We start from the raw sequence: 144,179 nt of genomic DNA, 5'->3' as shown, positions 1-144,179 counted from the left end.
TATAATATATCCTCTTAACCATGGTACTTGAAATCCTGTGTTAACTTCAATACCTGATTGATTTTTTAAAGTACACACACACAGAATGAAGACAACTTCTATGGGAAATGAATAAATAAAGATAAGACTAAGACTGGCTGTAGTTTTCAGATGCATGCATCGAAGATTGTATGAAAGTATTAGGGAGGAAAATCATTTCAACACACCTGTTTTTAATGAGGAAGACATATCCTGAAGTCCTGCAGGTCTCTACCTTCTTACTGAATTTCTTGCTGACTTTAGAAAGAGTTTAATCAGCTCTGTACTATTGTGAGGGTTTTGTTTTTTTGTTGTTGTTTGGCTTTGTTAGGAAGAAGCCGCCTCTTATATCTCAAGGGGACTCCATTGTTGCAGGCAGGTCTCTTGGTCTAAGCTGTTTGTGTGGATAAAGTCTCTAACTCAACTTAAGGCTTAGGAAGTCCATTTGACTCTCATTTTAAGGATTTTTCTTTAACTTAGCTTTTATTAATAATAAAGCTTATATCCCAGCTCCATCTACCACTACTTTTCCCTTCCCTTGATTTGTAGAACTTGAGATGGGAGAGGTACTGTTTATATGGTCCCCTTAGGAACCTCAACCCAAATCATGCTTGTTAATTTATATGTGTTGGTACTGAGGTTATCAGTATATGGGGCATGGTTATGTAAATGGCACGAATTCTGGAGTTCTAAATTTAGACCTTTTGAAATAAGGCTCAAACTTTGTGTGATAATATTAGACATGTATTCCCTGTTTTTAATTATTACAATAAATACATAATCTATAATAATTGAATAAAAAGTTGGAAAACGTTTCTGAAGGTATATAAAAATGGCTTCATCCTAAACCTCTCTGAGAAATCAAAAAGTAAATAACACTGAAACATTAAATGTAAGAAGAAATAGGGGCCATGTAGTATAATATTCCAAAAATATAGATCCTGGAGATATCCAGCTGAATTTTTTTTCTCAAATTCATGTTTAAGCTCTCTCTACAATCCCCCACCCAACAGCTATCCCAAAAGAAGACAAAATATGCCTCTCAAAAGGTAGGAATTCCAGGTGGGCAGGTGAACATGAAAGAATTTGTGGCAAGCTTTATTAGCTAGTGATATGTTATAATTTGAATACCTTGAATAAATTTTGCCTTCCTTATCACTATAGCATTAGATGCCATGTAAAAGTTGTGTTTCAAAATTAACCGAAGAAATAGAGAGACAGAATCATCCAGAAGCTTCCAAGGATATTACACTCTAGTCATGTAGATTTCATTTGATAGGAACCTCAGAAGTGAGAACCTTTAAAATAAAGCTACTACCTTAGCCTTTGGTGAGAAGGTTACAAAACAAGCTGTACTTTGCATCTCTGGGTCTAACAAAGATCACATATCAAAGCTTCATGACCAAATTAATGTGTAGCTTATCCCCCTCCCCAAGGTCTTTCCCTTGGTTTTATTATTACTGACAATATTGTAAGAGCGGTGTGAAATGGCCAATTCACACATGTGCCACGTTTTGCACACTGCCTGAACCTGCTGGAACATGATTTTCCTAAGAATGATGACAGTAATAAACATCTTCTGGCAGAGGCTTGCAAAATCTGCACCCATTTTAGTCACTCAGTAATGGCCCATAAAATTCTTTGAGAACTGCAGGAGAAAAACAATGTACATACTCATGCATAAATTAAAACTAGAAGTGCCAGCTCAATGGAACTCGACTTCTCACACTCTGAAACAACTGTGGAGCAATTAAAAAATAAACAACTCATAACACGTGGGTGCAGCCAACGGTCATCAGAGAAGGTGTTCTCTGTTGGAGATCAAACCATTACCCAGCACTTTCATTGAGTAGATTCCCTTTTTGGTCTGTGAAAATATTCAGAGAAATTTACATAATCCTTCCTGATGAGGTCTCTTGCAAAAGCATTGCAATCTAAGTGGGTGAGAGGGAAAATGTTCATCCCTTTACATTGCAGACCATTTTTCTGCAGGAAATATTATATATATATATATATATATATATATATATATATATATATATACACACACACATATATACACACACACACACACACATATATATATATACATATATATGAATATTCCTGATTTCTTTGTTTATATCAAGGTTTCAAGTTTAAGCTCGTCATTTTTATAGGTGAGCTATTCAGAAAAGCCCATTGTTTTATCAAGGTGCAAAGAAATTAAATAATTTGGTATATCTAAAAAATATCTTTTTAGAAATCAAAAAAATTGCTAATTCATAATCTATTTCTAATGAGATTTCAGAATCACTTTCTCAGTCCTATTCACTATGAGTAGGATTCTTTAGAATATTTGGAATTGAAAAAAAATCAGGTTTGTGTTCAGATTACCATATTTGTTTTAGCAGTTGAAATCCTGTCCTGTAGTTATTTGGAAATTTCATGGGCAGAAAGCAATGGGCACCACTCTTTTCTCTGTTATTTAACATACTATCCATTATTGGAGATGGTATGGTTGCATTAATATCCTTCTCAAGAAACTCGACTGTTGTTGGGGGAATTGACCACAGATCCAGAGGTGGGTGGATCCTAGTGTAGTACCAACTCACTCACCAGAGATTGGTTTAGTAAAGGACACATGACCATTTCTAGCCAATAAGCCATGTAGCAGATCTATGAAAAGCTCTTGGGAAAGTTCTTTCTTTCTTTCTTTTTTTTTTTTTTTTTTGAGGTTCTTTCTTTCTTTTCAGAGTGAATCAGAAAGGTTTCTCTCTCTCTCTCTCTCATGGTTGCAAATGAGGAAATATGTAGCCTCTATTACTTTTGGCATCCATCTTAAATCTTTGAAGAAATGAGAGTTAGCAATCTTCCCAGATTGCTGAGCTGCTGAATCAGTTACCACTAAACCCATGAACCTGATTTCCTCTTACATGAGCTAGTAAGTGACCAGTTCTTTGAACATCATTATTTCAGGTTTTGTCACTTACTGTGAGAGATAGTCCAATAGTTTCAGGAGCTTTACAAAAGTTTTTTGTTGTTGTTGTTATTTTTGTTTGTTTGTTTTGTTTTTGTTTTTGTTTTTTACAAAAGTTTCTAATAGAGCTTGGACCTTGTAGTATGGAGAGTTGCAGATGTTCGGATAGTAAATGTGTGGGCCAAAGACATAGTCCCTTTAGACAATCAGAGCATAATGAGTTAGAAAAGACAGAATCTTATCCTCAGAGAGCTGGCTATGCCTGGTAAGATCCTCAGCTTCCCCACCTGTGAGGAGCCTCTGCCCTCCTCAAAATTTCCTGTGGTTTTCAAGTTTACTTTCTCTATATTCTTCCTCTTGATTCTGCATGTGCTGTTTTCCATCACAGCCCATCCACCTCACTGTGTGCACATATGCACGCATACACACGCACATGCACATGCACACAAACACACATAACATCACAGAGCATTCTGTTATGCTGATTTTCTAGTTGACTTGGGGAATATCAGAAAAGGAATATGAATCCTCTCCTGTATGAATAAGCTGCACACACCACTCCATTTCTTCTCTTATCTCCTTTTACCTATCTGCTCTCAAAGACACACCAACGAATTTTCCCAACAAAGGCAGATCCTTTCCTATAGGGACTCTTCTTTAGCTGCAAAAAAATTAAAATTTAAAAGTTGTTCTTTTCTCTTCCAATTTGTCATGAACTTGTCTTAGTCATCAAAGAGATATTCTTAGGATACTGGATCTACAAAATAATATCCCCCCAAATGACCAGAAGCTTCCTTCTAAATCAGTACAGCTATGAATTTGGAATGGAGTTTTGGTTCTGCCCAGCCCCTTTGCTAGCAAGAAATGTTTCTGAGGCAATGGGACCTTTTCATGTGAGTAAGGCCATGATCTTTGGATCTGAAATATAGGAAGAGCTCCATTCAAGTACTGTGCTCTAAATCTCAGGAGAGGATATAGTCCTAATGCTAAACACCCTCTTGATATAGACAGATTCCTGTAAATGGTAGGATATCAGAGTTGGTGCTCTGCCCAGAGAAGAAGAAAGACCTAAAAAATCTGACAATGTTAATAGATACTTGCTATTAGATGATTTCTACTGAAAAAAAAAAAGCTTCAGTTTCTCTTCCAATATAAATCACTTCTGTTCTAGATGAAAGATCTCAAAAGAGCAGTTAAGGCTATCACATGTTATTCAACACTTAAAGATCTTACCCTTCAATTACTGATCATGAAAAAAAAATATTAACACTCAAGATATCAGCTCAAGGACAAACAATCTGACACTTCTGGACTAGTTCCATAATCCCTTATAAAGCATGGAACTATAGTACAATGAAAGTAGAGAGTATTGCTGTCTAATAACATTTTGACAAATATGGGGCCAGTACATATACAATTATGGATTATTAATTCTAAAAAAAAAGAGGAATATAATAGTGTGGAATGACAGAGCACATAAGTGGACATCAAGAAATCTGAACTTGTGTTTTGGTTCTGTAGCTTTCAAACTGTACCTCTTCTTGGAGGCTTTAGTTTTCTCATTGGTAGAATGAGACAACTGGGTGTTCTTTCAGTAAGGTAACTCAAGAGTTTTAAATCATTTTAAGGAGTTTGAAAACACAAATAAAGATACCTAATCTCTTTTGGTCTCTGGTTCCTTGTCTCTAAAAGAGAAGTGTAAAGTATCAGAGGTGGATATATATGCATGTCTGCCCTGGACCTCCTTTTTGGAGAACTATGCCCGCCTCCTTCCAATTTCTGCCCCACACCTGTCATCACATGTCCCACAGTAAACTCATTAGTTCAGGTGTTTGTTTTGTTCTGTTTTGTTCTCAAATGGTTCAAGAGAAGTTGATGGAATTCTATCAAGGTAGATATGTGGGTTGACCAATCAGGAATTCGCACCAGCAATTGGTACAGGAATAGACATTTGAAGCAGGCTAAACCAGATAATGTCAACTTAGGACTTTTGCTCAATTTAGTTAGCAGGAAAGCTCCCTTTTTCTGAGATTCTGAGCAAGGAGAAAAATTTGAGTTCAGTTTGTCAGTGGCCATCTTGCCCTTGCTTGGCCTTTTTGATCCTTTTTGTGATCCTTTTTGAGAATGAAGATAGTGGAGGGGAACAGAGTTGGTTGGGAAGGGGGTTAGCTACACTTCATTTTGAATCCCTGAATTCAAATGCTTGAAACCAGTTTCTTTTTTTGGTATGTTTCATGAGCCAATACTTTTTTTTTTTTTTTTTCTGTTCTTTAAGACAGTAATTTTCCTTGGATTTCTGTCACTAAATACACAAAACATCTACTGACATAACACCTTGGAAACTTATTAGAATTTTTTTATGAGATAAAAGCATGTAAAAGAGCTTTTAAAAATGTAAATAACTATGCAAATGTGTTATCACTATTATTTTGTATTTGTTTTTATACAATAAATATAGAACAATTCTTTTAATTAAGAATAAATACTGTGTTGGCATTATTATTCAAATAAACACTATCTTAAATAAAGCGCCTGCTTCCTTGCACCCTTATCCTTACAGTTTTAGGAGAGCTTACTTGATTTACTTCATGGTCAAGAAGCCTGCCTAATCAGCTGTGGATTTGTTTCTATATTATCTGATTCCTTAATAGGAAATAGGAATATACTCACTTTGCTTTGTAAGACAGTTCTCACTCTCTTTTGCTAGAGTTCTTATAACCCTTTGTGCTTTTAAAAGAAAGATGGTAAACACCAAGAATTAGTATTCCAGTGATTTAATCATAAGGAAAATAATGACTTTGTGAGGTATGCTAAGTCTACAAGATTTTAAATAGGGTCTGAAATCATTAATCCACAAATTCTGGACTAACCCACTTTAATAAAGAGGAGTTCCAGAACCTAGTTTGCAAAATGATTATATGGTTAATGCAGGATTAAATTTTCTTTCAATTATAGACCAAGTCTTGAAAATGCTCTAAAGAGAATGAAGAAAAAAAAGTCCTGCAATAGGTACATTTGGTCTAAAGTGCTTTTAAATATGCTTCTTAATTGCTGGGGGCTGTTTTGCTCTTCATCTAATCATTGTCTGAATTACTGAAGCTCAACTCATCTGATAAAATAGGTGAGTTTAGTGGTAATGAAGTCAGATAATGTCTTATCTGAGTGTCAGGCTAGGCATCAAATGGGCAGTGTGTTTAACCATTAGCAAGGAGTTTACAGACTGAAATATTTTCATCCAAGTTACATGTCTCAAGCCAATTCATTGGAATAAGAAAAGGTTTAGAAATGGGAAAGCATTTGAGAAGCTGTGCCTTTAACTGTTTAATAAAATTGCTTGTTATTTAAATAAAGGTAATTAAAAGTGTAATGCTCTGGAACTATTAGGCACCTACTCAAAACGAGTGGATTTTTGTTTTGTGAAAGAGCCAATACCTTGAAGAAGGCACAGGCTTCACAATGAGAATCCCATAGATACTTTTAAAGAGCTGGAGATTAACTCATTTAAATAAACAGTCATTTTATGGCTTTTTCACCAGGGAAGCCAGTATTTCCTTGGGGTTCTTGAATTAGGGAGTTCCACACCAAGGTTCTGTGAATTAGCTATGTGGGCATTCGTATTATCAAGACCTTCACCACTGCAGGAGGTCCCACATGGGCAGAAATCAAAGAAATGTAGTAATCTTGTGATTAGGGTAATCTTCTGCCTAGAGTGCTTTTGATTTTGCATTATACCTGTGTGTTTAAAAAAAAAAAAAAAGCCAAAGCCATTATTTGTGTGATTTTAATTAGTAACATATATTGGAAGGCCAGGCCCATATGCACTGTTTTTCAGGTGTTCATTCCCATAGAGGAATATTTATATGTGTTGGTTTGATATCATACAATGTGAAAATTTATACAACTGCTCAGTACAAGTTAAAGAGCAGGTTTATGTAAAATAAAATGATATTTTAAATGAAATAGACAAATGTACTGGCTTTTCCATGTTTTTTTACACTAACTCAAGCAAAACTAGATTCACATATGAAAAACATCCAATTTCATTTCGTCCCTCCCCCCTCCTGCCCAACATATGGTAAGTATTTCCTTGGTTTCTAAATCTGATGCATTTCCAAATACACTTGGGAAAGAAATGTAAGTTACCATACTTCCATCTAATTTTTCTCAGGGAAATTTGTACAACATAAGTTTTACAGAATGGATGAGTTTCATTAGAAAGAAAAGTCTTTATCTCTGCAGTACTTAAAAACCTGTGAAATTGCAGGCCATCAGACAGAAACCATGGTATTATTTTCTAGCTTTCTATCAACAACAAAATTTCCCATCCTTATGCATGTTTCTGCAGTTTCTAGTGCGCATTTTTAGTAGCAATGGGCCAGGAGTATGGAATTGACTACCTTGGATGTCTGGGCCACCAGGCTGCTTAGGGGAGTCTGTGAAGTCATACATTCTACCAAATCATGTTTGTTTTTGTCTTTCTGTAGAAAACCAAGCCAAGGGATCCCTGGGTGGCGCAGCGGTTTGGCGCCTGCCTTTGGCCCAGGGCGCGATCCTGGAGACCCGGGATCAAGTCCCACGTCGGGCTCCCGGTGCATGGAGCCTGCTTCTCCCTCTGCCTTTGTCTCTGCGCCTCTCTCTCTCTCTGTGACTATCATAAATAAATAAAAAAAAAATTAAAAAAAAAAAAAGAAAACCAAGCCAAGTAAAGCAACTTTCTACAATGCATTATAAAATTATCACTAACTTATATCTGATTAATTTGTATCTATAAATTATATTATCTACATTAATTTATATCTAACTAATTTCTGCTTCCTAGGTCGATACAGCAATCTTGTCTACTGGTTGTCTTCTAAATGCATCAGTTTTATTTTTGTGCTAAAAACCAATGCCTCATGTTATATACCACTTTTAACTATAGGGTTGAGCTGCTCTGGGCCTGACAGGCCATGAAGCATTAGCAGATGATTGGTTCTTTCCGTCTTGGAACTCAGCCTAATACCTAGAGTATTTAAATAGGGAAATCGACATTGACTTTGTAATCCCTTGTGTGACACTTGTTCTGTGAACAGATAAGGGGGAAGTAAGTCAAGTACAGCATTTGTCAGGAAGTCTCCACTGTCTCTCTGTCCCCAAAGGCAGGAACTGTCAGCATTTGTGACTTCAAGCTACCCCATGTTCTGATATTATTGTGCACATTCCCAGAGGGGATCCTTTGGAAGGACTTTTGCATTCATGGGAAAGGAAATATTTCAGCTGCTTTTCACTAGCACTGATTGCCCAGGACAAAGTGACTGAGTGCTACCCATGCTGAAGTTGAAGGACATAAACATACTATAATATGTTTTGTCATAAACAATCACAGATTAAGGCTCTTTTCACAGGTGATTGGACAAAATGAATAACAGAATGAGGACTTGTATTCTGAAGCTTGTTGCTCATGTAAACTCATGTTCTGTATTTTAGAATTTGTTGATGGCATAGTTTCTGCTTTGGGAATAAGCCGCATTAATCAGGTCATTCCTCTAGGTGTATTCTGAAGTAGCTACTTTTGGTGATTAAACTTCACATATTATATTAGGTAACAGAGCATGCTGTTAACAGCATGCTATCACTAAAGGCAAAAGAAAGCATTCATTTTAGATAAGGCAGGTTAATGCATGTCAACTCTAACACTGCTCTCTGAAATGAAGGTAAGAGTAAGCTACAGAACACCATCAACAATAGCAAACATTTGCTAAGTACTTGCTATGTGCTGAGCACTCCATTAGGTACTAAGAAGAATCATATATCATATCATATCATATCATATCATCTTGTATTTCATAGGCAATATAAAATAGCAAGCAATTCAAAGCAATAAATCAATAATCTATAATGCCTTGAAATGTATAAAGACATATGAATCCCATTTAGGAGTCAAAACAACTGAGGTCCCTGCCCATTATGAGGCTTAACTGAGGCTACAAAGTCTGTAAGAAGTTTGAGCAAGGTTATTTACTCTCTCTTCTGAGTGATGAAAGGCTAGGAGAAGAATCCAAGAGCTTTGACATCTTCCATCTAGCAGATACCTTAGAGCCTGACCACGAGAACTTCCAGATTTATCCTTCTGGGACTAGTATTAGCTACATTTAAGATCCCCAAGGAACCCTTTAGTTGATAACTGCAAATATGAGTTTTAAGCTAGCATAAAATGTCAGTTTTTAAGCAAAAGACATCATGAAACTTTTCATTGCCTTTCACTTGATGGTATTAATGAAGCACAAACATGAGTCTAGTAATTCCATTTTGCTATAAAAGATTCAGGGAGATGGAACCTCAGTGGCTTTTTTGTCTAGTGATTTTTTTTTTAATATTTTTTTTCTGTGTAAGAGGTGGTCTGTCATGAATTAAATGCAACTCTGCATTTAGTTAGTATTCCATTCTGTTTTTCCAATAAATAACTGGATCCAAAATCATTTGAAAAGACCTTCTCTTTTAGGAAACAGTTCCAGACTACTTTTATGAGATTTCTCTAGCAGACCAACTTGAAACTGTGAGAAAAATAACCCAAACCATGTCATTTGTAGGGAAGCACAACCTCCAAATTCTGTCTTCATACCATTTGTGGTGGGTGTGGAGTAGAAGAAAATTGTGGTTTCAACAGAATTCAAACATTATTGTATCAGATCTGAAAACATTTATTCATTAAGACTAAAATAAAAGAAAACGTTTTGAAAAATAATAGCCAGTAATTTAAGCCTGACTGGGCTTGATCTAAACTTGAGTTCTGGCCATTTTCAAGTATGTTATCATGAGTATTTACCATGACAACATCTGCATAGCATTACCTACTCACTTCTGAGTATTTAATGTAGGTACTCTTAAGAAACATGTTCCTTGTGGTCTGTTACATATATTTTTAAGACCACATTAAAAGAATCAAAAGTGGAAAAGATGTTTCCAAGAACTTAAACATGGACAATTCTCATATGGATTTTTGAAAATGTGCAGTATTTGCCTTAATATCCAGAGGTCGTATTATAAAATATCTGTAGAAAAACTAAAGTGAATGAAAAAATCACTAACTTTAGTGGTTTCAACAAAGTGTTATATTTTGGGAAACAATTAAATAAACTTCCATGAATATAGATAGTGAAGAGAATGGGAAAAAATATGTATCTATTTATCATTTGATGGAGTCCTGGCATTTTCTTATAAAGCAACTGTAAAAAAGCTGTAACATTAATGTGCAAGTGAAAAAGGAAAGCACGGCATCATCTCTCATGTAGTTTTTTTTTAAATGTTAAAGCAAAAACAAACAAACAAAAACCTGAAGGACTAATACTGAAATTGGCATAATAGTGTTTGACTTTAGAATAACGTGATGTAAGGTAAATAATCAGAAAAGCAAAGCTTCCAGGATTTCTTGCCCTCCAAGTAAAACAGATAGGACAGTAAACAGATGTAGTTATCAGACTGAAAGAACATTTGCATATAGGCACTGAAAAGACAGAAATAATGGTGTCTTCTTTTACTTTGAAGCTTCCTTATTGGAATGCAGTCCTTAGGGGGATCTGCTTCATTTATAGACTTGCAATTCAAACCATTCTTTTCCACTGGTAATATATGTCACAGGAAGATTTTCCCATAGTGAAACCATTTTGTTAATAAACATTATTTTTAATGTTGAAGGTCCCTTACATGCAACTAACTGGAACCATGCTTTTGTCAAGGTTTTAGACAAACCCTGGCCTTTGAATTGTACAAGCTTGACATGTCATTGCAGAGACACGTCACATTTCATTATGTTGTCGCTTTGCATCCTTGGCATTTCATTGACACACTGCAGGCTGTTGTTCTACATTTTTGTGCTGCTTTCCACGGTCCCCATTAAAAGCTCCAAGACCCAACAACTTCTGCAAAAATTGATAGCATTTTTTTTTCCCAGTGAACAATCATTTACTTATTTGAATGACTAGAAAATAGGCTTTGGTTCTTAGTTTATGAAAAAAAAATTTACTTGGGATGTTCTCAGCCTATCCAAGTCACCTTGAGCTCTGTTTTCAGATGTAGAAGAGAGGTTTGAAATTTACAGAAATAAACCACATGAAACATGTTAAAATAAAAAACAATAAAAACTGATTTAGAAGTAGGATATAAAGACTAGGTTGAAAGAGAAAAGATACTTTCATTATGAAAAACACATGTTTTTATGATTATAAAAGTTACTCATTTTCATGGTAGGAAGCTTTGGCAGAGAAAGAGAACAAGCAAAATGAAGAAAAATCATGAGTATTCCCACTACTCAAAAATAGGTTATCAGTTGGTTCATTTCTATCTATATCCAGAGCAATGTTGACATGAATGCATGTACATAAATGTTTTATATATAATGAAACACTATTTTTTAGACATGGACTTATAAACATTTATCCATTCATTAGATATTCTTACACAATATTGTTTTTATGCATACTTTTACTGTGTGGTTTTGATGTAATTTATTTTCTTAAGATAAATTCCTCAAAAAAGAAAAGAATAGACCTAGATAGTGATTGCCGAATTCCATCTCACTCTATCCAGATTTTGATGCTTCTTTCTTTGATCCTCATCTATAATCTTAATAGCTGTGCTTAAAAGTGCTCATCTTCCCTGTTCTTCACTGATATTAGGTATTGTCATGTACTATAATTTTTATCATCCTGATATGTGGAAAACCAGTTAAACACCATCTTAATTAGTATATTTTGATAGCTAGTAAGGTGAAATCTTTTACTATAGGTTTTTGGTCATTGGTAATTGCTTCTGCCTTAAAATAATTACAATTTTTAAAAATGACTTTTTTTTTTCCAACAGACTGTTTTATTGCAAAAAAAACTCATACTGAATCATTTCTGTAACCAGATTACTTCTAGCATTTCACACCTAAAGCCCACTTGGGAAGGTCTGAAGTCTCTACTTCAACTAATAATCCATTCCTCTGTCACCCAAACGTTCTTAACTATTTGAACTACAAAAATCATGCATTATTCCTTTAGGACAAACTATCTGTAGCCTCGGGACAAAAACAAAACCAGAATTATTCAGTATGCTTCAATCATACATTCTGTCTCTTTTCCCCTCCGATTTCCACGGTCTGTCACTATTGTCCATAGCTTTCTGTTTCTCATTCTTTTTGAGCTTCCTTTGTTTATCTCCACTTTCATTTCAGATCTCTGGAATCCCGTGAGGTAACTTCAAAGACTTGTTTTCTTGCATATGAGAGACATTGGAATTGTTTTCTCTTAAGTTTTATGTCCTGCTCCCAGTGAGAACAACAAAGATGACTAAGAATGTGAGATTGCAGTTAGTCCTGATACAGAAAAATATCCCACTTATTGAGTAGATTGACTATTGAAAATATTTTTCTCTGAAATAACAAAACAAAATGTTTACTGCAGTCTTTATCATGTGCTAGACACATTTATGTATTATTTCATTTAATATACACAAAGTGCTATGAGATTGATATTATTTCTCTCATTTTATTTTTTTTTATTTTTTTTTAATTTTTTTTTAAATTTTTTATTTTTTATTTATGATAGGCACACAGTGAGAGAGAGAGAGGCAGAGACACAGGCAGAGGGAGAAGCAGGCTCCATGCACCGGGAGCCCGACGTGGGATTCGATCCCGGATCTCCAGGATCGCGCCCTGGGCCAAAGGCAGGCGCCAAACCGCTGCGCCACCCAGGGATCCCTATTTCTCTCATTTTAGAGGTGAGAGAATTAAGGCCTGAAGACTTAGGGAAATGGAAGAATATATAATTAAAAGTTTTTCTAACTAAGAATACAATAAAACAATGTAAATGAAAGTGTATGTGGGGGGCACATAATTAAAAACAAAATATGCTTCTAAATAAGTATTCACTCAAAGTCTTTGCCAGGAAGACAAAGCCAAACCATTTTCCTCATCTTTGAATATCCCTTCTTCTATTTTGTCTTTTTTCTTCCCAAATCTGTATTCACTTCATTAAGGATATTTTACAGAAATAACAAAAATTATCCTCCTTTCACTGCTGTTCCAAATGCACTTACCCACCCTCCCAAGAGCAGAGTCCAGGGGTAAAACTTGTTATACATTCCAGGTGTATTGCAAAATGGAGACCGCCTGCTTTGGGAAATCATTATAACAAATTATTTAAATAAAAATTTCTTTTACTGATCCTTAATAAAAAAGTAATTTAGATTATTTTAAAGTTTGCAAACTACTTCCCTGTATTTAGTGTGATTTAATTCTAACAATTCAGGCAGGAAGATATATCCTTCAGTTGAGGAAACTAAAACACAGAGATAAGGTGACTTGGCAAAGGCCTCACGCAGCTAGAAATTTGCAAGACTCAGGCTTGAAATTAGGTCTTTAGGACGAAGATCAAACTTGATCTCTTCATTTGTGCTTTGCTTCACCAATATTATTCATCCATTTATTGATGTGTTCAGAGAGTATTTGTTGGACACATGTTATATGTCAAGATGATAGGAACATTTGAGACTCTGAGATATGAAGAACTCAGTCACTGCCCTCCTAACTTAGAATGTAACTTATGATTTATGTGTTTAGATCAAACTAGATTACAACATAATGCATGTTCTAGAAGTGTCCCAGATGTGAAAGAATAGAGGAAGGACGAAACTTGCTTATCTGAGAAAAGATAAACATCCTTAAGACTGAATCAGATTTTAAAGGATGTAAAAGGTTTATCTTGTAGCAAGGATAAAGAGGAATATTCGTAGTAGAACCAACAGCATATGTAAACAATCATCAAAAAAATTGATGGGGTATCTGAACCTGAATGAAGTTAGGACATTGGCTTAATGGAAAGGAGTGAGTGGTGGAATGATATAACATGCATTAACAGGAATGATATAACGTGAGTTGTATGAGTTTACATATAACTAGATTATGTGGTCTCAAATGCCAACACGAATACATCAGTAGTCTATATTATGTGCACATCTCCCTTGATTCATACATTGTGTCCTGATAAACTGTGATAAACCTGATAAATCATAAGTTTAAAATACTGTAGGTGGAAAATGCATTTAATATGTCTAAGTTATCGAACACCATAGCTTAGCCTATCCTACCTTGAATGTGCTTAGAATATTGTCATTACCCTATAGTTGGGCAACATCATTTAACACAAATAAAATATAGAATCTCTCGTGTAAGTTACTGAATACTGTACTGAGAGTGAAGACCAGAATGTTTGTATAGGTACAGAATGGTTGTAAGTATTGGTGTTTTACCCTTTTGATCACGTGGTAGACCAGGAGCTGGGGCTTGCTATCATTGGCCAGCATCACAAGAGGGTGTCATACCTCCTATCACTAGCCCAGGAAAAGACCAAAATTCAAAAGTTGAAGTGTAGTTTCTACTGAATACACATCACTTTTGCAGCACTGTATAGTTGAAAAATCATAAATTGAACCATTGTAGGTCAGAGACCATTTGTAACTTAGTGTATGGGGGGGGTGTTAGGGCAAGGGAAAAGTATAACAGTTCTTAAATGCCCACACTTATTATTATTATTTTTTAAAGATTTTATTTATTTTTTCATGAGAGAGAGAGACAGACAGAGAGGCAGAGACACAGGCAGAAGGAGAAGCAGGCTCCATGTAGGGAGCCTGACGTGGGACTCGATCCAGGGACTCCAGGATCACGCCCTGGGCCCAAGGCAGGCACTAAACCGCTGAGCCACCCAGGGATCCCCATTCATTATTTTTTTAATAAAGAAGCTAGTTTACTTTTCATGTCAAGCTTTGTGATTGGTACTATTATTTACATTAGCAGCTCAGGCTTAGGTTATTAAACATCTCCAAGGTTATCCTGCTTATAAATTATGTAACTGAGATTAAAGTTGAGATATACTGAAACCCATAGCTCATGCTCCTTGTACTGCATTGTTAAAATTCTTGCCCTTGCATGTGGGGTCAAGTCCAAAAAAATATTGCTAAAAGTGATGTCAAGGTGCTTACACCTATACTTTCTGCTAGTAGTTTTATGGCTTCAAGTCTTATGATTAAGTCTTTAATTCATTTAGAGTTAATTTTTATGTAGCGTGAGATGGCGTGAGATAGTGGTCCAGTTTCATCCTTTTTCATGTAGCTGTCCAGTTTTCCCTACACTGTTTATTGAAGAGCCTTGTTTTCCCCATTGTGTATTCTTGTCTGCTTCCTCATATATTAATTAATCACATATGCATGGGTTATTTCTGGGCTTTCTATTCTGTTCCATTGATTCATGTATCTGTTTTTGTGCCATTACCCTACTGTTTTGATAGCTTTGTAGTATAGTTAAAATTAGACCTCCATTTTTGTTCTTCTTTCTCAAGATTACTTTGGCTATGCAGGGTCTTTTGTGGTTCCAAACACATTTTAGGATTTTTTTGTTCTAGTTCTTTGAAAAATTCCATCGGTATTTTGATAAGGATTTCATTCGATCTATAGATTGCTTTGGGTAGTATGGACGTTCTATCCATCCATGAGCATGCTATATCCTTTTATTTATTTGTGGTTTCTTCAAGTTCTTTTATTAGTACTTTATAGTTCTGAATATAGGTCTTTCACTTCCTTGGTTAAATTTATTTCTAGGTGTTTTGTTCTTTTTTTTTTAGATTTATATTTTCTTTCTCCAGATAGGAAGGATACCAGTTAAAAATCTTGTCAAAGTTTAACAATAATCCTTGATTCTTCAAAATGGGAACAGCCTTTAGGCAGTCCTCAAGTTACACAAAAGCCTCATGAGACTGATTCAACTAGAACTGTTCATTATTCTTTCTCAGGGAAGCACAGGGTCAGGCTTTTTCAAGAAGCCTTGTGTTCAAACGCATAGTTGAGAAACTCCTGTTATAGGACAGACTGAACCAAGCACATAAGGTTGCATCAATCTATTTACTACTGCCTTGTGGCTCACAGGGCTCCAACCTATAGGAAGTTAGCAGGTAAAACCAAGGTAAGTAACCTGATTCCTGGGGGGAACTAAACAGACCAAGCCCAAACCCCACTAAAACACAAAACAACCCACATAGAAGGTAGTCTGTTAGTGGTAAGCAGAAAACCGGGACAGGGAGAGAAGTTATCTCTCCAGGGCCAGTGTGCTGTTTTGTTCTTTTTGATGTAGTTTTGAATGGGATTTTCTCCTTAATGTCTCTCTCTGACAGTTCATTATTAGTGTATACAAATGCAACAGATTTCTGCATATCAATTTTGTATCCGTTTTTTTTTTAATTTTGTATCCTTTAAAAAAAGATTTTATTTATTTATTTGACAGTGAGAGAGCACAAGCAGAGGGAGCAGCAGGCAGAGGGAGTAGCAGGGTTCTGGGGCTTGATCCCAGGATTCTGGGATCACGACCTGAACTGAAGGCAGATGCTTAACCTACTGAACCACCCAGGCGCCCTTAATTTTGTATCTTGCAACTTTACTGAATTCCTTTATTAATTCTAGTAGTTTTTTTTTTTTTTTTTTTTTTTTGGTGGAGTTCATAGGGTTTTCTATATGTAGTATTATGTCATCTGCAAATAGTAATAGTTTTACTTTTTCCTTTCCAATCTGGATGCCTTTTATTTCTTTTTCTTTCCTGATTGTTGGGTCTAGAACTTCCAGTACTATATTGAATTTAAGCTGTGAGAGTGAGTGTCCTTGTCTTGTTCCTGATCTTACAGTAAAAGTTTTCAGCTTTTCATTGCTGAGTACAATGTTAACTGTGGGTCTGTCATATATGACCTTCATTATGTTGAGATACATTCCCTCTATACCAAATTTGTTGAGAGGTTTTTTTTTTTTATCATAAATGGGTGTTAAATTTTGCCAGATGCTTTTTTTTTTGCATCTATTGAAATGATCATGTGATTTTTATCTTTCATTTTGTTATTATGATGAATCACTTTTGACTTGCAAATGTTTAACTATCATTGTGATCCTGGAATAAAGTTCACTTAATCATTGTGTATAATCCTTTTAATTTTTTTTGAATTTGGTTTGCTAATATATTGTCGAAGATTTTTGTATCTGTGTTCATTAGGGGTTATGAGCTTATAATTTACTTTTTTTGTGGTGTCTTTGATTTTGGTATCAGGGTAATGATGGTCTTGTAAAATGAGTTTGGAAGCATTCCCTACTCATCAATTTTTTGGAATAGTTTGGAATAGGTATTAACTCTGAATGTTTGCTAGAATTCACCAGTGAAGCTGTCTGGTACTGGACTTCTGTTAGTTGAAAGTTGTTTTTTGTTTTTGTTCTTGTTTTTGCTTTTGTTTTTGCTGATTCAATCTCATTACAGATAATAGATCTATTCAGATTTTCTATTTCTTCATGATTCATTGTTCGAAGATTGGATATTTCTAGGAATTATATATTTCTTCCAGGTTGTCCCATTTGTTGGTATATTATTACTCAATTTAGTCTCTTATAATTCTTTGCATTTCTGTGGTACCAGTTGTAACTTCTCTTTCATTTCTGATCTTACTTATTTGGACTCTCTCTCCTTTGTTTCTTGATGAGTCTGGCTGAAATTTACCAATTTTGTTTATCTTTTCAAAGAATTTGCTCTTAGTTTCCTTGATCTTTTCTATTTTTTTTTTAGTCCTATTTCACTTATTTCTGTTCTGATCTTTATTATTTCCTTCCCTCGACTAACTTTAGACTCCATTTTTTTCTTTTATTTCTAGTTTCTTTAGGTATAAAGTTAGATTGTTTATCTGAGATTCTTCTTGGTTCTTGAGGTAAGCCTGTGTCACTATGAGCTTTCTTCTTACAACTGCTTTGCTGCATCACATAGGTTTTAGAATGTTGTGTTTCCACTTTCATTTGTCTCAAATGATTGATTCCCCTTTTGATTTCTTTGTTGACCCATTAGTTGTTTAGTAACAATTGTTTAATCTTCACATATTTGTGGGTTTTTTTCCCCCAATTTTCTTTTGGTAATTGATTTCTATTTTCACATCATCATGGTCAGAAAAGTTAACGATTTTAGTCTTCTTAAATTTATTGAGGTGTTGTTTGTTTTGTGTGTGGCCTAACCTGTAATCTATACTGGAGAATGTTCTGTGTGCACTTGAGATAATGTGCACAAAACAAGATAACTTGTTTTGAAATGGAATGTTCTACATATATCTGTTAAGACCATGTAGTCTAATACGTTGTTTAAGACTGATGTCTCCTTATTGATTTTTTTTGTCTTGATGATCTATTGATATAAGTGGGGTATTAAAGTTCCCTACTATTACTGTATTGATACCAGTTTCTCCCTCTGAGTCTGTTAGTATTTGTTTTATATATTTAGATGTTCCTGTGTTGGGTAAATGTTTACAATTGTTATATCCTCTTGTATTGACCTCTGTTTCACTATGTAATGTCGTTCTTGGTCTTTTGTTAGTCTTTGTTTTAAAGTCAATTTTGCATGTTATGTTGCCAACCTCAACTATTTTTCCTTATTATTTATTTATTTATTTATTTATTTATTTATTTATTCATAGAATATCTTTTTCCATCCCTTCACTTTTGGTCTGTGTATGTCTTTAGATATGAAGTGAGTCTTTTTTAAGCAGCTTAAGGATGGATCTTGTTTGTTTGTTTGTTTGTTTGTTTTAATCAGTTCAGCCACCCTATCTTTTGATTAGAGCATTTAGTCCATTTATATTTAGAGTAATTAATAATAGGCATGTATTTATTGACATTTTGTTGATTATTTTTATGATCATTTTGGAATTCTTCTCTGTTCCTTTCTTCTTCTCTTCCTCTCTTCCCTAGAGGTTTAATGACTTTCTTTAGTGTTATGTTTAGATTCCTTCCTCATTATTTTTGCATATCAATTATGTTTCCAATTTGTGGTTACCATGAGATTTATATGTAATAACTTATAAATGTATAACTATCCTTTCTAAGTTGATAGTCACTTAAGTTCCACTGCATTCTAAAAGCACTACATTTTTACTTCTCCCTCAATGTTTTATGTTTTTGATATCATGTTTTCCATATTTTTATTTCGTGTATTCTTTAGTTAATTATTATAGTTGATTTTACTTTTGTCTTTTAATCTTCTTAGTCTTTAAGCAGTTGATGCATTGTCTTTACTATATATTTGCATTTATCAGTGAGATTTTTATCTTTCATATATATATTTACATTTGTTTGTGTTTATATCTTTATATATATTTCTAAAATTTCTAGTTTTGGCCTTTTCCTTTTAGCTTAAAGAAGTCCTTTTAATAATTCTTGTAAGGCTGATTTAGTGGTGATGACCTCTCTTAGTATTTGGTTGCTGGAAAAGTCTTAACCTCTCTTTCATCTGAATGGACAACTTTACTGAGTAGCATATGCTTAGTTCAATCTTTCTCTCCTTTTAGCATGTTGAGTATATTATGCAACTCCTTTCCAGTTTGCAAAGTTTACGCTGGAAAATCAGCTGATAGTCTTATAGAGGCTCCCTTGTATATAAATGGTTGTTTTTCTCTTGCTGCTTTTAAGAGTCTCTCTTTATTAACTTTTAATTATAATATGTCTTCATATAGATCTCTTCGGCTTCATCTCATTTGGAAATTTCCATGCCTCCTGTACCTGAATGTCTTTTTTTCCTTCATGTTAGAAAAATTTTCAGCCATTATTATTTTTTTTCAAGTAAGTTTTCGGCCCCTTTGCTCTCTCTTCTCCTCTTGGGATCCATGTCTTGTGAATGTTAGTATGATTGATGTTGCCCCACAGATCCCTTAAGCTCTCCTCATTTAAAATTGTTCTTTTCATTTTAATGTTCTCTTTGGGTGGTTTGCACAACTCTGTCTTCCGGGTCCCTAATACATTCTTCTTTGTCATCTAGTCTGCTGTTGATTCTCTTTAGTGCATTGTTCAGTTATGTTATTATATTCTTCAGCACTATGAGTTCTGTTTGATACTTTTTTATATTTCTATCTCTGTTGAAGTTCTTGGTAATTCATCCATTTCTTCCCTGAGATCAATGAGCATCTTTATGATGATTGCTTTGAACTCTTTACCAGGTAAATCACTTATCTCTTTCATGTCCCCCCTCCCCCCCCCCCCCCGGGATTTTATTTTGCTTTGTCATTTAGGCCATGTTCGTCTTTTTCCTCATTCTGCTTGACTCTCTGTTTGTTTCTGTGTATGAAGCAAAACAGCAATTTCTCCCTATCTTGAAAGAGTTGTTCTGTGTAGGATATGAGCCTAATCATTTAACCTTGCCCTATATTGTAATTGAGCTGTCTCTGGAGTTTTTCTGACCAATGGGGTCCAGAAAGGCAATCTCTTCAGCAATTTGAGCCTGGAACTCAAGAGTCAGCCTTTGTGAATTGTGCATCCTCATTTGTATTGATAAGACCATGCACAATATATTGAGGGGTGCAGGGCTGCTTACCCACTACATATATCTGGGCTATGAGTGGGGTGGGGATGGGACAGTTTGAGTGCTGTGCCTGGCAGTCCCATGCCTATACAGTTGGGAATTGGGGCTGTTCAACTTATCCTGTTGTGCAAGCAGGACTGGTGCATGGGAGGAGCAATGGTCTTGACCTATGGTCTAGGCTTTTCTCAAATGGCTACTTTTTGGACTAGGTCCCAGGGCAGTGGATCTGTGTGGGAGAGCAAAAAGAGCAAAATCTTTTTTTTTTTTTTCTACAGCTCTTTGTTCCCCTGCACATAATTACTGTTGGTTTTCAAAACCAGATATTTTGGGGGGCTTGTTTCTCTAGTGCAGGACCCAAGGGATGGGGTTTCTTGCTCTTGGGAGAAGATCCATTCATATTTTGTTTTGTTTAAACTTCTCCTAATTGTGGGTTGCTGCACTGTGGGTAAATTTTGGCAAGAGCATGTCTCTGCCTCTCTTACTCTTCTTGGTGTAGTCCTTTTACCCTATGCTCTTGAGCAGGTGCTCAGTTAATTTTCAAGTTCTTTTTACAGGGAATTGTTCCATTTTTAGCTATATATTTGTTTTATCCATGGAAGCAAGTGAGTTCAGGATTTTCTTATGCTACCGTCTTGAGCCACCTTCCCAGGCATTATTTTTCTGTATATAGTTTTTTCTGCCCTGTTATCTCTCCCTTCTCCTTCTGGGATTCCAATTGCATGTATTTTAAATAGTTTGATATATGCTTATCAGGTAACTGAGGCTCTGTTCATTATTTCTTTTTTTTATCATGTTCTCTGTGCACCAGTCTATTAATATCTATTGATGAGTCTTTAAGTCCTTTGATCCTTTTTTTGTGCAGTGTCCCAATTTGCTTTTAATGTTCTTGAATGGATTATTTTCATTTTAGACACCCTTTTTAATTTTTTCTTTTTTTCCCATTCCTTCCTTCTTTCAGTCCTTCCTTCCTTCCTTTCTTCTTTTCTTCCTTTTTTACTTTCTATATTGATCCAGAACTCCCCATTTTCAACCATAATATATATCTTTACCTATACTTTCTTTTTTTTTTTTTTTTTTTTTTTTTTTTCAAGATTTTATTTATTTATTCATGATAGTCACAGAGAGAGAGAGAGAGAGAGAGAGGCAGAGACACAGGCAGAGGGAGAAGCAGGCTCCATGCAGGGAGCCCGACGTGGGATTCGATCCCGGGACTCCAGGATTGCGCCCTGGGCCAAAGGCAGGCGCCAAACCACTGCGCCACCCAGGGATCCCTACCTATACTTTCTTTAATTTATTTTACTAGCTATTTTAAAGTACGTGTCTGATAATCAAAAAATCTGCAATTGTTTTTGTGACTTTCTCTATATCTTTCTACGCAAGACCATAAACATTAGAAATGCAGAGATCATGACTGGTTGATTATTTTCCTTATCCAGAGAGAAAAGATCTATTTGTATTTATTGAGAGATCAGACCACCTAAGTACCACAGTTTTGTGAGAACAATGCCATTTAAAAAATGCCATTTAAAAAAAAAAAAAGCTCATAAATACACTTGTAGCAAAGTTTTGAACTAAGAACAAAGTATCAAGATGGTTCCAATGGCATATCTGGCTTTCACTACCATAGCTATATAATATTGGATGTCATTTTATTCAAAGTATTTTTAATAAAGTTTTCATAGTTGATCTAATATAGAAAGGGATTTTGGCAGATAGAGTCAAAGATATAGCAGAATAAAGCAAGACAAAGCCCTTTTTAATTCTTGTAACTTCCTTAAAATTGGGAAACAGTAGTTATTATTTTTATGATTCCCTTTTTCTTGATCTTTCACAATATTTTCTAATGGTAATAAATCCCATGTGACTTATATATAAATAAACTATTAAGGTTAAGGCCATGAAACTGCAAAGTGGACAGTTATTCTTTCTCTGCTTCCTCCCTCCTTCTTTCCCACCTCCTTTATTTCCTTCCCTCCTTCCATCCATATTTCTCACACTGTCTCTCAAAACCTAATTCAACTGGTAAAACAATAGAAAGCAATACAAATCTGAGTAAAAAAGTCATTTTGTGTACTTGACCCTGGAAAATAGCTACTTCCTTTAAATCCATTAAGAATTTAACTTGATTGACAGATTTCAGAGTCACAAATAAAATGCCAAGTGGAAGTCAACCTTTTTGAGATATTCTCATAAATGTCTCTGTAGACTACATGCAATAAGAGAAGTTAAAAAAGAAAACTGTGTCAAGTAGAGTCAAATGACAAATCTCCAGTATCATTTTTAAAATGTTGCTGTAATTCAGGCAAATTTGAACAAAAGGTATGGAGTTGGGAAATCCCAACAATGAAAATGATTACATCCGTAACCATACATAGTAACAACTCAAGGAAGCTAATGCCTCCAATTACTTTTATTTCATAATGTAAACTTCCTAAGAATCTTAAAAAATAAGAGACTGTATTTTGTTTTTGCTTCGTTAGAGTTGGGTGTAGTTACTGTTTATAGAATATCAATAATGCAGTTTGTAGCTCTGCATAATTAAAGGCACTCTTTATGTTAATAAAATAACACAAAAAGAAACTGCACAATCCAAGGCATAAATATGTTGATGCATTTGGTCTTATTTCAGGCAAGCTTAATTACAAGACATGGGTGCCTGCTATACCTATAAAAATATTTTTCTGTCACTTAGAGCTATCAAACCTTACACCTATTTATGATATTAGTGAGAAAAAGCAAATATCATCATAATGGCCCACCAGTGAATACTTGCAGCCGTGGCCGTCTAGACTATGAATCTGTAAATAGAAGTATATGTAAATGGAGAAAGGTTTTCCATACACACACACATGCAAAAGGAGACAGTAAATTATTCTCTGAGCCTATTTTAAAATGCCAACCAACAGAAAAAGCTGAGGAAATACATCTCTGATGTGCATCATTAGTGTCAGAGGCAGCAATTGTGATAATGCGAAATCCGCAGGACTTGAATCAGAAGACTGAGATGGAGTCCTAACTTCACTTGTTCTCAGCTGCATGCTATTGGACAAGTCACTTAACCTCTCTGAGCCTTAAATTCATAATTTCTAAAGTCAAGATCAATAATTAATAAGTACACATTTGGCATTAAGACTATCTGTGTCACAGTTGTTTATATTATATGTGAATTTTTTTAACGTCTAAGTCTAGTACATACCGTGTAGCTAACAAATATTTATTCCACTAGCCCCGTAGCCCCTATCTGACAGAATTGTGGTGATCAAATGAGATAGTGTCTATAAATGTGTTTTATCTAAGATGAATATCACTACTTTTTCTTATTTGTGTATCCAAAATTATGAGCTCATATTAGCTTCTTCCTCAGACGAAATTGTTGAATTGTAATTCACCTTAAACTTGGAAAATAACTCAGGAATGAATTGTCAAATAGAGAGCAGACAAGTCCACATATAGTCAGACAAAATTTAATCCTGAGCATCCATTCAGAGAGTCAGCTGATTCTGAGACAATCATAGAAAGTTGGAGTAGCTTTTGGGATTCTAATGTTCACTGCAGTCCCAAGTAGGATAGTTTTATAGACATGCAGAATAAACAATAGCCTACCTCTGATTTGAGAGGTACTATTGCAGTCCTTGCATTTCCATAAATAGAGAGGTTCATTATCATTATCAAGATGACTGGATTTTTCAGTTAAGGCAGAACAATTCCTGGGTTTTTCACATCTGAATCACTAAGATATCAAATACAAAGTGACTTCCTTGGTCAGTTATGATGTACTTAGGTCATGGTGCCTTTGAGAACCTAAACTATCCAAATTCTTCATGTATGTAGACTCAGTCAATGATACCCAGTTAGTATAGTTACTTTATGCAAATGACCAGTGTTTTCTTTAATGCTTTAATTTTCAGAAGAGAGGAAAAGAAATTAAATATGTTAAATCTATATTTGGATCCATATGATGGCACAGCCAGTTGTATGGAGGTGTTACTAAATGGCATTTTAACAGAATGGCTTAGTCCTGTTGATTCATTTTAGAAAACAGATTACCATAAAATATGTGGCAATTTGGAGAATCTCTGTAATGACTACTTTAAATATTTTCCAAATAAGTATTTACATGACTCTTTTCCCTTGAAGCTGTTAGTGCCTGTTAATTAGTACCTGTCTAAGTGTTCTAGCATAAGCAGCTGTACACCCAATGCTAAATGCAATAAAAAACACGACACATTTCATTTCAGAGGAGTCTTGACTTCTTCTCACGTTTTTACAGATTGAAGATTATTCTGATTTTTTCCCATTACATCAAAAGAGATCTTTTTTTTTTCTTCAGACCAACCATCAGGCATTTTGAGGAAGAAAAAAGATGATGATGATGATGATGATGGTGATAGTTACAATGATGATGATACTGATACTGATTATGGTGGTGGTGGTATTCCTAGTGTAGATGTTAGTGATCATAACTAATCTTCATTGACATACTGCCAATCTTCATTGACACACTACTATATCGCAAGCTTTGAGTTAGGAGCTTGAACTACATTATCACAACTCTGCAAAATGCCTATTATTTACTCATTTTGCCAGTAAAGAAGATGGAATTGCTTTAGAAGATTAGCACATTAAATCACTTGTTCAAACTCACTTGGTTAGTAAGGCTAGGATCTGAATATTGGTCAATGTAACTTCAAAGCATTTCATTCTTTTCACTTTATCATCTTGTGCATCATCTTGTCTCAATTCTCTGCCTTTATGCCTTTCACACATCTATGTTTAAAAGCAAATGAAGATAATTCCTAAGTCAAATGTGTGTGTATATGTGGGTTTAAATTCCTAAGGATATAGCACCAATTGCTATAAAACCCAAAAGAAATCTGGCTTTGCAAATTGTAGCAGATGCCTCATCTATAACACCCCAGGCCTCACTAAAGGCTCTATTGGACACCCAGTTGCCTACATCAGATTGGTAGTGTTAAACTGTAATCTCTTCTCCCCAACCAATGATAGATTCAGTATACAAATAGCACAACTCCTTGGCTCCTGGACTGAAATAACTGTGGAAGAATCTGTCCTATAGGGACCCCAGAGTTCTGGTTTGTCCCAGTGGTTTGTCCCAGTGGCTTGAAAATTTACCCTTTACTTTGTGCTTTCCCTTTCTTGCCTCGTTTTTACCAATGCCTAGTCTTCTACCAATGTTTTCTGAGATCACTTGCCAAATAGCTACTTCTCAGACTCTAGCCTTAGGGTCTACTTCTGAGGGAACTCAAATTAATCATGGACTTTTTTTTTTTTTTTTCTAACTAGGATTCTTATTTCTCATATATGTCCATGCTTTCATTCTGGCTTCAAAATTTTGGATCACCTATTGAGAATGTACAACAAAGAGAATATTTAACAGATTGCAGGCAATGTTGTATCCGCCATGGTAATCTTTCTTCACCTTTAATAAAATAAAGTTTCTACCATGCTCACTGCAGTCAGCTCTCAATCCCTGTCTATTAGGTCTGGGACAGCTTTACTTTCCAACTAAAGGTTATTTGCTTTTTGGCCACTAACAGTGCAATGCCTGGAACTCTCTATATTTCTCTAGTGCAGTCCTTTATGTGAAGTAAACAAGAGTCTAGGGCACAATGGAATCTCACTTTTCGTCGTGGTTGCTATAGCACTCCTGACCTCAGCCTGGAATTTTCAGAGCACAGGGCTATTCCCAAACAAGTGTGGTTGAGTTATTTCATTTACTTGACACTTTTGACAGAAGAGAGAGTGTTTCATTCTTAAGGACTAATTTCTATACATGTTTGATATATACGGTGTAGCACTTAAACATAATTCTGAATGCTTTGGGTTTACCTTCACCCATGTTTCTTTGTTCTACACAATTTTGAAAGTAATTTTATCATTTAGTTTTTAAATTAGCTAATGGATGTTCATTACCTTTTTTAGAGTAGTGGACAATGGTTTGTTTACACTAAGCTCATTTTGTGCTGCTGTATAATTGAAGAGTTTTCTTTTCTGAAAGTAAGTTTCCCTGAAGGCATTATTGGAGAAAATGCATCTGCAGTATTTGCTTTTTGTAACTCTGTTTTTAATTTACTAACACAGAGAAATTTTATTCTCTTAGCACATCTCGAGTTTGGTTCCTTCCTTTGTCTCTGAATCAAATAGATATCATAATTACTAGAATGTTTAATGTCCCATATGAATTTCTTATGTGCCTTGCTCTCTGAGAATTCATATGCATGATTTAACCACAGGAAGAAGTAAACATTTCTTTGGATCTATAAGAAGTAAAACATCCAAACCTTGAAAAAAGAAACCTTCCTATCATCTGAACATGTTCAAGTAGAAAAGGTAAGCCAAAAACCGTCCACTGACCCACAAAAAGCAATGGTCATACCTTTCATCTTTGGGTAGGAAATTACTTTCCAAGCAATGATTCCAACACCTAAAATATAGCTGCCATCACATTAACACCAGATATACAGCACTCTGTGCTAAAAGCATAAAGTGTATACATCTTGCTCTTCAGTAGCTCTGAAAAGGAAAAAGGGAGCAGGGTCAACAAGAATCTCTCCTGTGGAAGAGAGAAGCTACTCAATGAGAGGCAATTAAGGATATTGCTAGGGTGGTCCTGTTATTTTGTCAAGGTGTGACATAAACCTCTTGGGAATCCAGTGGGAAGACTTTCTTCTGTATGAAGAAAACTATTTTGTGTAGCTTTTGACATGCCTTGAAGGAGGGGCAAGATGGGGAAGATAGAATAAGGAGAGCTAGCATCAAATATAACTCCTGGCTTTGTCATTTACAAGCTGTACAACCATTTGAACACTTGAGGAGCCACTTAAACACTTGATCCTTGGTTTTCTCAAATGTACAGTGGAGGATCATCATAACTTCTTTAGCCTACCCCCACAACGGTTTTATGGGAATAAATGAAGCGTATGGGGAAAACTTTTGTATATTGTAAAACTACATGCAGTTACCTTTATTGACTCTGTAGTGTGTGCTAGACATTCTTCCTAGTATTTCACATATAGCATATCATTAAATTTTCGTGACAACCTTTGAAGAAGGTATCAATGTTATTCTCATTTTACATTGAAGTAACTTGACCAAGGTGAGTGGAATCTAGCAGAGATGGGATTTGAATCCAAGCAACTGAGTACCAAAGACTATATACTATACTTTAAAGCCATGTTACTCAAAGAATGGTCCATCAGCTGGGGCATGTCCATAACAAAATAAGTGCAGAAACTGAGCATAAGTATTTGAAAACTTTTGTAACTATTTGATATAGTCTCAACATCCAAGTATATGATTATTTTTATAGTAATTTGTGTTTATTGTATTTTTACACAATATTGGCTTGCAGCGGATGGGAAATAACAACTACCTTTTCATCACAGATAGTCTAAGAAACACTGCTCTAAGTCACTACACAATGCAGTTATAGTTGATTATTTTATTGGAATATTGTGGAAAATTTGTAAGATAGACTAGCTATGGAAATTGAAAAGTAAGTTTTATAAATTACTATACCTAATTTAAGCTAAGGAATGTGCTTATGAATACTATGGAAATAAACAATAATTCATGAAGCTAAAGCCAGCTCCTTGACATCAGTCTTCCTGGTCTAGGCAAGGCTCTCCTCTTTCTCCCTCTGTCTTCCATTCTGGACATTAGGTAGGGTATTACCAAAAAAGTAGTTTTTTTATAAAATAAATACCTTATCATACATGGACTATATGGAGAGTTATGTGGGAGATTGACCTGTAGGAGAAAAGGACTTGCATATGCCAAATATTCCCCAAATCAGAAAAAGAGAGAAAATTGAACAGCTGTGGTTGGAAATCCTATATTTGATCAATTATAGAACAAATGAAAAATATCTTAATTATGCTTAGAGGTTTTATAGCAGCACTTGGAATTATATTGAAATTGCATTTTCTCACGAGATTGTTTCAGGTTTGACTTGTTAAGGAAGGATAAGTGTTACTCTTTCATTGCAATCTTTATATCAATTAAGTTCATTTCACTTTGAATATTTGCCATTTTCTTATTTTCTTTAATTTTTGTCACAAACTTTTCTCATGAAAATCCTTCTCAAAGAAATAACCTCTGATAAAGCAAGAAATTCCAAGAAATTACTTTAAATCTCTTCTTTGGGTTACATATTATTCAGGTCTTGGAGGCATGTATGTGAAAACCAGACTTATGTTTAAAAACTGAACTCAAGACATGTTTGATAAATAATATGAAATCTGATTTTCATAAGAAAAATAAAGGGATGTTGGGACACCTGGGTGGCTCAGTTGGTTAAGCATCTACCTTCAGCTCAGGTCGTGATCCCGGAGTCCTGGTATTGAATCCCAGCTCAGTGAGGAGCTTCCTGCTCAGTGAGGAGCCTGCTTCTTCCTCTCCCTCTGCCCCTCCTCTCTCCTTCTCTCTTCTCTCTCTCTCTCTTTCTTACTCACTCACTCTTTCAAATAAATAATAAAATCTTAAAAAAAAAAAGAACAACAAAGGGATGTGTAAGCTTCTTGGATTAAAAATAAATATTAAAACTTGTGAAGTGAGTTACATTTGGACATTTTGATCAATAATAAATGTTTTCATGCAGGATATAGAAATTTAATGGAGACTGATTCTTTGAAATATCAAGGTTTATTTTTCCCTTTCTTTTAGAGATACATAGTTTTACTTAGCACAACAGTCAAGACAACAGTTTATAATATCAGAGATGATAAATTCTACTTCCAAGTGCTCTATTAACTCAATACATGACATTGAGAATTCCTCTAAAATCCTTGGTGCCTCAGTTTCCTTTCTTAACAGACACAGATATCTGAAGTAACTAATTCACTTCACATTTTCTTTAGGAAAAATAGAGAAGGGAAAGAGAGGAGTAGACTGTCTGAGATCAATGGAAATTGGTATCCAAGTACTGTGTATCAGTCAAATTCTGAGATGTATTAAATTTAAATGGGAGTAACTAACTAATATAGAATTATTGTAAAATATTTAACAGAGTTTGGCACATGGTAAGCTTTAAAAAACCTTAGCATTTGCTTTTGTTTTTATTACCACCATTACTATTATTGGAAGGAATATAGGAATATAGGAATCAGAGGAGCAGAGTCCCTATGACTATTGTGGGGAAGGCAGTTTATCCTAAGAATTAGACCTTACACAATAGTTTAAGATGCTGAAGGAATTAAGGTTTAGAAGGGGAGATGGAGGCTATGAAAGTGGATCATCAATTAGTCAGTCTAAGAACTGATCACATAATCCACAAAAGTTAGAATAGTCTGATGAAGTTAAAATAGAAGCAAATGAAAAGTACAGGATTCTTTAATCAAATTGGAATTTCAGAAAAACAGTAAAACAACAACAAATTTTTAAAGGATAAGTATGTACTTACAGTAGAGGATACAGTATCAAGATTAATTTTCCAATGCATTCAGGTATATTCTCTATTATGGGATATTAGATTATTACCAGTTTTTCACTACTATAATCAACTCTTGAAGTAAGGGGACATATTTAGGCAAAAAATTATTTGTTGTTTATCTGAACTGTATTTTATATGGCAACCCTAGACTATGAAGGGCAAGTTCTTTGTGAAGTCTATGAGAAGATATCTTTTCAGTCTAGGTCTTACCACTATAGGTCTACAGACCAGCATTTAGTGGTAGGCCTGGAGCTGCTCTTGGTCAACATGGTCATCAGTTGTGAAGGAGAGCTGGACATGGAATAGAGGAGAGTAAGAAAAAAACAGGATCCCATTTCTGCATTTGTCCATCAAGACATCTGACTAAAACAGTCTTTAAAGGATAATGACCGGTGCTTCATTTCCACTTTCCAAATCTCATGCAAATATCTCTTTTTGGCCAACTGTAACCCAGAGAAGGGAATTTAGAGAGTAGTATATCCTGGCTTAACCAAATTGACAAAGTGAAAACCACCCCTTTGATGATGGTGATGATGATGATGATGATGATGATGATGATGATGATGATGATATAGGTGTTTTCTCAAGGGAAGCTACTTCTTTGTAGCAGTTCTAGAAAACATAAAGAAGTTTTACTTTACCCAGCATATGGTAAACTAAATTAATGTGACAGAGTTCAAATTATGTGATATAATAAAATCGCATTATGTCAAAAGCCATAGGACAGGAGTCTCGAATGTTTTCATAGGCCTCTGAATCTTCTATCATCTAGTTTCTCAATTCAAGCCTTGACTTGGCAGTTTGGAGATTCTACTTCTGAAAGCAACCTTGAACCCTGCAATGAAATGTTATATGTCTGAAGATAAATTAACAAAATTAATTTTCCAACCCACTGTGGTAATCCTCTCATGTGGGATATTTGGATTATTACCGATATTTCACTGCTATAATTAACTTGAGTAAATATCCTTACAAAATAAATATACAGAAAAACAAATATTCCATTAGAGTAACTTTCTTAGTATAGAAATGCTAGGATAAAGGTAGCAATGTTTGCAAGACAAATGAGCAATGTTTAATGCAAAATATCTATTACAAAATTGTTCTCCTGTAAGATCTTACCAATTATACACACACCAGTTCAGCAATGTAAGAGTATAAAATTTCTGACATCCTCACCCACCGGGACTTTTCATTAAAAAATAGATTTACTATTTAAAAAGAAAAAAAATGTTTTAATTTTTATTTATCTGGTGATTTTGTACATACATGAAATATGTTCATATATCCTCCTGTGAGATATTTGTTATGTTATATACTGGTTTTCTATTGTAGCATTTATTTTCTTGTTAATCCACAATTACTTTCTCCCTGTTTTCATTCATTTGTGGCATTTGGTAGCATAACACTATCTTAAATAAGTATTCATAGTCAAATCTGTTAATTTATCTTTGTTTTTATCTTTGTTTTCATCTTGTAAATCCATGCATAGGAATGCCTCTCCCCTACTGAAAGTATTCTAAAGGCCATTTGTGTGTTTTCTACTTTTTAAGGATTTGCATTTTATATCCAAGTCTTTAGTTCATTTGACGTAAACCATAAAGAAAAAAATTATTTAACATTTTTCAAATAATATTTTAATTATCCTTTTTTAAACTAAAACTTCCTTATCTTGTTTTAAAGTGCCACCTTTATCATAAGATATGTTGTACATAATCATAGTTCTAGCACAGAGTTTGGTAGTATGGCCCCAGGAGACAGACCACAAGGTAATTGCAGTTACTTACAAGCTGTGTTACCTTAATTAATTTACTTAACATCCCAATGACTAAGTTTCCTTGTCTGTAAAATTGGAATAATGTTAGGATAAAATTGTCATGAGAATTACAAAGGTGAATTGATGCATGTAGAGCTCATAGAAGAGTTCCTGGTATATAGTAAACACTCAATAAATGTTGGTTGTCATTGTTGTGTGATGGGATATAAAATGAAATACTAACACAAATCCAGATGAGCATTTCTGGTTGTTAAAGACTGAACCTAAAAGTCAACTTGGAGATAGTCGCACATCTACCCTTTGTCTCATTGTGATGTGACCCCTCCACTTTGGTATGATGTTGTCACTTAGAGAACTTGTTATGTCTTCCATGGTTAGGGAGTGCCATAGACTAGAGTATTTGGAAGTGGTTTTTAGATGGAGTGTGACAGAAGAGCTAGGTCAGAATGAGAAACAAAGAGGGTTTGATACTTACCTTTTAATTAATTTATAGTTAAAAGATGGAAGGAAGAAAAGTGGAACTGTTGAAGAACATAGGAAACAAGAGTCCTTTGGGTTGAGCACCATTCTGAAATGAATTATGCCGCCTCCCCCCATTCATATGTTGGAGCCCTAATTCTCAATGTGACAGTAGAGATAGGGCCTTTAAAGAAGTAATTAAGGTTAAATGAAGTCAAAAGCAAAGGGACATAATCTGATAGGATTTATGTTTTTATAAGAAGGGAATCCATTGATACATTATATTAATATGGATACAAATGGTATTTTTTTTTCAAGATTTTATTTATTTATTTGGAAGAGAGAGAGAGTGCATAGGCGCAAGCATGAGCAGGGGTAGGGGCAGAGGGAGAAGGTGAAGCAGAATCTGCTGAGCAGGGAGCCCAATGAGGGGCTCATCCCAGGACCCTGAGATTAGGGCCTGAGCTGCACGTCAGCACCTGGGTGGCTCAGGGAACAAATACTATCTTTAATAAACGGTATTGGAATAAATGAATATCCCAATAGAAAAAAAAAAGAGCCTTGGCCCTTATCTCAAACCACACACAAAAATTAACTCAGAATGGATCATAGACCTAAAAATTAGATCAAAAAGTCGGTTAAAGAGTTATACCTAACAATTTAGTGATATTTTAAATCTGTTAGTGTATATTGCTTATTTTCCCTCTCTCTATATTTTTCTTTTGAAAACTTCATTAATATGTACCTACCTGATGAACATTTTTAAGTTAATTGGATTTTTCAATATTCTTAAATCTCAGATTTATAAATCAATTCTATGTTTTTCCTTTTGTATTAATAAAATTCTGCTTTTATCAATTCATTATCATAGTTCAAGAAAATGATACCTATATGCTTTTGAGAATTGGATATAAGCCTCTTAGAGAAATATTAGAATTTAATAAAGTGATGGAATGGAAAGTTAATATATAAAAATCCCTAGATTGCCTATGTTCAAATAATACCAGTCAGAAAATAAAATATGAGAAAAAGTATATTATTTCAAAAAACAAGGAAACATGGTAAGATACTTAGATATAAATTTTATAATTATGGTATTAGACCAGATTTTAAAATCTTTTAAAAATCTATGAAAACTCAGTAAAGAGAATTTAAATAGCTGAAAAGATATATGCTTTTGGATTGGAAGATATAATCCCTGGTTATGTCACTTCTCACTAAACTAATCTATATATTCAACACAAACCTAATTAACAAACGAGGAATTGTTTGCATGCTTCTTTCTTTGTAGTTTTTAGTTTGGGATTTGATTTTGCCTGCCATATGAAACTAAACAAAATATATTAAGTTCATCTTGTAAAATAAATATGTGAGGATAGCTAGGACATCTTTTAACAATGAAGAAAATTAGAAAATTCTAATAATAGAGACGGATAGATATACAGCTTTAAAATATATTTGAAATATAAAGTTTTGAAACTTGAGCACTAGTGATGAATAAATGTTTATAATAACACCACAGGTAAGTTAAGCCAAACAATGAAACTGAATAGAAGGAAAATAAATAGATTCAAACATGATTGACTTACCTTTAAGGTAATGATGGTATTTCAAATTAGTGGCGAAGGCAGGGTTAATTCTATAAATCATCTGAGATAAAAGTAAAGCTGGATCCTAACCTCATTCCTCAAAACAAAATAAATTTTGATGGAGCAAAGACTTAATCTAAGCATAAAAGGCCTAGAAAGAAAGCACTGTTTATTTATTCGTAATATTGAAATAAGAAAGGCCTTTTTAAATTGGACATAAAATCTAGGAACCTCAAAGGAAAAAGAATATAGATACATCAACTACATACAAATAAAACATATGTTTAAGAAATTACCCTAAATGAAGTCAAAAGACTAACAGCAGACTGGAAAACAGTTTTTCAAAACACATAACAAACACAAAGTAAATTTTCAAATTCTCAAAATATATGTATGAAATCTCAAAGAGGAATCAAGAGCTACAAATAGGCAGTGTACAGAAAAACAATTACAAATGTACAAAAATATATGACGCAATATTGAGCCTCACTCATAATAATATAAAATAATTAATTCATTCAGCAAAAGTTATTGAGCACCTCTTCTATATGTTGGGAAAATAGCCATTAACAAAATAAACACAAATCTCAGCCCTAATGGAGCTTATATTTCAATGAGCAAACTATAGACAATAAAAAAAATGAGTAGACGAAATAAATGATTTGAACATAGTTTATTTGATGAGGATTGAGTGCTGTGAAGAAAATAAAGCAGAGAAAAGAGAATGTGATCTCTAAGAGAAAAGGAGGAAGATTGCAATTTTAAACATGGCACCCAGAGATGGCCTCCAATAAAGATAACAATGTAGTACTAAATTTTGCAATTTCACATCCAACAGAAATACCTGTGTGCAGCAAAAATATGTATGTGAATGTTTATAGAATCATTATTTGTAATAGTAAATAACTTGAAACACCTCTATCGAGTATATCAACACTAGAATAGAGAAGAACTTTAGGGGCGCCTGGGTGGCTCAGCAGTTGAGTGCCTGCCTTTGGCTCAGGTCCTGATTCCGAGATCCGGGATTGAGTCCCACATCATGTTCCCTGCAAGGAGCCTGCTTCTCCCTCTGCCTATGTCTTTGCCTCTCATTCTCAGTCTGTGTCTCTCATGAATAAATAAATAAATAAATAAATAAATAAATAAATAAATAAATTTTTAAAAAAAGAATTTTAGTATGTTCACATGGTACAATTATATACAACAATGAACCTGAATCTACTACAATTATAATAAAACAAGTTGGAACCTCAACATAAAGGTAAGAGAAAAAAAAAGTATATGAGAGCTTCCATTATGTCGTTCCATTTATACCAAGTTTGAAACTAGGCAAAACTGATACAGGTTTAGAGGTTAAGATGGTGATTACCTTTGGGGAGGAGAGTGCATAAGGATATCTTTAAGGGTACTGGGAATGTTCCATTTCTTAGCCTGAATCGTGAACACAAATGTCTTCTCATGGGGTAATTCATTGGGGTGTTCAATGATAATTTATACACTTTTTTAAATGTATATTTCAATTTCAGGAAAGTAAATTTTCCCTTTCTGCATACCCAGGTTTCTTTCATTATTCTTGAGGTTTTAAAATTGAGCCAGGATATATCTAGACATTTTAATCTTTTCATTAACTTTTCCTACTGCTCAGTGAGCATTTTGATCTCTACACATGGGCCTTTCTCAGACCAAAAGCTTCTTCAGTGTTTTTCCTCTCATCTTTATTAAGAAATATTGCATGTTTCATCTCCTGTCTCTGGTGTTCAGTAGCTACTGTATTCATTCTTATTATCTTTAGGGGTTATTTAAAATATTTCTACTTTACTTTGGGAGTAATTATCATTTGTCATTCAAATAAGTCATTTGATTTGCTGAATTTACAATTAATTTCTGAATTTCTACTGATGATTTTCATTTTGGATTTGCTTTTTCATTCCCTAATATGATATTAAGTAATTAAGGCTATTCACACATAGTAAGTCTTCCATTTTTGGTTACAGGGACTGTATTTTTTTTTTTCCCTAATCAGATTGTCATGACCATATCATTTGGTTAGACCCATGAAATGTGAGTGGAAGGCAAGCATAGATCTTACTACTTAACATGGGTTTAAGAGCCATGGGATATTTGTCATGTTCACTTTAAAATCCCTGTGCCTCTGTGATCAGCAATACTATAGGGTCCTAAAATGAAGACAACTTGGAATAGAGCCCATTTTCAACCTATGTTAAATCTGTGGAATAAACAAAAAATCAAATCATCCTGCTTTAGATCACTGAGATTTTAGACTGTTACTGCAGCAAAACCCTGCCTATCCTGACTAGCTTACCATATAACCATTCCTAATCTTTTCCTAACATTTCAGTAAGTTGTACAACTTAATTCTGTTGATTATCATAATTATTCTTAAATTGTGATCTGTTTCTTCATAATAACTGCTATTAGCTATCTTCTTATATTGTGAATCTCTTCACTGGTTCCCTATGATATTTATCTAAGATACATATATCTCTAAATAGAGCACATCTTGTCCCCCCTCACTATATGCCTGGCTATACTTAGAATTTTCAAACATGCTAACAAAACCAATAGATCTAAATTCAATTAATAATTAAGTTATACAACAACCTGAGAGGAGACAGTCCAAGTTGAAGACAGTCCCAGAGGAGGAACATTTTCTATTCTCATTTCCTCCTGTGTTTAGTAAAGCTACTTCACCGACAGTCAATTTTTGGTATCCAGTTTCTTTGGCTGGAGTGGGTTCACACTGGGTCCGTGGCCAGTTGCCTACCTGTCACCCACCACATAAGAGAGAAGCCCATGTTACTCCAATATTAAGCCCTTGCTTCTCTGCTGAGATTTGTGCTTTGTAAGCCTCCCAGGCCAAACTTGAAGCCTTTTGTTATTGCTGCTTTTATTTTTGTCATATTTTAAAGATATGTGTGAACAAATCAAATAATAATGTTAGCGTATCATAATTTCTATACCTCCCCATCCGATACCTGTTCAAACTCATAGTCCTACTCCCCAGGAGCAACCTGTTTTACTTTCTGTTACCTTCAAAACACTAAATAACATACATATATCTCTGCCTCAGTTAAATATTCCAAATAAATATTGATTTTCCTAAAATTAAAAATAGTTTTCCTTAGTAACCTTTTAATCCCTCTTCCCCTTCTCAGCACTTGATAGTAGCATTTGTGTGTGTGTGTGTGTTGTGTGTGAGTGTTGTGTTGTGTGTGTGTGTGATTCTTCTATTGGCTATTATATTTTATTTCATATTTTAAATATTAGTGCACCTCTATTCTCTTTCATAATTCCTCTGTCCTTCCACTTCCCATTGACTGTGTGCTATTATTTTACATGTATACTGGAATTCTGTTAGTATTTACATTCCAAGTTCTGCATTTACAACTAAGTTTTACAGAGTTTATCCATGGGCTGACTAAAGCTGAAAACCATTAAGACATTATTATATTATTATGAATAAGCACTAGGATTACATTCTTTTTTCCTATGTAAACAATACCATAACTCCTGAGCCACTTAGAAGAGAATATTAAGAGCATCAAGACAAAGATGAATTGTCTTACATTCCAACAATTGCTTGAAATCAATTGTTTATATACAATTTAATTTTTCTCTTGAATTCTGTATTGTTTTTCCTTTTATCTTGAATAACACGCTTTATCTCATCTCAAATTTGTTCCATCCCCTTCATGACACAATTCCTTTTAAGACTTTTACATTAAGAGACCACTGTCACAGAGCCCACCATTCTTCTACTCCATTCTAAAAGAGCCTCTCTTAGACCTAATAAACCATTATCATCCCGAGGTGTTTTTTTTTTTTTCTTTATAACTGTCTGTTTCGTTGTTAGTATGTCTTTTTTCTTTCTTAATCTACTCACTCATTTATCTAGAGTACAAATTCAGCTAACTTTACAGAATGAGATTTGGGAGGCGTGGCTGCTCATTAGATGGTGTGGGACCTAGTGACCTCAATATCTACCCTACCTTCTTTACTTAAGAGCAGAGTCCCAATTTATTTTTTTAGACTTAAAAGTGCACAAATAAAAGATTCCAGCTTGCAGCTAGGTAATTCTAATAATTTAAGAGGGCATTGGGTGCAACTTCAGGGAACACCCTTTCAATGGTTGAAATAGCTGGTAAGCACTCAGCAGACACACATGCACCTACTTCTAACCGGAATGCAGAAGTGACAGGAGGAACTCCAGCAGTCATTTGAAACATGAGGCAGTCTTGAGAATGGAAGCCATGCACCAAGAACAGCACAACAAAAAGAGGGGAATCTGTGTCCTTGTTGACATCATAGAACTGCTATACTAGCCGTGTTACAATATATTGTACATACAAATATGGATACTGACTACAAATACATTTGACAAGGAAGACAGAAAAACATATGCCACTTGAGCAACTGCTATTTTTGATCTCAGTTGCTAGCTACTGAATACAATTATATGTTGAAAATCATGGTAAGGTTTTTAGGCTCTTACACGTCTATAAATATCTTAGTTTTGTCATACCTGGTTATGGCTTTCTGTGACCTTAGAGTTCAAGGTTGAAACTTATTTTCCTTCGGTGTTGTAGGCATTGCAGACATCTTTTTTCTTTCTGAAAAATTTTAGAATGCTTTAGTTTTTCTTAATACTCTAAGACTTTACAAGAATGTGTCTGGATGCGGGCTTCTTTGATCTTTCATTCTTTTATTTTTGTGTATAGAAGTGCACCATCTTGCCCCAGATTTAAGGTATTTTCTTTGTTTGTTTGTTTTTCAGATTCCGTTTTTAAATGGAGATGATTCATGGTGGTAAAGTAGAATACAAGGGTATATTCCCTTTGTGTTTCCCTTAGCTCCAGCCCTCTCTTTTCGCCAATAAACTTTTCATTCTATGTAATAAAAACCCAACAAAAAGTTATTGACTTACTTAATTGAAATATCTCAGTCAAAATTCAGACATGGCTCTATTCCAGGCTTAGATGTTGTCAGTCCTCATCTCTCCATCTGTTAGATCAATTTTCTTCTTTGGCGTTTTTCTTATGGTGTTATGGTGGCGTCCAGCAGCTCCAGGCTTATGTTGACCCACCATTAAGTCTAGAAGAAGAGAGCTTCTCAGAATTTAGTCATATCTGTTTGGTCTATTTACCATTTCTCTTAAAATCATTGATACACTTTGCAGTACACAGGCTTTGGATGTGAACCTATCTCTGAACCAATCATAGCAGCCAAGAGGATACAGTGCTCTGATGGCCAGTCTAGAACCAAGAGCTGAGTGGCAGAGATTGCTAGTTTCACTGAAAATCTATTCTCCTTTTTTTACCTTACAAAGACAACCCTTGGATTTTAGTTGGCCTCGTGGCTTAATTTTCCAGCCTCTATTGCAGCTAGATGTGTGCTTGTGGCTGCATTCTGATCAACAGCAGGTAAGAAGCGATACATGCCTCTTCAGAAAAGTGAATTTAATGGGACAGGACAGTAGATCAACAGAAATGGTGGAGCTTAGATCTGTAACATCATAAGATACATTGCCTGTCCTGGTCTTTCTGCGGTCTTCATTTGCATGAAAAAATACATTTCAGCCTTGTTTTAACTGTCATCTTGGGTTTTCCATCATTCGCAGCTAAACCAAGTCTTTTTTTTTTTTTTAAAGATTTTTATTCATGAAAGAGAGAGAGAGAGAGAGGCAGAGACATAGGCAGAGGGAGAAGCAGACTCTGTCTGGGGATCCTGATGCAGGACTCATTCCTAGGACCCCGGGATCACGACCTGAACAGAAGGCAGACACTTTACCACTGAGCCACCCAGGTGACCCAAATCCAGTCTTTTTAAATACAGATATTACCAGCACCACCCCAACCACATGAACTAACAATGGAGATAAGTGGTTCACTGAAAAAAAAAAAATGGTAGAACTGCTAAATTCGTTCTAAAAGTATAGGAAATTATCTCTGGTCAAGTAAATACAAAAGATGAATATGCAAGGAATATAGACAGGAGTCCTAAGTTAGGAGGGATTCCTTACTTAACTAGTAGTGAAGTGATTGCTTTGTAGTAGGATGCTCCGCATTCAGCTGTCCCTATCTGCATACACTTAGATGTTCCTGAAGGTTCTGCCATGAGGAAGGCAACCATCTCTAGTTTCTCGTGTAGATGCCAGCTCCTCTCCACTTCAATACTATTTGTCATTATAAATTGAATTTCAGCCCATAACCTCACCCTCACCTGGAAGTCTACAAAACATTTTCCTATAAACTTTTATAAAGCAATTCAATTAATAAAACCAATTGTACTGTTTAAAATAAAAGCCTTTAGAAGCTGGTCAGCTATTTTGATAAATATAATATTTGAAGGAACTTCTTTCCTTTTTAGTTTCTTTAATGTATAATTAATTTTCTTAAAAGTGTTCAGATTTGGGGAAAAAGAAGCTACATTTTTTTAATGTGTCATTTAGAAAACTATAATAAAATTTTTTCACTAGTTTCACATTTATCTTTTTCAAATGATATGTGTTTGCCTTATTATGATAAATTAAACTTTATATATATAAATATGCTTTATAAGGACGTTTTATACACACACACACACACACACATGCATATGGACTTTATAAGGACAAACCTGTAAATACATCAGCACTGACAATTTAAAAAGCAAAGATTTATAACCAGCTCTTATTCACCATCTGTGTGACCATGTAAGAGTTATTAGAGGATCCAAGATACTTCACGTCCATGTCACCTTTTGTCATAGCCAGAATCAAACTCCTCCAGCCATCTGTCCTCTTCTGTTAGCATAACACCCATACTACTCTGAGCTTCCTCTCTTCGAACCTCCAATCTTAGCTCTCTCCTCTCTTGGTATGCTATTCTGTCGAGATCCCTATTTTTTTTTTAAGATTTTATTTATTTATTCATGAGAGACACAGAGAGAGGCAGAGACACAGGCAGAGGGAGAAGCAGGCTCCATGCAAGGAGTCTGACATGGGACTTGATCCCGGGATTCCAGGATCACGCCCTGGGCCGAGGCGGCACTAAACCGCAGAGCCACCTGGGCTGCCTTCAAGATCCCTATGCAGATAAATTCTCTCATATTCTCAGTTTTCACAAATGTTTCCTTCACCTTCTCACCTTGACCCTATTTCACTCCTCCCAGAACTAGGCTATCTTTCCCTACGACACACACATCTCCTTTATCCTACATTTGTTCTTTGGGCTCATGATCAGATCGCTGATTCTTTTCTCATCATTCAGTTACTCTATTCTCTTCTTTGTCCTTTTAGCTTAACACCCATGGCCCATTACCCTGCTCAATACACAAATATCTAATCAACACACACATATCCTCTAATGTTTCATTAAACTACCCTGGAGCACACCTTCTTTCAGCACATCACTTTCTCTGATCTATTCTCCTTAATATTGTCCAGAGGTTACTTTCTAGGGCGCAAATATGTGTATGTCCCTCCTGTCTTCATATTTTCCCAGGATTCTGCATGGCTTTTAAGTTAAAGTCCAAATAGCAAAAGCAGGCCTCAACTGGCCTTCCCCCTGCTTTCCTTTCCATGCATCCCTCACTGTTTCCCCCATCAGATTCCGTGTCTGATTTTGCCACATAAGCAACTAATCTCACCTCCCTGAACCTGTCTTGTTCTCTTCAATTTCAGGCCATTGTTCATGGATCTCTGCCTAGAATATCAATACACTTCTGTCTTGTCCAAACTTCAGCTTAGGACTCATTCCTTCTACCATTTCTGTCACTTCCCTCTTCCTCTCACCCTCTAGTCTGGAATAAAATCCTTTCCATACATAGCACCTTATTCACTCTTTTTCTAACACCAGTGACACCTGATTAAATTGTTTATTAGAGTCAGTCCTCCCCACCTCCTACTAAACAGTAAGTTCCTTGATGGCAAAAACTGCACTTATTCATGTGTTTTTTCCTCCTGTTTGTATAGTGCTCAATAAATATACAAGGAGCGAATTAATCCCATCTCTTCAGCTTTTGTTCTCTGCATGGTCCGATTCTCCCAGATGAAACAGTCAATGTTTTGGATTAGTTTCTTGCATTTTACTGTCACTTTCCAAATAAGTCTGGGTCATGGAAGATTTACTTAATGCAGGAAATGAATAGAATAAATGTGTACATAGATTGCATGCCATGGTAATTAAATCATTAGTGCTGAACACTAGTATTTAGACTAGAGCACGTTAACATATGTTTTTATTTGTCAGAAGCAATAAGTAAAGATGAAACCTAGTAATTATAGACTGTGAATAAAAAGGCATTTTCCGGGTGGTCTTGAATAAATCTTGAAGAAAAGAAAGCAAAAGGCAAATATTCACCAGTGTTTCTCCTGACTTCTTTATTAAATGTAACAGTGACCTTCTGATATTCTGTGCTGCTTTTAAAAATTGAACTGATAGTATTTTTGTATGTCTAATAACATTGTCTCAGATATTCATCAGCAGTTTTGTTCACTTTTGTTGACTCCCTCTTCCATGTTCTCATGCTTCTCTGCCTTCCAATTACCTGTTCCCCACTTGGATGGTCTCAGCCAACCCCTCTCAGCCTCTCTTTCCCATTCATCTCCTATAAGCCATTGACCTCCTGTCATCCCCCTTTGCCTTTCCTCCATCAAATGATACTAGATTCATGTGGTGAGACATTTGTGTGGAAATATAATACATAGTTACTTTCATTTTTTAAAAATTGTAAATTGTGAACCTGTTTGTTACAAAAATACCAATATTTCTAGTGATATTTTAGTATTGCATGAAAAAAAATAACAAAATATTTAGTGTTGTCATTTCTTCTCTGGTATTAAAATCAACAACCCCATCCACAGGACAGGCATTGTTATGGCTATGGAGGTATAGTCTATTGTGGATTGAGTAGCCACGCATTCTTTTCTAGAACAGCCAGAAATAAGCATCCCTCCACATGCATATAGGCCAAGCAGATATCTAGTTACTGATGCAGTTGACTGGATATTTGATATTGAGATATATGCTTTATTAGTGACTGAAATATTCTCGCCCTTGTTTAGGACATCACTAGGTAATTAACAAATTAGCATTTTTTATTTTTAAAATAAAGGGAATTTGTTTGATATTTCAGCTCCTTGTGAACTGTGCCCTGAACAGACAGTAGAGGAGCTTCCTCATCTGGGGCATTGAAATGCACCAGTAAGAGACTCTCGGACTATACATATTACTAGAACAGTATTCCCAGTTACATGAATGGGAGAATTTAGGGTGCAATAATCTAAACCTAATCTCATTTTAACCATCCTAAACCTAATCCCTCTGAGTAAATGAGAGAATTTTTCCCTTTCTAAACTTCTAAAATATAGTTTCTTCTTTATAGCTGGAAAGGCTATGACTCTGTTTGACTGCATATTACCACTTGGCTTTGAGAATGACCAAAGCTCAGGGTGTAGAGAAAGTGGGGTGTACACTGCATCCACTCATTGCATAGACACAGTTTTCTCCTAGCCTACTCGGTGATTTAACAATTTCTGGCTCAATACATTATAAATCACACATGACATCTCTTCTAAGACTGCAGCATCAGGGTGTGAGTTTGGGCCTCTGAGGAGAGTTGTAAGAAGAGCAAAAAGTTGTGAGCTGTGGACCTGAACAGCTGCTTGGTGGTGGCAACGGCAGCTGTTACCAAGAAATGCCTTTCCCCCCAATGTGCTTCTCTTGCTCTCCTGTCCCCTTTCTTGTCAATAGCCAGTCAACATTTATTGATTGTGCAGAGGCTAAGGGCTAATTCTTCTGGGGAGGCTTATCCATCTGCCCCTTTTCTTTTGGCTTACATTGTCTCTCCAGGGTTTTATTTTGTTTTTATAAACATCTTTCTATCTGCCTTCTCCTTCTCGCCATATGGCAATTCTGATATATATCTTTTTGTTGGAGGAGGAATGTGAGACAACAGAAGAGAAGAGGTCCCTAATGGAAAAAAAAAAAAAAGATTTAGAACACTTATCAGAGGAGTGTATAGTTTAATAAATGCTGCTTTCTTCAGCATGATTTTAATCACATTACGATTAAACATTTTCCCCTCAAAACAAGGAAGACTGGTTTCCATAAATACAAATATTGTCTACAACCAGTGTCTCCAATTCTCTCTTACCTGTCAACGTGAAGCAATTCAATCAGGCATCCTCCCACAATAATAAAATTGTTCTTGCCTAAGTCACAAAAGACCTCCACATCTCAAATCTACAGAGTATTTTTCAATCCTCATCTTACTAGATTTCTCAGTAGCATTCAAGTCATTCAGGAGCATTCAGTCCTTCATGAAATACCACATGGCTCCCATGACTTCAGCCTCCTAGATTCCACTCCCCCACCCACTCTGTGACCAGCCTTTCTCATTCTCCTTCCACAGCATTATTGCCTCTAGCTCCATGTCCCAGAGTATTCCTGGCACTGAACTCTTCTCTAGCAACACCTGTCTCTGAGCTCATCCAGCATCCAGGTTTAAATACCATCTATTTGCTTCCAATTCCCCAAATTCTACCTTTAGATAAGATTCTTGTTTTTGAGCACCAGATTTTTCTATCAGACTGTTTTCTTGACAGCTCTATGAGGTTTTAAATTGAATAAAACCAAACTCAAACAATCCCAACACCATTTTACTCACTCAACTTTCTCATTTGGGGGGAACTATCAAAAACATGGGAGTCCTTGATTTATTTTCCTTCAATCCCTATATGAAAGCCTCATTAGTAAGTCACTATTGCCTCCTATTTGCATCACATATTCACATTTTCTCCCCCACTGTTTATTATCACGACTCTAGTGTAAACACTGTTTTCTCTGGATTAGAATATGACAATAGTTTCCTAAGTTGTCTCTGCCATTCTTACCCTCTCCATTTTGTTATTTAGGAAACATCTATAATGAGCTTTTACATTTTAAACCCTCAGGATGTCACTTATCTGGCTTATAATCCTTCAGGTCTCCTATTCCACGTGTAATAAAATCCACTGTTCTTCACTCACCTGCAAGTTCCTGAGGGATTCAGCCCTCCTGACTTCCTCATTTTTGTCTTGTGACCAGCTCCAGCAGACTCCCTCGCCATTCTTCATACATGCTATCCCCTCCACCTGGAAGGTTCTTCCCTCAACTCCTCACATTCAGTCTTCTTCTCATCCTCCATCTGCCATCTTACATGCCAATTTCCCAGAGGGGCAGTTCTTGATAATCCTGTCTCCATCAGTTTCTCACCAACTGTCTTCTAGTCTCTATCATTTGATCCTATTCTTTTCCTTCATAGAACTCATCACTGTGTGTGTGTGTGTGTGTGTGTGTGTGTGTGTGTGTGTGTGTGTTCTCTCTTGTTTAAGGCTTGGCTAGCTGCTAAAATGCACTCAACCTTGCAATGGAAGTTTTTGTTTGTTTGTTTTGTGACAAGAAGAAAAAAATGTAGGTTGGAGTACATTCATTAATTTATTCCTCATCATCATCTGCCATCAGTTAATTGTAAGACATTACATCAATAATACTAGTTATAATTTTAATAACAATGATAGAAACACCAACAGTAATAGCAAACATTTATATAGGTCGTATATGTGCTGAGCACTATTGTAAGCACTCTTAGCATTATTGCCTCCTTCAATCTGAATATAAAGTAGGTATTAGTCTCCCACTACTGCTGACAAGGAAATCAAGGCACATCAAGTAAGTGACTTGTTGCTGGCCATCATGCCTTTAAGTCGAAGAGCCTGTTTTTAATTTGACAGTTGAGATCTAGAACCTGGGGCTCTTAAGTACTACCCAAAACTGCAAGTTATTGTAGGACTGTAAACCGAAGGAAATAATGAAAAATTGATTTTGTTTTTCATGGCGCTTATAGTTTGTTGTGTTTTCTTTAAGCCCAGCAATAAGAATTCTTGCTTCCATTTTTAAGTACAGTAGAGACCATGTCTATATCATGTTATATATTCAATAATACTTTTGTGTCTGTTGGTAATTTCTTATTGATTGCATAGCTAATATAATTTTACATTTATGATACCCAACACTGCTTCTTATTTTCAAACTACATTAAAATAATAAAGAACATATACCACAATAAGCATTTCTAGGGAATCTAATACTTTCGTTATTAATTTAATCCTATAAGAGGATGATATATGTTTCATTTAAGGTTTTAATTATCAGGAAAAAATCCTTATATTTCATTTTCCAAAGACATATGAGGCAGTTTTTACCACATTAAAACCTAAGTCTCCTCTACGAATCAGTGAGGAAGGGATTGTTTCCTGAGTCTACATAATGCAAGGCTAAATTATTATTCATAAAATCATTCAGGAAAACTTCATGTGTGACGGTATGAGCATGTAGACTGTAAAATAACAAATATGACTCTATTTAATAGGCTAACAGGGCTAGGCCATCATACAATTTAACCTAGGACATTATATAGGCTTGAGTGTTTTGGACCAAAGTGAGGAAAGACAATGCATTAAAACCCCCATAAGCCCCTTCAGACATTTGAATGTGGCATCCCTGTCATCTGTTAGAGTGGATGTAACTATAATTCCCCAGCTTCAGTAAACATTTAAATATGTTGGTTTTCTGCTCCCAGAGGTTTTCCAAGCTGCTCTGCCAAATCTGTTAATGTAGAAAAATGAAGTCAAGAAGAAAAACTTAAAAGACCTGAGAGCAAGTCTGAGATGTAGGAGAGAAGACAGGAGTAAGAATGGGAGTGATTAAAGATCCATTTATCATCATCCACAAAACTGGAGTCTTCCCATACAAGGAAATAGAATGGAAATGCTCCTTAAATTGGGAAAAATATGCTAGTCATTATGCATAGATCCCAAGAGAAGAGATTTTACATATTGACACTGCTTCTTCACAATACCACCCCTTTCTTCCAGTGATTAATATTAGAAAGATGTATTTTTAAAGCTCAGAAAGGTTCTTGGGAATACAGAGACATTTAAAGATAAGCTATGATTGGTGAAGAGAACATTGGCTAAGTACTAATTAAACTTAGTTTCTTTGAAAAGTCTTTGTTGTGGCTGTACCAGTCTCCCTGCACAATTAACATGATCAGTTTATCTTCTAGAAGTCCAAACATTAAGTTCCTATATGATTCCCTGGGTCCGACCCAGTAGCAGTATCCACTGCTACCAAGGAAGTTTAATTCCTATTCCTTACAGTGAAAAGAACTCCTGAGTCAGACTCAGAAGCTATAGTTTACAATCCCATTTCTGCTCCTTTTAACTGTTTGATTTGGGCTGGGCACTTAATTTCATAAAGCATCAGTTTTCTTACTTGGAAAATGGCCTACTTCCTTCACAGAAGAGTCTCTGAAATACATGAAAGCATAGACCTTTGGTAGGCTTGTAAAACATGTTATAATTTCTTTCTTCCTTTTTTTCTTCCAAACGTGGGAAACAATTCTGGTCTTAGAATAGTAAACATTAAGGAAAGTGGCATATTTTTACAGTACTTTCCATCCAATCATTGTGAGTGTTGTTTTACTTACACCTTCCCATTTAATTATTAAAATAACCACTAAAGCAGTTGCTGCTTTTCCTATGTTACATATCATAAGGGTAAGACTCAAACAGTTTTATTAACTAGGCCATTTATTTATCTAACAGTATTTGTTAACTGTTTACTGTGTTCCAGGCATTAAGCCAAGGACCACGGATGCAAAAATGATTGTGGTTTGATTCTGCCCTCCTTGAAGTTCCAGTTTGGGAACAGAAAAAGGTGACATACAACATTAATACTCTATTAATTTCCAAAGCAGTAGAGGCAAAGCCTTCTGGCCCTTTGACTATGGCAGCCCGATTTTTAGGTTCAGCAATGGGAAGTCAACCTCACTTTCACCCACTTTTATAGTATAATTGCGATCCTACTATTTCCCCCCTAGAACTCACCCCACAGTTAGAGAGTTATCTTCTCAGGATAATATATCTTCTCAGACCACACTGCCACACTTTCCCTACAGCCATTATCTGGTTTTGTCTCTTTCTTGGACTGATCCATTCAATGCAAATGGACATGAAGAACTTTCTGTGTGCCAGATCTTATACTGTATGCTGAGGATAAAATATTTACATAAGGATAAAAGAGAATAAAAATATTTTTTTAATTGCTGCTCTTGAGAAGGTTAGAATATAATAAGGGAAGACTGTCATTGAATAGAAAAGAGTAAAATACTATAGATGCTAGGATAGAGGTCTGCAAAAGATAGATGTGAAATGCAAATAAAGCACGGAGTATATTATCTGCTTGGTATCAGGATGGGCTAAGGTAAAAGATGAAGGGTTCAGTACATGTGGCACAGAGAAGGCCATCCCCAGGAGGATATTTAGACCGTGAGCTTAGGGGAAACACTTTGCTTAAAGATATATCTTTTCAGGGACCCCTGGGTGGCTCAGTGGTTGGGCGCCTGCCTTCGACTCAGGTCGTGATTCCGGGATCGGGGATCAAGTCCCGCATCAGGCTCCCTGTGAGGAGCCTGCTTCTCCCTCTGCCTATGTCTCTACCTCTCTCTCTCAGTCTGTGTCTCTCAAGAATAAATAAATAAAATCTTTTAAAAAAAGAGTTTAAAAAAAAGATATAACTTTTCAGATATATCAGATATATACAAATATCATATGAAGCTATGAAAGCTGGATTGTCCAAAAAGAATGTCTAGAGTGAAAGAGGAAAGAAGACCTCAAATATGGTAGAACTTGGAGGAAGAGCAGAGCTAAGGAACAGGAAGGGATAAGCAAGAACATAGACACCAGTTCTTACAAAGACATCCTCATCTCTTCCTGAGAAATCAGACTTCTTCATTCCTCAGATCTTTGCAAGAGCTATGTAACACAATGACATAACAGAAAAGACTTGAATAAAATCTGTTCACAATACTCTTAAGAAAACATACTGTCTAGTGCCTGGGTGACTCATTGGTTAAGCGTCTGCCTTTGGCTCAGGTTGTGTTCTTGGGGTCCTGGATCTTGCCCCACCTCGAACTCTCTGCTCAGTGGGGAGTCTGCTTGTCCCTCTCACTCCCCCTCTGTGCTCTCACTCTCTCTTTCAAATAAGTAAAATCTTAAAAAGAAAGAACTTACTGATTTGGCATCCCAATCAGAACATTTTTATAAGATTTTTAATTAAAGCAAATAAGGATAAAAAAACAGATAAATGGAACTGGAGGGTATTATGCTGAGTGAAATAAGTCAATCGGAGAAGGACAAACATTATATGTTCTCATTCATTTGAGGAATATAAATAATAGTGAAAGGGAATATAAGGGAAGGGAGAAGAAATGTGTGGGAAATATCAGAAAGGGAGACAGAACGTAAAGACTCCTAACTCTGAGAAACGAACTAGGGGTGGTGGAAGGGGAGGGGTGGGGTGGGGGTGAATGGGTGACGGGCACTGAGGGGGGCACTTGACGGGAAGAGCACTGGGTGTTATTCTGTATGTTGGCAAATTGAACACCAATAAAAAATAAATTTATTATAAAAAGAACAGATAAATGAAAAAAATATGTCCTTCAAGAAATGAATAAAGGAAATGTGGTATATATGCAATGGAGTATTATTCAGTCCTGAGGAAGAAAGAAATCGGGCCCTTTGTGACAACATGGATGGATCTTGAGGGCATTAGGTAAGTGAAATCAGTCAGAGAAAAACAAATACTGTATGCTATCACTTTTATGTGGAATCTAAAACAAAACCGAAAACATATAAGAAACAAACAAAATGCTGATTTCATAGAGATAGAGAATACAATGGTGGCTGCCAGGGGCAAGGGGAGGGGCAATAGGGAGATATAGGTCAAAGGGTACAGATTTTTAAGTTACAAGAATAAATTCTGTGGACCTATTATACAGCATGGTGACTGTAGTTAATAGCATGATACACTTGAAGAGTGGCTGAGAATAGATCTTAAGCACTGTCACTACAAAAAAAAAAAGAGAGAGAGAGAGAGAGAGAGAGAGAGAGAACTATGTGAGGAGGTGATTATGCTGATTACTTGATCTTGGTAATCATTCCACAATGTATATGTATGTCAAATCATCACATTGTACACAAAAATATATATACAATTATATTTGTCAATTATTTCTCAACAAAGTTAAGAAAAAGGGAAAAAGTGGAATAAACCCATGAACTCTGCACCTCAATTCATGTCTTAATGTTTCATGAGAGCCTTAGTTTATGTGTTAAATAGTGATGTTTTAAAAAAAATAAATAAATAAATAAATAAATAAATAAATAGTGATGTTTTATGTCAAGGTGATATCTTCAGAAGTTTTAGAAATATTACTAGATTACCTAGCTATATAATTCAATAGCTGTTATCATTTTAGCACCTTCCTCATACAATTAACCTTTTTTCTTTCAAACCATCAACATTTTTTAATACTACAGTGATTGCTGATCTGTTTAATTCTACTCTCAATTTATTTTGAATAAATATGCTAATCTTTAAAACAGATGCATTGTATTTCTTATCTTTCAGTAATTAAAAGAAATCATCTAATAACTATATATTTGCTATACATATATATGTATTTAACTTGGAAACATATTGCTAAGGGAAAAAATGTTCTTGTTTCAACCTTTTTATCAAGACCTTGCCTTTGAGAGAGACTTATGGGAAAGAGGTTAGTGGGGGTTTTGAAGACTGCTTAATGCAGCAGTTCCTAGAATGTGATACTCAGATAATAAGCACCAAGGGATAGTATTAGGGAAGATATGAGGTGAAACACAATTTGTGGTCAAAATAAGTTTGGAAAACTCTTTGTTAAACTATGTTGAAGAGAGTTCTTTACTGTAGGACTTCTCAGAGCCTACAAACAAGGTTCGTTTTCATGGAAAATACTTTAAGAAAAAATTGCCTTACATACAGTGATCAAAAGACCAAAAAAAAAAAAAAATGACAAAACATGGCAGAGATCAGCATGGATGTGACAGGGAGTGCCACAGTTGAAGACCGACTGCATTACTCAAATCAGGAAAAATGAAAAGCAGGAATGGAAGGAAAACTCTTGCTCAGGTATACACCTGGAGAGAAAGAAAAAAGCAGGTGAAGGTAAATTTTTCTGCAACACACATAGAGCCTACCTCTGGCTTTCTGGAAAATTGCTACTTGCTTCACCAAAATTTCTCTTCGAGTCTGCTTCCTTTTCAAAGTAGAAGGACATGGTCTCTTACATTGCCACTGTAACTCCAGTGTGTAGAAAAGCATCTATCACAGAGAAAGTGCTAAAAAAATCATTGATCCAATTGGGCAAATAGTAAATCAATGGCGGTAGAACCATAAAAATAATGAAAATTCTATTTGGAGACTTTCCAATGGTTGGCGCACATGCAGAAACCAAGAGTTCCAGGTGTTTCCTAATCCTGTCTCTATTCTGAGAGATTACGCTTAAGGGGTTCCCCACAGGAAAACTTTGCAAAACCTTGGCAACTTGCCACTGCACATGAAGGCACAATCAAGGTTGGCTATTAATAGGAAAACAATACAATTTGAAGAGAGGCTGACTGTCCTTTGTGCAGTTTCTTCTAATTTATTAAAGAATGTTTATTATAAGCCTAACCTTAAAACTTGGATTTTTACATTAATAATGCCTCATATTTGTAAGATAGTTTTCAAGTCTCTTCAAAATTATCTAACTTTATTAATCCTGAAAAAAGTGACAAGTAGCCTGTCATAGGAAGACAAAAATTAAAGCAGATCAGATGAATGATTTGCCCAAGGTCACAACATTATTTTATGGAAGATCTAAGATTAGAACCTAACCAACTCTTCCATCTTTTATTCCTTACAACACAGAGAAGAGTAAACACTAATTCCATCTGGTTTGAGAAATCCCCTGACTTGTAATGGAATGGAAACTTTCTTTTAAAAATACCCTCTATAGAAAAAATTTAAAAAAGAAGTCTACATGACTAATTCTCCTAAAATAATAAAACAATTATAAGACCACATAAAAGTAATCTAAAAAGCTGGGTGAAGAGAAGATCAAAGATGCTTATGTAAGGACAAGATAGAAGCCAAGCTTCAAAATTCAAAGCTTTTGTGAGCTCTAATCATTTCGCTTGCATTCATAAAATCTTAAACATTTTCTCTCCACTTTTTGATGTATAATATTCAATCGATTGTAATGGAATATAAGTGGATATTACTTGTAATGGTCTCTGAGCTTGAAAGTGAAAACCATAGCACATGCACAGCACTGCCGCCTAGAGGAGAGTGGGCCTTTTTCTGCCAGTCCAGATGCTTTTAGAGAAGAAAAGAGAAGGGGCGTGTGATTGGTGCCATTGTTATTCCTCTCCTTCTAGATTATTTAAAATAGAAAAATTTTGGAGTTTCCTCTTTTCCATTCTAAAGACAAAGGCAATGATTAGATTTACTGCTAGTAAGTCTCTGTATGTTTCCTTTTCAATGGATTTATAAATTCTATTATGTTAATATTAAAAATATATAAACGACATAAAAGGGATGAAGGACCCTGCTGTGACTTCCTGGGGAGGAGCATGTTTCCAGTTTATTGAGATTTTGAATTATTGGTGGGGCTAAAGCTTCATGACTGACCTATGCTATTACCAGTGCAGAGAGTTGGCACTAAAACTCCATGTGATTAAAAAATTCTTAAGTCCTTTAAAATCATGCATTTTGACAGATAAAAAGAATACAAAAATATTCACAAACTACTTAGCTAGTGAACTGTGAGCTTTTGACAGGAAAAGAAAACCAAAGGAGGCATCCTTTCAAAGGTTTGACTGTATCTAACCACTTTCTCAATTTTTCTGGTGTATATTTGTGAGATTAAATGTATAAAAGTGCAGATGAAGTGTGGTGGTCTTCAAACAGTTAAATAGCACGTTCCTCTTGAGAAAACACCTTGTTGTAGCAAAATAGCTTCTAATCCTAAAATTTATAAATGGGTGGGGAGGTGGGGGTCCTTTTGATGGCAAAAATGGGAAAAGACAGAAGAAAGAAAATTTAAGTAATAGCAGAGGGAGTACAAAGTAGCACTCAGACTAGTAGATACTCATTTTGTACCCTTAAATGCAAGGAAAACTGTAACAATTCCTGCCATAGAAGCCCCAGAAAATTATCACAGTGTGATAATATTGTTTTTATAGAGAACAAAGATAGGCACATCTCCTGAATTTCCTTCTTGAGACATTTATGTAACAGCAATTAGGAGTAGACATCAAGATAGTTTCTAAGTTGTGAATAGTTTAGGCAGAAACCATCTGCATTTATGTGACTGAACACTGAACCAATACTGAGAACACCCTGTGGAAAGTATCTCCCTTGTCACAAAGAAATGATTGGTTCATCACGTGCCACCATGGGATCAAGAACTAGAACATTTAAATAAGAGAACATGCAGAGAAAGATAGTGGTAGAAAAGGACAAAAACAGAAATATGATCCAGTCAATCACCAGAATAATGAGGGATGGTAATTAATATTAAGAGTAATAGTAGTTGTTATCATTTATAATTTCACATATATGTGTGGTATTCCAGAGTGGGTATTCAGTTCCTCTTGAGTAATCCCTTGGTGTGTCTTTTTAAAGCTCCTATTTGGCAAAAGTTCTATCAACATTTATTAAAGAAAGGTGCTGTTTACTGAAGAAAGAGTAGATCTAGCCAACGTGTGTTATTTTTATCCTGGTACCCTGAGTGAAAAATCACATAAGCATAACACTTAAAGAATGATGTCTGAACAGAGTCTATTATTACTTGAGTGACTTCAGTCTGGAGTACTTTGGGAACTATAAAATGTCATAGTTTCCTTCATCATAAAGGCAGTGTGCTGCAGAGGAAATAATTCCTAGCTGTGCAGGAGAAGTCTTGACTCCCAGTTCTGCCACTTATTGACCAGCTTTGTCTCTATGGGAAGGTTATTTGTAATCTGATACTTTTCTTACATGTAAGAAGATAATTATTCTATCTTCTAGGACCACAGAGACTGAAATAAGCATGTGACTATTATTATTTTTTCTTATTAGCACCATAAATAATAATTTCTGTTTCATATCGCTTGAAAAGTGCCTCCAACTACTTGATCCCATTCAATGCTCACAGCAACCATCTGAAGCAGATTCTGTTGTCTCCATTTTTCCGATGAGGGAATGAAGTCAAAGAGGTCAGCATGTATGTTCATGTGACCAGGAATATAAAGTGCCAGGATTAAAGTTCTTATTTTCTGATATTTTGTGCCAGCATGTGCTACACCAAATCATTTTATCACAAATATTCTCATTTCATTCTACTTTACAAAGTCAACAAGGGATGCTGGGCATTCCACATCTACTTGTGTACCTCCGGCAATGAGGAGATCCTCACCTTCTAAGGAAATCCATTCCATTGTTTAATACCCTCATTATCCAAAATCCACCTCTTCACAACTTCCACTTGTTATTGCTCTATTTCTGTCCTCCAAAAATGCACAAAGTAAGTTAAATTCTTCTTCAGCTGGCTTTTTTTTTTCCCACAACAGGTTTGCCATTAGAACACAGATGTCATGCAAACCACTGCTAAACCTAAACCAAAATGGGAAAGGAAAAGACTCATGCTAACATTGTCATCATTGGACATGCAGATTTGGGCAAGTCTACCACTATTGGTCATCTGATCTACAAATGTGCAAGATTGACAAAAGAACTATTGAAAAATTTGAAAAGGGGGCTACTGAGATGGGAAATGGCTCCTTCAAGTTTGCCTGGGTCTTGGATAAACTGAAAGCTGAATGAGAATATGATATCACCATTGATATCTCTCTGTTTAAATTCAAGACCAGCAAGTTTTATGTGACCATCATCAAAGCCCCAGGACACATGGATTTTATCAAAAACATGATAACAAGCACATCTCAGGCTGATTGTGCTGTCCTGATTGTTGCTGGTGGTGCTGGTGAATTGAAGCAGGTGTCTCCAAGAATGGGCAGACCCATGAGCAAGCCCTTCTGGCTTACACAGTGGGTATAAAACACCTAATACTTGGTGTTAACAAAGTGGATTCCACTGAGCCACCCTACAGTCAGAAGAGATACCAAGAAATCATTAAGGAAGTCAGCACCTACATTAAGAAAATTGGCTACAATCCTGGCACAGTAGTAACATTTGTGTCAATTTCTGGTGGAATGGTGACTATGCTGGAGCCAAGAGCCTACATGCCTTGGTTCAAGGAATGGAAAGTCACCTGTAAAGATGGGAATGTCAATGGAACCACCTTGAAGCTCTGTATTGCATTCAATAACCAACTTGTCCAACTGACAAGCCTTGGCTTGTGTCTGCCTAGATCCCTAGGATGTCTACAAAATGTGTAGTATTGGTACTGTGGGCTGAGTGGAGATGGTGTTAAGCCTGGCATGGTAGTCACCTTTGCTCCAGTCAGTGTTACAACTGAAGTAAAGTCTGTTGAAATGCACCTGAAGCTTTGAGCGAGGCTATTCCTGGGGCAGTGTGGGCTTCAATGTCAAGAACATATCTGTCAAAGATGTTCGTTTTGGCAATATGACTGGTGACCTCAAAAATGACCCACCCATGGAAGCAGCTGGCTTCCTGGCTCAGGTGATTAACTTGAACCATCCAGGCCAAATCAATGCTAGATATGCACCTGTGCTGGATGATCACACAGCTCACATTGCTTGCAAGTTTGCTGAGCTGAAGGAGAAGACAGATTGTCATTCTGGAAAAAAGCTAGAAGATGGTTCCCAAGTTCTGGAAATCTGGTGATGCTGCCATCATTGATACAGTCCCTGGCAAGCCTATGTGTGTTGAGAGCTTCTCTGAGTATCCTCTTCTGGGCTGTTTTGCTCTTTGTTATATGAGACAGAAGGTTGCTGTGGTGTCATCAAAGCAGTGGCCAAAAAGGCAGCTGGAGCTGGCAAGGTCACCAAGTTTTCCCAGAACACTCAGAAGTCTAAATAAATATTATCCCAATACCTGCTGCCCCAGTCTTACTCAGTGGTGGAAGAATGGTCTCAGAATTGCCTGTGTCAATTGGCCATTTAAGTTTAATAATAAAAGACTGGCTCCTGATAACAGTGCATTGCAAAACCTTCAGAAGGAAAGGAGAAGGTTCTGTGGACCATTTGTTTTTTTTTTTTTTTTTGGGGGGGGTGTATGGCAGTTTTAATAGTTACTTTTTAAAAACAATACTTTTTAATGGAAACAACCTGACCAAAAATCTGTTAGAATTTTGAGACCCATTAAAACATGTTTAGAGGTGCTTAGGTATTTGCAGTCAGTTTAGTGTCTGCTTTTGGCTCAGGTTATGATCTCAGGGTCTTGAGAACAAGCCCTACAAGGGCTCCCTGCTCAGCAGGGAGGCTGCTTCTCCCTCTCCCTCCGTCCTTCCCTGCTTGTGCTGTTTCCTTCATTCTCTCTCTCTCAAATAAATAAAATTCATTTTAGAAATAACTAAATAAATAAATGTTTAATGAGGAAAAAATAAATTGTTCAGTTGAATGATTTTCAAGTTACTCTGTAGACTTTTCTGTTTTCTAAAACTAATTCTTTCCAAAACACTCAAGAGTTTACAGTTCCTAATTTCTTCATCATTATGATTTTTTTGACTCTATAGATATGTTAACTGTCAAAAACACTTTTTCCTTGTGTCTAGTACAATATTGACTTTGACTGTGTTTACTTTTCTATCTCCTCTGTTAAGTTATGTATGTCTCTGTGTGTGATGGGAGGGAGGAAAGAGTATTCATAATCAATCATTTTTATTTGTTTATTTCCCTGGGAAACATACATAGGTCTTGGTATATAAAAACCTTTAATCTATAGTACGTTAAACTAGTAAACTCAATATTAATTGAATTCAACAATGTTAAACAGCATCAAAAGAGTTGATATCTAATAATGGAAACTCAGTTTCTGGAATCAAAGAGGCTACAGTTCAACTTGATTGACCATTTATTCAGTCAAATGCCAGGGCATAACAAAGGACTCTTGATGTGCAGAGTACACAGAGACATCACCCTCTAAAATTGATGGTAGAGTCTAAAGAGATTTCACAAGAGAAGTGACAGGTCATCAGTTATTTAATCTGGAATTGGAAAGACAAGTATGCTTCTGTATAAAGCAGAAGTAGTAAGAAATTAATACTATGAAATACTTTGGGACCATATTATAAATATCTAGTGGGGGGGTGGGGAATACAGTTTAATAGTAATAAAAATAAAGCGTGACCAGTGAAAAACAGAGCCAGCTTCACAGACACATAGCCAGAACAGTCACACTGGGCCATATGCTTAGAAGGGCCAAGCTCTTGAAGTTTAAACCCTGCAGTGGCTGCCTTGAAAGGTTTAATGTTTTTGTTTTTGAATTTGCGTTTTATAAATAAAATCCAGTGGAACAATGGAACTTTTGTTGGCTCAGGCAGGCTGGCCTCTCACTGCTCACCTCCCTCCCCAGGAGGGTGCTTAGCTCCCAGCTTTCTTCCCTTTGGCACCCCAACCACTGCTGATCACCACTGGGATGGTAACAGGTCTCAGTGGCCAGTGAAAGCCTGCCTTCTGCCATTACATCCAGGGGTTGCCCATGTGTGAGCACAAAGAAAGTCAGGGACAGAAGCACAACTCAAGGCATCTTTGGGGAGGGGAGGGCATGTGTGTATGTGTAAGCAGCATGCATCCATGCCCTGGTTGGCAGAGCCATAGCAGGATTAGCAGATGACTTGATGAATACTTCGCATTCACACTCCATCAGGTATTTCCCAGGATGGAGATTGCATTGTTTGGGGGGCATTTATCCGACATGTGTAGAGAGAGATGACCACCTATGATAATGGGAGATTGATTTCTCCTGCTGCTGCTAGGATCCTCCATTTACATTTTGCCATGGAACCTGTAAATGATATAGTAGGTCCCGGTTATAAAATAGCCGAAGTTGGGGATACTCTGTAAGCGCCTAACCCAGTGGGGGTGTGGAAGCCTAGTAGTTTTCTCAGGCATTTAATCTGAGACTCTGATGATAAATAAGAGTTATCCATGCAAAAAGAGAGAGAGAGAGAGAGAGAGAATGAAGAAAGCCTAAGGAGGAGGAAATAAATAACAAGTGAAGGCTGCAGTCAAATCAGGGCACAGGAAGGATGAGTATGATGGAAGGGGACAGTGAGCGCAAAATGAAGGACAGGCCCATCACAGTTAGGGAGGAGGTGAGCAGTGGTGCTAATCAATGGAAGGCCTTGAGAGGGAACTGAATTAGTGACAAAATACAAAGAGTTGTTTTTTTTCCTCTCCCCCAAGAGGTTGCTACTAATAAGACACATCTTTACTACCCTGTACCAGTAGAGCCCACTTTTGACCTTTAATTAAATGATACCGCAGTATTCTCTGTACAATGTCCTTTTGTTGAAATTAGCACATCATTGTCCCCTTGTCAAACTTAGATCCTAGATTCTTGTTAGCTGTGAATGTGATGAGCAGGAGTCCTTCTTCCTCACAATTGTACAAGTTGGATCATTGGAGGGAGAGGACTCATCAAGAAGTGAAATGAACACAAACCTTTCTAGCACTTCATTGCGATCCTCTACTGAAAGAACTGCTGTGGCTACTTTACCCAAACTCTCCCTGGAAGCCGATGCTAAACAAAAAGTAAATGAATGGACCCCAGTAGTATACCAAAAAGGACCTCTCAGAGCTGCAGCAAAGCATATTTTTCAGATTTAGAATGAAGCAGATATTTTTTCTTTAGTAAGGATTTTTTTTATCACGTTGACATTTAGTTTATTAGAGCTAAGTTTACAAGACCAGTTCCAGAAGAGCTTTAACCTAAATCAGTTGCCATTTTATATAGATAAGATGAGAAAGTGCTGAAGAAATATGGCTTTTTCCCCCTTCAAAGTTTATTCAAAACAAATATCACATCAATTCCTTACCACCAAGAAGCAGCATATTTTACCTCAACTTTCAGGGAAACAAGTATACTCAGGAATAGGTTGAATGTAGGCTAAAAGTTGTTTTCTCAAATTGTTAGTTTTTCTCCTCCCTTGATGTGTTTAAAAAAAAAAAAACGAGAAAGAACATACTTCCACGTATAAACTCTTAAGAATATCAAGAGATAATTAGTAAGATTGTTATAAATGGGTAAGGAAAAGAAAAAAAAAGATACGTATAACAACTTTAAGGGGAGTACCCAATAAATGCCACTGGTTGAGTATCCAATAATCTCCATATAAAAGAGGTCAGATTTTCCTGGCACATCTGCCATGCACCAGACAAGTGAGATATGACTACTTCAATTTAATGTTAAATCATCCCAATGACATTGGGCATTAAATTTCCTAATTCACACCCAAAAGAAGTCAAGCTCATGTAACTTGCCAGTTTCACATAATGATGACTGACAGAGCCACGCCTTAAACTTAGATGTGTCTTATTGCTAATGTAGCAATAATTTGCAGGATGGTCTTTAACTACCACGTCAGTACCTTATGCCATGGTTAATTTATCCCAGGCCAGTCAAATCCACCATACAGAATTATGGTGAAGATCATTTAATAAAGATAAGAAAAATGGGGTTTTGATTTGTTGAGTGACAGAGTTAGGCTCAATATTCATGATTATCAATATTGCAGGAAGCAATAGTGCAGTTTGAAAGGAATTCAATGAAGCTACCTGGGGAAAACGGGGAATTGGGTGGAGCTTAGAAAGGGAAAAAAATTAGGAAAGTGAAAATGGCAGAGGTGGCTCAAGGTCAAGCCTACCTTCCAAGAGGTAAAAAGATGACAGGATGGTGTGAGAAAAATCAAGTGAAATTTAATATGAAAAAAAATATATCATTTCAATAGCAGCAGTACCAAAAGCATAACCCAGAAGTGGGCACATACATGCTAAGTCCTGAATTCACCCCACGGAACACCAAGCCCAAACTTCCAGTCTCCCAGCCAAGCAACCACTACAAGTTGTTTATCTGCTGCTAATGAGATGTTGATGGATAAAGAAGAAAGCAGAAAGGGATGTTGCCATAGCAGAGTCTGAGGTTCAACATTATGTAAAAAACATGTATGGCTGCTTACTGCACGCTGTGTTCTGGCGATAAAGAGAAGCAGTAGGAAGAAAATCACAGTAGGGAAAGAGATCTGGGATTTGAAAGGAAATTTCCTGGGGACAAGCAAAATATATGTTTTCATGTTATTTGTGTTGCATGCTTCCACTTTAAGTCAGATTTCTTGGAACTTCGCATGTAAAGGTACTCCGTAAATATTGTTAACTTAATCAACAAACAGAATGAATACAGTGTGTGGGGGGGAGGGGGGGAGAGTTATGGAATCATTTAAGAAGAAGGACCTAAAGGGGAATTTACTTTCACATAGATAGGAACTTGGTTCAGGGCTTTATGCTAGCCAAAAGGGGAAAAAAAATCATAAAAGGAGAAGGGTTGCCAATCACACAAATGTAAATGTTCAAAGATATATGAGATTTGAAGTGGAAGATATATGATCGTATGTGTGATTTCCTCAGTGAGAGGAAATATCAGATTTATGAATATACTATGTTTCATCCTCATCCATAAGAGAAATTTGAAAAGGAAATATTATTTTGGGTCATGACTTATCTCCTGCATATAATAAGAATGGTTGGAAGAAGACTTTAACTGAATAACTAAAAACGTAGAAGGAAATTTGATTAGGGAAAAGAAAAAGTAATATATGAACATATTTAACTGCAAACAAACCCAAGGATATAGGCATAAAGATTGTCTATTAATTCTTTGCTGTGTAACATGAGTGGCCCAAGATACTTTTTCTAGGTCTTAGCGTCCTCATCTACAAAATGAGCAAATTAAATAGATAATCACTAACATCATTTTCAATTAGAAAAAAACAAAACAAATCTATTTAGATAAACAGGGTAGGAGTCTGAAATGTACTTAAAAGAAAAGGAAATGGACCAGTCAGGTTGAAAAGATCTATGTAAAAGAATTACTGCTGTATTATATAAAGTAAAATATCCTGTCCTTTTAAATAAGGCTAGACTAGTGACAGAAATTAATTTTTACAAAGGTTGGAGATGTGGCATATGTGTATGAAGGATGAGTAAATTACTGTTATAATAGGGATGACTTAAATTATGATATGAGGATGATAAGAGAAAATATTTTCTGTCCTTTCAAGATGTCAAAGCTTAACTGAACATGTGCTTAACAAATTAAAAATCTCAAGACAGAGTCTCTGGTAGAGACTATTGATTGCAGAGTTCTGATGCCTGTAATTCTCTTCTTCCTTAATAACCAAATCCCAATTGTATTCAGTTAACAAATAAATTACTACATTTCCTATCATCCCTTGTAGCAAGATGAAATTATATGTCTAAGCCCTAGACAATAAGATGCAGGCTTATGATTTTTGCAGTGGCCTTCCGGGAAGACTGCTTAAAGAAAGGGAGCCCACTGGTTCAAGATTGGGAGATACTCTTTTATCCTTCCTCACCACTTCTGTTACCAACAGAAGTGATGAATGGAGCTACAGCAGCCATTTTATTCTATGAGGTAACGACAGAGAAGGAAGCCTTATCCTAAAAGTAGAGTAGCAGAAAAAGATAGACTGGTTTCTGATAACATCCTAATGCCTGTAGGGTGGCATTGGATGATTTATCTTCAAAATTCTCTTTTAAATGAGAGAGAAATAAGCTTCTATCTCAGTTAAGCCAGTATCATTTCCAATAGTATTTCTTTTCTCAGTTATATGGATTTAACACTTAGTCCAACTGTTATGGTACCCAGAAGTGTTTCAAGTAACAGAAGCTAAGAGTTGGTCCTAGATTGGAGGCAGAACTTAGGTAGGTGCAAATTAGTTCTGCAGATAATGAAAACTGAAAATGTCAAGACTGTTATTGTATAACAATAAAATATTTAGTCAAATCATCACCTGCCACATACTGGAAAGCCAACCATATGCTCACAAAAGTTATTATATGGTATCAGGAAAAATAGCAAAATATGTGCAAAATGTTAGCATGGGTTGTCAGCGAAATCCTAAAAGAATGATGAATTTAAGGTGGAACCAGCTGGCCAATCTGAGAGTTGAAAGAGAAAGTACTTGCATCTTTGAGATTAAAGGAACTCTTTGCCTATAACCTGCACTGTCAGCTGATTGAGAGACTGATAATTTGAAAACCTTCAGAAGAGAAAAGGCCAACTGCTTATATCCTAAATTGAGGCAGTTAAAAAAGTGTCTGCAAATTCTCCTCTTGGCAATAAATATGACTGGTGCCCCACCATTCAAAAGTGGTTGGCCTGCTGGCAAAGATAGTACATTATTTCAGATGTCTTCAATGCAGCAGACAACAAGCTGAGAATTATTTGGATGGGCAGAGCACCGAGGTCTATAAATAAAAAGACCAGTGTCCTTGAGCTTAAAAATTCCATTTATCCAAGAACTTTGTGTTTACTCACACTTGGAAATCACTAAAAAGCCAGTAATGCTGTAAGCCTACCAGATTTTTGAGGGTAACTCACTGTCCAAAAAGAATCCACTGTGTCCTGAGACCATACTAACAGGAACTGATTTGCTCTATAATATGAACCTTAGGAAAGACATGCTCCTGGATGTCCACCTCAGATGTGGCCACAGGATGATAGAGAAGGAAAACTTGTTCAGAGGGCAAAGCCAGGGACCACCAAGGAAAATGGACAAGGTAGTTACTGAAGAGCAAAACCTGGGTCTACCAGATGGACAGACAGAAGAGCTCACTCCACAGCCAGGGAACCTCATGTTTGATTGTTGCTGTGCCCAGAGAGGCTTTGTTGTATCTTTACATTAATAAAAGCATGTAACTAACTGAACCATGAGGCACCAAATCAAAATCTGATAGCGGAGACTATACACCACTGAGAGAAATTGAAAGCTGAGTATGATGCAGTGACTGCAGGGGGAGACATCAGGATTTTTCTGCCTAAGGAGCAAGAAGGCGGTAGGGTAGGTAGAAGCTAGGTATAGCCATAGGGTCCTCCAAAGGAGCAGACTGTATACAGCTGTGGCAGACTGCATGCTTGTTCTCAATTCTTTAACCCCTCCTGTGCAGTGTAGCAGAGGAAGCAGTCTATCTGTGCTTGCTTTGGCTAGGGCAAAGTGAGAGGAAGGGGACACGGGCAGAGACTTCAAACAGACTTGTGTGGGCCTTTTGCGCTTCACCATGAGAAAAACATGGCCAGAACTGTTTGGTCCAAGGGCAATGAGAAGATGTGGAGCAGATGCAAAACCAATTCCAAAGGCTGGGCCCAAGGTCAGCCAATACTCAACCTAGAGCAGAAATGTCCCCACTGACTTACAGGCACATGGCTGAGAAAAAGAAACACTTGTTTTAGCAAACTATTGCATTTCAAGGTGGTTTGTTATACAGCATCATGGCCAATAAAGCAGACAGACCTATCTTAATTGCTACAGCTAAAAACAGAAATTTTGGAGGTCTTGTCAGCAGACGTGATTACTAAAGAGATAGAAATCAAACTGAGAAGGAAGCTTGGGTGGCTCAGTGGCTGAGCGTCTCCCTTCAGCTCAGGGCATGATCCCACATCCTGGGATCGAGTCCTGCCTCAGGGTCCCCTCAGGGAGCCTGCTTTTCCCTCTGCCTGTGTCTCTGCCTCTCTCTCTGTATCTCTCATGTAAATTAAAAAACAAAACAAAACAAAACAAAAAAACCCTGAGAAAACTGTAAACAAACTCTTGAACACCCAAAGCACAAATGAGAGAACAAAGACTGAGAAATTTCTAGAAACCTCCTAGAGCGATCAGGAAGACTGGAGCACTGAGCCTAAGAGATAAAAATGGACAATCAGATTATGATTGTGTGTAAAAAAAGAAAGCAAATGATCAAAAAGCATTTTTTAAAGACTTGATTTATTTATTCATGAGAGACACAGAGAGAGAGGCAGAGAGACGGGCAGAGGGAGGAGCAGGCTCCATACAGGGAGCCTGATGCATGACTTGATCCCAGGACCCCAGGATCATGCCCTGAGCTGAAGGCAGACGTTCAACCGCTGAGCCACCCGGGTGTCCCCAAGCTTTGAGGTTTTGTTGTGTTTTATTTTTTTCTTTTTGTGGAACTACTTCAAAGTAAGTAATTAAATAGTTAAAAGTACAAAGTCGTTAATTCACCATAAGCAACTGGTCAAAATCAGGGGGAAAATTCTGGAAATGGACACAATACGCTCACATTTTTGATGAGTGGAGTACCTGCTTTTTAAAGAATTTAGGAGAAAAGTAAAAGGTCTAGAATATGGAAACAGAAGTGTAAATAAAACTATTAAAGGGGGCTAAAGAGAAAAGGCTAACTTTCCAAAAGAATAGGTTAAAGGAAGCAGAAAAAGGAATATAGGATGAGGTCCTTAAAAAAGAAGTCAGGAAAGTATTACATAGAGTAATTGCAAAGGCCTTTTCTCCTTATAACACGGAAATTGATGGATTTGAGAGTAAGGATATTAAAAAAGATGTTTAAGAGGCTGCAGGAAATAGAAGAGCTAGGACAAAGCATGGATGTCAGGTAGACTATTTTATGACAAACTGCTGGCCTGAGCCAATAATTCTTGGGCTGGAGAAGGAATTGTTGCCGTATAGAAAACTAGTGGATATGGGGTTGCAGCACAGTTTTTAAATAGATTTTCAAAGGAATGCTTGAAGGACACATAGAGAACTAGCTGCAGTATCTTTTGTAAACAAAAAGTAGAAAGAAAAAGAATAATATATTTTAAATGTGGTGATGCAGAAGGTGGTAGGCCATTTGTGCCCAGGAGGAAAGAGAGCAGGGTCCCTGGGTGGCTGCTGGGTGGCTCAGTGGTCGAGCGTCTGCCTTTGGCTTGGGTCCTGGGATCGAGCCCTGCATCAGGCTCCCTGCTCAGCGGGGAGTCTGCTTCTCCCTCTGCCTCTGCCCCTCACTCCTACCTGTGCTCTCGCTCTCTCAAATAAATAAATTAAAAAAAATCTTTTTAAAGAAAGAGGAAAGAAGAACTGGCTATAAGGGTGAAACACAATTACAGAAGAAAAAAACCGTAGCGCAAAGAGAAATGGCAACAAAATGTGAAAACAGAGTTTATAAAAGGTGTGCAATTGTGTAAGCACAGGTGACTGCATTGCAGGGTATAACTGCAAAATATACTCACAGGTAAGACTTACAAATACTTTGTATAAACTGGAAAACATTTGAGGGACAAGTAAGAGCATGTGTTAGAAAAGGTTTTAGAAAAGTACAGAGCTTTCTACCCCTGAATGTAATTAATGGTCCCAATGTTAAGAGTTACTCCTTGAGGGTGAGTAACCTAGAAATACTGGTTCAATTCACCAAGTGTTTATTGAGCCACTACAATGTACGAAGCTAGTGTTAGACTCTGGGGGGACACATCAATAATGAAGACAGACATGTTAACTATTGCAAGTCAGACAACAGGCTTGAAGGGAATGGATACAGCTCTCTGAACAGAGAGACATTTGCTAACTTCCTTGAGGCAACTACTATCCAACGTCCTGCGAACTCTCCAGAAGCACATGTATATGCAAGTATATACACCTACACATATATGTATCTTTTAATTTTATATCATTGAGGGTATGTTATATATGCTATTCATGACCTCATGATTTTCTCTTAACACACCAATTTGAATATTATTCCGTATCAGAATCTACAGAGCTACCTCATATTTTTCTTTTCTTTTTTTTTAATTTTTATTTATTTATGATAGTCACACAGAGAGAGAGAGAGAGAGAGAGGCAGAGACACAGGCAGAGGGAGAAGCAGGCTCCATGCAGGGAGCCCGACGTGGGCCTCGATCCTGGGACCCCAGGATCATGCCCTGGGCCAAAGGCAGGCGTTAAACCGCTGCGCCACCCAGGGATCCCCCTCATATTTTTCTTAATAACATATTTGGTTGTATGATTTGCCATAATGTATTGAGTCACTGTCCTTTAATGGACATTTATGCAGTTTCCTGCCCTTATTATATATAATGCTTATACATAATAGGCTTTATCCATGGATTAGTATACGTGCTCTACAAATTTATGGAAGCGAAATTTCTACTAAATGGCAAGTGAATTTTTAATTTTGATATTGCCAAATATCCTTCAAAGAGTTTATATCCCTTTATATTATGACCTACAGTACCCTAAAATGTCCTCGGACCACTGGTCAATGACATTTATTATCAAACCTTTTGATCCTTTCAAAAAGATATTTTATTGCAGTTTAAATTGTGTTGGTCTTATTATGAAAAAAAATATGAAGATATGTTCACATATTTAAAGTTTTTTGTGTCCCTCCCCTTTTTAAAGATTCTGTTTATTTATTCATGAGAGACAGAGAGAGAGGCAGAGACATAGGCAGAGAGAGAGGCAGGCTCACTGTGGGGAGCCTGATGCAGAACTTGATCCCAGGACCCTGGGATCACGACCTGAACCAAAGGCAGACGCTCAACCACTGAGCCAGCCAGGTGCCCCTTGTGTTTTCCTTTTCATCTGAATTATCTGTTCATAATCTTCCTCCTGTTCTCAAAATATGTTAGAAGCATTCAGCCCATTCTTATATGTCTTGTCAATTTTTTTAGTTTGTTATTTTTTTGTCAAAAATTTTTTTACCATAGTTTCACTTTTTAAACTTTTTATTTTGAGATTATTGTAGGTACATATGCAATTTTATGCAGTAATTACAGACATTCCATACATTCATCATCTAGTTTCCCTTACTAATGACATTTTGCATAGCTATAGTGTAGTATCACAGGTAGGAAGCTGACAAAGATATAATCCATCAACTTTATTCAGATTTCACCAGTTTTACATTAGTGTGTGTGTGTGTGTGTGTGTGTGTAATTTAAGCATTTATCAATGTAGATTTGTGTGAACACCACTATGGCCAAGTTACAGAATTTCGTCGCAAGGGTCCTCCTGCTACCCCTATATATTCACAGCCACCTCTTTCCTCTGCCTCTCCCTAACTCCTGAAAACCACAAATCTGTTCTCCATTTCTGTAATTTTGTCATTTAAAAAAATGTTTTATAAATGGAACCACAGTACGAAGTCTTCCGAAACTGGCTTTTTTCCACTCCATGTAATTTCCTTGAGATCCCTCCAAGTATGTGTCAATGGTCCATTCCTTTCTATTGCTGAGTAATATTCCATGGTGTGGATGTCTGAGTTTATTTAACCGTTCACTCACTGAAGGACATTTAAATTGTTTCCAGTTTGGGACCATTACAGTTAAAGGTTGTATGAGCAATTGTGTCCAGGTACTTGTGTGAGCAGAAGTCTTCCTTTCTCTGACATAAATGCTCAGCAAATTGCTGAGTCATATGATATGGTAAGCACACATTTAGCTTTGTAAGAAACTGCCATTCACTTTTCCAGAGTGGCCGCACCATTTTACATTTCTATCAGCAGCGCATGAGTGATCCGGCTTCGAGGCATGCCCATCAACATTTGGTGTTACATTTTTATTTTAGCGTTCTAATAACTATGTAGTGACATCTCCTTGTGGTTTTAGTTTTCATCTCCCTAATGACTTGAACATCTTTTCATGTGCTCCTTGTCATCTTTATATCCTCTTCAGTGAAATTCTCTTTATATCTTTAGACTATTTTCTAATTGTTTCCAACCTGTTGTGTTTACTATTGTATTTTGATAGTAATTTTATGTTCCAGGTAATCCTTTGTTGAATATGTGATTGTCAATTTTTTTCTAATATATATATATTTTTATATTTTTATATATTATATTTATATTATATATTTTTATATATTTTTATATATTATATTTATATATTTTTATATATTTTATATGTATATATATTATATTTATATTATATATTTTTATATTTAAAATATTATATATTTTTTATATTTTATATATATTTATATATATATATTTCTTCTAATATATTTTATACCCCTCACAGGGTCTTTCACAGAGCAAACACTTTTAACTTTAATAATCTAATTTATCTATTTTTTCCTTTTATTAATCACGTTTTTGGTGTCCAGTCTAAGAACACTTTGCCAAGCCATAGATGTTGAAGATTTTTCTCCTGTGATTTTTTTCTGAGTTTTACTAGTTTTATGTTTTACATTTAAGGCTGATCCATTTATTATTTTTTTTAAAGATTTTATTTATTCATGAGAAGCAGAAACATAGGCAGAAGGAGAAGCAGGCTCCTTGAGGGGAGCCTGATCAGGACTCGATCCCAGGACCCCGGGATCACGCCCTGAACCAAAGGAAGACACTCAACCACTGAGCCCCCCAGTGTCCCTAAGGCTAATCCATTTAAAGTTAAGTTTTGTACAAAGGTGAGGTTTAAGTTGAGGTTCATTTTTGCCTATAGAGGTCCAATTGCTGCATTGAAAAACTTATCCTTCTTCTATTGAATTACTTTTGCACTTTTGCCAAAAATCAGTTGGGCATTTTTGTGTGTAGCCATTCTGGGTTATCTACTCCGTTCTACTGATCTATTTATCTATTCCTTTGCCAATATCAAACCATTAGTGTAGTTATTTAATAAAACTAATTTCTTCAATGATATTCTTTTTGAAGATGGTTTCAGCTATTTTATTAGTTCTTTTGCATTTTCATAGAAATTTCAGGATGGTTTTGTCTACATTTACAAAAACTGTGCTAGGGTTTTATAGGAATTGTGTTGAAACTGTGTATCAGTTTGGGAATAAATGATATCTTTAATATGTTGATCCTTGCCTTACTTGGACAGGATCCTTATCTAATTTCTTTCATCAGCATTTTTTCAGCATACAGATCCTGTACATGTATTTTTAAGTTTATACTTAAGTATTTCATTTTCTTTGGAGTGAATGTAAATGGTAGTCTTTTTATTTTTTCTCTTTATATATCCATTGTTAATATATAAAAATGAAATTGATTTTTGCATGTTGATCCTATATCTTGAGACCTTGCTGAACTCACATCAGTTCTAGAAGTATTTAAAAAAATTTTTTAGTTTCCTCATAATTTTCCACATAGACATTCATACAAATAAGAACAAATTTATTTTTCCCTTTCCTGTCTGTATGCCCTTTTTTTTTTGTATGCCTTTTATTTATCTTGCATTAGTACAGTGGCTAGATCAGATAGTATTATGTTGAATAAGAGTGACAAGATAGGAATGGATATCTCTACCTTACTCCCCTAATCTTAGAAATCATTCAGCCTTTCAATATTAATTATAATGTTAGTTGTAGGAATTTTGTACATGTTCTTTATCAAGTTGAGGTAGTTTGCTTCTTTTCCTAACTTGTGAAGAGTATTGATCATGAATGTACGTTGGATTTTGTCAGGTACTTTTGCTGCATATGATGATGTGACCAAATAATGTTTGAATACTTGTATTTATTACCTTTTTTTCAAGATTCTGCTTTGTGTTTGGTCTTGTGTTTGTCTTGAATTTAATGAGAATTTTGGGGCACCTGGGTGGTTCAGTTGGTTAAGAATCTGACTCTAATTTTGGCTCATGTCATGATCTCATGGTTTTGAGATAGAGCCTCACCTGGGGTTCAGTGCTGGGTGTGGAGTCAGCTTAAGATTCTCTCTCTACTCTTCCTTTGCCCCTCCCTCCTCCCTCTCTATAAATAAATAAATAAATAAATAAATAAATAAATAAATAAATAAGAAATTTTCTAGTGTTTCATTAATAAGGATGATGCTGCTGGCTTGTGTGTGTGTGTGCATGTGTGTGTGCATACATGTTAAGGAAATACCCATGTGTAAACTAATATTTTATTATAGATTATTTTAAAATAATTTTAATGGTAAATTAATTATTAATTAATTAATTAATTAATTTCTAATTTTAGGAAATTAATTTCTGAATTAATTTCAGAATCTATAGAAGTAACCAGTTTTGTTTTGTTTTTTTCTTTTTTACCCTAAGTTAGATGTAAACATTTTCCATCATGGAACCTTCTTGCATTCCTAGGGAAACCCATTTCTTGGACATGATATATGCTTCTTCTGAAGTACTTTTGGATTCTATTTGCCAGTGTATTGTTTAGGAATTTTGAGCCATTATTCATACATGCTATTTGTTAGTCTTTATTTGTGCTCTCTTTGCCAGATCTTGACATCAAGGTTATGGTGGTTACACAAAAAGAATTTAGAACTTGTCTTCCTGTCTCTCTCTCTGTTGCACTTGCTCTTACTCTCTTTCCCTCTCCCTCCCCTCTCTCTCCCTTTTTTCTTCTCCTTAATGCTTTTATGGAATTTGCCTGAGGCTGTCTGGTTTGGTGCTCTTTCAGGATATAATCAGCTTTTTTTAGAATTTCTAAATCCTCTGGCATCAGATTTGTTAATTTATGTTTTCCCAGAAGATCATTTATTTCATTCAGGTTTTTAAAAGTATCTATAGAGAATATGGAAACTTACTATTTTATAATTCTGTATCTGTGATTATATACCCATTTTCAGTTTGTATTTTGAGTAACTAACTTTCTTGTTTTTCTTACAAAATTAACATATCTAATGGATAACTTTTTTTTACAAAGATTTTCATCTTAGTTCTTAGTTTTATGTATTATTTTGTTATATTTCCATAGTAAATACTAGTTTACTGTAGTATCAGCTTATTGCCTCTCCTATATGCCTTTGTTTTTATTCTTTCTACTTATGTAATGCTTCTATTGGACTTTTATCTCACTTATTTAAAATTTTAATTCATTTATTTACTACCTTAGTAACACTATTATTTATTGTGATAGAATTTACTTTGAGCACTGGAACTCATCCATTATATAAGATTTGATAGAGTTATAAAGTTTTAAAATTAGTATTCCTACTTATACTACAATATATATTTTTTATTTCTCTACCTAAATATTGTTTTAATATATATTTTAATTTCTGTGCAGTTTAGGGTTTGTTTTCTATATTTGTCATTGGTTTCTGATATTTTGATTTAAGAATGTGGTGTGTATAATATCTCCTTGGTGGAATTTATTGGGGTTTTCTTTGTGGTTTGAAACATGATCAATACATAAATTTTCAACGGAATTTAAGAAAGGCTATAGTCTAATTGTAGGTATAAATTTTGTTGTTTATCAAGAATAATTATTTTAACTATGTTATTGATTTCCTCTAAACATTACTTAATATTTATTTAATATATCTGCCAAGGGCTGAGAGAGGTTAATTAAAGTCTCCTTCTATTATTGCATTTCTGTCTAGTGCTTATATTTACTGAAATTTTAGCATTTTGAATTTTGATGTTATGCTATTTAGCTTGTAAAGATTCACAACAAATCTTAATTGAAGATTCCAGACTTTTCATTATTAAATGTCTTTCATTTGGTAGTTTAATGTGCTTTTCACATTAAAATGACCCTGACTTGCTTTTAGTTTGAATTTTTTAACCTATATTTTACATCCAGCCCTTATTTTAATTTTAGATAAATATACTTTGCACCTATGTTGTTTTTTGATCCTAATGGAGGGCCTTTTACTTTTAATGGGTGATGTTATTCCACTTATATTTACTGGTATAACAAGTAGTTCTGGCATTTTATTTCATGTTATACTTTTGATGATTTAATGTTATTTGATTTTTTAATTTATTTTTGCTATATGTCTGTCTTTCCTGTATGTGTATGCTTTAGTCTTTTCAGTTTTTTAGTCCTTAATTTGGAAAGCATATTCTTTGCTTGTAGATTTTCTGGCAGTTAACTTGACTATACATATTTCAGAAAACTGTATTTTTAGAATTATCTTTGAATTCTCAGAAAAGAGTTTCCTCATAATCTGTATGTTTTCTATGACAAAATATTTTTTATGTGTTTTTGCCTTTTTTCTATTTTTTCTCTTCCAGAACGTTTTATGCTCTCTCATGTGCTTTCTTTCTGTTTATCTGTGTTGCTGTTTTCCCCAGGCCCACTGTGCATTAGAGGATGATGTTAGAAAGGATAACAGTGGAGTGAGTTGGATATTCAGATAGCTCAAATTCAGATCCCTTGTCCTGAAACATTTCCCAACAAAAGGCCATCCTAGAGTTTTGATTATTTTTTCCATTAGCATATGCTTTCCATGTCTCATGGTAAAGTATGCCACCAGCTTCTGAGTAGTGATTTGAAGTTTATATTACTTTTGTGCACCAAATAATGAACTGGACGATTGCTTACTACCCATGTTTCCCCTTCCACCCATCTATGCTGGTTGCCTTTTTTTCCCCCCTGCAAAGATGATATGGAGGCACTGTACTTAGCTTCACCTTTTATGTCATTCTGTTCTGCTGGACAGAATTGGTGATGGCTCAACATCCCACAAAGCCAAGGAGCCCTTGCTGTTCCAAAGAAGAGGTCACTGACTTGAACTTTCAGAAAGTGCAAGTTACCTTTGGAAAGTTCTGCCTGCTTCCTGCAACATGGAGACAAACACCTCCTGCTGCTTTCCTCATTCCACCTAGATATAAATTTCACAACACTTTGGCAGCCCTCCAAGTTTTCATCTCTGCGTCTTTGTTCTGCATTTTGGTTTTAAGTTGGTTTCAAAGAGCAGGGCAGAAATGTCTTTTTTCTGCCATCTTTAATTACTTCCTGTATTCTTTGTAAATTTCAAAATTAAAACCAGAGCAAGAACAATTAAACTTCCACGTTGCAACCAATAGAAGCTCTTGTTCCTTGTGTAGCCCCAGACTCCCCTTGCATTTTTCAGAAATTCTGTGCACTTTTAAGAAGGTATCACTGCCTTCTCCACAAGTCTGAAATAGACAGCCCTGCAGGGGTGCATGGAATTTTACTCAACAATCTGTGAGTCCACACCAAAAATTCATAAGATTACCCATGGTTCCTTCTACCCTTTTCTAAAAGATTTTATTATATTTTCTTGTAGGCTTATGAATAAATAACATGTTTCTGCTCACAGTTTGTATTAGAACATTTGCTATGCATTTTGTCTTCAATCATAATCCTTAGAGCCTTGAAACAAACAAATCACTTCTACTGTATAGAATGATATTGTCTTGGTATTACTGCCCTAGGAAATAGTGTTCATTTTTGTGGCTTCATTTAGATGTACAGCAGAATTTAGTAATGCCACAATCCCCTATGTAGTTCTAGTAATACTAAATGAAGCAGTGTGAAATTTCTAGCTTTATCTGAACTCCCATGTCTGAAATCCGTCATTTGGTGTTGTTTAGTTTGCCTGGCATATTTGTTTACCCACTGCCTATCGACTAGCTTCCAAATCCTCCTGATGAGGTGATTTCATAACAGCTGAAAATGATATTGCATTCCTCACCTGTAGCAGGTGGTCCCCAAGTGGCTGTTCATCTTCTCTTGTGGTCTCTACTGTGAACTGTAAATCATGTCAGGAAATGACAGCCTGTTAGGCAGTGTGATCTATCATTATTGCAAGTCACCAGTCACAACACGCATACACTTGATCCATTCTATGTGCAAGTGATGGATTTGGTCAGAAGATTGCCATTTCACATTTTGGAAAACATGAACTGATGTGAGTCCATAAATGAAATATTTTAACCTGTGATCTCATGTAGATGTCATTATGTCATCTCTCCTGAAATTCAGCTGCCAGAAATAAAGTTGAAGAAGTTGTTCATGTCATTTTGGATGAGAATGCCCCATAAACATGGATTCTGAATCTCTAACAGCTGTACATATATTAATTTGTTATTTCACAAACATTTTGAACATTTTATGTTACCAAGCCCTGTGCTAGGTTCTAAATATACCAAAAGTAATAATAATAATAAAGTCAGAATCTGAAGAAGGAGGTTGATTCATAAATAAACAGCTGTATAAAAGCATATTGTTTGGTATCTGGAGATATGGGATCATTTGGGCAGCACTTCATTCTGTGGTTAGGGGTTTGGAAGGATAAACATGGAGACCAAGATAAATTTCTTTGGAGATGTGGCTTGAGCTAAAGCTTAAAGGATGAGTAAGAAGCATGCTTGGTAAAGGAGTTGGGGGCGGCGGCAGGGTTGGGAATGGCATTTGATGTGTAGGAGAATGAGCAAAGGCATAGATTCAAGAAACAGTTTAGAATGTCTAAGGGATTGGCAGCAATACTACAAGAGTTTACTTGGTTATTATAAGTAATACGCTGTAAACATTTACGTCCAAGTCTTTGCACAGACGTATATTTTCTTTTCTCTAGGGTAGATACTTGAGGTCATACAGTAAATGTATACTCGTATACTTGACTTTTTAAGAAACTGCCAAACCATTTTTTTCAAAATAGCTATACCATTTTACCTTCCTACCAGCAATATATGAAGATTCCAGTTTATTTCTTATGAGCTTAAATTAGAGGGATGCTTTAAATGAATGAACCTGATTTATGATTTAAATAAATGAATCTGATAGCTATTAGAAATGAGACTGGAAATAAAGTGACCATTTAGAAAGCTGCTGTGATGATCCAAGGGAGTGCTACAAAAACCTTGAGCTAGACTAGTAGTGGTGACTAGAATGGAGAAGATGCATTTCAGAGGAAGAACAAAACTACTGAATAAGGAAAGGTCATTTGCTTCCTTCAGTTGTGCAGCTTGGGGAATATGATTCATGGAGGAGTGAGAACAGAGAGGGTGTCTGCTCAGCTAGCCAGAGAAGCTAAAGAAAACAGGTTCGAGGTCGTAAGCTTATTGTCTTCACATCTGAAACACCCAGTATTAACAAATGTAGCCCTAAACTTTCCAACATTTATCCAATCACTGTGTCCTCTTTTATTGGTTTACGAGCTATCCGCTGGGCACAGCATTACAAATATTTGAGCACTTCTGCTTTAGAGATTATGTTCACTTGGTTCTAAAAATAATTGCAGGAAATTTATTGTGTTATTATAAGTGCATAATGACAACGTATTTATAAACCCTCCATGTTAAAATTATATTATTTATATTATTAGCACGTGAAATATTATTTTGTAATATATTTTGCAGTATGTCACAGTTATGTTAGGATAACAGTAAATTAATATCCCAGTGAAAAAATATTTGGCAATATTCATAAGCCCACCAACAGTCTTTCCTGATGTTTCCCTCCAAACAACCCCACAGGATTGTTGTAATATGAGTTTAACTGAAAGATGAGATGATAAGGACCATATGATGTTTGGGTTCAAATATCTTTTGTATACACTGAAAACAAGCAGTTAGTCAAAAATACCTGTCTCTTCAATTAGACCAGGTTAAAGTCTTAACTTAATAATTGTCCAGTCACATGATATGTACAGCATGTAGATCAGACCATCTAAGAACAATGAATATGAATCTTGGGAAAGATTAAGTAGTATTTAGTAAGATTATATTTGGCTTTGTCATTTATTTCATTAAATTCTTTCTGTATTAGGCTAATTAAGTTACTGCCCAGTTTCAGACATAATCTTAATAGTTTATTCAACCAAACTTAATTCTCTCTAAAAGTCAAAAATACCTATATTGTACATATCTGGAAAGCATTTCTATAGATTGAAGCTGAGAAATCTGCAATGTTCTGGCAAGTATGAACCTCTCTGAGAGCAGCATCACACTGTTAAATGAATAGCAAATAGATCAGAGCCACAGGATTTGCTTATATTGAATCTTGCAACTGATAGCATTTTAATTGCTTAAAATTTTCTTTGAATAAAGCCAATGATTAGAACAGAAGGCTGAAGGTCAAACCTTATTTTCATCTCTACCAAGCAGAATGTTTGCAATACAAAATCAGTAAAGGACACACTTGCTCAATTCCTTTCATTTTAAATCAGTGTTTACTCATTCTAAACACTTAGAGACTTAGACACTGTATGGCAAATAAGTGAAAAATCCAGTCATCTGTCCAGTTACTTGCCAGTGTTTAAACTATTTGATATATTACTGGCACAACTTCAGTGACATAACTCAGGTACTTTATTTCATTAAAAATTGCAATAGATAAAACATTTAGCATGGGAAAATTAAAGGAAGCCCCAAATGTATATATGAGATTAAAATAATGTCATAAAAATAGCGGTCACAAAAATAATGAACAAAGTGTTAATAGATATACTACTAAAAAGCACACAAATATCAATATGAAAAACACCATAAATTATATGAATAAAAGATATGTTACAGAAAATGTACAGTCAATAAAAAAGTTCAGCACACAAAAAAGATGGAAATTAAGTATGAATATAATAACAATTTTGTTCTCCAAATTAGCAATTTTTTTGTTTTATCATTTTTCACGTTGGACAAAGGTATGAAATAATATTCTCACACCCTTCTGGTGAGACACCAATTTAGAACAACCTTTCAGAAAAGCAATTTTAAAATACATAAAAAGAAAGCTAAGAAATTTTCATTCTTTGACCCAGTAATTCTATTTATAAAAATAATCCTTAGGCACCTGGGTGGCTCAGTGGTTGAGCATCTTCCTTCAGCTCAGGTCGTGATCCTGGGGTCCTGGGATCAAGTCCCACATCAGGCTCCCTCCAGGAACCCTGCTTCTCCCTCTGCCTAATGTCTCTGCCTCTCTCTGTGTGTCTCTCATGAATAAATAAATAAAATCTTAGGGATCCCTGGGTGGCGCAGCGGTTTAGCGCCTGCCTTTGGCCCAGGGCGCGATCCTGGAGACCCGGGATCGAATCCCACGTCAGGCTCCCGGTACATGGAGCCTGCTTCTCCCTCTGCCTGTGTCTCTGCCTCTCTCTCTCTCTCTCTCTGACTATCATAAATAAATAAAAAAATTTTTTTAAATAAATAAATAAAAATAAAACAAAAACATTTATAAAAAAAAAAGAAAAAATCTTAAAAAATAATCCTCAAGTAATAATCAGAAATGTGAACAAGGATTTATGCATAGTGATTTTCTTATTTATCTGATTATAAAAATAAAATCTGAATATTACCTGCATGCACAGAAAAAAGGAATAGTGTAATTAACTAAAATGTACCCATAGGATGAATGTCCTATTTGACAGCTTTTTAAAAAGTCTTTAATAAAATATGGACATTTTTAAATTCAAGTAAAAAGTGAAGATGTCTAAAAATAGATACTTTTACTGCATCTATGTCTGTCTCTATCTAAATACATTCAACTATCAAGGTATCCATAACCATAAATTTATAAATTAAAGATTGGAAGGAAATATCTCAAAATAACAATTCTATTTACATCATAGTTTTGGGGACTTTTAAAAAATTTTATTTAAATTCAAGTTAGTAATCATAATGTGTTATTAGTTTCAGAGTAGAATTTAGTCATTCATCAGTTGCATATAATAGCCAGTGTTCATTCATTACATCAAATGCCCTCCTTAATGCTCATCACCCAATTACCCCATTCTCCTACCCACCTCCCCTCCAACAACCCTGTATGTTCCCTATAGTTAGGAGTCTCTATGGTTTGCCTCCCTCTCTGTTTTTATCCTATTTTATTTTTCCTTCCTTTCCCTTATGTTCATCTGTTTCATTTCTTAAATTCCACATATGAGTGAAATCATATGGTATTTTTCTTTCTCTTACTCATTTCACTTAACCCAATACACTCTAGTTCCATCCACATCATTACAAATGGCAAGATTTCATTCTTTTTAATGGCTTAGTAATATTCTGATTATATATATATAAAACAAAGCCACATCTTATTTATTGATTTATCAGTCAATGGACATCTAGGATCTTTCCATATTTTGGCTATTGTGGACATTGCTGCTATAAATATTGGAGTGCATGTGCCCCTCTGAAGAGTTTTTTACACTATTTTTGTATCCTTTGGATAAATACCTAATAGTGAAATTGCTGGGTAGCTCTATTTTTAACTTTTTGAGGAAACTCCATACTTGTTTTCCAGTGTGGCTGTACCAGTTTACTTTCCCACCAATAGTGTAAGAGGGTTCCCCTTTCTTCTCATCCTCACCAACACCTGTTGGTTCCTGATTTGTTAATTTTAGCCATTCTGACTGGTATCAAGTGTATCTCATTGTGGTTTTGATTTGTTTATATCATTGTTTTTGACACTGAAAACTTCTATTTCTTTTACCATTCAAAATTTTTTTTCACAAAAAAATTATTAGTTCAAAATGATATTGAGAGTAGGGGACATTTTGGAGGATTATAAAGTCAGAAAGTAAATGACAGTAGTCAGTTTGCTAACTTAACCAAAAGAGTAAATTCAAATTACTTTGCTGCTAATTAGTTTGGTTTACTTTAAAAGTATATGAATCTTTAGGTATTTTTAAATTTTTTTTAAAATTTAAATTCAATTAGCCAATGTATAGGACATCATTAGTTTCAAATGTAGAATTCAGTAATTCATTATTATTATTATTTAAACAGAAATTTAGTCAAAAGAACCAATAGCCAATTAACACAGCCAAGTTTACACAATTCTGAAGAACTGCCAGTGTTACAATCACAAATTTTCTACATAGTAGCTGCTTGAAAATATTAGTATGACATATTAAAAAATCATTTAATTCATACCTGTATTTATGGTAGGATTTGCTAGATTTATAATTTGCTTTATTTTGACATTTTATTTTATGTCATATAGGTATAGAAGTCATTTTTTTGTTTTATAGAATATAATCAGCAGGTTAAGTTTTAAGCTGTCTGAAGTAGAAATAAGCTGTCTAGATAGCAACAAAAAACTAGTTGGAAAAACTCAAACAACCTGTACAGCACATAAACATTTAAATAATTTTTTAAAAATAAGTGGACTTTGCACTGAGCTTTCTCATATTCAAGAAAGGCAGTATAAAGTAGTGGTTAATAGAATTGTGTTAAGAAGTCAGAGTACCCGGGACCGAACTCTTCTCTGGCATTTGTCAATTGTATAATTTAGGACAAGTTATTTAATTTCTCTGTTTTTTAGTTTCCTCATCAGTAAATTGGGGATAATAACTGTAGATATTTTAAAGAAGAATTATTTTGAAAGCTAATAAAATATTTGAGTTAATAAAATATAAAGCTCATAAAAGAGTACCTGGGTGTGGTAAGAGCTTAATGCTCATAATTAATGCTTGATTAATTAATTATTGAGCCTTATCTACACTCATTTCTTTCACAGCAAATATTCTTGAGTGAATCGTCTATACTGATCTATTTCTTTATCATTCAGAGAGCATTTAATAACATTTGTAGTTTGCCATTTTGAAGGCAAATACTGGACTAAACCCTGGAAAAACAAAGGGAAATGCAACTTATTCTGACTTGAAGTAATACATAGTTTTATAATGGCGAAAAGAACCATATAGAAAAAAATACAGAAGTACAGGAATGCACTAGCTGCAGTGGGGGCTGGGACTAGGAGAGTTGGGCTTTAGGAAAACCTTTCATATGCTGGGATTTGAGGTATGCATAGAATTGCCTTGGAAATAAAGTGAGAAAGAGATACATAGAGGGAATGTAATATACAACAACACAGATGGAAAAGAGATTGTGATGTATTCGAGTAAATGGGTGAGGACATAGAGCATATTCTGAAGGGCAAGGATTGTGAAGCCTCCCCTGGCAGAGGAGTAAGCCCCTTGGCCAACTGACCTGGCTCCCTCCAGGAGAGGCTTTTCCTTATCCATTGCCCTCTATTGCCACACAAAAAGGGAAAATGGGGAGTATTTTCCTTTTGGAGACTTTTCTGTTTCTGCAGATCAATCTCTGGTTAGGATTTGGAACCAAGAAATGGTATAAGCATTGAAGAAACATACGCTTCAGTTGGCTAAATTTGAGGATTTCTTGGCTGTATAACTTTTCTATGATTTTATACAACTGCTGGATTATTTGTATTTTTGTGACACCTGGGTTAGTAACCAAACTCAGAATTTTGATAATTCAAGACCTGTGAACCTAAGTGCTATCTTAAATCTCTCTAAGGCTAGAAAAATGCCAATATTAAGCAATAGGCAGCAATTGTAAAGCACTCTTACTTAATATTCTCACTGGCCACTAGGCCATATATCAGTGTATTTCTTTTTCTTTTTTTAATTTTTTTCACATTAGTGGTAATAATTTTTATTTATCAAGCAGAAGACATACAGCAGGAAATCTGTGATAGAAAACAAAGTGGTCAATTCCTCCCTTCCTTTTATCTTCTTTAGTTCCTCTTTGTCCCCAAATTTGTCTACCACCAATGTGTCTTTGCCCCTACTTAGATTCACATTAATTTTAGTGAGGGAAGATAACTGGCTTTTCCATTCAACAAAAGAGAATGATTAGCAAACTTTCAACCACCTTAAACAGCTAGCCAAAGTCGTAAATGACCTTTCCAAGGCAGACTAACATAGTCTTACTTTTCTGCTTCCACATGAACCAGCTCAGACTAAAATATTTCCTTTTCTTGTAGAACCATGTTAAAGACTACACTGAGAAATCTATACATTCCAACGTCCTGACATTTTTGATATTGAGTATTGTAAAGCTTCAACTTCATTAGCACATAGTCTAATTCGCAAAATGCAACAGATAATACCTTAAGCAAATGCTTTGTTGCCATTTTTAGAAGTTTGCCAATGTCTCTGGGAGGGAAAAATTAATCGTCCTGTACACTAAACCAACTCTAACACCATGTTAGACATGGTTAAATGTAACACTCCACTTCCAGTTACCTATTTTAGTATTTCTGGAGTTCTTTGGTTACAAGCAACAGAAACCTTAGATAACTTAAACCGAAAAAAAAAACAAAAAACAAAACAAAACAACACACAACAATAACAATAACAATAACAAAAAACAGCCTTATTGTAAGGTTACAGTTAACTCACAGAATCTAAGGAAAGACAGAATAACCAAGACTGAAAAAATACAGGAATCAGGGTTGAGCCATAGATCTTAGTTAGGATCTTATGGATAATCCCTTTTGAACTTTGATATTAGAATAATTCACCTCTCACTACCATGCCTCCATGTGCCAATTAAGTCAAGATCAAAATGCCTTGGAGAAATGGATTTAAGTCATAAGACTACTCCTGATTTAATCATCATTATCTGGAACAGTTGGGCTATAATTGGCATCAAATGATCAATTGTGGTGTTGAGTGTGTGTGTGAGAGAGAGAGAAAGAGAGAGAGAGAGATAGAGACAGGAGTGCAGGGATAGGGTTCCCGCAGAAAAGGCAATTCTGTTACCAGATAAAGGGGATAGGCACTGTCAAACTTAAATATAAAATAGTCCATTATGAGCAAACTGAGCTTCTGGAAGAGCAGAGGAATTACAATTTGGGACATATGAATTATAACAAATCATAGACAATTCTGGAGAACAAAGGAGAACATTCTTTTATAGAGGAAAGGAGGAAGTTGGAAGAGGCCATGTGGAATGAAAGTTCATTGGAGGTCAGTGAGAGTTTGGGGCTGTGGAGACCTGTGATTCGCTGAGTTGTGGTTCTCACTGGGTGGTTTGTTGCTGGGAGAAGAGAAAATCTTCCCTCCTCCAGCTGGAGTACGTACTTGGCTTTGATGAGTGGTAGGTATATAAGAGCTTTCCCTTGAGGATTTCCCAAAGCCATTTTGAATGAAATTTTTCCTTTATTTATTTTCACAGGTATATAGACAAAACTAAAGATGGCTCTTCAGTATCTATCCTAAAATTTGGTTTCTTCCTGTCTCTTTGATTACTTTTTTCCCCTTGTTTTCATAGGATTCTCTTTTTCTAAATGACACGTTTGTTGTTATTCATGAGAGTTCTCTTTTTGGTTATTGTCTCTTCCTGTATTCAGTGAGTCAAGAAGGCAAAAGTTACCCTCCCCACAGCTTGAACTCTCATCTTACTTTAATGATTTCCCAATTTTTATCTTAGTACTGAACATCTCACTGTTGATTCCCTAATCCACATTTCAGATGTCTATAGAAATGGCTACTTAAATTTCCTATAAGCGCCTTAAACTCAACATGTTTAAAATATAACTCCTTTTACCTCCCTAAAAGCCTGTTTCTTCCTCCATATTTCCTACCTCAGTGAAAGTCATCACTACTCCTCATGTAGTCTTGCCTACATGAGAAGCCTGAGGATATTACACTCTTTATCCTCAGTCGCCACTCCCAGAGCAGGTCAGCCAGTATATAGTGTTAATGCTGTGAAATAAAAAGCTCTTGAGATATATGCCAATTTGACTAGCATGGTGCCCACCATAGTTTACTCCCAAACAGTCCCCATTTATACCTGTTATCCATCACAGCTATTAATCATGCTCTCTTCCACTCTAAAATTTATTTCAATTTGGATGATACAGTTAATGAGTTAAATAGACACCTTACGATTAGCTAATTCTGTTCCTTAGTACCTTAATGTAGTTCCTCATGATTTTTACCCTGTTTACAATCTGGCTCCTACCTACCTCTTCACCTTAGCTTCCTTCCACACTGCTGCATGGATGATGCATTCTGGCTACCCTAACTATTTGCAGTTCCTTGAGTACATTCTTCAAGATTCAGATCAAGTGCTTCCTTCTCTATAGAATTTACTTTCTCTAACCCACTGGTAATCCACTACCATCAATTTTCAGACAGTTAGGCATCCCTGGAAGTACTGCCTGGCACATCTCTATTTAGCACTTATGACTGTACTTTGTAGCTGTTCAGTTACTTGTCCACTAATTGCCATCTCCATATGTTGGCAACACTGTAGGCAAAGATTATGTGGCGTCCCTCTTCTTCTATATTAAGTGTCTGTCATAGAGTCGCACACAAATGATAGCATCTAGGTACTTATTTTCTACAGCCTCTCCTACAGCACTGATACACCTTGACTGAGTATCAGAACAATACAGCTCATCACATATACATAGCAAAATATACTGTTACTTCTTTTGCATGTTTCTATTTCCTTCTAGTTGCATTTGCCTTCTATTCTTGCAATAAAATTGAGTAAAAGGGAATCATTTTTTGATTGATTTGTCATCTAAATTTATGTATGGCAATTAGGTTTATTGCCCTGCTCCTGCTCTATACTTTTAGGTACTCAGATATATTTCCAGAGTAAGATGTTTTTAAAGCCAAACAATCCATATGTGTCTTTGAATATCTCATATTTGCCCAGTAACTATAGCCTTATTAAAAAAATCATGGTTTGATAGTCAAATTTGGGCCCAATAAAATAACATAAAACTCATCTTAGACACCACAGTATGACTGTAAGATGTACATGTCATTAAAATATCATATTAGGAGGGAAGAGGAACATGAGAAAAATTCAAACAAGGAAGAGAAGTTTGTTTTTTTTTTTTGGAAGAGAAGTTTTTTAATAAGATCCTATGTTGATGAATCCCACAAAAATACCTTTTTACAGTTCTTTTCTGCAAAAATCTGAAAATCCAATACAAAGTTACTTAAGCAGTAAGTAGAATCATTATTTCACATAATTAGAAGTCTGGAGGTAAAGTGGTTTGAGAGTTGAGTAATTCAGTGGTATATTGACATCATCAATGACCTAACTTATTTCTCTCTTTATGATCCGTCATCTTCAGTGAGTAGGTTTGTCTTTTATGGACCCAAGATGGTTACAAAATGTAGAAAGGTATAAAATGAGTCTTTTTCTTCTGTGTATCTCTTTAATGGACTCTATCCAGATGGTTCCCAGAAGATGTCTCTTCTCAACCTATTTGCCAGATCTGAATGATAAGACCTTAGTCTAAGCTATCAAGGGAGATGGGCTTGCCCTGGTCCCTTGGCCAATCATGATTTATTATTTGGAGCTGGGGGAATCTAGAAATGTATGAGTATGAGATACTTGAACAATTTTTTTTAATAAAGAAAAAGTTGGGGAATGGTGGTTAGTATGCAAGCAACAGTATCTGCCATTTTTCTATTCCTTCTATATTTTAAAACATTCCCTTAGGTTAGAACCAGACAGGTCTAGAACCACACCAATCAAGATGCAGCTACACAGTGAGTGGTGTCTCTAAGGATCAGAAATCCACTGAATGAGTAGGCATGGCATATTAAAAACTTAAAAGGAATAAGCAGTAAAATGATTGGAGTTTTAATACAGACTGTTCCTCATATTAATCATTCTCTTGTAGTTGCTTATGTTTTTCACTAAGCCTCTGTTTCTTCATCTATAACATGGGGATAAAGGGATGAAAAGCCATTGTGGTGACACTTATATTCTACTAGAGTATGATTATTTGTGCCTTTCCCTTATGACATTGTAAGCTCTTTATAGTTAGGGATGCATCATCTTTAGAATATTCTTGCTAGCTAGTATAGCAGCAAAATTGATGGCAATAAGTTTAGCTAATGACTGAAGGATTATGTTATAAAAATATGTGTTAAAGACAGTTGCATAGTATTTAGCAAGTAATAGGCACTTAATAATTATTAGATCAGCAGTGATGATTTGACTCTTTTGGTAAATCTAATTGCTAATTGCATTTAAATAATGCTAATTAGAACTACAGGCTATTGGAAAACATGCAATATGTAGAAGTTAAAGCATGTAGATCCCGAGACTGCCCCTTTCACAGGTGTTTTACCCTAAAAAAAATCACTTTTACATGCTGACCTTCAGTCTCCTCACTTTTAAAATGGACACCATATTATCTACCTGATAGTGCTGTTCTGATGATATGATCACTAAATGTCTCTTATAGTTACTAAGTGATGCTATAGTCACTTCAATAAAACTGTGCTGAGGCTCTGCAAAATAAGGATAGATTGAGAATCACCAAAATGCCTGGCTTCATCCTAATCAGTTAATAATAATTTACTAATTCATCTGTGAGCTTATGTGACTTGATTCATCTCTTCCAATAAATGTAGCAAAAATTTGATTTATTTGACACCCATTGTAATAGCATTAGCTAACGTTTCTCGGGGGCTTGCTTTGTACTAAGCTCTCTTTTAAGTGTCCATCACTAACTCACTAATATACTTTTTTATTGTTCCATTCCCCAGATAGCAAAACTGAGTTCTCAGGGGACAAAAGTATTTCCTCATAACTATAAAACTTATGAGAGGCAAAAGTGGATTTTATACCCAACTATTTTTGATTCCAGAATTGGGTTGGTTATATACTTTATTATAAGGCCATTTAAGTAAGATTTACATATCTGGGAATGTCAAAAATTGCATGACAAGAATTAGGCTAATAAGCCATTTTTGGCTCTCTTAGTGAGGTATAAATTAAACAATTTATCTGGCAATTTCTCCTTGCTATAGTATAGAATACCATTTGATAAAGCATACATTAAAACTGGTCTGGTTTCACTGTTGAGAAATGATCTCCATTTAATACCTTATAATAACATCTTGTTCTTGTCATTTTAAAAAATGCCCATTAAGCTTATCTTACTTATAAGACAAAAGTGGTATTTTAATATACAACTAAAAACTAATGAAATCATTAAAGGCATTACAGTAAAAACAAAACCCTTGGGAGATGATTCAGAGTTTTCCATTTCTAGTTCATAGAGTAATACAATTCCCACTCAACAAAGAAAAAGTACAAAATGGTAGTCATCAGTACTAAAGATCTTGTAACTATAGAAATTACACAATGTAAATGTTCTAATATTATAGATACAAATTACAGTGTGAAAATATTTCAGTAGAGTGCACTATTCAACTCAGTTGCCAATGAGTTTTCCTTAGAGTTCTTACCTTATTGAAACAATAAATATCTTAAACAGGAAATCATATTCAGTTGCTCCTATGCACCAGCACTGAGGATACTATTTAAACATAATAGTTACTCAAGTAGTTGCTGAATGAACAAATGACTAAGACAGAGATACAAGGAATGCAAATTTCTCCCTGTTTTGAAGGACTCACAGTCTGTTTGGATACAGCATAGATGTGAAAAGGTTTGTAAGAATTGAGGGGCAGACACAAATATTTAGATGATCTGTGAAGCGAAATTTTGGACTAAAGCAAATGGTGGAACCATCCTAAGAATCAAAGATCTATATGGTGGGATGATACTTGGAAGGCTTGTTGCCCATTTATGACATAGCCTCTTCTACTGGCTAAGGGAGGAAGTAGGAACACACCACACAGAAACACAAAGAAAGTAGAAATTAATGACGAGACAAAGTTCACCTGGCCAGTGGTCCCTGAACTCGGTAGGAATCATTTCAAAGTACTAGAAAGATGAGCATAGCAGAGAAACCACAGTCATAAGTAGCTTGCTCAAAACTTTTAAAATGCACATCAAAGGATAAGCTATTGCAACACATTCTTTAAAATTCTAGCCATCTCTGGCTTCATGGAAACTGTGTCAGCCTCCTGCAAAGTTACAGTTCAATCTGCTTCAGATTGGATAACACAATACTCAAGGTACAGAGGTGCAGAAAGGCTTAGTTATTGCTAGTTAAAGGAGTTGACAATCGTGGATAAAAAGTGCTTTTAGTGCAAAGTAGAATTGTAATCAATGTCATTGTCATTTGAACCACATTGTTTGCAGTGTAACCAATTGTGAAACCAACATAAATTCAAAAACTAAATTAGAAAAACAGATGCTTCTTTTGTTTGGAAATTTTAGTCCCATCTAGTCATATTGTATATCATTTTCTTTGACTTACACCACATAGAAAGAAAAATCACAGAGCATAATACAAAAATACAGAAACATATTTAGCAAATTTGTGGATTTCATAAGTCATTTATAAACTTTGGATTTACAAACAATTTCAAAGGCTTTTGAAAATATTTATAAACACAAAAGTCTCATAATGCTACATATAATTATACCATGTCTTTTTCAAAAGCATATTGCAGTGATAGAGTTTATGCAGAATATCAAGTTTCCTATTTGGGGTTTGTCTTGGAGACAGTGAACAATTTATTTTTCAAACTCTGTCTCCACTGATGCTCACGATTAAGCTAAATACATTGGTGCAATGATAGGAAAGAGATTTATCTTGTGCATAATTTCTAAATTGACTTGTGACATTAGGAAGCCAATCTATACAGAGTGGGATTTATTTCCTCAGTTCACCAGTGTCCAGCCAATTTTTGTTTCCTCCACAGTCTCAAGTTTTTTTTTTTTTAAGAGAATTGGGAAATTTACTTTTAATGTTTCTTAAGTATCAGACTTCTTATAATTTTAAAGCGAATGTCTTTAACTTTGCATGAAATCGTTGGCATTGTATATTCAAGTATGACTTCAATCATGGGCCTACATACAACGCTGACTTGTATAGAAGAAAAGGTTCTAGAAATATTGGTATTTTTTTAAAGTAGATATTTGCCAATGAATTTTCAAGAGAAAATACACACACACACACACACACACACACACACACCTGATAAGTGCTAAGGAGAAAAAACACACTGTGTTTAAAATGTTAATTTTAGGCAATCAAAAGTATAAACAATAAAATATGCTTTGCTGTACTTATAGCATATCATCATGACTATAAACTTAGGGATTTAAGTCTTGCTTTTAATCCAATAGTCTGAGGTGCTTCCCTTTTGTTTACATCAACATTTGACTGCCAGGAACTTAAAAAAAATTAAAAAGTCATCTGGCTTGCAGTTCAAAAAGCTCTTGATAAAACATCAGACCTCTTTCTGAGTAAAGTATACATGAATCAGAACCACAAGGAATAAATTTCCTGTTTCTTATAAATGGCATAAAAATGGATGTACTTGGGCTATGGGGAGAGTTAATAAGGTTAAGAAACCTACCGTCCTAAACATATTTATCTTATAATAGGAATAAGGTTAGGAGACGGGAGGAGGGGGTGAGTGGGTCTCTGAAGTAAACTTGGTCTTTGGAACCTATCTCCTTCCCAGTAGAGAAGTATTTACTTATACTACTTGTATGGCCTTAAACAAATGCTTTTGCTGAGTCTATTTTCTTATCCATAGGAATAATAAAATCATGCATTTTTTTTAGATTATTTTGATGATTTGGTGGCACAACACATAGGATTACTGGCATAGGATAACTGCTAGGAAAATCTTAAATTTCTCTTTCATCTTCCTGTTCTACATGTTCTCGTTTCTCACAAAACAAAACAAAATAAAACAAACAAACAAACAAAAAAACTTAAACTGTTTCATGAAAGTAAGTAAAATAAAGTATATTTTATTTTGTCTTATTTTAAGGTTAGTCAACTAAAAGATACTTATCATATCAATATATTGTTTTCTGCATGTGTAGTCACTTGATTTAAATTATTCAAATTCAGCTATCTTTGACAAAAGGAGAGAGTAAGCAAGTCAAGGAGAAAAGAAAAAAACAATTTTGTAACAGCAGAAAATTTTTGCCAACCATTCCAATTAAAGAAGCCTGAGTTTTTTAACAAGAGATGGAGAAATGATTTCACTTTCTATTCAATATTGTCTATCACTGAGTGAAGCACAATTTTATCATTTAAAGACACTTATTTTTAGTACAACATACCCCCCAAATTCATGCTGGCCATTTCCTCTGAAACTTAACCAGGGAAACAATAATCTGTTCCAATGCTGAATAAAAATATTGATTTGTCAGTTTTCAGCATGACCTTTCTTTAAGAGACTTTTCATGAAAAGATATAATAATGCAAATAGGCATATAATATTATAATATATAATAATTATATATAATAGTGGGTATGTATATTATCTTCTCAATGATTTAAGAGCCTGCTCACATTTAAGAGCCTGCTTACATTCATTTTGCTGTAAGATTAAAGTACATAACAGAAAATAACATGTTAGTCTTCAGGAGAACATAGGCAAAGTCAAAATGCTATATAAGCAATATGAATACATTCAGATAATTTTTAATTATGGTCATTGAAAAGAGAGGGTAAAAGAGAATTTGTACTGATGAGTTGCCCAATTTGTGCAGTTAAAGAAATATTTTCAGATCTTGTGGTTTGGAACTGAAGTTGAAGGAGAATATAGATATTAATGAAAGTAAATATTAATGAAAATGTTGAACTAATTAGGGAGATGTTGATTAACTGGGAAATTTCTAAGGTGAAAATCAAGTGTATTTGCTACATTTAATAGGGCAATAAGAAATCAAAATAATAGTTATGAGTTTCATAATGAACAAAGAGGAAAGCATAGAAGAACATTTAGAAAAATATAATAACCAAAGAGAACCACTCCATACATGCATGTGCCCGTGCCACCTCTCCCCCCAATTACTCAAGTTTTCAGATCTAAAGCAACTAGACACATAGTAATAACAAAAGATAGATACTATTAGAGTAGACCAAGGGTTATTGAGGTTCTTGAACTCAATTATTCTTTTGGATAAGGCCAAAGATAGAACTCTCTTTGAACCTTGTTATCTGGAAGATAAGACAAACCTCTTGCCCTTCTTGACACCTAGAAGCCATGTGGCGATTTAAGGCAAATGTCATTAGATTAGTCGTAGCTTATTCTGGCTGCTGTAACAAGAATTCCATAGACTGGTGGCTTAAACAATAAATATTTATTTCTCACAGACCTGGAGGCTGGGAAATCCAAGATAAAGTGTCATCAGATTCAGTGCTTGGTGAGGGATGACTTCCTAGTTCATAGACAGCTGTGGTTTTGCTGTGTCCTCACCTGGTGGAAGGGGTAAGGGAGCTCGCTGGGGTCTTTTTATAAGGCACTATTCCATTTGTGAGGGCTCTATCCTTATCACCTAATCACCTTCCAAAGTTCCCATCTTCACATACTTTCACATTGAATATTCGGTTTCAACATATGAATGGGGGGTGTGTGTAAAAATTCAGCCTAAAGAAGATATTAATCTTTGATATTGATAGCCTAGATCACCAGCCATATTAAAATCAGATAGTTTTCAAGGTATAACTCCTCAGTTTTCATTAAAAGTACAAAAGAGAAGGGAATATGTCATCGTTTACTAAGATTACATTAATGAGATGTGGGTAGGGAGATCTAATTAGGGAAGGAGCAAGCAAAGGAGACTGGGAAGGAATGGCTAGTGTTTTCAGCAGCAAAAGGAGGAGAATGTGGCAGCAATCATCTAGTGGTGACTTGTTCATTCAGAAGTTGCTAGTTCGTGAACAAGATTTGTGCAATATGGTAAGCTTCTGAGAGTTACCCGACTGTCTAACTATTACCTACAATTGCTTATTCATGCAGGATAAGCAAAAGCAACAGAAATGGGTTAACAAATACCTTCTTCTGGAATATACTACTGAAGGATTTGTGGTGCCAGATAACACCTCCACCTTTTCATCCATTTTAAGGATGATGGACTAAGATAGCTGATCAAAGAATGAGTGCTACAGAACTGTACAAGCTGAAAATAAAATATAGAAGAAATGGAAAAAAATCTTTACTACCAATTATTAAGACAAAGAACATGAGTCAGAAAGATAACAGTAGAGAAGATGCCTGGTAATTCTCAAGAAAAAAGCAAATGAGAAAAGAGGTCATAATCAATAGTTGGGGTCAATCAGTATATCAATACTGGGGTTTGGGTAATCAACAAAGTAAACTTATAATTTGAGTGGGAAAAGGTAGTTATCATAAGTAATCAGCTATGTTGTATGTCTCATGCTTAGAATTTAGGTTTGCAATTTCATATTTTAATGAAAAGGTCCAAGGCAAGTGAAAAAAATGTGAGATAGATCTTTATGTCCATAAAATATGAATTTGTAGGGAATCCATGAATCAGAGTACTCTGCATGCTGGCAGCATCTTATTGGAAACAAAGAAAAGGAGGCATGCAAGTAATATTTATGTAGGATACTTAAACCTGTTCAGCCAGAGAAAACAGAAAATACATTACTGACATATATTACAAAATGCATATAAAAGCAAAATATGGGGGACGCCTGGGTGGCTCAGTGGTTGAGCATCTGCTTTCAGCTCAGGGCATGATCCCTGGGATCAAGTTCCACGTTAGGCTCCCTACATAGAGCCTGCTTCTCCTTCTGCCTGTGTCTCTTCCTCTCTTTGTGTGTCTCTCATGAGTAAATAAATAAAATCTTAAAAAATAAAATAAAAGCAAAATATGGCAAAAGATGGTGAGCTTTGGTCATCCGGATTTATTAGGGTTTTATTGTCTAACAAATTACTACACACTTAGCGGCCTAAAAAGATATCTATTTGCTTAGAGTTCTATCATCAGTAATTTGTTACAATGTTACTCTCTTCTCTGCTTAGGGTCCTATAATGCCCAAATCAATGTGTTAGCCTGACAAAGTTTTCATCTCAAAACACTGAAAAAGGATACACCTACCAAGATTATTCAGGTTTTTTGGCCAAACTAAGTTTCGGTGGTTTTAGGACTAAGGTTCCTGTTTCCTTGCGGGCTATCAGCCAAGGCTGCTCTCAGCCACTGAAAATCACTTACATGCCTTGCTGCGTGGCCCCCTCCATCTGAAAGCCAACAACAGCTCTTTGCATCTTTTTCCTGCTTTGGATCTCTGACTTACTGGTCTGGGAGCAGGGAGGGAAAACTCTCTGCTTTTAAAAGGCTGATGTGACTCTCTTGGGCCCACCCTAATTTAAGGCCAACTGCACCATATAGTAATGAATTATAGGGGTAAAATTCATCAGATTCGTAGTCCCAGGGACTGTTTAGGGGATGAAGAAGAGGCAGGCAGGAGATTTGGGGCCATCTTAGAATTCTACCTACCGTACTGGACATCTGCCCAAGTCTTCTTTAGCAAAAGCAGAGCAAGTAATCTTGACTATATGATAAATTACTAACTACTCGATAGGGAAGGTAGTAGTTTCCCTCTACTCTGTTCTGTTCTACCCCCTTGGGATACTATATTCTTCATTAGTGCTGCCTCTAAGAGTAGTGGTAAATTGGAGCATATTCAGAGAAGGGGACTCTTCTTGAAACTGTGGCAAGAAGAGATGTCTAAAGGACTAAGATTTTTAGCAAGCAGGAGAGATGTCATAGAGAAAAAAATGAATTCTTGTTTTGATTTAAAATATTCGGAATATTGCCACAAGGTCGATATTCATTGTGTATCTTTAAGATATGTAGTAACAATGAATAGGTGAAGGCAATAAGAAGTTCAATGTATGGAAGAACTTCCTGGGAAAAAAGGCGCAATTTCCTGGAAAACCTCTGAGTGTCCATACTACGGAGGGTGCCTGGCTGCTTTATTCGAGGCTTTAGGATACAAATACATAGGTATTAAAAAAGAAAAATAGATTTATGATCAAATTTGGGTAGATTAAGCAAATAACCTACATTACTGTAGATTAAGCAAATTAACAATGTTTGCCTCCCACTTTAGGATTTCCCAAAAACTTTATTATGGTCTGAGATTCTCTAATTGGGAGGGTCTATCATACAACATTCCCTAGACTAACAGAACACCAAACTTCTTCTTTTTTTTTTTTTTTTCATTGAGACACTCCCAGGACTAGAATTTTACAAACTTTACTTGGTGAACTTCCGTGTTTTTAGAGAATTCATGAATCAAAGATAGTTTGACACAACCACTGCAGTCTCTTCCATGATTTTATGACACATCCAAGTACTTTCCTAGCACTGGATCATCTTTACTGTATAAGCTGAACCTATGAACAACAGCCATAGAAAAAAGAAAGGAGACTATTTGAATGCCTATGGGACTTAAATGGGTTATACATATTCTCATAGAAATCAATTGGAGAATAGTGCTTGGAATCTTGCCTCCTCAAAGCCTTCACTGTAAGTAATTGAATGAAAGATTGCCTGCATAAAATAAATTGCAAAATGCCAGTCCCAAATTCAACAAAAATTATTAACAATCAAGGTGGAGAATAAGAAAGTATTGTGATCTGTTTCTCTCAGTAAATAATTCAGGAAAAAAAACTCAATCTTTCTGATTTGTAAGTGGTTGGAAGCTAATGCACTTTATCATTTGAGACACTGCATCTTTGTGGTCTTGACTGCTGTGTTGAGAAAGTTTCATTGCTATAAAAATGTTAGAGGTTTTGACCACTGTTTGTCTCAATACTACTCAACAAGTCCACTTTTCTTCTTTGTGGCACTGTGGCCAAATGAAACTAAAACTATCAGTATCTGGTTAAATATTTTTCATAGTGAATCCTCTGAGATTCATTTTAGAAAACCCTGTAATCCAATAAATTCAGTAGGCTTTGTCATTTTAGGATTTTTGTAAAATTCTTGAGGACAAAATATATCTGACCCTTCCCATCCCAGTACACCAAAAGTAGACAAGAGTAGAAAGAAAATTCCAAAGGAATCTTTTCTAAAAGAATCCCACAATTGCTGAGCTAAAAAGAGGTGGTGTAGGCACTTATTTCTAGGTTTGCAGGTAAAAAAAAAAAAATGAGGACCAAAGAGATAGCAATGATATGCCTGGAGCCCAGCCTTTCTCTTAGTCCAGTTCTTTTGTATTAGATTTTATTTTTTTATTATGCTGTTCTACAGCCTTTATTATCTTGTGTGTGTGTCAGATATTGTACCATAAATGTAATGAATTTATCTTGCAATACTCTGTATCATCCTTTTCTTTATAGTCAAATGTCTAAGATAGACATATTTAGTTAAAGTGTCATTACTGGTAGCAAATCTAGGATTCTGCATAAATATGTTCCCCTTATTTATGACTCTTTGCTGATTTTGAATTTTTCTACAACTTTCAATATGATAATTTATGGAAAATTCATTATCTTAAAAGATTAATTTCAGATCAATTTTCAACAGAAAAGTACTCAAATAATTCTAAGTCTCTTATATATTTATTTGAATACTGTGGAAATCTATCACTGCAGAATTTCCTATCATATCCAGCAGTAGTAACAAGGCCATCAACCCATTAATTTTAGTGAAGAAACAATTTCCCTTTTAATCTGGGTCTGTCTTTTGGGTAGCATCAATATCTGTAATTCAGGTTTCTAATTTTGAGATGATAAAGTTTCATATTCTTCCTGTTAATTATTGCAAGTTTGGGAAAGGACCTGAAAAAAAAAGGGGGGGGGGAGGAGAGGAGAGAGATTTTAATAAGAAAGTCCTAAATGGAACTTAATTTAAAAAAAGAACTTGCCACCAATATGATATCCTTAAATATAGAACATTTCAATTAATCCAAAGACAGGTAATATCTATGTAAAAATTTTATATTAACCCACCAATGTCCTTCAGCCCGTGCTGAGAAGCACCAACTCTCAGGCTGGGGATATAGCTTAGCCTCCCAGGTCCACTCAATTCTTGGCCTATAGGCTGAGATTGCCACCAAGGGAGCCAATTAGTGCCAAATATGTTGGTGGTTTTTTGATGTAGGAAAATCTCCCCTAAGAACTGGACTGAGATGAGCCATCAAATGATAGTGATTTTCAGTCACTAATGATCTGGGATTTAAATAGAGACTTTTAATTGGGTTACCAAGCAACCTGCAAATATTTTGGTGATACCTGCTGAGTCAATTGGGTAGTTTGTAACCCACTCTCCTCTGATTATGTTATCTTTGATATGAGTACATTACATATGATAAATGATCAGCATGGGTTTTTTCCTTTGTCATTACCCAAGAAAAGACATCATTGAGTCTTCTGTTCATTCCCCATTATGTTTCCATATGTCCAAAAGAGGGTGAGCAGAGTAAAGCATGGCTATAGGGAATATAGAGAAAAAGTATTTATTAAGCTCTCTTCTTATGCCCTGGGCTTCTTCTAAGTGGAATAAGACCTCGTTGAAATCAGAAAGGTTACAAGGGATTGTTTGGGAAATCATAATTCCCCTTAATTAACAAAACCAGACTTTTGTGTTTGTTTCTTACATCAATTTTTAAAACACAAAAAGTGAAATGTTAAGGATATTATTATGGTTTTTGTTCCACTGGAGAGTTATTTTCAAAGAAAACTTCTAGAGAAAAATAAATTCTGTTTTTCATTGTTTCCAGATGCCTCTGCCAGTGCCTGTGGTCAAATATATTAACTTTTTTCTAACTGCTACCGTCATTTACTTCAGTCCTTCTTGCTCAACTGCCCCGCATGGGTCTCCCTCAGTTTGGTTCCTTAAACTACATCCTTTTGGGATTTGGCCCCGTTTTGGGATTGGCATTGCTTTTCCCAGTGCTGCTGCTGTTCTATCCCTGTGGCTTTTAGGTAACATTTCACATTGCCTTTCAACTTCCACTTCTCTGGTACGTGGTGGGCTCTTCAGAAAGGCTGTTTTCTCCCTTTGACATGTGTGTGGTGTAACTCCCCCACTGTAGATGAAGCAGTGGCCAGACCTTTGCTTCTCCCAGCTTTTCTTCCACAACCAGCTTTGCCTTTCTATCGGTCGCTTATTTAAACTCTTTTTGAGGAGGTATTCCAATGAGAATGTGTGCTCTGCTTGCCTGGCTTGATGTTTCTTTGAGCACCTTTTCCTCTCCCTTTGAGAACTTGTCCACACAAGAAATAACATCAAGAGACCTCACTTTTCCATTCCTACTTCTATTCCCAATGCAAGCAATTGAGCAAATGATAACATAAATCCTGGTGCCATTTCAAAGATCACATTAAAAGGACCCTTAGAGCTCTCCATTGCAATTTACAAATGAAGAAGCTGAGGAGCCAACATATTAAAAGGCTGACAAATGTTACATAAATAGTGCAAATGGCTAGAAATGAAATCCTGTCTAATCACTCCTAATCAGATGTTTTGTGCAGTACATCATAGCAGCTGTCATTTGATCGCTGATTCCTCATTCAGTTTCATTTGCCACAGGTGGTCAAAGAACAAGTCAAAGTGGCAGGAGATTCTATGTGTTTTATGTGGAATCATTTCATCCATACAATACAAAATAAAGAAAATGTTACTGAAAAGGGAAATTGAAATGGAGAGAATGGGGAGAAAATAATGAGAAACATCTCAGTTATGAGTTGTAGCTCTAAATGCTTATATAAGAGGAAAAAATATTCCACGTGATTGGGTCTTGTACACTTGTGAATAAGTGCCCTCCTACCTGCCAAAGTGTCAAAAGTGAAAACACACACACACACACACACACACACACACACACACCTAACAGGAGACTTTGAAAGGAATTTCATACTAAGAAGTATCTTTCCGATTTTTTTTTCCCTCAATTTAACACAGACGCTTGGAAAGATTTCTTGGGAAGTCCCATGTAATTCTCCTTTACAGACTTTACCAAATGTGGTTTTTCATGTTGCATTCCTTAAAAGATCATTTCTGAGTTCATTTTGAGCTGAATGATCAGCTGGGCTCCCATTAAGAGCCTCTGCAAAGACAACTGTTAAATGTAAGGTTGCTGAAGTATGAGATTCGATTTCTGGTTGATTTTTTCGTTTTTATTGTTTTCCCTCTTCTTTCTCATCTCTGACCAGCCTGAAGCGTGATACAGACCAGGCTAGAAACTGAGCTCACAATAAAACGATATTCTAATTATCCTCCTTTTCGTAAGTTGACAGATGTCAACTAGATTTAAAATGCTTGACTGCTGGGCTTTCTTTCTCTTTTTCCCCTTTTTTCTGCATTGTCATTCCTTGAAGTAGGGTTAAATGCTGACATCTTTTTGTGCTAAACTAGAGAAACTATCAAAGAAATGTATAAATTACAGCTCCAGTTACACTGACATTTAGGATGCTCGTCTACCTCTAATGACAAAATGCATGATTGACCTTGGTTATGTTTTTTGTGAACAGAGTTGTGAATTTTAGTTTGCAAAATCTCGGTTCCATGTGGTTCCTTCTCATTCTTTCAGGTACTTTTACAAGTGGGATATCCTCACTAGTTATTCTTTTTATCTCTTGCATGAATAAATTACAGAGTTCTGCTTCTTATCAAAGAAAACATTCGACTCATCATCGAGAAAACACAAAATATTTTTTTGATCATAAATTATTCCTAAAGAAAATCTTGGATGAGTTGGACACTCTTTGTGGTGTATGTATATGTGTATGTGAGAGAAAAAAAGAATGTATCTGCTTGATGGCATTAGTTCTAAATAGTCATAGACAAAAATTTCAGATTGTCATTGTATCTGTCAGTCCTTAAAATAAACTAGCTTAAAACAAACAAAGGAACAAGCCAGCAAGCAACCACCAATAATACCCTTTCCGACTCCTTGACCAACAACTGTGAATGACAAAATATGCCTGGCTCGTCTGCTATAGTATTTTCTTCCTGCTTATTGGCAGAGAATGTGATTTCGTCGTAGAAGGTTGGAAAATGACCCCTTGTAATGATGGAATTTACATAAATAAATGCTGATAGCACAAAACAGATAATATGCTGTGGGTATCATCACAATAAGTTGTTTCCTACTGACACTGAGTGTAAGTTGGAAGCACACAATTATGCAAATCAAACTAATGCCAGTTGCTCATTACTGTCATGGTGGTAAAGGCAAAAACATACCCTCCATAGACAGCTCGACGCTGGGCCACAAGCCAAAATGTTTGGTTTTGCTGACATAGTAACTGAGTCAACAAAAATACGATATAATAGTAATATATCAGAGGAATCCACATCAGGGCAGACCTGAAGCTTAATGGACTGTGAATCCTATATCTGTACAGAGAGTCCTTTCACTGGTATTGACCCATAATACGTTCGCTTCCACATTTGCCGATCCTATAGAAATAGATTACAGAAGCATTTTTGGGGGGACCTGAAATGTCTGCAAGACATTCTAGTTAGCTTTTTCTAAAACAGATGATATGACATTTATAAATACTTAAATAATGCCATCTATCCTATGCTTAAATACTTCCCAGAATATTTCAGAGTACCTGCTGCTATTTGATCTAGGTTTGTCCTGACTTCTCATTATGGCACTGGAGATGTTTTCAAACAATAGAATATTCATTTGACACAGAAATAGCTTTTCTATTTTCCAAAAAATAGAATTGTTGTTACCAGGAGAATATCTAACCCTAGAGAATAGCTAATGAATCTGTTTCTCACACAGGCAAACCAAGAATAAATGTGGCCCTGGTATAAGAGGTCAGTGAAGCAACAGCTTCAGACCTACCACTTTAATCCATCTCTCTTCTGAGTGACAGCATAATATATGTGGTAGACGGATACCATGAATAGCCTAGAAGCTTCACCAACGTGGTATCCAAGCCCTTTGTCATGAGACCTTGCAGTTCTTCCAATCAAGAAGTGGATGTATTTCCTTGCCACTTGGTTCTGAGTTTAGTCATGGGACTTGCTTGGCCATTGAGGTGTAAGCACTTGTACCAGAAGCAAAGGAGGCATGGAAAAGCATTTGTATTTACCACTGTCTGGGAAGAATATTGCTGGTTCTATTTGCTGGAAGGCAGGAAACACATGGAGGCCAGTGGAGTTGTCCTATCAGGGCCAGCCTAGATCAGCCAATAATCAGCTAACCTGCAAGCCTCTGAATGAGCTCAGGTCAGAACTACCTAAAGCCCAACGAAAATTGTGGGTTCACAAGCTAAAGCCCAACCTAAATTGTGGGTTCACAAGCTAATAGATGCTTAATATTTCAAGTCCTTGAATTTTGTACTATATATTTGGCACGTATTGTACTAATGTATGACTGATGGGTTTTCACAAAGTTTTACAAGATTAAAAAAAGCTGCAAGAGATGGAGCACCTGGGTGGTGCAGTTAGTTAAGTGTCCGCCTCTTGGTGTCAGCTGAGGTCATGATCTCAGGGTCATGAGATCGAACCCCAAGTCAGGCTCTACACTGGGTGTGGAGTCTGCTTTAAGAATCTCTCTCCCTCTGCCCCTCACCCTACTCTCTCTCTCTCTCTCTCTCTGTCTCTCTCTCTCTCTCAAATAAATAAATAAATAAATATTTTTTTATAAAAAATGCAAGTGAAATATACTCCATAAATAATGAAAAAGAGATTGAGTCAACAGATTTAAAATACAAACATAGGAAAATGCAAATCAATACCACAATGAGATACCACTTTATACACACTAGAATAACTATAATCAGACAGACAATAACAAACATTAGCTGGGATGTAGAGAACTGGAGCTCTCATGCATTGTTAGTAGGAATGTAAAATAGTGCAGCCACTTTGAAAAACAGTTTAGCAGTTCATTGAGATGTTAGTCATACCAACTCCACTCCTAAATATATATTCAAGAGAAAAGAAAACCTAGGTCCATGCAAAAACTTGTACACAAATGCTCATAATAATATTATACAAATGGCCAAAAAGTGGAAACAATTCAAATGCCCATCAATTGATGAATGAATAATAAAATTTGGCATATCCATACAATGAAATATTATTCAGCAATAAAAAGAAATGAAATAATGATCTAGAGGTAACCTAGCACTGGAGTAGCAGCAGTGGGTCATGAGGAGTGACAACTAATGAGTACAAGGATTTCTTTTTGGGTGATAAAAGCATAAAATTAGATCATAGAATGTGTGTACAGTTCTGTGAAAATACTAAGACCTATTTGATTGTGAACTTTAATGAGTGATTTTTATGTATATGTAAATTATATCTCAATAAAGCTATTTCATAATATGTGTATATAAAGATTTATCCCATCTCTGACCAAAGCATGACTTAATATTTATCTTAGCCTCTTATTCTATCCCTCTTGAATTCCTGGACCTTGGCCATTCTTCATCTATTTTCAGTGATTGGAAGAGCTATATAGCCAAAATAAAACAAAACTCTTAGGATTGTTTCTCTAGAACTATGCTTATTGACTACATTTAACATGTTTTAAAAATGAAATAATGGAGAATTTTTTATATTCAGTACTAGACACTGATTTTCAAAGAGCTCTAGCTCTGCCTTTTCCTTATTTTCTGTGATACTCACTCATGCTCTGCTTGTTCTTAAAACTGATCTATGGGAAAGAAAGGACACCCATTGTAAGTTTTTAGAGTTTGCATATGAAGGTCAACTTCAGTGTATAAACTATAGGCAAACTGGGCATGCTCAGAGTTGCTCCTGATTTAGTGTCCAGTGCCTCCCTTCAAGCAGTAGGCTTGAGATTGAACTTGCTTTATCTTGTGAGACTGTGTAAATGGACATTCCACAATACTGTCACTTGTCCTGCCCCCATCCCCACATTTTTTTCTTATCCAAGAGCCTGTCTTACTGCCTCTCCTCACCTCCATCATAGCCATACCTTCCTTTAGTCCCTCATTATTTTTTTCTCAATTAGCACTTCTTTCAGACTGGTTCCCTTGCTTCTGGTTTCCCCCTCCCAATTGTCCCCAGAGTGATAGTTGTAAAGGAGCTATTTTGACCATTTCATGCCCCTTAACAAAAAACTTTACTGGCTTCCTTCCACTCCAGATAAAATAAAATTTTCTTAGAGTAATTTGTAAGGCCTTTAATGGTCAGACAATCTCATGAGATCTTGCCAGCCCTCCCCTCTGACATAGTAACTACTTACTCATTATGTTCTCCCCTAATGCTTTTTAAGTAAGTGCTCCCTTGTCTTTGTGGGTGGTAGAAATTGAAATTGAAAATCAAAATAGGTAAATATCCTGGGGAACGAAGTGACGAGGGCCTGCTTACAGCAGCTGTGACAAAAGACTGGACTGAGACTTTGTGAGAAAGTTTTTGACCCTCAGAATGATAAACCAAGCAAGGGGTGGACTTGCTTTGTGAAGGGACAGTTCATGAACAAGAGTCTTTCAGGACCTGGACAGTGAAAGGAGCCTGGGCAGACACTTCCCACAGCCGTGGGCAGCATTTTACAGCAAGATGTACACAGTTCTTTGCCTTTATTTAAAAAAGTTTTATACAGAAGAAAAAAGAGACCGTGTCTTCACTTGAAGAGCTCTTTATCAAGAATTTGGGTGGGGGGAGGGAAGAATGGGTTGTTGAAGGGTGATTTGAAATTTTCTGCAGTATTAAGCTGAAGCTTAATAAGTAATAATAAAGAAATTTCTAAAATTCCAAAAAAAAAATATCCTGGGGGAGGTGCAAAATGGGGACTTGCTGTTACCTGAGTATAAAGTTTGAATCATGCAAAATGAAAAAGTCCTAGGGATCTACTGTTCAACACTGTGCTTGTAGTTAACAATTCTGAACTGTATGCTAAAAAATTTGCTAAGAGGGTGGATATCATAATACACATCTTTTACCACAATAAAAAATATAGATAAGTATATTCATATGTATATAGATACAATATATCTTTATTGATCTCTCTTCACCTGATAACCCTTGCTCATCCTCCAGAAATTCCTTGAGTGCTGCTTCTGTCAAGAGGTCTCTCCTAAAGCCATCTGAGCTAAGTACCTCTCCTCATCCAGTTGTTAGCAGCAATGTGTGCTGTGATGTCTAGTTTTTTTTTTTTCCAAATTCAGTCCTTAGCAGACCATTATCAGTCTATGCAATGTCTTTCTTTTTTCCCCTGTTATTCATTTATTTATTCATTTATTTATTCTCTTCTCCCCATTTCTTCCTGCCACTTCACCCATAGAATATAATGTGTTCTTTGGATCCATAAATGTGAATGGATTCTTGGTTTATAGGTTAAGTCCTTCTGAATGACATGTGTTTCCTAACCCAAACATCTTTCATAGTGAAACACAGTAAGGGATACACATTAAAACTCAGTAAATGTTTATGAAATCCACTCATGAGACAGTAAATTAATGAAGTAAAAGGTGTACATTTTAATTGCCCTTCTAGTGACCTTTGGTGGACTTTTCAGGTTTCATATCTCTTGTCAGGAATCTAACCATGAGTACTTGCAATAAAAGCTGAAATCTTAAAATATGAAACCATTGAATCTTAGCCTCTTTTGCTACCCATTTCTTCCATTTCTGAGATGTTGCTTAAATACTCTCTCCCTACAATGCTAGTGGCTATTGTAGACCATCGTGTGGACAGTGGCTAAAGTGTTTAGTAGATTTCTACTTCTTTCTCATAATGGTTGCTGATTCATAGCTAAAGTGATCAACCTCAGAGGGAACTGAGGTTTCCAACCAAACCAAAGCCACTTTTGTCATTCCCATTACCCACTAGAGGACTACAAAGATTCCTTCCTTGACTTTGAACCATTGCTTGGTTTTACAGTTCACTTGCCTGTGGTTTAAAAACTGAGCATGTCAGCACTACTTTTTACTGCCTCAGTGTAGCAGCAAATGTGTTTTGTTCTTTCCTTTCAAAAGTGAAGATTGTATTTTAAAATCACTCTCTCCCCCAGGGAACCACTCATTCCTAATTCCCTGACAGGCCATGAGGACCTCAAAATTAAGAAAGATGTCAAGAAATGTGAGTTTGTACAGAAAGGACTAGAAAACCACCCAGACACGAAACGACTCAGTTACGTGCCTGGCTTTTGTTGGGAGAAATGTGTGTCTGAATTTTGAGGCTCATAATAGACATGTGCAGCTAACTGACTTTTATCTTGCCTCTGTCATATTGATCTATCAGTGAATCTATAATAGAAGATGGGAGCCTGGAACAGTAAAAAGTAATAACCATTGAGATGGATAGCCCGAGCAAAAATGTAGTTTCATGGGGACACTTAGTGTAAAGAACTGTAGATTCATGTCAAGGGGGCATAAGTATCCCCTTCAAAGCCAACTGTTAAAAACACCTAGTGCACAGATGACCTGCCTCAGAATATGATATGTTTCTGTATTGATTTTCAGAGTTTCAAAACAACAGGAAATAGCCAAGTGAAAGTTTCTTTGCAGAGCACTAAAAGTAATTTACCTTCTTCCTTTGATTTCAGCTTTAGATTTTGTTTTATGGTTCAAAGTACAAGTGCTTATTTTAAAAAATTCATTTCTAACTTATGGTAGGAAGCAGCACTGAAGACCAAGGCAGCATGGAGTAAGAAATGAGCTACAGAATGAAATAAAACAAGCACCTCAAATTGCATTAATGGAGATAGTGGCAAGTTGTTACATGATGAATGTTGTCATCCAAGCACAGGCCCATTTATGGAGAGCAGGACTTTACCATTATCAGGAGTATTCTGAAGAAGAGAATGAAGACATCTAAAATGATCAATACTGAGACTTTGAAGTCATCTGGGAGTGACTTCTGCCATTCCATCTTTTGTGTGTCTCTTTGCATGAAAACATTGGCATATTTTTAAATAAAGGCTGTCTAGAAGAGAAAAAAACAATTTACTTTTCAGTGCAAATTGATGCCACTTGCATGTTTTTAATGTACAGCAAACACTAAACATGGTGTAATATGACCAAGTTAAAATTCCAAGACAGGAATCTCTTTTTTCCAAAGATCAAATACTTTGTAATCACATGTATTTGCTGCATGCAGGGTATGGAGACGCAGGAAAATAAACTTCAGATGATTCACTGCCCAAGTTTGATATTTATTCCTACTGTTTTCTTCACGTTTGGCTTTGGGAAGTTGTATCAGTCAGAGTTCTGGCAAGAAACAGATGGCACACTCAAAGGAAGTGATTAAAGAGAGTTTTAATGAAGACGCAAAGGGTGAGCAATATTGAGGGAAACCAAATGAGGAGGGTAAAGTAGGCATTCCTAAGCCTCTCCACCACCACCAGGGCTGAAGTAACAAGAAGAGGTATCTTTAGATTAGAGTGTGAGGCTGTGTCTGATGAGAGGGTCTCACGACAGGAGCTATGGCCCAGGGAAGAGCCACTCAGACACTGCCAGCCCATGAACCAATGAGAGGAAGCCAAGGGAACAAACACCCTAGTGTTTCCTTCCTCTTGTCCACTTTGTGACCAGGGCCTCCCATTGGCTGAGCCTCACTGAGAGCCAGAGGAAAAGAAGCTTTGCTTCACATTGCCTTCAGATTAGTTCTTGGAATATAGGACAAGGGGAGAAACCTGGAGAATGATTTGGAGGGGCAGATGCAAAATACCCCATTGCAGGGCATAGAGTCATATTTTTAGACAGATGCTCTGTGCTTCTAGAGAAGGCAATACAATTGCAGTTTTTCAGCTGCTGTAGAACTAGAAAATGCCAGCCTTTTATGGTACATACAACATATCCTGACCAAATTTAAAAGGATAGTTGGCTTTGGGAGTTATGAATATGAAATAAGAATATAAGCATGTAAGGGGCCCCTGGGTGGCTCAGTTGGTTAAGGGTTTGCCTTTGGTTCAGGTCATTATCTCCGGGTCCTGGGATCGAGTCCTGCATCAGGCTCCCTGCTCAATGGGGAGATTACTCTCCCTCTCCCTCTGCCTGCCACTTTGCCTACTTGTGCTCTCTCTCTTTCTCTGTGAAATAAATAAATAACATCTTTTAAAAAAGAATATAAACTGTTAAGAAATTGAGAAATAGAAGTTAAACAAAATTAAGCAAAGGAGTACAAAAGAGATGGGAATCTGTTAACCTCTGCCTTCTACTTCTTAACAAATACAACAATATAGCAAGTACAAATACTGCAATAATGTTCCCAGGAGCCATGGGAATGACTAACCTCTTCTTCACCTCCCCTTACTGCTCCCATTATAAAAAACAAAAACAAAAACAAAAACAGAAAAACCCAACTTTCTAATTCAGATTATTTCTTCCAGTTTACAAGAAAAACAGGAAACATGGATTATTCTTTAGAGATTAAATCATAGATTATATTTTTAAATAATGAGTTCTAATCATTAAGGGAGAAATTATTAATGTCCTATGTTTGCCAGAAAAAGGTTAAAATGCATGTGAACTCTAGGCTATTCTTTCTAAATCACACCCTTGTAAGGAGTCCATTTACTATAAATATTTCAATCTGTTAAATTTTAGATATGAGCTAGATTATTTTTGTGTATGTATTTTTTTTCATTCTCAAATATTTTCATTGCACCTGCTGCAATCAAATGGCCTGGATTGGAAGATTAGAATAACACAGAGTCTCTCTTGAAATATACAATTTTATCTATTCTCATTAGGAAAGTAACATTCTGGACCAGAAAATTTACATTTTATACAGAATCCAGGTCCTATGTTACACACATTGGTTGTGTTTCAAAGGACACATGTTAACAGCTCCTTCCTTATATAGATAAATTACCTATCTATCCATTATCCACCTATCTATGAATCTAAATTTATAATTATTCAAGTGCAAAAGGTAGGCTACTTGCAATTCTGTCTACAAATTGCCAATCAGTGGAGAAATGTTTACAGCTTCTAAGTCCATTAGGATGGTTGGTTCTCACCTCAGATAAAATGATAACTATATGCTGTCCAGGTGTGCTTTGCTTTCTTTCTTTGCTTGTACTCTTTCTCATCAAAGACTTTTTAAAGCTGAAATATTTCACAAACAGCTTCTAATGGTTTGAATTGTTCCTTTTTTTTTTTTAAGTACAGATAACGGGAAGTAAAAATATAGCTAAAGGCTTATTTCAAAGTATGTTGACATTTCTGTTCCATTAGAACAGGATTGTAATATGTATCCACATGTTAGCTGTAAAAAAAAAGTACCATCTCTTGAGTGGTAAAAATATATGTGAAGTGCTTATTCCAGACATATGACTATACACATGTACACACACACAGGCACACTCATGCACATTCATATGTGCGCCCACTGTGCACATGCTGGGCTGGGAGGGGACTGTGATGAGAAAGGATAAGATTTGAAATCAGAAAATCTACATTCAGATCCTGACTCCTTCCTGATTATGATCCTAAACCTCTCCTATCCCTACTCCACCAACTCCTTCTCTAGTCAGTCCCCCGAATCCTGTGTTCTCATCCATAACTTATATAGGTCCCTGAATTCTCTTTGTGACCATCTGCTATTACTCATTTGCTTCCTGAATATTGTTGCCCTAACCTCACCTGTCTTTTGATTTAGTTAACTTATCCCTCCTTTTAAGATCCAGCTTAATCTTGACTCTCTCCAGGATTCCTTCCTGAATTCCTGCAACCTGAGTCAGGTGACCCCCTCCTCTAGCCGCCATACATACCACAGTGCTTATCCTATTGTCTTGTGGTTTTTCTCTTGCCTTGACCATCTTCACAGGATCAAAACTCCCTAGAGCATTTGGGCAGCATCTTGTTTGTCTTTGTATTTCTAATATCTTAAAATAAGGGGCACATAGTAGTTGAATGCCAATGAGAGTTTGGTGAATGAATGGATCCTGAGCTCAACTCAGTTTAACCCTTGACTCTGAGTCTCACCAAATTTGGGGACACTATCATTCTATAAATAAATGAGGGAAAATAAAACTCCAAGTGTTTCAGGAACATTCCAGTTATACAATAGAAAGCGTGGAGCAGAAATTGAATGCCTGGCTGTCTGACTCCAAAGACTGTGCTTTTTTCTACTGTGCCATGTTCCCTCTCTAGGTAACTCCCCAAGCCTGTCTCTCAAAGAAATGGGGCAAAGAGAACTGTGTATGCCACAGGGTTGATAAAAGGAACAAAGGAAATCATGTCAGTTAATGTGGAACGGAGTAACAGAAAAGTCTACTACTTTTATGGTTAGGGAGAAAAATAACTTTAAATAACACAAGAATAAGTGAACTCTAAGGGATTACTGAGCCATGCTACCTTCTCCCGCCCCACACTAAAGGTTTTCTTTAGAACCAGCCAAGCTCTATCCAGTCACCTTAAATTAGTCTCCCTTAGCATGTATAATAAGCACAGTTACACTCCTAGGGTTTCTCTACACCAACATTGACAAGAAAATGTATAGTAGCAGTGGCATAATGGAAAGAGTATGAGGCTCAGGAAGGCTGCTCATTCTATTAGTCTGCAAAATGCCATCAGCCTACAGTTTAAAGAGAGAAAGACACAGGGAGAGTAAAGTTCAATTGCCCTCTAATTAGCCCTAATTAGCAGATTGAAAGCTGTTTGTATATAACAAAAGACACCTATTTTTGTGGTTCAGCAACTAAAATGAATAGTCCAAATGGATAGTAGCTACTAGAGTAGAAAGCAATTTGGAAACAAGTACATACAATTTCAATACTGTTTTATAGGACGGATAACTAGTTTGGAAAAGTTGGGTTTTTTTCTTCCAATTGAATAATAAAAAAGAAGAGTTGAACAAATATGAATTACTCTATAGCTATCTAAAGGTAACAAAAATCCAAGACAATCTATAGAAATTAGCACAACCAAGAGTTTTGCAAAAACAACTTATGAATCGATTGTGCTTTCCAAATCTCCTTTGAAATGAAGTATTTTGGAAACCCAAAATGTATTACTTCATAAGAGTAATGTCACATCTAGTGACAGTTTAATTTCTAATGGCTCTGTCTTGAGTCTGAAAGCAGTTTTCCAACAAGGATACTTTGCGAACTTTCAATGATTCCCAAAATGGGGCATGTCAGAAGCAAGTTTCTCTGGGTGCTGAAGTCAGGGTATCCTCTTCCTTCTTCCTTCCCCTAGTCTCATGTCTGTAAATGACAGGAACAAAATAGAATTTTCAGGGACAAGGGCTTGGCATGAAGGCAGAAACTCGGGATGGGGCTCCAAAGTAGAGATAAGTAGAATTGAGTGGGGAGCCCTGAGCAACGGAAGCTCACGGTAGAGCCACCAGTGCTTTTCACCTGGTTCTCAGTCACTTTCTATCTCTTATAACCAAATTCCCAGCCAGCTAAGATGGGCTGGCCTTGAATATCACTTTCGCTACTAAATTCCTTCTTTCTTAACCGGCATTTTGTGGTTGAACAGATGAATCCCAGATGTGAGAAGAATAGTTCACATTCACAGTGAATGAAGTCCTGGCTCATTAAGGGAAAGATACTATTCCTCCCTGGCTCAGAATACCGAGATAGCATTTCCTGGAATTGAGAGGGAATTGGGAACTTTAACAAAAGCCATAAGGAAAACTTCCTGGGTCACCAAGAAAGTCATAATAAGAGAATATCATTTAATGTCTTGTCCAGTTCCAAGTGTTTCCTTGAGGATTATTTCCTCGGTGTTTCAAGACTTACTTACACTAGTGTTCACACCCACATCCTCTCTTATCTAGTTTGAAAAGGCTGGCACAGAAAAAGCAGTAGCAGAACCTCCATCTTCATTGAGTGTTGGACTGAGAGAGAGTAAGGACTAAGAGGAAGACATGATGAGTGCGTGCCTAACATTCACTCAGGACGTGGTTATAGTCCTCAAGGGGCAGAAGATTAACCCTGAAGTTACTTGAAGAAGAAACTGCCACCATATGCTGCAGCCATTATCAACTTTGTAAAGGCTGAGAATGGTCTGAGCTTGTTCCTCCAATTATAAACATCTCATTCACAGTTCAAGAAATCTCAAGAGCTTGCTCGCTGCTCTATTGCCGCTCACACAGCCAGTCTTGCTCAGAGCATTGCTGCAAGTGCTGAGTCCTCCCGTGGCAAAGAGAACGCCTCCCATGGAATGTCTTGGCAGGGGTGGGGGAGAAGGGACTCTTCTGCTTGGCCTCATGTTTCTTAATAAAATTCAATTATTTAAAACAAGAAGAGGGTTGACCCAAGAAGACAGAAAAAAGAGGAACCCCATCCCTGCAAATGACACATTTTTCATTGGCCATCAAGATTCATTTTGATTCCCCAACTTTCAGGAATGCAGACTCTCTCATCAAATAGCCACGCTGCCCAATGAGAGTAAACAGTGAACTCTCCAGTGGCAGAGCATGCCCTGAGATGAAAATGTGTGAGGGAAGGAATTTACATGCGAGGCGTAACCTGACTGACTGCTAACAGAAGATTCCCAAATAAAAGTCTGGTGAACTAATTATTTTCTTCATAATTAAAAGCAAATGCTTTAAAAATATTTTATAAGACTTATTACTATCTCTTTTCTGTATGCTTAAGTCCATTGTCTCATTCATATCCTATTTGTTTATTTAAAGGAATTTTGTTGGGAGGGCACTGCCAGAAAGATCTGACCTATGACCAGAGTCATACATTCCAATATAAGTATTAATTCTGCTGACAGTCTGAAACACAAGAACATTCGTGACCCTAATTGTTGGGACAGGTAATGTCCAATATCACAGAGGAAGAGCTGAATGAGATTAGAGATTTGAGAGAAAGTGATCAAGCCACAGATGGGTCTATCCCTGCAAATTTTTTCTGCGCTTTATGTGAATACATCTGGGTTTCTGAGTTAACCATACAATGACTTGTTTTAATATTCCTTGTCACTCATGTAGTCCTGATCATGAGTTTACTTTTTTTCCTACTTTAGAATCTATTGGATTGCTATGAAAGAAAACTCTGATGCTTGGAACAACAATAACAGAAACCAAAATTTTATGCTTTGTTCTTTTATAGGCCTCTTCAAGCCCTGGGAACAGGTGCTTTAAATTAGGCTGCTGAAGGCCAGCAGGGCCTGGCTTTATTATACTTTGGTAAATAACAGTCACTGTTGTCATCGGAGTTTTCTACACTTCCAGAAAATGTCACTAGCCACATGTCAGCAGGGTTCTTTGTCTAATTTCTACAGCTAAGGTGGCAAGAAGGTTATTAGAAGTAATAGCAAATTTAAAGTTTTATTAGCAGTAAACTGCAAAAGCTAATGGTGATGCCAACACTAGATAAAATCATTGTCACAGTTAATTCTGAACTCCTTATTTCAAGCTTAATAATAGGAAACTCAATGGAAAGGATATTACACGCCCCATATCACTCATGAGTGCCGCAGGCCTGAGTAACTTGTTATTTTGCTCATGAGTGAAATAAAATGCAGATTATACTGCCTGCTATCAGGGGCATTGTTTTAATTGAGGGTGTATGCATGGTGATGAGGGGGGCTCCGAGTAGGTTCTCATTTTTGTAAATGTTATAAGAATGCTCTGCTTGTTTATAACTGACTTGGCACGTCACCTTCCTATTCCGTGGGTGTGCGTTTAAAGTTATCTTTTGTTTCAGCTCCGGAAAAATGAAAGCAAGCTGGGGAAAAGGGGAAGAGAGCATTCGGTGTTTCTCACCAGCATTTCGACAAAAGTGCTTCTCCAGCATTCTAGGGCCTTTGTCTCCAGCCCCTCCAGTCTACAGAGGCAAACAATGGAATATTTGTGTTGCTCTGTTTGTCTCATTCCAATCCGGTATGCCAGCACAGAAAAGCCCTTCCACTCTGACATCCACGCCCGGCCAGGAATAAATAATACAAGATGCACTGCGCCATGCTTTACATTTACTAAGAAAATAGGTATTTCCAAGAATCAAGATCACATGGGATTTTGTGTTCTTTTTCTAAAGTATGTTGCTCTTTCCTTTCAAACAAGTTGAAGCGGTTTCTGATCCTGTGCCACAAATCATCCAAATGTGCTGCCTCGTGAGCCGCGTGTGCATGCCTGCTTTAAGGGGCGCCTTCCACAGACTTGACAGGGGCTGTCTGTGATTATGCAGGTCTAACTTGAGGCTGCAGTGTATCGAGATGACTATTTCTAAGCAGGTCCTATTCCCTTTGATTGGAGTTGAAATCCTAAGACATCCACAGCCAAGATCATTTGTGCTTCTCTAAGTTTCAGTATTCTCTTTGAAATATTCGTCTGATGATATGCTCTTATGGACAAAGCTGCCTATAGTTCAATTCCGAGCAATTATCACTCCACAGCAATCTGACTTTATCGAGCAGGGAAGAACCAGGCTGCCTAAGAAAGATTTCACGTAGGTTGAGGACACAGATAGGGACAGGGAAAAGTAGACCAATCTTTGCTTTTGTGTTTAAATTTGTAAAAGATAAAAAATCTGATCTCAAAACCTTAGGAGTTGTGAGTGGCCTACTCATTAGCAGGTGAAATCAGCCTCCAAATTGCAATCTTGATTGGTTCAATAATGCTGTTAAACTTGTCGTAGGATGAGTTTCATTTTCAATAATTTCCTCATTGCTGTTTTTCTGCATCATATTTCAATTTGCAGGCTCTGTCCTTTAAATGGCATTTCCACTTTGCCAAAGCACCAAGCTGTGAATTTATTGAGAAATGTTTGTGTTCACAATAAGACGATGCCATTGCTAATAAGGCCCATTAGTCTCAGGAAAAATGAAACACTATATTCCTAAATTATAAACAAGCAGTCCCGAATTCCAAAGATTATTATTACCAGGAATGCAAAGTGCAGCACCATGAGAGTTTGTAAATGTGCACAACTTCACAAATTTCACATGGACAATCATCCATACCGTGCTCATCTCCACTTATTTCCCATGCATACACACCATTCTTATGTTTGACAATGAATATGGTATTGTGGCACTGGAAATCCTTTTTTTATTAAAAAAAATAGAAAGGATGTCAGCCAGTTAAACATGATATTAGGATTTTATTCCTTTTTCCTTTTATTTTGCAGTACTGAATTTAAGGGAACCATCAATTCTCCCCAAAAGATAAAACTTTTTAATGAATCGTCATGCCTAATTTTTCATGGATGCCATGATGTCTGACCTGTTTCAATTTAGAGCCCCACAGGACTTGTAGAGATTTTTAATGGTCGTGAGAAATTGTCTCATACCGTGGATTATAGAATTGTCTTCTGTGATAGTCAGCTATCTACACTATTTAAGACAGATTTGGCTCTGGAAGTTTGTTTCATCATTTTTGGGTATTTTCAGTGATTTATTAACACATTGAATTCTGTTGGTAATCTCATGTTAACCTAAGTAGCAAACATTTTAAACTTAAATGATATTTTTAGAGAAATAATTTTTTGACATTTTTTGTGATTGTTTAAATATACCCTTAAAGTCTGAAAGCAGAAGTCTTGATCTTTAAGACACCTTATGAATCTTAACTGCATACAATTTGCTTCAAGGCCAAATCCACATGCAGTCTTCACTATACCATATACCTCATTGAGTTCTTGTATGTGTAATATGCATGCTTCTTCATGTGTGCATATTAGTAACTTTTCCCTAAAATTTAGTTCAACGTGGAGAAACAGCAGTGACAAAATCTGACCAAATATTTGCCACAATAAGGCTTACATTGTAGTAGAGAGATGCAGTACACCATATGGTATGTTGGCAGATGATAGCATTATGGAGAAAAAGCAGGAAAGAAAAAGAAGAGAACCTCTCTAAAAAGGTGACATGTGAGCAAAGGGTACTGAAAGAGTGAGGAAACAAGCCACTCAGCTGGTGGCTGGAAGAGAGTGTTCTACACAGAGCACAAAGCAAATGCAAAAGCCCCCAGACAGGAGCATCTCTGGAGTGTGTGAAGAATAGTGGAGGGGTCAGTGTGAAAAGGCAGAAAGACTGAGGGAGAAAGAGCTGCAGTTGATGAGGTCAGACAGATGGTGATGGTAGGGGAATGTGTGTGTGGAGGTGAGGGCGATCAGGAGCCATTGAGTGGATTTTATCCTGATTCAGGTAGGAAATTATCAAAAGCTTGTGAGTACAAGAGTGACATGATGGGCCTCATGACTTTGGTGCACTCAAGCTACCTTGAGAAAACACTATTGGGAATAAGAAAAGAAATGAAGATGGTAGTTAAGAAGCTATTAAAATAATCCAGATAAGAGATAATACAGGCCTATGTCATCAGTAGAGGTAGAATGAAGAAGTTGGACTCTGGATAGATTTAGAAGTTTGAGTATACAGGATTTGTTGGCAAATTGGATAAAAAATGTGAAAGAAAACAGTCGAGGATACTTCCAAATTTTTAACCTGAGGAAATGGAAACGGAAGGATAGAGTTGCCATTTATGAAATGGAGAAAAATTGGGGAGAAGCACCATTTAGTGAGGGCAAGTAGGTCCGAAGTTTGGACATTAGCTATATAGGAGGAGAGATTGAGTAACCGATTGTCAGTAGGAGTCTGTATATTAGGCAAATCTTCACTACAGACCTCTTAATCCTTGAGACTCTGAGGTTAGGAGAGCAGATAAGGGAGAGAAGTTCAAGGATGAGGTTCTTGAGCACTTATTATTTAGAGTTCAAGGTGATGAGAAGAATGAAACAAGTGGGCCTAAGAAGGAGTGGTCAGTTAGGAAAGAAAGAATTTGGGAAAGAGCATGGAGTCCTAGAAGACAAATGAAGAAAATCATTTTAAAAATGATGAACACTATGTGCTTATTTCTAAAAAAGAAATCATTTATTCATCCCCAAATAGCATGGCATTTTAACATAATGAATATATTTAAATGTGTTTAAACAAAAATTTTTACTTTGGAATCTAAAGTATCTGAGTTGTACAGTCATTGATTAAAACATGCACAGAACTGAGAGTGAAATCTCCTCTTTATTTAAAATAGTGTCATGAGCATTCAAAAGTGTGTCCTAATTCTTTTGAGATTCCAAAAATCTCTTCTGAAATTCCTTTAATCTTTTTATAGTGTTACGTGTATGTAACATTAATCAAATATAAGCACATATATGTATGTTTGCTTTGGGGCAGTCATGTATATACTTTTTAATATTAGACAGTATAAAAATTCTCCAATTTAAAATTTCCTATTAACCATTTACTTTATGTTTGTTCTGACTTTTGATTCTGTCAACCTGAAGGTTTCATCTTTGGATTTCCTACTCCTGACACTGTGAAAGTCTGAACTCTGCAATATTTAGGCCACGAGAGACATTTTGTGAGTTGGGCTTTATATACTCCCTATGATTTTACACACCAATTTCAGAGCTGTATCAGTGCCCTTATAACTTGAAATACCACCAGATAGGAGACCATTTTTATTGAAGAAAATGCTTATATTTCATCTGCTTTTGGCTTTAGTGGGGACAAAAGAGTAGGTAGGAAAAGAAAGTAGAACAAAACAATTTGACAACTATCCTGTTAGTTTAATTCCAGATTAAACCCAACTGCATAATTCAGAACCCAAGTTGAGTCTCAAAGAAGCCTGTCTTTAAGGGGTTCCTGGGCTCTTCCGTTATAGAAGTCCTCTGCTGAACTTCCTCTCCTGGTTCCCTGTGAGCACATTGCCTTTTGGCAGACTGCCTCTTGTTCCAGCTTGAGTCTCTAACTTATTCCAATTATTGGTAGCAGACTTTAAGTGGCAGGATAAGTGCATAAATGAGGAACATAGCACTACAGGGCTCCCAGAACTGCCCATGCCCATCCAGTCCCTCTGTTATTAGCTCCTTTGATTCCTGTACTTCTCCTTTGCTACAGCTACTTTTCAAATACCCCAAGTCCAGGACTCTGAGTCCCAGGGAAGCTCAAATCTTCTATGTTGTTATAGTCCCATTAGCTGGCACTGTATCAGCCACACTTGCATACCTGTTGAAGAAAAGAGTGAGAGATCCAATCTGCCCTGGTAAAAAGTGTCAAAAAATTTTTTGCAGAGGATGACAAGGTTTGAATATACTCCAAGTCACAATCATAATAATTTTTACAACTCTATAAAATTAAACATTACCTGGCAAATAAATTACTGAATGGATCTCATATAGTCTATAAGCAGTAAAATTCACAGTACTGAACAGGAATGAAGTCACCAGATACAAAGTGAACAGATGTGTGAGTAGACAAAGTGTGGAACAGGAAGTAGCTTCATAACAGATTATAAAGTCAGTTGCTGTGGGAAGTGTCAAGTAATTTACACATATTCTGATGAGCCCCAACTTACTCACCTTTACCGTGTTTTTTCCAATAATGGTGACTCACATTTTCTTCATAGCCCGAATGAAAAAGATAGCATAAAATAAGACTCAACCAAGTAAGAGCCTTCCTGCTACTAATAATACATGACAGGGTCAGGGTCCTCACAAGTTCAACAGGCTCCTTTAAAGAAAGTACATCATTAAGGGTATGCCCCTCCAGGTGAACAGGATGTAAGTTTTCCTTGCAGTATGATGTGTTTAGGCTAATAGATGACAGAGCTCCAGAGACTGAAGGGAGACTCAGGGGGGAGGAAAAAAAAAGAGGGAAATGGTGTGATGTGACATATACATAGGTATGAGAATCCCATCTTCTGAAGGTTCTCAGCTTTCTAGTATCTTCCCATCACTGCTTATATGGCCAAAGTTCATAGTAGACTATATTTCAATGGATGCTATGCTAGAGGAGGAAATGGAGGAGAATGAAAGCATTAAAAAGTGAAATGCAGAAAACTTAGATGGATGGATGGAGAGATATAGATGATATAGATATAGGTGATATAGATATAGATAAGAGGCTTAGTCTTTTGATCCATTACATTCTCTTGAATACCTGCCAAGACCATGAGAGGTCAGCATTATGAGCCACACTTACAAATGAGAGCCCAAAGATACTAAATATGCTGACAGAGCCACTAAAGCCTCTATTCCATCAGCCCAATTATCTCTATAAATTTACTTCCTATCACTCTTTTCCACATTCATTCTGCTCCAGCCCCACCAGACACCTGATACTCCTCAAGTGTGTCAGGCAAACTTCCACAGGGTTTTTGTGCTTATAGTTCCACCTGCCTTCATTGTTCATCCACTGAATATCCACATGCTTATTTTCATGCTTAGGTCTCTCCTTAAATATCACCAATTCTTCTGTCTCTCTCTCTCTCTTTCACTCAACTCCTATACCCCATTCCCTACTTGACTTTTCTTTACAACAATTCTCGCCATTTTTCCTATATCACCACTTCTCTCCAAAAAGCCTGGGACAGGACCTTGAATGTAGGCAAGTATTTTTGGAAGTAATAGCAAGACACAGAAGCAGGAAAATGAAAAGAATGAAATGGGAAAGAAAGGAAAGCTGATGTAGCCGTGCATTATCAAGTTGCTGACCCCTGTAGATAATTAGGGCTCAGCATCATTAGGAATCCTCTGGGGAGCCTTGTGTAATACACTTCAGAATTACCTACCTGAGTCATATGCTCTTATCTTCATTGTTCAAGGGTCGTCCCATGGAGTTTAGTTAGTTGGTTCCACACAAAATAGCCCTTGGGCAAAGGTTGGAACTAGATGATGCCTGCTTATACCTGCAATCAGTTAGTCGCTGTATCAATGTTGAAATAAAAAGGTTAGATGAGAGGATGTGGGATGAGACATAAGAGGTTTCCAAAAAGGCCACCGCTTGCATCACTCATACCTTTCAGAGAACCTTCACCGTAGTGGCCAGCAGCAATTTCTACAATCAACTCAATATAGAAAAGTTAGTGGAAAAGACTGGAGACCCTTCTGTTGCAACTTGTCCCTGGGCCATAACTGATATTAATTATCTTTTTTCTCCACTCATCCCATTCATTGTTTCCTCCATTCTTACTTGCCATCCCAGTTGGTTCAGACTTACTTGTCTGGAGATAACCCAGACCCTCATCCTCGAGTGGTCAGACTTGTTAATTACTTTATCCCGGTTAGGCCATTGTCTTTATGATGGTCCATTTTCTGTTTTCATGAGGAAAGCTCCAGTGAAGCCCCTGGATTCTAAATATACTTTTTCAGAGCACTATTATGGAGCAGCAGTCATAGCTGCTCATAGTAATCAGGTTCAGTTATCCTCACCAACGTGATCACTTTCTTCTCTTCTTTTGGGACCACTTAAATGAGAAGCCCAAAAAGCATTAGTCGTAGTTTCAAGGTTGTAAGGCACTTACTATGCCTCCTAATGAAGTGTTCTCCTGCCCCATGGCAACCAGACTCCTAATCCAGAAAAGTAACTTACAGCATGGGAAGCACAAACTCCACAAATTATATCTTTTTATATCTTTTATCTAAATTATATCTTTTTGTCATTCTCTGAGGCAGACACACTGCTGAGGTCAGAACCTGTGCCCTCTCATCATCATACTCCCAGAACGTAGATTAGGCAGGCACATATTAGGCAAGCAACACATATCTCTGAATGAATGAATGAATGAATGAATGAAAGGTTCAATTAATCACTTTAAATCTTTGGATATCCAGGAACATTCAAAGTCACAGAACAAAGAGATGGAAATTCATTATAAACTAGTACCTCACATGATTAAAATGTGAGCAATTACTTTTAGACATATATATATATATAATTAGCACATATGATGTCAAAAAATAAATTAGGAAAATTGAGTTCACTCTAATAATGTATGTGGAATTAATCTATTAGTGCATACACCATATTTATTTACTTTAGTGTACCAACATATCATAAACTTGACAATATAGCACATATTCACTTATTTTTCTTTGTCTTAAATACTAATGAATTTCTTGTATGAAAACCTCATTAAGAAACATTATGTTCAAGAATAAATTGTCAAAGTCCTACTCTACCAGATTAAATATATGATAAAATATTTAAAATGACATTTATTGCATCAATTTTTTTAAATAAAGCTAGAGAAAGCTGTTAATATAACTTAATAGCCCCAACCCTTGTTCTCTTTACTATTCCAGCCTATTTCTCCAATAATATATTTTGCCCACTCTTGCTAAAATAGCAGAAAATAGTACCTACAGGACTAAAATGAAGTTTTGCAGGATTAAAGGGGAAGCTGTAAATGTGTAATGTTTCATATGAATTTCAGTTCACTATATGATAGATCATATTGGGTTACCTGCCAAAGGGATTTCGAGTTCTTGGGAAAACAAAGTCACTATACCTCCATTTTTTGCAGAGTCACTTTATCATGAATCATGGAACAGTTATTGAGCTCTGACAGCTCCAACTGTTGAAAAAAATTAGAGAAGATCCATTTTTTTGTCCAATTATGAACTACAAATTGGTATTGAAGACCTATGGAATCTATTTATATAACCTAATGTGAATGCTTCATTTTAGTTAAAATGTGCACATACATTAGTCTTTGTACATATTTTATCAGCATCCAAATTCCACAGGGTTGAAAAACAATCTTGTGAAATCTCATATTATTGTAAGGAAAAAAAAATACAAGAACTCAGGATCTCTGGGTGGCTCAGTGGTTTAGCTCCTGCCTTCCACCCAGGGCATGATCCTGGAGACCTGGGATCCAGTCCCACATCGGGCTCCCTGCGTGGAGCCTACTTCTCCCTCTGCCTGTGTCTCTGCCTTTCTCTCTCCCATTCTCTCTCTCTCTCTCTCTCTCTCCCTCATAATAAATAAAATATTAAAACAATACAAGGACTCATTCATGAATATAAAGATAGCCTGTCCAAAAATCCTGGTCACAAATATAACAAGTTCCTAAAAGTTGTTTTAATTTCTTCTACTCCCTTCACAGTCAGAATGCAATTCATTTATTCAAGGGAGCAGTGCAGGTAGTCCAATTAGAAAGTTAAGTTAATTCCCTTCTCTCTTTGCAGTTTCTCACCTTTGAAACCAGTCATCTAACTGAATATTATCTTCTCAATTAAGGAGGTTATCTACACAGTTTTCAAAATGTGACATTGGTCCGACTGTCTGTGAGCTTGTTAGTATTATTGAAAAGACAGTAATAATTTGAAACAACAGTAAAAAATAATTAAACAATAATTTAAGTCACTAACACTGCCTTTCTGAAACAGGAAAAGTCACAAAACTTGGTGCTTTATGTCGACCCAGGGCCACATTGATCACACAAACATGGCAAAATCAGCCGTTCTTGGATCTCAAAAGACACTTGTGATTTTGTGCACCTATTCAAAAGATAGCCAAGATTTTAATCTAGACCAATTCATGGCAAACAGTCAATGAAAATAGAAAACTAGGAAGAATGGAGGAATTCTTTCCTATTGGCTCAAATAGCCAAAGAGTGCTTAAGAGTTATGAAGGATAACTCAGTTTAAAATGAGTATGCATTTCTAATTTCACTCACTAGGAAATGTTTGTGCTTTAAAAAAATTTCATGTTGACTCCCAAAATAGTGATCGGGTAAAGCTCTGAGAAGGACATTGCTAGAAAGTGAATAACTTATCTTCACTTATCAGCTGTCTTCAAGTCTCACGAAGTTGCAAAGGACTCTTTTCATTAGTGTCACAGGATGCCTGGTGCAAAATTTGTAGGATCAATCCTGGCAGAGTAAGTTTGAATCCTGGAAGCTCCTGGGTCCCTTTTCCTTTGAATGTTCCTGCTTCGGAGTCTTTCTTTGCATTTTCAAGACAAAGAAATGGAAAATCATTCTCAGGTTTACTGTAGCTCTTCTATCTAAAGGTTTCTTGCAAAGAATCCACATGTTGCAGTTATACCTCAAATTAGACATTTTAAGTTTCCCTGCCTGGTCAATTATAAGACCCTCGGCCTCAACCAGAGAACATACGCTTTCGACTTTGCGGAGGTCTGAGTCAACAGCTTGTTGGGCTTTGAAGAACCTTGGCCTTTTTTGTAGCTGGTGCTTTTTCTCCTTTTGCATGTTTCACGACCACTGCTGGTTTTCATTCATCTCCATTCAGTGGTTTCAGGTGACATTTTGGGGCTGGAAACATAATGTGTCAGAAGATAGCTATAGCTTCCTACTGTGTTAGTTATTGTTTCCTTTGTCAGGAGGTGAGTGAGCACAAACATTTTCCAATTGCTCTGATTTTCAGACAGGTTTAGATCTACTGAGCCATCACTGATGCACACGCCTATACTATTTGGAAACACTTGATACAGATTTCAGAGACCATTTCTAAGTTCAGTTCTATACAAATAAAGGTACTCTGATTTATCCTTTTTCCAGAAGAGGAATAGATTTCACATCCTCTTCTTGGTTTACTCCTGCTCAGTATAAAAGGAATAGATGGGGTGCTTCTGAAAACGCTTCTCATTTGGGTTCAAAACAGCAGCTCACCTTTTTGCAAAAGGCAAAACATTATCATGATCAATAGAATCTGGCTCTTGGGATTTAGTTCTGCAGCCCTTTCTTGGGCAAAATTCCCATCAGAATCAGAATGTAGTCCTTAGTGAAAACTTAAATTACATTACAATATTCAGTTTCCTAATTTCCACCAAGGCTTTGCCAAAGGCATTGAATGATTTATGATAAACTTGAAAACCTCAGTCCCCCTCTTCCCAGGGTGTCTTCAATTATCTTTGTGATGAACTCTGCTCTTGATTCCTTGTTGAACCGAAGTAATAAGGGGTTTAGGGCCTTTATATTTTTCCTCAAACTTTTCCTTTTTAACTTTAGAATATCTGCAAGTGAAATGTCATTGAGCGGATCTTTTTAAATGTACCTCTTATAAAATTGTAGTTAAATATATCTTATTCCTACAGAATTTGTATGACTTATAAATGTAAATTTCCTGTCATTTTAGTTATAAAAATTGTACTATGAAAATTCGCTAAAATTCATTATACTTGAGCCTGAGGAGTTTGCTCAGTTAGTTAGAAAATAAGTTCTGATAAAATCTCATATTGGTTTCTATTTGATTCCCTTGTCTCTTAGGGTGCAAACACACAGTACTAGCCATAATAAGAATTAGATGTATGAAAATAGATAGTAGAATTTTAAACTTTGATTTGCCTCCTCATATAAAGAAACTGAGTCCTAGGCAAACTGTGGGACCCATGCAAAGTCACATTTTTCTCTAATTTATCACATAATTTTCAGAATATTTCTCTAGAACACAAGCCATAGCATGATTTTCCTTACTTTGAATCCCTCTATGCCATCCTCACATAGATCAAATTAAGTTAAAATGTCTCCCTTTACCATGGTAGGACTTGCACATGAGGCCACCCACAGCTCACCTTTCCAAAAAGCATTTCAACTTCCTTCCTATACTTACATTGCTTTCAACTCTAGTTAAGCTGCTTTCTGTTCCACAGACATTTCCCCACATTGTTCTTACCAAAATGGCATCTTGTCCATAAAGGGCTTTACTTATTCTTCTAACCAGATATGCCATTTCCCACCCTGGTGAGGAGGAGAGAGAAACCAGCATCCACGAGCATATACTCTCTGGAGTTCTGTGCCTGGCACTTTGAACATATTACTTCACTAACGCTGTCCTTATGGCATGTGTCATATTCTACTTTGTGGCATAGTCATTTTGGTCCTTGTTTAATTCTCCCTTAGTTTTTGAAGGGCAGGAATTATGTCTTAATTTCTAGCATAATATACTTAGAAGTAATAGGTACTAGGAAAATTGCTAATTGAATACCTCCAAATATACTTAGGGAAGAACATCAGCCAAAATAAGGATTTGCTGGGCATCTGAAGCAATATAGAGAACCATGACAGCTTATTTGGGATAGGAAAACTTTTTAAATCTATCTTAAAACATCATTGGACTTATAGGGTTTTTTTGTTTGTTTGATTGATTTTTAGCAAACGGGAATGGAATACACAATGTCACTTGGCATGTTGCAGTCAGAAGAGGTCATCAATTTTCTCTCTTCTTTCCCAGGCCTAACAGTTATACAGTTGAATGAAGTAAAAAGAAAAGAAAAGAAAAGAAAATCAAAACCACAAAATCAGCACTGAAAGACACATAGAAATACTTGTACCACCACCATGTGATAATTTTAAAAGTTCAAAAAATATAAAAATAATTTCTAAGGACATTTTTTGGATGCAATTGTAAGCATCTTCTCCCATATTTCAGAAAATGGGAGATGTAGGGAGTTGAGAAGATGAGTTAACGGAAAGAATTTGACTGGGTGTTAACTTTATGTGTGTTTATGATCACAAGCTGCCCCTTAAAAATATACATCCATTTATATACTATTATTCATGTCATAGAAGTTGAACACACATTAGTATATAAATGGATGTGACTGATAAAAAGGTGAGTCACATGAATAGCAAAACATACTTAAATTTAGAGAATAATTTCCTACCACTGGAACTTAGAAGTTCTAAAGTCATACATAGGACAGTCTTTCCAGTCCTTCCACACCTTTAGCTACACTAGACTATAAACTCCAAGGCAAAGAAAAGAATATGGCTGTTTTGGTCAATAAAAATGCACTCCCAGAAAGCAGGTTTTTTGAATAAATCAAGCTGGGATTAAAAATGGAGACCAGCTTTCATTAAACCATAATAACCTCCAAAATGGAAACTTATAAACTAACAATAAAAACAGTAAAAGTTCACATTAGGACTAAGTAAACAGGTTAAAAGCTGAAGCAGGAGCTAATGAAGGGGTGGTTGGGGGGAGCAAAATGGAATGGAAAGGAAAGGAAAGGAAAGGAAGGGAAAGGAAGGGAAAGGAAAGGGGAATGGAAAAATGAAAGGACAGAGATATTTAGAAGGGACCCATCTGAGTGCAGAAAAATGGATTCTATCTTTTCAAGAGATAGGAAATTAACTGACCCCTTTGAAGAGAGCAGCCCCCCTCAAAGGCGGGACTACTGCATACAATTACTCAAGGAAGTAACAAGTTTAGATTCCTTCCTGACAGCCTATTATCATTTTATTTTATTTTATTTTATTTTATTTATTTTATTTTATTTTATTTTATTTTATTTATTTTATTTTATTTTATTTTATTTTATTTTATTTTATTTTATTTTATTGAGCCAGGGTCTCCCTATACCCTGAGAGAAGCTGGCTGTTAACTCTTTCAGCTCGTTAGGGTACCCTTCGGGAAACCAATGCAGTGCTTTAGTTCATAAGCCCTCGGGTCAGCTACCAGGAGGTTCTGGATCGATATGGTTTATGCCTCTGAAACTTAGGGAGCAAAAGAAGAATGCTTTTGTTATAAACATGTGAAGTCCACATTTCTCATCATCTTTCTGTAGAAACAGAAGTTTCCCTCTTTTGAACCCAAATTGGGCAATTCAATTACAAAGTCATTAGATCCCACTGTAAGATGATTCGGGGGGAGTTCCTGTCTTCATAAAAAGCCTTTTCTGTGTTCATCCAACACACATTCTGGCCTCTTGCACTCAGTTTACAAGGTTTCTAATTAAGCTCCAGAGAGGATTATATAGTTCAGTGAACTGAGTCACTATGCTGCAACTGGGAGAGAGGAGACACTCCTATTTTATCAGAAAAATAAACACTTTAGTTTCATTTCCTCTGCCACACATGTTATCTCTTTGTCCTGTCACAGCGTTTTTTATAGGTTTTTATTTCAAAGGATTACCTTGAGATTACTGTCAACACAAGCCAGAGGGAAGTCTCCATACAGAATATAGCAAGTGGTTTTGTCTTCTAAAAAACCTCACTCCAGACAATATAATAATATCATATGATATCACTGAAATCATCTCGTATAATTTAAGAACAAAGAGACAGTTTTTCAGCAATACTTTAGCCCCAAACCTGAGGAAAATAAAATGTTTATCGGTGACAAAAGCACAATTTACCAACTTGATTCTTAAGTCAAAATTTTAACCTTTTAAATTGTTTCTGAAGCTCCACTGGTTCCTGCAGTTCCCTCTAACATCTGTAGGCAAAATGCAATCTGCTGGGTCACAATTCTTAGCTTGGCAAGAAAATGCTGCTTAAGAGCATAAAGGTTGTTCACTTTCTTCTGCAAGGGGAAAACACTTTAGTTGTTATTCAACTCAAGTAAATGCTTCATAACCATCGAATTAAATATTTCTGAAGGGTTCATTCCTGAGCTTTCTGGGTTGAATTAGGTTTTTCTCAGAACTATACTTCATGTCACCCACATGTCTTAAGAACTGGTGCCTTCTGCTCAGCTGTGCATTTCTTTCCAGACATGCCGGATGTCTATGCAATAAGCACTCTGAAAGTTCAAAGAGACACAGCACATTCTGTGCTTTCTCTTCCCACCATTCCACGTAAACACCATTAATAACCAGACCACTCGTATGCCAAAAGGCTCCGATGGCTTGACTTTGGTCTGTTAATAGTTCACACTCACTCTGCCTTCACTGTGCTCAATAGAACCATCTACCTAGGGCCAGAATCCAGCCACTTACCACCACACATGCTTCTACAGGAGCATAAATACTGACCCAGAGCCTGGGAAAAACATGCCCATCACCCTAGTCTCTCACTCTCTACTGCCACAAGCCCACCCTCCGTCAGAGTATATTCATTCACAAATTAAACAGACATGTCTTCAGACTCTACCATTTATCAAGCATTAAAGTTGATACCAGTTAAAGATCAGTGAACAAAAAAATAAATAAATAAATAAATAAAAATCTAAGCTTCCCAGGAACTTAAATTCTGGTGGAGACAAATACAGAGATAAGTAAGTAAACAAATAAAATAATTCTGGATAATACAGTAGTCCTCTCTTATCTGCAGTTTACTTTGTACAGTTTCAATTACCCACAGTCAATTACGGTTTGGAAGTAGACGATCCTTCTCCTGACACATGGTGTAGAAGGCCAATAGTAGCCTAACACTATGTCACAGTGCCTAAGCCATTCACTTCACTTTATCTCATAAGTTATTTTATCATCTCATATCATAAGCAGTGAGTACAATACACGGTATTTTGATAGAGCACATTCACAAGCTTTTATTACCAAATAGTGTTATAATTGTTCTAGTTTGTTATTGTTATTGTTGTTAATAACTTACAGTGCCTAACTTGAGTTAAACTTCATCATAGGTGTATGTGCATAGAAAACAGCACGTACAGGGTTTGCTACTATCAGTGGTTTCAGGCATCCATTGAGGCTCTTGGACTGTAACCCCAGTGGACAGGGCGGGGACTACTGTAATAAGCTACAAAGGTAGGAAACCCCAGAATAATACCATAGTGACTTAAGGATAGTCAGCACCCAGGTGGGGAGTTCATGGAAGGCTTTTCTGAGCAGATGGCATTTGAGCTGAAACCTGAAGGAAGAGAATAATTTGGACAGCCAAAACACCAGATAAAACATTTCAAAACAGAGGAAACAACAAGAACAAAGCCCCAAGGAGTGTTAGAGCAACCAAGAGAAGCCTAGAAGGATGGAAGCGGGAAAACATTCATAAACTGAAGAAAATTGCAAAGCACAAACAATTCTAAGCCTGCGAAGGTTTCTTATGATTTTTCCATATGTCTTTGAAGCACATCAATGATAAGTTGGTTGTAATAGTTCCCCTCCTATATGACTTCTTAGGTGCAAACTTAATTTTTGCAACTTATTTGAAAGATTGTTTAACTTTTCTTTTATTGTTCTTGACAGGAAATATTAACACCCATCCTCTAGGACTTTTATAAAGGTTCCTATGTTACTATGTATGGCAGACCCTATGTGTTTCCCACTCCAGTGCTAGTCTCTCTGTCCTTCTATCAGAATCCCTTTGTGGCAGCAAAGTGTTCTCCTTAAAAATGTGTGCACAGCCTGTGTGCATGCATACCTATGTACATAGACCTCCACCTCCTTCTTTGCAGCTAGGCAACGGACAAGTGTGTCATATCTGGCACAGTGCTGGCCAATGAGATAGAAGCAGAAGATTAGAACTTTAAAAGAAAGCTATTTAAAATATTTTCAGGGGGCATCAGAGTGGTTCAATCAGTTAAGCATCTGCCTTTGGCTCAGGTCATGATCTCAGAGTCCTGGGTCGGGCTCCCAGCTCAGTAGGGTATCTGCTTCTCCCTCTCACCTTCCTGCTCATGTTCTCTCTCTCTCTCTCTTCTCTCTCTCATAAATAAAATATAAAAAAAAAATATTTTCAGAAGGCGAAAGTTCTGACCTGCACCTTGTATTTTTCTCCTTACTATACTGTATTTTTGCCAGAAAGGAAAGGTGATGCTGAAAGTGAAACAGTTATCTTTTGATTCTAAGGCAGCTATAAGAATAAAGCCACAAATAAGGAGAGTTGAGTGGAAAGCTTAAGGAGCCTGAGTCGCTAATGCCATCATGGAGCCACTACAGAAACTTGGACTATCTCCAAACTTCTTGCCGAGAAAAATAACCCCGCATCTGTTTAAGTTGTTGTTAAGTTTTCTACCTGGCTGCATATAGCCAAATGCAGAATTATTATTATATGAGGTGCCACAAAACAAGTAAAAAGATAAATGACAATTCAATGTCTCCATCATCATTTCTATTACTGGTGGACTTTAATGAGGCTGGAATTATTTACATAAGGGGACATGTGAAATCTGGAAAATACTCCATTCAGATATTTTCAATTTAAGCTATCAAGGAATTTGAACAGGTATGGAATATAAAACCGTTCCCATTCTTTTTTTTTTTTATAACATATCCAGTAGCTATTTACTTCCATAACCATTATGTTTTGCTGTAGTGTGAAAATATCTGGAGTTCTAAGGATGCACAGTTAAGTATTATTTCTTTGTTGACCTAGTATCTGGCCAGCAAAAGAAAACAAGAGAGAGATTCTGCTCTTGCTTTTCTTTCTATCAGTGACAATGGCATCTGGCATTTCTCCTATATTCCAAATAATTAAAAAGAAATGCTTTTGCAGATCTAAGCATTTGGAAATTCTCTTAGGGATCTGACAAGAGCAAGAAGATTGATCAGGTCTGCAGCCTTAAGATTTGAAGGGTCGTTTGTGGACTCCACTTGGAGCAAGGCAAGTCTGAAAGGATAGTACTGAGGGTGCAGAAGTCTTCTACAAAAATAAATGTCTGCTGCCCAAAGGTCCATGCCAGTGCACTCCATCCATCTTCCACTAGAAACTCCCCAAGGGAATCTTCATAATCAACTAAGCAGCACTCTCAAGAATAAATAGTTGCTATATATTGATGGGCCAAACATTGAAATAATAATTAGCAGCTGTTTTTTTATAAAGCACCCATGTGCTTAGTTTAGCATCATGGTATGTGGTACACATACATTATCTTTTCTCTTTTGCTCAATAATATGATCAATAATTTTAAAAATACATAAAATTAGTTGAAATTATGGCATGCATAAGAGAAATTCAATTTTTTTAAGATTTTATTTATTCATGAAAGACACAGAGAGAGAGAGATAGATAGAGAGAGAGAGAGAGAGAGGCAGAGACACAGGCAGAGGGAGAAGTAGGCTCCATGCAGGGAGCCTGATGTAGGACTCAATCCCGGGACCCAGGTCACACCCTAGGCCACAGGCATAGATAGGCTCAACTACTGAGCGACTCAGGGGCCCCCACTAATGGATTTTTAAATGTCTTCTGTATTGTATTGAGCTAGATAACTATGTAATCAAATTGTTCTTATATAATACTTTCATTGACTTATTGATGAATGTATGCAGATGCTTTTTCACAGGGACACTTGTTTTTTCAGGCTGCTTAACTGTGTATAGCAATCTTGCACACTTTTTGGGGGAGACAGGGTGGAAAGGACTGCCAGATTTCATTAGGATAAGATATATCTGATACACTCAGTATGATCAGATATAGTGTGAAGCTCTCACCCATTCTTTGTAATACTGCTCTAGGTTTGTGCCTACAAATAAAATAAATCTGATAAACTCTGCTTTACATAATCCCTGTGTGTGTATGTATATACATATATATATATACACAGAGAATATAATTATATATATATATATATATATATACAGAGAATATAATTATATGTACTTCAGGTGTTTCTAATGGGAGAGAAACTTTCTTTTGACTAGCTATTTACAAAAAGTTAATTCTAACCTCCATCCTATAATTGTTCATGTCTGAGGTTCAGAAGAATTCTCAAAGACTAGTTTCTAGCTCCACATATTTAAAATTTTATTTCTCTCCAAATATTTTTTTCTGGGCTCTATAGTTCATGTCCATATCACAACGTGATCTTGCCCCAGTACCTTTATATCAGAATGTAGATAAGTCAGCATAGTGAATCACAGGAATAATCCCGGAAGACATTCAAACTCGGGTTAACAATAAATTAATTATACTTGGAGGTGACTAAAAATGTCAAACTGTCCCTCCAACTCAACTGTCCCTTAGCAAAATGCAGAAAGGAAAAAGAAAAAAGGGGGGGGGGGAGATGGAAGGAGAAAGGGAGAAAAGGATGAAGGGAGAAAAAAAAGACCTACTTGCCACTCTAAAACTACCCAACATGACAGAGGGCACAATGGAAAGAGGTGGTGGGTTTTCACAACTGTGGTAAAATATTCTACTTTTACAAATTTTACAGCAAGCTATGATAATGTGAATACTTTGCTGGGTCTCCTTCCAGGGACCTTGAAAGAAACCAGTGCAAGTGAGGGGATCTGAAGATTAGTCTTCTTTATAGTGAGTCTGCTTCAATCCCTAAAGTACCTACGTGTTAACAAAAGGGAATTGGGGAGCTGGCATATTTATCTCACTGTGAAGACAATGCTTCCAGCCAAGCCTCCACAGTTGCACTCATGAGGTAAAATGAGGGATGCCCACTTCTGAGGCTGATACATCAGAATACATATCCAAGACACAGTAATAACTTAAGTCTCTAGAGAGTACCCAGGAAAAGAAAGGGTTTATAATGTCACACATAAAAAGACCTATTTCAGTTCCAGAACATTTTGTGGTAGGGGAGAGGGAACAGAAGGGAACTGGGAATTACAATTTATGACTCTCTAACAAATAACAAATGCCAGTGACAACAGTTACCATTTATTGAGCACTTCCCCTATATTGGTACTGTCACCTCATTTAATTCATGAAACAACCCTTTGAAGTCAGTGCTTTATTATGTACACTTTTTAAAGTCCGATTTATTAAAGTATAATTTATTCACCCTTTTGGCAAATAAAGCCTTGAAATCAGGTAGCATGAGTCTACCAGCTTTGTCCTTTTTAAAAATTGTGTGGCTAGTCTTGGCCCTTGGCTTTTCCACATAAAATTTAAAATGGGCTTGACAAGTTCTACTAAAAAGTCTTGAGCTTTTGATTGGGATTGCATTGAATCTGATAGGTGAGTTGGGGGAAATCTATATTTTTAAAATGGTGAGTCTTCTAAAACCATGAACACGGTATATATCTCCATTTATTTGGGTCTTTTAAAATATCTCTTAGCAAAATTTTGTCATTTTCACGGTATAGATCCTGCAGATATATTGTTACATATATCCTTAAGTATTTCATATTTTCGAAGGATGAGATATGAGGGGGTCACCTGTTCTTTCATTGGTAGCTTATGACTTTTACTTCATTGAGAGAATTGTAGATACACCGCTGAGGGGACAGTTCACTTAATTTTCCTTCTTGCCCCAGAATATTTCTGGTGAGTGCCTTTGCTCACAAGAAGAACACTTCTGAGAAAGTAAAAACTCTACTTGTATCTGCAACTCCTGGGGATTTTACTCTGTCATACTAACTCATACTTAGCTTTTCTCCTTACCTGCTGTAGTCGGCAGTCACCTCTTTCTTCTGAAGGGGAAATAGTTTATTGGCTTCACCTCTCTCTGGAGGGGGTTTCTTAGTCTTTAGAAATCAGTTCATCTGGTTAGAAGTCTCATCTCCCTAATGATTTTAAGAAGAATAAGGGCTTCATAGATTTTTTTTTCCTTAATGTTACGATAAAGTGTCATTCTCTTCCATCTTTCTACATTTGAAGCAAAAAAGTAGCCAACCAGGACCACTTTATATGGAAACACTGAGACTTGCCAAAGCCAAGTAACTTGTTGTGTGTCATTCATTGATCTGTTAAATATCATGGCCAAAACTCACAATCAAGTTTTTCTGAAATAATAGTCTGTTGTGTTAAACACAACACTAAAATGCATCCTGGAAGATCTTTTAGCCAAAAGATCATATTTTACCTGTCTACATAAGTCTAATCAGACTTAGATATTTCCCTTTTTATTTCAGTGGAGCACTGGAAGGAATGCTACAATTATCTGGAGAGTCAAGGTTCTTACCCCCAAACAAATCTAGATGGAACTTTTTTTCTTTTTTTTTTAAGTTACTATCCTAGAAAATCTCTACCCTTTTGAGAGGCCTGAGCCATTTTCGAAAGTAAATGCTTAGTACTTCTGCCATTATTAAATAGGGTTGGATAATTCTAAAAATTTATGTAAAATGTATATACTATTGGCTATAGCAACATTTTTCTGGCTGACGTCAGAAAAATGACTGCCTGTGCTCTTCTAAGATTTGTATGGATTCAGGTCTCACATTTAGGTCTATAATCCATTTTTAGTTTATTTTTGTGTATGGTGTAAGAAAGTGGTCCAGTTTCATTCTTTTGTCTGTAGCTGTACAGTTTTCCCAGCACAATTTGTTGAAGACTGTCTTTTTCCATTGTATAGTCTTGCTTCCTTTGTCAAAGATTAATTGACCATATAATTGTGAGTTTAATCCTGGGCTTTCTATTGTGTTCTGTTGATCTACATATCTACTTTTCTGTCAGTACTATACTATTTTGATAACCACAGCTTTGTAGCATATCTTGAAATCTGGGATTGTGATACTTGCAGTTTTGTTCTTCTTTTTCAAGATTGCTTGGGCTACTGAGGTCTTTTGTGGTTCCATACAAATTTTAGAACTGTTTGTTCCAGTTCTGAGAAAAATCTGGTTTGTATTTTCATAGGGATTGCATTAAATCTATAGATTGTTTTGGGTAGTATAGACATTTTAACAATATTTATTTTCTCAATCCATGAGTATGAATGCCTGTCCATTTGTGTCATCTGCAATTTCTTTCATCAGTGTTTCACAGTTATCAGGGTACAGGTCTTTCACCTTCTTGGTGAAATTATTCCTAGATATTTTATTATTTTTGGTGCAATTATAAATGGGATTGTTTTCTTAATTTCCCTTTATGCTGCTTTATTATTAGTGTATAAGAATGCAACAGATTTCTGTACATAGATTTTATACACTGTGACTTTATTGAATTCATTTACCAGTCCTAGAAGGTTTTTGATGGAGTCTTTAGGGTTTTCTATATATAGTATCCTGTCATCTGCAAGTAGAGTTTTGCTTCTTCCTTACCAGTTTTAATGCACTTTACTTCTTTATGTTGTCCAATTTCTGTGGCTAAGATTTTCAGTACTATGTTGAATAAAAGTAGTGAAAGTGGACATCCTTGTCTTGTTCCCGACCTTAGGTGAAAAGCTCTCAGGTTTTCACTATTGAGTATAATGTTAGCTGTGGGTTTTTCATAGCTTGATTATATTGAAGTATGTTCCCTCTAAACCTACTTTTTTTGAGGGTTTTTATCATGAGTGGATGTTGTGCTTTATCAGATGCCTTTTCTGCATCTGTTGAAATAATCATGACTTTTATCCTTTCTCATGTTGATGTGTTGTATCACAGTGATTAATTTATGAATATTGAACCACCCTTATGTCCCAGGAATAAATCCCACATGATTGTGATGAATGATTTTTAAATGATTTTTAAATGTACATGGTTTTCTAATATTCTGTTGAAGATTTTTACATCTAAGTTAATCAGCTATTGGCTTATAGATCTCTTTTAGTGTTGTTATCTGGTTTTTGGTATCAGGTTAATTCTGGCCTCATAGAATGAATTTGGATGCTTTCATTCCTCTCCTATTTGTTGGAATAGTTTGAGAAGAATAGGTATTAACTCTTTAAATGTTTGGCGAAATTCACCTGTGAAGCCATCTGGTCCTGGACTTTTGTTTGTTGGAACTTTTTTGATTACTGCTTCAATTTCATTATTAGTAGTAAGTCTACTCAAATTTTCCACTTCTCCTTTAGTTTTGGGAGATTATATGTTTCTAACAATTTATTCATTTCTTCTAGGTTGTCCAATTTGCTGACATATATAATTTCACATAGTATTCTCATAATCATTTGTATTTCTGTGGTGTTGGTTGTTATTTCTCCTTTCATTTTTCATCTTGTTTTTTTTTGAGTCTTCTCTTTGTTATGAGTCTGGATAAAGGTTTATCAATTTTGTTAATCTGTTCAAATAAGTAGCTCCTGGTTTCATTGATCTGTTCTATTAGTGGTTTTAGTTTCTGTTTTATTTCTGCCGTAATCTTTATTATTTCCTTCTACTGATTTTGGTTTTGTTTGTTCTTATTTTTCTAGCTCTGTTAGTGTAAGGTCAGGTTGTCTATTTGAGATTTTTCTTGCTTCTAAAGGTAGGTCTGTGTTGCTAATCTACTTTCTTAGAACAACTTTTGCTGCATCCCAAAGACTTTGGACCACTGTATTTTCATTTGCCTCCACGTATTTTTTTAATTTCCTCTTTGATATCTTAGGTTGGTATTAATATCTTGGTAATTATATCTTGGTATTAATTTTTTAGCAGCATGCTATTTAACGTCCATGTATTTGTGTTCTTTCCAGATTTTTTTCTTGTGGTTGATTTTTAGTTTCATAATGTGAGCAGGAAAGATGCATGGTATGACTTCAATCTTTTTTAATTTGTTGAGTCTTGTTTTGTGGTCTAACATGTGACATTTCCTGAGAATGTTCCATGTGCACTTGAAAAGAATGTGTATTCTACTATTTTAGGATAGAATGTTCTGGTCCAGGTGTGTCATTCAAAGCCACTGTTTTCTTGTTGATTTTCTATTAGTATGACTTATCTATTGTTGTAAGTGAAGTGTTAAAGTTCTCTACTATTATTGTATTACTACTGATTACTTCCTTTATGTTATTAGCACTTTATGTATCTCGTTGCTTTGTTCCTATGGCAGGTGCATAAATACTTACAATTGTTTTATTTTCTTGTTAGATTGTTTTCTTTATGATTATATAGTATCCTTTGGTGTCTCTTGTTACAGTTCTGTTTTAAAGTCTACTTTCTTGAGACGCCTGGGTGGCTCAGAGGTTGAGTGTCTGCCTTTGGCTCAGGGCGTAATCCTGGAGTCCCAGGATTGAGTCCCACATCAGGCTCCCTCTGTGGAGCCTGCTTCTCCCTCTGCCTATGCCTCTGCCTCTCTGTGTGTGTGTGCCTTTCACACAGAATAAACAAATAAAATCTTAAAAAGAATAAAATAGTCTGTTTTGTCCAGTATCAGTATTGTTATCCCAGCTTTCTCTTCACTCCATTTGCATAAAAAATGCTTTTTCATCCCTTCACTTTCAATCTGTATGTGTCTTTAAGTCTGAAATGAGTCTCTTATAGGCAGCCTACAGATGGATTTTGTTTTTATGCCTTCCATCATCCTGTCTTTTGTTTGGATTGTTTAGTCCATTTACATTCAAAGTAAGTATTGATGAGTATGTACTTACTGCCATTTTGTTACTTGTTTTATGGTTGTTTTTGTAGTTCTTCTGTTCTTTTCTTCTCCTGCTCTCTTCTCTCACGGATTGTTGGCTTTCTTTAGTGATATACTTGGATTCCTTTCTTTTAATTTTGTTTTGCATATCTATTACCAGCTTTTGATTTGTGATTACAATTAGGTTTATATACCTTTGCATATATATTAAGTTGCTGGTCACTTAAATTTGAACCCATTCTAAAAGTGCTAAATTTTTACTTCTCTCTCCCACTCCATATTTTGGATATATGATGTCATACATCATATCCTTTTATTTTTTTAATCCCTTGACTGATTTTTATAGATATACTTAATTTCACTGCTTTTGTGCTTCCTGCTTTTCTTACTTCTACTTATGTTCTTTCCCGTCCACTCAAATTGTTTCCTATTTTAAAAAATATTTCTTGTAAGACTGGTTTAGTAGTGATGAATTACTTTAGTTTTTGTTTGTCTGAGAAACTATCTCTCCTTCTATTCTTAATGATAGCCTTGATGGATGGAGTATTCTAGGTTTCAGGTTTCTTTCTTTCAGCACTTTGAATATATCAAGCCACTCTCTTCTGGCCTGCAAAATTTCTGCTGAAAAATCAGTTGATAGTCTTAAGGAGTTTCCCTTTTTTATATCTATATTCTCTTACTACTTTTAAAATTCTCTTTATCAGGGGCTCCTGGGTGGCACAGTAGGTTAAGCAACTGCCTTAGACTCAGGTCATGATGTCAGGGTCCTGGAATTGAGCCCCAAGTAGGGAATCCCTGCTCAGCAGGTAGTCTGTTTTTTCCTCTCTCTCCCTGCCCTTCCCCTGGCTTGTGCTTCTCTCTTTCTCTCAAATAAACAAAATCTTTTAGAGAAAATTTCTCTTTCTCACTACTTTTTTCCATTTTAATTTCTATGTGTCTTAGTGTGGACCTCCTTAGGTTGATTTTGTTGGGGGCCTTCTGTGCATCCTGGATCTGGATTTCTGTGCCTCCCAGGTTCAGGAAATTTTCAGCTATTATTTCTTCAAATAAATTCATTGTCCCATTCTCTCTCTTTGTTTTCTGGGATCCCTGTAATATGAATGTTATCATACTTGATGGTATCACTGGGTTCCCTTAGTCTGTTTTCATTTTTTATTATTTTTCTGTCTCTCTTCTTCATCTTAATTGCTTTCAATTAGTGTGTCCTCCAGGTCACTGATCTGTTTTTCTGTTTTCTTTAGTCTACCACTTTTTCCAGTTAGTGTATTTTTAATGTCACTTATTGAATTCTTCATATCTGGTTGATTCTTTTTTTATGTTTTCTATCTCTTTGTATCCTCCATTTTTTCTCATTGAGTATTTATGACTATTATATTAAATTCTCTATCAGATATATTACTTTTCTCTATTTTGTTTAACTCTTTTACTGTGATTTTGTCTTGCTCTTTCATTTGGGACATATTCTTTGCCTTCTCATTTTGTTTAACTCTGTCTGTTTCTACATGTTAGGAAAATCAGCTCTGTCTGTTGCTCTTAAGAGTAGTGGGCTTATAAAGAAGATGTTCTGGAGTGCCCTGCAGTACAAAGCCCCCTGTTCACCAGAACCTGGCACTTCAGAGGTGTCTCATACATGTGTTGTGCCCTGCTATTGTGACTGAGCCATGTTTGCTTTTAGTCCAGTTATCTGTAGTGACTCTTTTTGCCTGTTGTAGTCAGGGTTTGGTCCCTGTGTTGTTAGTGAACCACTCTAGGGTTGCTTTCAGTTTGAGTTGGGTCAGATCAGGAGTTTGCCAGAGCTCTGTCTCACCTAACTGCAGGGTGCTTTCCCTGTGTTGTCCCCTGAAAAGCCTTCATTGGTGGGCAGGCCCTGCAGTCAGACTGTATGTCTGCCCCCAGCCCCCTGTTGGGGTCACAGTCAGATTGGTGTCTGTGGTTATCATTCCCTCTCCCCAGGAAAGGAGTTGCTTTGAGGTGGTGCTGACCCCTGTCAGGCCTGCTTGCATACCACCACACTTATGGGACAGCTTTGGATGGACTCCTACCAAGGGCATGTTGGAGGGGGCTAGTCCAAAGAAGAACACAGAGGCAGGACATGTAGTGTTAGCAGGGTTTGCACAGATCTGCTGTGGGAGGAGGCCAAGTTGGAGGGAATGGATTGCAGAAGTATGTAGGAGCAGGGTATGCTGTTAGCAAACTAGGTGGAGAGTATGCTTGCTGCATTGATTCTCACAAGTTTCCATGCTGGTGGGGACAGGGAGGGAAACGGCACCCATCAGCTCCTTTGTTCTTATAGAAGTCTCTCAAAGATCCCTGCCCCTCTCCAGCACAGGTCCTGAGATTAACAAACAAATCTCCCTCCAGTACATCCTGGGCATCTTTCAAACTGCTGCTTCTGTGCTGTATGTCAGTGAGGCTGTTTGTTGTGCTATCTTTTTGAGTTTCCCATCCTCCAACTCTCTTGGAGTTGAGCACACTGATTTTTAAAGTTTTATGTGTTAAGCCCCACTGATTGTAAAAACTCAGAAGTTAAGCCCCTCTGATTTTCAAAGCCAGTGTTATGGGGGGATTCTTCTTCCCAGTGCAAGTCCTCTGTGCTAGGGTGCCTGATGTGGAGTATGCTTCTTTCCCTTTTCTGTGCCCACAGTGTTCCTCCACAGTCCTGCAGATCTCTTTGGTTCCTGACCACACCTCTGCCCTTCCTAATTTCTGATGTGGCCTCTTCTCTACATTCAGCTGTGGAGAGTCTATTCTGGCAGTCTACAAGACATTTTCTGGGTTATTTTTACTAATGTGGATGTTACCTAGTTATATCCAAGGGACAAGGTAAGCCTGGGATCTTCCTACTCCACAATCTTCCCCCCTATTGGCAATCTTTAGAAATATTTGAGAAAACCTAGTAAAAATTTCATATGACCACAGAAGCTTGGGCTTGAAAGAAGAGGTGGATTCTCAGTGAAAGAATTCTGCATCAACCTAAGGAAAGTGATAGAGGGACAGGATTGGGTTGCCTACTCAAATGTTACTTAGGAGGAATCAATGTTGGTACCAGAGAAAGCATCAAATTCAAAGACAGAAGCAAAGATAGAAACTAGAACACATACAAGAAGGTCAGGAAAGAGCACAGAATTGGGCTTTTGAAAAATGTGGAAAAGTAATTTGGAAGAGAACTATATCAAATATATGCTTGAGCTTCCTTGTAGTCACCTGTAGAAGCCATTCTGGTAGTTTAGGAACCTGTGAAAATCTGACATGCAGCCAGATGGCCTTCACATCTTGGCCAGACATGTATTTGCATAGTATATTTTACCTCATAAACCACTTACTCATATTATCTTATGTGAAATTCATGGCAATCCTGTGTAACAGGAAGGGAAGGGAATGTAGTTCCATTTTACAGATGGAAAACTCTAAGACACTTAGAATAGAATATATTAAATTTTCCAACCGTCCCTGTACTCATATAGATCATGGTACAAATAGCTGTGCTATACTTTTTTATCATCTGGATATGCATATGTTTGTGTGTATATTTACATTCCAGGTGTATACAGTTTCATATACTCTCTAAATGTTGCTAAGATATTTATAAATAGCATGACACAAGAAAATCACAAGAAAATCATTAATGAATCATTGTATTGGGCAGCCTGGGTGGCTTAGCCGTTTAGCGCCACCTTTCGCCCAGGGCCTGATCCTGGAGACCTCGGATCGAGTCCCACATTGGGCTCCCTGCATGGAGCCTGATTCTCCCTCTGCCTGTGTCTCTGTCTCTGTCTGTCTCTCTCTCTGTCTCTCTCTGTGCCTCTTATGAATAAATAAATAAAATCTTTTAAAAAAATGAATCATTGTATTTCACAAATTGCAACATGATAAAAGGGAAGAAATTCAAAAGGGAAGAAACCTCTTGAAAATTCAAGCAACAAATTTTCATGTGATGTTAGAAAAAGCAAAAAAATGCAATAGCTCTTAGAGGCATAAATCAAAATTTTGCCACCAACATTTGCAACTATTTTGAGATTTTTATCAAGGTAAAAATTTTCTGCAAGCTCATTACTTGGAAGATGGATAGATTAGATAAAAGAGGAAAGACCTGCGTATAATAAATGGAAGACACTGGTAAATGTTTGGAACATTCTTTTCTTGAGGGTTTCTAGGAAGTATTTGCCTGTATCATCATTAAATTGTTTATGGGTTTGTTTCTTTCTTCCCTAGTAAGTTGTGATTTTCTTGCAGACAGGGTCTGGAAAAGATTTACTTTCTATATTCTAAGTGCCTAGTAGAATGCTTAGATACAATAAATATTCAATAATAATTGGTGAATAAAGCAATGGTGTCATTATAAAATATATACCTATATAGCATATATATGTATATGCATATGTGTATATATATACATACACATACTTACTAATATCCATACAATTTCATATTATATGTATTCCATATTTACATGTGTATACACATATACATATTAATATATACTGTGAAGTATATGTTATATATGATATGAAATTATATAAGCATTCCTTTATAGAAGTATATGTGTATGTGCTCATACATAATTATGTTTTATGCATGTGTGCATCTGTATGTGTGTGTGTGTATATAGATATTTTGATCTTTGAATTTTTCATGTTTTTAATCTCAAATAACCTTTAGTCAAATTCAATTATAAAACTGAGAATAACAACAACAACCAAACAAAAAAACTGAGAATAACTGATGTTAGTCTTGGCCTGTGAAAATCACAACTAGAAATGTAAATCTGATGCATAGCATATCAAACCTAAAACAAATGACTTTGCAAATGCCTATTACTTTGCATGGTCTGATCATTTGTGGAATCACGGGTGACTGAAAGTTACTAGAAATTTTTAAAACTATGCATTTATGAAACTATGGGAACTCTAACACAACAATTGGCTAGAATCACTTTCTGAGATAACCTGTACAGTCACGTGGCAACTCTTCAGGTCTCCCTGCCTCTCTACAGCCTGCCACCATCCTGATGATAATTTACCTGTGCCATCTTATGTACTCTGCAGCTTGACTAACGTCTTATTCTGATTCATAGGGGAGTGTTGAGCAAAGTCTATCTGGAATAAGCTGTGGATGCATTCAAGAATATTTCATTTTCATTCATTCATTCATTTCCTCATCCTGAAACATTGAACATCTGTGCTTGACAGTTACAACTTTGAATACTGGGGCGCCAAGGTGAATAAAGAACAAACCTTGCCTGACCACTGCTGAGGTTTCACGATGCCATTTTTTGAACTCCAAGTTGTACAGAGTGTTTTCAGAGTAGCACTGAACATGCTCTAAAAAGATGTACCATGACCTAAAACCCAAGTGATTTTGTTTAATAACTTTAACAAAAATCCAGTTTGTAAATCAAACTAAAAAGTTTTGTGCAGTGAAGGAAACTATTAACAAAATGAAAAAGCAGTCTATGAAATAGGAAAACAGTATTTGCAAATCATTTATCTGACTAGGAGCTAATATATATAATATATATAAAATATATAAGTATATAAATAATAACATACAGCTCAATAACCAAAACAAACAGCTTAATTAAAAACTGAACAGATTTGAATAGATATTTTTCCAAAGAAGACATACAGGTGGCCAACAGGCACATGGAAAGATACTCAATCATTAGAAAAATACAAATTAAACCCACAATGAGATACCATCTCATACCTGTTAAAATGGCTATTAAACAAAAAATAAATAAATAAGAAATAACAAGTGTTGGCAAGAACATAGAGCAAAGAGAACCCTGTGCACTCATGGTGGGAATGTAAATTGGGGTACCCAGTATGGAAAACAGTATCGAGGTTTCTCAAAAAATTAGGAGTGGAACTACTGTATCAGTTCACATCAGTTTCACTTCTAGGCATTTATCTGAAGGAAATGAAAACATTAAGTTGAAAAGATATCTGCACCCTTATGCTCATTACATCATTATTTACAATAGCCAAGACATGGAAACAACCTAAGCATCCACTGATGGATGATGGATAAAGAAAATGCTATATATATATATATATATATATATATATATATATATATATATATATATCTCACATATATCACATATTTATATTATTTATCTACAGAATGCAATATTAGTCAGCTATAAAAAAGAAAGAAATGTTGCCACTTGTAATGTAACAATGTGGATAGACCTTTAGGGCATTACAGTAAGTGAAATAAGTCAGACAGAGAAAAATACTGGGTGATCTCATTATATGTAGAATCTAACCCCCTCCCAAAAGAAAATCTTTGAACTCATAGATACAGAGAAGAGGCGGGTAGTTGCTAGAGGCAGAGGGTTTGGGGTGAGTTAAATGGATGAGGGGGTCAAAAGTTACAGCTTTTCAGGTTACAAAATAAATAAGTTATTAGGATATAATGTACAACATGTAGTTAATAAATAGGGCATTGTATTTTTGAAAGTTACTAAGATAGTAGATCTTCAAAGTTTTCATCACAAGGAAAAAATTTAACTATGTGTGGTGATGGATGTTAACTTGACTTATTGTGGTGATCATTTCATAAAATACACAGATATTTAATCATGTTACACAGCTGAAACTAATATAAGGTTATATCTCAGTTATATATCAATTATATCTCAAAACTTCCAGTTTGAAAAATAAACCAGAATACAAATACATGACATTTAATGACAAAAAAATAATAAAGGCATAAAATTTTTAGAAGAAATATTTCAGCCTTTGAAGAACACTCAGAGTGCGTGGTTGGAGTTACAGGTGATGTGAGCATGCTTCAGCTGATTCTACATTACAGAATCTGTACTCAGCTTTGTACTAGAAGAGATTTTGTTTTCCTCAGTTTAAGCTAAGACCAGAACCCCAAGTCTTAGGCTTGACATAAGTATACTATAAATGAAGTGCTAATGAGATGGAAATTCTCCAGGTTGCTTTTGAGATTCATTGCATCAATGTGGACCTGCCTAAAATATCTAAGAGCTGAGAATCATTTTGGAATGATTCCAACCTCTTGAGCCTGAAAATTTAGCGGGAATTACTTTCCTAAAGTCTTGTGGATTTTTTTGGCACTTCAGTTTATAATCCTAGCTGGACCTCATCTGAAGTTCTAACGCCCATAAAATAAGAATGGATGGTCAATGTAAATAAGGCAAACTTGAGAAACTTCAGACCTTACGTGGCTGAATATTTCTGCTAATCTACCGTGTCTATACTGGTTTAGCTTCTTCTGGCTAGAACTGCCTTTCTGCTATAACTTCTTCCCAGATAAGAAAATTTCCCTTTCATCATACAGGGATCTTTCTCTCCAAAGGCTATGGTGCATTGTGCTATATTGAAATTCAATTGTATGGATATGTTTTTGTCTGAATACTGATAAAAGTATGATATAAACTGTGTTATCTTTAATCAAAGGTTACTTTTATTTGTAGATTTTAAGAGCAACTAAAATTTTTATTTGACAGGTTCCAATAGTTCTAGTTTGGCATACCTGCACATTTTTATTGTATCCTGGGATCAGGCATAAATCAAGTGATTTCCCACAGACAAATAAAAGTGGTGGAGTAATATAGTTCCTGGAATTTAACACTTCACGGTCAGGAGGTCACATATGCTAAGTTGCTTATTTATATGCCTCTTAAAGTTTAAGTCTGTGGGCAGGAGACATGAAGAAATGTGACTTACTATATCAATGAAGAATGTATTGTTCTTTTTCTCCATGTAGATAAAATTAGCAGTGTTGGAATAGCAGATCATACAAAAATGTCATCAGGAACACAGCATTTGCCAATCTTTTGAAATGTGCTTGCTTTATGAGTCTCTTTTTAAATTTTAATAATCACTTTTAAACAATGAAATTTATTGAACTTTTTAACGTGGAAGAGAGAGTTAGTATGCACCAATTATTGACATATTTGCTGATGCCTCCCAGCCTAACTTTGCAGTTCGGTTAGAATCATTGTAGCCTGTGTGGAGGTGATGCATGTCACTTCTGGGTTGAGACAACTAGGAGCCCTCTCTCTCACTGACAGAAGTGACCTTAGAGACTACATATTCCAGATGGTGATTGTAAAATGGAGATAACCATTTGACTCACATTTAACTATGACACAAGACAAGAGATGGACATTTTCACATAGTATGGCATAAAGGACTATAATGAGAATAAAGATAGGTATGAACAAACTTTTATGGGATAACTAAGTCATTTATGCAATGCAAGTATTTTGAATTCCTAGCATATAACTTATACTAAGCATTTCTTTCTACATTATCCCCTCTGCACATATTTACCCATTTAAATGTCATTGTGTTCTTTAGATCATGATACTAAGGCTCAGAAAAGTTTTGACTTCCTCAAGACCTAGCTAGAAAAGAAATGAGTCAGGATTTTATTTTATTTAATTTTATTTAATTTTATTTTATTTAATTTTATTTTATTTTATTGAGTCAGGATTTTAATCCAGACCTCCTGACTCAGTGTCCAGACAGGCCTTCTCTGAAGAATGCCTGAAAAGGTTGAGATGATCATATTCCACTAAACCTCAGGTCATTTTTATCCCAGGGCTCTAGTTTCCCTCCTTAGAAATGTATCTCCCTCTAAATGGACCTGGAATTTATAGGTGAAACCCTGGAAAATTAATAAAGGAAATCACATCACTGGTCTAAGAAGGGCAGGCCAGGGGTCGTGGTAGAAACTGCTTGGAAAAAAGAAAATCCCTGCTGCTTTATCATAGTCCATGTGCAGTTACTTATTACCGCATTTAAAACCTTGAGCACTTGTTTTTCTCTTCCCTGGTGGCCTCACTGGCTACTAGCAATGAGAAAGGAGAAAGAAAGAGGGACTTCTCTCCCTTTCATGTTAAGAAGGCCAACTGCATTGCCAGGATCTCCTGGAGGCAAACTGGGGAATTGAGGCTCTGTTTTTCTGTGCAGAACAATGTTGAACTTTCTGAGAACTGGCATAATGCAGTCACGTGTCTTGTTTCTGCATTTAGAATATTGTCTTTTCATAGTCCTTCAGAATATGTTAAGGAGGGCTCACTGTACATCACAAATCATGGTTTAAATTTCAAAGCATTAGATAAAAATGACCTTACACTACATTTGTAGATGTCACTCTCAAGCCATCCCAATGAGTTTCCATGGGAACTAATGTACATCAAAAGAGAAAGAAAAAGAAAGAGACTGTAAGACCAAATTTTCAGTCACTGCCTCTTCTTTCTTTGGGGAAACCAAAATGAGCCCCATGTTAAATGCTGATGAAATTAGACTGTGTCTTATTCCCAATGTAAATGCAGCTTTTTCTCTTAAGAATCTACCTTTTAGCACTACATGCATGATTATGCAAAAACTTCCCAAAGATTCCATCCATATGATTTACAAGTTGTAGTCAGAGCCACAGAAGGCATATGTGCCTACTTAGGAGGAGAGTCATCATCATCCATTATTATTGTTGTTATGATATTGTGTTCAGAATTATTATTATGTAGATTTGCCATTTGTAGATTTACCTCTATACCAGGCACTTGAATGGAACCGTGAATAAAAATTTGCAGTCATTGTCACATAAGAACACATCTCAAGACTGTGTTCTATTGGTATTTGTACAGTGTCTTTGTACATTTGTACATTGTATAGACAATGTAATGTGAATAGCTCTTGCTAATAAGAACAACTACTGAACAGCATTGTCAAAGGAACAGGTTGCAGCTATCATTCCAAAACCCAAAACCATACTTCAAGGCCAACATGATCTCATTCTGTCTCACAGGGCTCACCTGGAATGTAAAATAAACTCTACACTTTACTTTTTGAGCGGCTGGAGAGAAGCAATGATATATTATATTTCCATTCATAATGGAGGATAATGATATGAAACATATCTATAGTCCACAGAAACTTAAATAAAAAAATAAAGAGAAAAATTCTTAGCTACTGGAGCTGAAAGAATATTGGATCATGTGATACCGATAACAATTATATTAAGATCTCCAACAATTAAGATTTTTTTTCCAAACTGGAAGCTATTCTAATCTTTTCAAAAAGCTAAAGAATAAGGTCATCATCACCACCACGATCACCATCTTACCTCACTCAATTCATCTGTTTTGATAAATAATTTGGGCCAAGCACTTTGCTTAGGCACAAGAGATATAGCTGTGACAAAGGCAGATAAATCATTAATTTCCATGTCACTTGCAGTTTAGCAATTTAGAGATAAAATGAAAAGAAAACATTGGAGTTGCAAAAGAATGGGTTAGGGAGTCCAAAATTATTTTGGGGATAGCAGAAGCTAAAAGACCCAAGAATAGTAAGAATCTGTGAAAGGAAAAGCTAAGATTAGAAACATAGTAATGTATACTGTGTTCTTAAGTGAAAACTGAGCAAATGACCCAGTCAGAGATTTTTCTGCCATGAAATGATCCAATAGGAACTGCCATCACATAAAGAATATTATGAAACACAGGTAAGGAACAATAAATAATATGAAGCAGATGATGAAAAAGGATTCAGGAGAAAAATATTTCCCTTAGCCACAAAGGGCCACAGTTTTTCCAATTTAACTATGCTGAGATTCAAGCTAAAATGATCAATCACATTGGATATTCCCTGTGGTCCACTGTGTATCTTTGTATGTATTTCTGTGACCCACTAATATACTATACACAGTATAGGGGCAATTTTTTAAGCAATGCTTTTTGTTGTCATTATAAAGGTCCAAATTTAAAAATTAAAAGAAATAAAATTCCTTTATCTATATAGATGTAACTTACTATTATTTGTGCCAAAGAGAGGAGGTGGCATTCCATCACAGAGGACTTTGGATTTAATTTATGCCTCTTCTACCTGCTGCTAGGTTACATCAGGTAAGTTAATTAACTTTCCAGGGCCATAGATCCTTCATCTTTTGAATGATGGTAATAATTATGCCTGTCACAGATTCATTTTAAAGATTAGAGATAATACATATAAAACGTATGAAGTGAGGAGTTCTCTTGTATGTTTGGGGGATATTTTTCCTCCCCTTTTCCTCTTACTTCCATGTGGAAGAGCTCCTTGGGCCTCTCTTCACTCTCACTCACATGTTGAGAAAGTGGTGGGGGAGAGCACAAGGGAGCTGAGGAAGTGATATTATCTAACTGGAGCATTTGGAAAGAATTAGGCATATATGGCTCTCTTCTTTTGGCACTAGATGTCTGCAAAGAGCTCTATGTTCTCAGCTGTGTCTGAGACTGGATGGAAAGGCTCAGGTCTGGGCTGGAGTATTGGGAGGTCCTTTATTGCCAAACATCTAAGCTGTGTTTTCCCACAATTTTATCAGAAATAAAACATGAAGTTTAACTTTTGCCTGTCTGATTAATATATTTACCTACAGTTCTGATCTCTGGTGGGAAAAAGTGGTTATTGACTAAACCTCAGAGCCACACATAATATAATTCTTATTCCACAAGGACAACTAATAAGAATAATAGTAAGAGTAGTCAAAAAGATGATAGCCAATGAAAAGTAACCATTTAATTTGTATCAGTCACTACGGATTTTTTAAATTTTATCTTCACAACTCTATAAATTAGAAACTCATTGTCATTTAATGGATGAAGAAATTGAAGGACAGGGAAGTTAAGTAAAGGACTCAAAATCACATAACTCCTAATTGAAGCAAGTTGGTTTCAAACCCTGCCTCCTTATCTACATGCTAAAAATATCTGAATGAGATATTTATATTGACAAATTACTGTCAAGTTTCTGGAACTCAAGAAGAGTACAAGAATAAAAAAAAAAGATTTGCAACATTAATTACCAAATAGTTTATTCCTCTCTGAAATAGTTTATTCAGCATCATTTATTTATAGATAATAGGTACCAGGCAGTGGGAAATTCAGGGCGGATAAGATAATGGAACGACGTGACAAATCCTATAGTAGCAGCATAAACAAAGGGTTATAAATAAACCTAGAATGGATTGATTCATTTCAAGGAGGGAATAGGGCTTGGGTGAGCTACAGCTAGAAAATATGTAAGGGCTCAAACGTTTTAACAGTCATAGTGATAGGCCCATGGGGTCTATGATAGAGACAATGAAAGAACATGCTGGCAAGAAACATGGAATCTAAAATGAGAATGGCCTGAAATACAATTC

At 36.0% G+C, this 144,179-nt stretch overlaps 1 long non-coding RNA gene across 1 annotated transcript; it reads left to right on the top strand.

Annotated features, from left to right (window-relative positions):
* Positions 1-26,062: 26,062 nt before the first annotated feature.
* On the top strand, positions 26,063-109,412 carry LOC125755210 (uncharacterized). Its single transcript, XR_007411080.1, has 3 exons — positions 26,063-26,369; positions 26,606-26,702; positions 109,159-109,412. It is a non-coding gene; the product is annotated as an uncharacterized LOC125755210 (long non-coding RNA).
* Positions 109,413-144,179: the final 34,767 nt, after the last annotated feature.

Source organism: Canis lupus, chromosome 6 (genome assembly GCF_003254725.2).
Source record: "Canis lupus dingo isolate Sandy chromosome 6, ASM325472v2, whole genome shotgun sequence".
Classification (NCBI taxonomy): Eukaryota; Metazoa; Chordata; class Mammalia; order Carnivora; family Canidae; genus Canis; species Canis lupus.
Note: the sequence above shows the minus strand (reverse complement) of the source record. Positions and strands in the feature narration are given on the sequence as shown.